This window comes from Myxine glutinosa, chromosome 2 (assembly GCF_964187855.1).
Source record: "Myxine glutinosa chromosome 2, kmMyxGlut1.1, whole genome shotgun sequence".
Lineage (NCBI taxonomy): Eukaryota > Metazoa > Chordata > Myxini > Myxiniformes > Myxinidae > Myxine > Myxine glutinosa.
The window spans coordinates 260,123,043-260,267,221 of NC_136262.1; the positions used below are offsets into that span (position 1 = coordinate 260,123,043).

The 144,179-nt window shown below is 45.2% G+C and overlaps 1 protein-coding gene across 2 annotated transcripts; it reads left to right on the forward strand.

Annotated features, from left to right (window-relative positions):
* Nucleotides 1-33,363: 33,363 nt before the first annotated feature.
* Nucleotides 33,364-114,341, forward strand: LOC137420613 (tyrosine-protein kinase Tec). 2 transcript variants are annotated; one of them, XM_068105824.2, is made up of 18 exons: nt 33,364-33,485; nt 34,473-34,626; nt 56,671-56,781; nt 67,659-67,740; nt 70,465-70,593; nt 72,887-72,930; nt 75,611-75,813; nt 77,523-77,588; nt 79,063-79,117; nt 79,327-79,406; nt 83,227-83,345; nt 84,868-84,939; nt 92,030-92,201; nt 92,512-92,728; nt 93,207-93,271; nt 105,338-105,456; nt 105,647-105,804; nt 113,162-114,341. In XM_068105824.2, the coding sequence occupies exons 2-18, from the start codon at nt 34,483-34,485 to the stop codon at nt 113,234-113,236; spliced, it is 1,911 nt and encodes a 636-aa protein (XP_067961925.2). In that variant the 5' UTR covers nt 33,364-33,485; nt 34,473-34,482; the 3' UTR covers nt 113,237-114,341. The 2 variants fall into 2 exon arrangements, with proteins under 2 accessions (XP_067961925.2, XP_067961924.2); XM_068105823.2 differs by having other exon boundaries at nt 33,383-33,485; nt 70,465-70,608; nt 113,162-114,208.
* The last annotated feature ends 29,838 nt before the right edge of the window (nt 114,342-144,179 follow it).

The window sequence follows — 144,179 nt, forward strand, 5'->3', positions numbered from 1 at the left end:
TGGCCACAACCGAGTGCGCAGACAAGTGCATGAAGCCTACAACGAAGATTGTATTGTACCAAGAGTCCAAGCTGGAGGTGGTGGGGTGACCGTTTGGGCTGCTTTTCATGCAGGGGGCAAAACTGACCTGGTTGTTCTGAATGGAAACCTGAACCAGTTCAAGTACAGGGCCATTCTGGAAGAAACATTGCTTCCATTTGCTCGTGCAGCCTTTCAAGGAAACTTTGTCTTCCAAGATGACAATGCACGGCCTCATCATGCTCGCATGATCCAACATTTTCTTGCTGACCGTGGTGTCAAGCATATGGAGTGGCCTGCCATGTCCCCGGATTTGAATCCGATAGAGAACTTGTGGGCAGAATTAACGCGTCAAATCGACAACTTGGACCAGCAGCCGACCTCTGTGCGTGAATTGCAGCAGGCTATTTTCACTGCATGGCAAGCGATTCCTGTCCAAACCTTGGCAAATCTCGTGAACAGCATGCCTCAACGTGTACGTGCTCTCCTGAATGCTCGTGGGTGTTACACGAAGTACTGAACTGTAATTTTACTGTCCGTAATCCCAGTCATAATTTAACTTTTGTTTTTGTTGAAAAAAAAATTTGGCTAATGTGCAAAATAAAGAGATACTTCTGGAAAACGTACAGACGTTTAATACAGTACTGTCCGTGAATTGAGTTCGATATGAGTTTACATCACTTTCAAGGATCAATTTATTTACTTCAAAATGTCAAATGTGGTGTTTGTTTCTTTTAAAGGTCACATTAACAAAATCTAGAATAATTTCAACATAATTCTAATGAACTTTTGGTTCTAAGTCATCTTGAGAAGTAAGTTCACCCCCACAAAAAAAAGATTCCATATTAAATGCCAAGTCTGTACATAGAGGACTTTCCAGCATCAGAGCCTGGGCCCAGGACACTGCCTTGGTGCACTCCAGCCTTTGGGGATAGTTGATGAAAGGATTCTGTTGAGTGCCACACTTTGGTTATGAGAGTAGAGGAAGTCAGTAAGCCGTGTGTGGAGTTGGCCTTGGATGTCATAGGCAGAGAGTTTGGAGAGGATGCCAGGCTGTATCAAAAGCATGAGAAATGTCCAGAGAGACGGCCCTGATCTCACGTCTGACAGTGAGTTGGAGCAATATATCCAAGGTAGAATGACTTGGTGTGAATCCAAATTGATGATCTGAGATGAGGTTGTTGAAGAAAAGGAAGGACTTCATATCAACTGTGATGATGGATTTCATGACCTATTGACCTTGCTGATAATTGCAAGCAAGCAGATATGTCTGTAGTTGAGGGGATCAGCTTTTGCACCTTTCATGTCAAACAGTGATTGCTGATTTCAAGCAGATGGAAAAAGACATCGAGGAAATGAGAGTGAAAAAGGCAGAGAGAGGACGTGTAAGAGCAGCAGAGCAGGTTTTTCGGACCCCGTGACATGATGCCGTCTGGCCCAGTAGCAGAATCAGTCTAGGGTTATCAGAAACTTCTTCACTTTTTCAGGTGCAAATGACAGAGTCCAGGAGTAGTTAGTCATTGGGTTGGGTGGGTATAGATAATGAGCTGTTGGGGACACAAGATTTGGAAGCAAACATAGAATTGAGACATTCTGTCTTCTCACAAACGGAGTCGACTGCAGTCACATTTGAAAAGAGGGAAGGGATAGAGGGGGGGAGCACACACCAGAAACAGACTTAACAAGGGTTTAGAGGAGGGAGGCCAGTTTAAAAGTTCATTCTTGAGATTGGACAGATGTTGTTTTCTAGCTCTCCTGAGAGTAGACACACTTGTTGCGGGCTTTTTGGAATACACCAAGATTGCTTTCGGTCAGATTTGCCTTCCAGGAAGAGAAGGCAAGTTGTTTCAAAGCAACTGCCTCACCACAGGATTCAGTGTACCATGGGCAATAAGAAGGGGAGGATAACTGAAGACAAGATGGGATGAATCTGCGAATGAAAGAGAAGGTTTCCGTCGAAGAATTATCAGGCTGAGTTAACATCAGGGGCGGTGGATTTTGGAGACCAGTCCCGAAGAGAGATGGCTGCTTGAAATCCCTGCCAGTCTGCTTGAGTGAAATGCCAGACTCGCTGGCGTTGGGGCAGCTCTGAGAATCGCCATTGAGATGTTGACTCTCACAAGCATGGGATCAAATGAACCAATTGGAGCAGAGGAAGAGCAGGAAATATTGGCAGGGACATTGTTCATCAACTCCAGAAGCGAGTATTTGTCATTGGGAGAAATGTGCGTTGGAAAGTTCACAGATTGAGTCAGTCCCATGAAGTCACATAAGTCCTTTGCTGAAGTCCCATGCCTGGTGAGAGAGATACCAACACCCTGCCAAGTTCCATGGTGACAATTGAAATTGACACATATGTGAAGAGAGTTGGGATGAGTGGTTAAAGGTTTGTTCATGTTGGCTGTGATAGGAATGTAGATGGAGGAGTCATTGTTTGGAGGACGGTACAACACACAGACAAGTGAGTGAGAGTGAGAGCGGAGGGGAAGTCACAGGAGAGAATGACAGGTGGGAGGCTTGAAGGGATGGGTGGGGAGATAGGAGGGTGCAGGATTATGGAGAGGGTGGGAGGGGGTAGCTCAGATGGGTGGGACAAGGGGGAAGCTGTGAGACAAAACAACTTAAAACCCAAAACAATTAGTTCCTGGCTATCCGAGTAGGCCGAGGCGACACAAAACAACGGATTCAACAATATTGACAAGGTCCGATTTATCATGGAAAAAGTTTTATGAAAATAAAAGACAGCACATGGACGAAAATATAACAAAACAATTTGATGGATCTGGTTCGGAAAAGTTAACTTTGATTCAGGTGGAAGTAGCAGATGTGGATCTGACCTACACGTGGAGCAACCCCGAACCGGAAGCCAAACGTTTCCTAAAATGCGGCTTTGCTGCTCTTGCACATCCTTTTTCTGGTCTTTTCACTGCATCATTTTCCCAAAGTCATCTTCTATCTGCTTGGAAGTCATCCAACATCACGATACATAATGAATAGTCCCGAATGGGACAGACATTCGTCTCCTAATGAAGGGTGGTCATCGCCAGGCTGCATTAGGTAAAAAAAGGTCTGAAAACCTTTTGGTTATAAACCAGTCATTATGCAACTCCATACTATCAGTGGTGAACCGCCATTGAGGTATCCCATCCAGCTATTGCTGCACCTTAATGGGAGCGATAAGCACCGCCTGCCACATGGTACATTACCTCTGGTATCCACTCATTATATGGAGTCACCTGGATGCGGTCGGGAGTAACCAATCAGAATATAATTTGAGTTATAGAATATAACTAATGAGCGCATGCTGTGACGTCACCACCACGTACATACACCTTGCCTGCCAAGCTCCGGAGGAGCCATCCGACAGTGCGTAATTTAGATAATGACTGGTTTATAACCTAAAGGTTTTCAGATTCACAAGTGTAAGCAGGACTCACTGCGTTGCCCTGATAAAGCCCCAACAAGGGTGAAACCAGGTCGATAACTGTGAGTCTTGTATGCACTTGTGACAGTATCTGAACGAAGATCTAAGTTACGTTACCTTACATGCCATGGATCTGAGGTGATTTGGGTATCTATTTATTTGGGTGTTATTTCCTTTTGACATTAAGGGGTTACAATCCTGGCCATTATTACCATTCCGACTGAAGATATTGAAGCAGAATACACGGTTTAATAAATAAAACTCACTGCAGTCATTTTCTGGAGAGTGGGAGGAGGGGGGGGGTGAGGGGGTGCTTCACCTGGATTTGAGGTATTTTAATGCAAGTTGTAAACGCAAGTAATTGTGCAATTATATTGTTAATACCAAAAGGAACTTTTTTTTTGGTATACAAGATCGAGGCTCGTGAAAGAGCTAACATTAATCACACAAAAAGTCAAACCGACACAACAAAAAAATGGGGAGCAGTAGACAAGATGGGGAGAGAGGGGGAAGGACACAAACACAACATTTGAGAGCAGGGACATCGGGAGAAATGTGGGAGGGGGAGGGTTTGGGGGGAGGTGGGAGAGGTATAAAACATATGAACACTGCAAGGACTTCCAGGAAAGAAGTTGGAATTTCAAAAAAGTGTATCTGGGGTGAATTAGCGGGGGTAGAAAAGATCAAGGTTTTGGATGGGGGAAGATAAGAGATGGTGGTAGACAGCTGTTTTAAAGACCTGGAGGGTGGAGTGGGATTGAAGAGAGTGAGGGAGTTTGTTCCAGAGGCGGGACAAAAGAGGAGTGAAGGTGAGCAGAGCCGAGATTTCGGCAGTTTCACCAGAAGAGGGTTGCTGGCAGATATTGTGCGACCTGCAGGAATATTTAGGGGACAGAGCACAGAGAGAGCTGGGGGAACGAGGCCGGAGAGGAGTTGGTAGAAGACAGAAAGACCACCAACCTGCCTGCGGTGATTGAGTGAAAGGCCCTCACAGTCGGCTTCGTTTTAAAAGATAGTTTAAAAAAGGAATCATTTAAAAGATAAATATTAAAAGACCAATGCGAAGTATGTCTCTGAGGGCTCGGGAAAGAAAGACGCATTTTAATTAAAAAATGGTCAGAATACCCGAAGGAGTAATATCAGTAAAACTAACAAGGTTTAAAAAGGAGAGGCTGATATATACAATGTATCAAGCCTTGCAAGTGACAAGTTGTCCACAGGAAGTCAGATCAATGCCGCTCAAAGCATTGCGTAAAACGATGACGGCTAACAAGGGCATTCCGGAACAGGTGAATCTTGGTTCCTTTTGAAGGAGAACATCCATCTCAGGCCAGGTGCTTTTGAACATCAAAGCAACTGAAGTTCACACGAGAATGTCTGCACAATGTGGGGATGATGCTCGTCTGTCGGAGTTGTGCTTCAATGGCGCTGTCGGTTCTCAGGATGGCTGTGAATCGGTGACGTCTTGAGCATCATCATTTGCAATCAACTGCTGTCACTCAAGCAAACATGAATCGTTCTGAACAGATCTTGGAGAATCACGGGGTTATTATATGTGAAATGATCATTCTTACGTGGAATTCCATAAAGCTGGTGCAAGATGAGCACCAAATGACCCGAGTACTCGAGAGCAGATGGATTAGGAAGGTGTAAACCGTTCTCCACTGAGTGCAGACATTTCTTGAATGGTCAAAATATGCCAGACGTGGTACTTCTTGTCCCACCTGGAGATGGACACAGGGGTCAGGGAGATGTGCCACGGGAAATAAACAACTGTTTTGAAAAATGATGTGCACCTCTATTAGCCTGCATGGGTGGGACTGACACCTTTTTACGAGGGTGTTTCCGGCAGGTCAATCGTTGTGTTCTTTTCAATGTTATTGAATTTTCGGATGTCGTGGAGATACATAATGGAAGAGGAAGTGGGATGGTGACAAAGGAAGATGCTGCTATTTTGTAAGTTGGAGATCCGCCAACGAGTGTGGGAGCGTTACGAGCTGCGGAATAAACGGACTTGCACCTTGTAATACAAACATAATTTCACAAACTTCTTCTTTTCTTCGTTTTTGGTGTTCATCTTACTGTAATTCCCCAAATGTCCGTCCGTCCGTCCGTCCGTCTGTCTGTTCGAAGGCACCGTAAAAACTGCTGAACCGATCGCAAAGATATTTTGGGTGGATAATCCTGGGATCTCCAGGAGTAAAATAGGCTATTTTAATTTCGTTTTCCCAATTTCAGCTTTAGCCTCCAGCATTCTCAGGTTTGGACTCCCGCATAACATTCGCATTCGCATAACGTTCATTGTTCTCACAAGCAACGGTACCCGCCCTATGGGCGGGGCTTCAATTGTGAGGCCCAAATGAAAAGGTAAAATATCAGAAATTGAAGGCCTTTGGTATTTTAAACGATTCATCTTCATATTCATATTAGTAAGATATACTTCTAAAAATACTGTTTAGATTTTGATGATTTGCATGTGATATTTAACGGATGTTTATATAAATCGCGCCTCCAAATTGAAGCCCCGCCCTTTGGGCGGGTACGGTCATATATAATGGTGATACAACATAATAGTCAGGTTCACTATGTCAATAAATTATATTTCGTCCAAAATCATGGTAGATCATGGTAGACCAAAATCATGACAAACCTATACATTTTTGGAAAGGTTATAGCATAAGGAATAGGCTCCGGGCCAGGTATGGTCCATCTGCACCCCCCCCCCCCCCCCCCCCCCCCCCCACAACTCTCCGACCCTGGGTTTTTCTGAACCATTGGGGTGTCCTGGGGTGGAAATCAACTGGTAACAGTAAATAAACTTGGACTCACTACCCATTTGGTACCTATATTGGATGGTACCCTCAAAACAGCATATTTTTAAATCCGCGTTGCGCCATATTCGACACACGTGTTCTTTTGGTATTTGTGCCTGCTAATATTAACTCAGAATAAAAAGTTATATACCAAAAGAAAGCTGTTCATCTACTGATCATCATAGAATATTGACACATTACTTATAATGGTACCTTAATGGTCATAACTAGTGCTGAATAGCAGTACCCCACTTTAACGTAACATAATTCGGTATCGACCGTACTATTTCATCTTACACACATAATATGAACACATTACACCTGATATGCTTACATATATATTTTATTGGCTTTCTCCTGTATATCAGCTTTAATTTGATACCAGATACATCCCCATAGCTTCAATTCTCTTTTTTATACAGCGTGTCAAAGATACTACCTGTTTCGCGGGAACCATGAATCATATAATCTCGGTAACAGTCTTTGTCTATATTCAAAAGAACTGCCTATTACACTTATAAATGTCATTCATAATCGAATATCATAATCATACTGCCATCTTATTAACATATTAAACAAGAAAAACTTGTTTATTAATCACAGTAGTTTTTAATATCATCATATTAATATTCATACACTGGGTCAAACACCTTCCACAGAACAGTAACAATGTAATGCCCGAATATTTACTGTAAAAGTAAAAATATTTCTTATTTGAAACTAAATTTTAACATCCCATTGAAAAAATTTTTAGTATCGAATATTTTGATGATAAACCAAACATTATTGCTCAACAACAGATATCATAATAATATTAACAGTCAGTTTTATCCCTACAATTACATATGTATGTCGTACACTCAGTTAACCACATTATATCATATAATACAAGTATCCACTCTCAAAAGAACACAAACAAACAATTGCATTTTGTTAATTATCAACAAAAGTCAAACACTGCATGAGTGCAGTCAAGTTGGCTTGCTTGCACGAATGGCATATGTCCATCATGATCAGTCATCGTCACTGTCACTTTCATCGGTATCACTGTACAAAACACGATCCATATCATCAGGTGTTTCATCACCTGATTCATCATCACTCTCATCGTCGTCTGACATGACCTGAGCTATATCAGCCAGCTCACGCGGAAGCATGTCTCCATCATACCAGAGAGGATCCAGGCAGCCTTTCTCCTCTTCCCAGCCATGGCCTGGACTTGCTTTGGGAATCCTTGGTCGAGGAACGTGAGCTCTCTTCCAAATTCCCACTTGGTGGTTGACCCTTCGGATGTGCTGTGTGAGGCTCCTCATACATGGTGGAATATTGGCCATGTCTACATTGCCTGAGGGTAGGTGACGATTCTCCTTGGCACATAGCTCATTTATTCTCAGGAGTCGCAGATCATCAACGTGTGATACCTTTCCTCTTCCATACATGGCACATGTGAAGCTGTCTAGTTGATTGTTCAGCTCTTCTGGCACATCCCACGTATCTCCAAGCTTGTTGAGAATAGGGATGTATTGCGGCAGACGAAGCAGCGTTTTAACAGGTTTGATTTTTCCAATCCCTCGGAAAGCGCTAGTGCTGTCACAACCGCTGTAGGCGTGAAGTGCCATAAGAGCAGTACTCTTCTCTTGGCCGAAGTCTATCGTTGTGAGCTTCTTTGGTATTTCACCTGTCTCTGAGATGAAACCGGTCCAACCAGGAACTTGTTGTTGTGTTTCTGCCTTGAGACGGATCATGATCCATAGAGTCTGGAGTTTGGTCGATGTTCCTCTTTCTCCTACAGATCCTGGATATTGAAGCTGTTTTACTTGAAGTTTCGGGCTTTGTCTTTTGGTCACATAGCAGTCAGGTAATATGGTTGCTTCCGTCAACTGCAGAGAACGCCGTTTGGTCCTAACTTGAGTTGGCCTTGCTGGACCAGATGCGGCATGATCATCACTGACTTCTTGCATCATGATCCCGTGTGCTGTATGAACAGAACCTTTTCCTGTCAGATCATTCACCAATGAGTCGAAATTGTCAAACTCCGAGTGGAAGACAGACGGCTCTTGTGGTGACCTGATGATTTGGTTGGAGAGTTGTGTCGATGACTTCATCACTGATTCGGCCAGTGCAGTCTCCAATTCAAGTGAAAATGAATAACTCTCACAGTGTCCCATTCTATTAAGAAGGGTTATGAGCTTTTCACTTCTGTATAGATGTCTCAGGGACGTGCACATGATGATGTGTTTTGGAAGCTTCCAAGAGCCTTTGGTGGCAGCGCGACAGATATCTTGGCCGATTGATTGAACTAATCGCTGGCTTCGTTGTGACCTTGCTGATGTTGTTCCAGTTATGATGTAGCATAGCAGCTTCTTGAGTGAATCTGGTATAACATCGTCCATTTGTTGGAGATCAGAAGGACTTGGTGGCCATTTCAGTTCTGGGGCATTCGAGAAATCATCCAGAATTGACAGTCGTAAATGGCTACCTGCACTCTCAATCATATCTCTTGATCCCAATTTGAAGGCTTGTTTCACTGCTGTCTGGACGTCAATTGCAGTGCTGAATATTATGTAGGACTTTCCCAGATCACAGAATGATAGTCTCTCCCTGAAAGGCTCGTGGTTTTCAAGCTTCAGTTTTAGTTTGCTGGCTCGGTAGTCAGGATTCGCATATTTGCTGGTTTGCAGGTTAATGACATACATTTGCCTCAGGTCGGATAGTTTCATTATCTTCTTGGCCATTAACACATCCCTTTCAATGGCATCACATACCACATCGAATGCCTGTCTGTGGGCTTCTTCTAATTCTCCTTGATGGTGCTGTGCCTCTTCGTCAGTACTGCGCCATTTCTCTGGCTTTTGCATATATTTCATACGGCAAGTTTTGTGGAACTTTGCCTCAGAGGCAAAAAGATCATGGCCTCGGATCCTCATTAAGAGCGTTTCATCTTGCTTCATTTCAGCCATCTCCAGTACCGGCTTCCAGCCTTCATACTCGAACTGGCTCATCCCCTGGGTAGTCCAACTGCCATGCACTTTCACTTTTTTACGACTTTCCGAAGAACAGAAGATACAGTCTGGCTTAAATATGATCTTGTCACCAGAACTAGTACGGGCCATCCGCTGAGTTGTGGCACCAGTTGTTTCAGATGTACCTGCAGTAGGAGGGTTCAGTCTGTCTAAGTTCATCGTGAAACGCTTGTAACACTCCCAGTGGAAACCATGGTGTTCGGCCAGAGATTCAGGGACCAAATCACATGTGTCCTTCATCATATGCGGAGACTGTGGGGGTTGTGCAAGGCGTCTTTCTTTGACCTCCTGCAGCTTGGCCAATTTCTTCTCAGAATTTTTGAGTCCAGATAACAAGTGCAACTCTCCATAGCTCAGTCCCTTTACATGAGTTATGCACACAATGGGTGGTTGTTCACTCTCACATGTACGTTTCGCTCGCGCCGGATGTTCCATATTAGCGTTGTTACTTCACCTGCAAAACACATCAAAATATTGGTAAGTACCAAGCTGAATAATTATTATAAATTGCATCTTAATTATAAAAAATATCTTATATTGCATACTTAACTATGTAAAAAAAGGTGTTTAACTTAACTAATTGACTCGTTCTGTCGCTGTAAGAGACACTTAAATAACATAATTGTACAATCTGATGATCTCAATTTACGCAGGATACAAACATGGAAGGATCTGCATGCCATTTTCGTCAAAATTCCTGCAATAAACTACAGTGATACATCAATACAACAATATATTAAGTAACACATATTAACAATACATAGATTTTGTCATGTGTCCAACATATATGTACATGATATACGTGGCAGCATTTGTAAATTGACAAATGCAGCATCGCCTACAATATCACCCCATACCGGTAGTATCTTTGACACGCTGTATAAAAAAGAGAATTGAAGCTATGGGGATGTATCTGGTATCAAATTAAAGCTGATATACAGGAGAAAGCCAATAAAATATATATGTAAGCATATCAGGTGTAATGTGTTCATATTATGTGTGTAAGATGAAATAGTACGGTCGATACCGAATTATGTTACGTTAAAGTGGGGTACTGCTATTCAGCACTAGTTATGACCATTAAGGTACCATTATAAGTAATGTGTCAATATTCTATGATGATCAGTAGATGAACAGCTTTCTTTTGGTATATAACTTTTTATTCTGAGTTAATATTAGCAGGCACAAATACCAAAAGAACACGTGTGTCGAATATGGCGCAACGCGGATTTAAAAATATGCTGTTTTGAGGGTACCATCCAATATAGGTACCAAATGGGTAGTGAGTCCAAGTTTATTTACTGTTACCAGTTGATTTCCACCCCAGGACACCCCAATGGTTCAGAAAAACCCAGGGTCGGAGAGTTGTGGGGGGGGTGCAGATGGACCATACCTGGCCCGGAGCCTAGAAACTAAAAATCAATGTTTACATTTGGAGAGATACCTGTATGGTGGCCATTTTGGATTTTCAAAATGGCCACTATAAAATACATATTTTGTTCTATTTCTGCCTCTAATTACCCTAAAAACTTTTTAAAATATACTAAACCTATATTTTCAGGGACAAGGAATCCAATGAAAGTATCAAATTAGTGCTATGGGGAATGGTAAGACACGAATCAAAGGTTTTGAATTGCAAAATACTGTCTTTATATTCGCGATAAGTTGCATAATCAAATACATGTTATCATTTTGTACAGGCAGTTAATAACATCAAAATGTGTCACAATAATTCATATCACCAAACGTACACAGGCAGTCAGCAAAATCATACATACACATGCAGTCAGTATAACTTCACATCTACACAGGCGGTCAATGACAAAATATACACAGGCAGTCAATGGCATCAAACATACACGATTACAGAATATGCCATTTAGAGTTCGTCATCACCGTCCTGTGTGTCGTATCCGACAATATAGTCCGCATCGTTTTCACAGTCCGTTCCACACAAGCAAAGGTCGGTCAAATTGATTGGCAAATCGAATTGGTCGAATGGTCGATCGAATTGGTCGAATGGTCGGTCGAATGGAATTGGTCGATTTGTCGAATTGGTCGAATCGAATCGGTCGGAATTGGCAAATGTAAACATTGATTTTCAGATTTTCCATGTAATAACGTTTCCAAAAATGTATAGGTTTGCTAATCTACCATGATTTTGAACGAAAAAACATAGTGAACCTGACTATAACTTCGCATCGCAGTGACGGTGAGCACCAATATGGCGGCTGTAAGACCCTGCTATGTATCGTTAGGGTTGGCGGCTGCTAGAATCCAAGGGTATGATTCCTAGCGAGATACCCATGCTCCGCACGGGTGGGAGGCCAGGAGCAAACAGGCAATGCAGATACAGCGAATGCTAAAGCATGAAACCAATAAATTCCACATTCCTGTAGCACCTTCAGTCGCACGTCAGACATGGACAGCAAGTTTGTGAAGGACTTCCATGAAAAACGTACCGGTTCGCAAACAAAAGGATACGTTCACGTTTCGAAGCATCGATCGTGTGACTGTGGCGAATCTGCATATGGTGATGGCAAAATATCAGAAATTGAAGGTTTTTTTTATTTTAAACGATTCATATAAAAATCCGTTGAATCATATCACACGCAAATCATCAAAATCTTAAACTATCTTTAGAATTTAAATAAGAGCCACATCACTGTTCATTTCGGTAAATATTGTTCCATCATGTTTCAAATCGTGAACGATACACGATGATCGTGATCGATATAATCGTGTTCACAATCGCTATGTCGTATGTACTCCCGATACGTGTAACTGTACCAAATCAACAGTTAAAAGGATTTTGAGCCTATAGCTGTTACGGCCTTGGCAAGATCGATGGAGACATCTTGCCTTCCCGGGTGCAGCCATTTGTGCGTCGTCACAATGAGAACAATGAACGTTATGCGAATGTTATGCGTGAGTCCAACATCGTCACAATGAGAACAATGAACGTCATGCAAACGCGAATGTTATGCGTGAGTCCAAACCTGAGAATGCTGGAGACTAAAGCTGAAATTGGGAAAACTAAATAGCCTATTTTACTCCTGGAGATCCCAGGATTGTCCACCCAAAATATCTTTGCGATCGGTTCAGCAGTTTTTACGGTACCTTCGAACAGACAGACAGACAGACGGACGGACATTTGGTGAATTATAGTAAGATTGTGACGATGTTGTTTTCCCGGGTGCCGCACAAACGGCTGCACCGATCGCTGCACGGACTCGATCGCACTCGGTGACCTCGGACAAAGACCTTTTATAAGGACACGGGTTGAATCCCTGCTTGAGAGAATTCCAACCCATTTCAACTGAAGGAAACACGTATCGGGAGTCCATACGACATAGCGATTGTGAACACGATTATCGATCACGATTCACGATCACGATTCACGATCATCGTGTATCGGTCGCTGTGGGACATTTGGTGAATTATAGTAAGATACTGTTTAGATTTTGATGATTTGCGTGTGATATGATTGAACGGATGTTTATATGAATCGTTTAAAATAAAAAAAGCCTTCAATTTCTGATATTTTACCTTTTCATTTGGGACTCACAATTGAAGCCCCGCCCATAGGGCGGGTACCATTGTGGGCGTTGAATCCCTGCTTGAGAGAATTATATCCCCCTTCTCGCCATCACAGCCATCGATCCAACTTACAATCCCACGAGATATGCGGAAAGGATGACCCAAAACCAATATAAACATCATTAAACATCATTCGTATATAACCATCATTAAAAGTAAATAATGACCTCGGGAAAAGTTCAAAGATATTTAATCTCTACATGAGAGAATTCCCCATAGCTATTTGGGCGGTGAATACGCCAACAGATCGCTGTCTCCATCGATCTTGCCAAGGCCACAACACCTATCGGCTCAAAATCCTTTTAACTGTTCATTTGGTAGTTTTTACAATGAAGGAAACATTAATAATGTTGTTAAAAGTTTATTTTGTGATTAATTCGTGGACCGTGGTGATTGGAGTTATGTTGTTTGGAACGAAAAAAAGAGATATCGAGTTCAAGTGAATGACGAAATGCCGTGATGGTTTCGACTTTCTAAACGTGAAATTCGCTGATCGCCATATGCAGATTCGCCATGGTCCCACGATCGATGTTTCTATACGTGAATGTACCCGTTTGTTTGCGTACGATAACGTTTTTCATGGAAGTCCTTCACGAACTTGCTGTCCATGCTTGACATGTGACTGAAGGTGCTACAGGAATCTGGAATTTATTGTTTTCATGCTTTAGCATTCGCCGTATCTGCATTGCCTGTTTGATTCTGGCCTCCCATCCGTACGTAGCATCCACACACACGGCACGTGCATGGCACACACACGTAACATCCATACACGTGATTGTGTGGAATGTGGGACATTTGGTGAATTATCGTCAGATACTGTTTAGATTTTGAAGATTTGCATGTGATATGATTTAACGGATGTTTATATGAATCGTTTAAAAGAAAAAAAAGCCTTCAATTTCTGATATTTTACCTTTACATATGGGCCTCACAATTGAAGCCCCGCCCAGAGGGCGGGTACCGTTGCTAGTAATCACTAATTTGACAATCTTTGGATTCCTTGGGCCTGGAAACATAGGATTAGCATTTAGAATGAAGTTGCTATGTCATTTAAGAGCTGAGATATTCGGAAATTCTTATTTTATGGCGGCCATTTTGAAAATCCAAAATGGCGGCTAGGCAGGCATCTGCGCAAATGTAAACATTGATTTTCAGATTCCTGATGCCATAAGCTTCTCAAAAATGCACTGGTTTGCTAATCTCCATAAATTTTGAACAAGAATACATCGTGAACCTGACTATTGTAATTAATCACACAGTTTCCTTTCAGTTTGTGTGACAAATCATCAATGAAGCTCCAATTCCATATGTGCACTTCCTATTAGTCTGGGAGCCAGTGAAGCCCACAGTGCATCCCCCTAAATTATGTTAATTAACTAATTTGCATAATCGTGAATATTCATTGCAATTAGAAATGTTGCTTAAAATTGGAAAACTGTCAAATTCAACACTTCTCAGAAATTTAATAAGAGGTTTATTCAAATAAAAATCTGTCCGAATGCGTTTCCAAGTTCAAGACAATTACCATGATGCTCCCAGTGTTCCTCTGGAATATGAATAATTAGGGTGAATAAGCAAATCGAACCCCATGGATTCGAGGGCCGTGAAAAAGCCATCCACCTTTTTAGAGGTTTATCATCACTTGTGGATGAAATCTATTGAATGATTTTCAATTGTTGTGTTCAATATACCTTCTATATGTTGTTCCCTGTAAATCCTACAAAGGACAAGACTGTAACCCTTTTGATTACATGGATTCATTCAATGCAACGACGCCGGTAGTGATTAACAAAGATTTTAAAACAACAATCGAGATGGAAAGGAGAGGTCGACGTCACGACGTCACGACGTCGACCAATATGGCTCCGCCCACATTATCACATCATTGTACACACTTGTACCAAGTTTGATTTAAATATCTTCAGCTGTTCTCAAGTTATCACATTTTTACCTGTGACCTCACCTTTGATGCCAAAATATAATCACTTCATCTTGAAGTCATAAAGTGGAATACACAAGTAGGTCACGTCAGACACCTTCTGGGAAAATGATGCTTCGTTGGATAAACTCCAAAATCTACGGGAACTCGAATCGAGATCCTCGCAAAGCCGCGTGACCGCCATTTTTCCAGGCTCCGCCCTTTTTCCAGGCTCCGCCATTTTTCCAGGCTCCGCCATTTTTCCAGGCTCCGCCCTTTTTCCAGGCTCTGCCATTTTTCCAGGCTCCGCCATTTTTCCAGACTCCGCCCTTTTTCGCACCATTGTGCCCAGTGACGTCAATCTCTCGCGATGAACATCAGCCAAAAAATAGAATCAATCGCTTTTTCTCCTTTTCTAAACCAGGATAGAGAGTGGAAAAAGCACCCAGGAAAAAAACGATGATTTGTGGGTGTTTCACTGTGAAACAGCCACACGACTATTGGGACGGTGTAGACGGTGGCAGGAGACACGACACACATCAATGGGACAAATATTAATAAATGTTTGCGATTCAAATCAATGGTCATGAAAGGGGTTTTGGTTACCAATGGAAATATTAACAGCATATTATGTACATTTGATAAAAATAACATTTGTAAATGTTTGTTTATTGTTCGATGGTTAAAGAAAAGAAGCGTGTTTATTGTGATTGTTTTCATGACAACGGTAGCATTATGACGGTGATGCTGGAAGGCGTACCAGTCATTGTTAATTTGTGATCTGAAGAAGAAGCATCGTTCGTGATGGGTGTCGTGAAAATCAAGCTCAGACACGACTTGACCTCTGGGTAGGTTTAATATCATTTAGATCTGAAGTAACATCCTGTAAAAATACATTCATGCAACAGGCATTAAAATCAGAGTATTTCATGGGCAAGGGTCGATTCCAATAAAGAGAACAATCAGCGCAGCATATAGGGGCGTACATACCATTCAAACTACAGGACTATGTCACAGTGAGTGCCGCTGGAGTGTACGTGCGCCCCGGTAGTCCCGGGTCTTATAGACGCCCCTTTTGAAGCGAGCACACCCTGGGTTCACCTTGGTATAATTTCACTACATTCTCCCCGCCGTTAGAACTATACCGCCGCATCGGCAGGTTACAAGCAAGCGTCAGCAATAATCGAATGGGTCACGTCAATCCACGTCAGTCGTTCCACCCGTAGCGGTCGGGGCGGCGAACTTCCCTGCCAGTTCGTGTTCGGAATCGACCGGGTACGGCGTCTCCAAGCCCGGAGTCCCCCGCGTCGGAATAGCCGCCGGAGGGGGCGCCCCAGCGCCTTCGGGCACGGGAGTGGGGAACGACGGAAGTAGCGGTGGTAGTTCCATAGGGGAAGCTTCAGTAGAGTCCATAGACTCGTAGACGGGTTCGTTGATATCCCTGTCGTCGTCCCCACATGGGGCGAGATGGCGTACGGAGACAGTAGACTCGCGGCCGTCCGCCGTTAACATGCGAGCATGCTCGGGATTAGCCTGGAGGACTTGCACCTTGTCAACAAGGGGGTCATACTTGCTAGCGCGAACCGCTCGTTTGAGATAGGCGGGCCCCGGTTCAGCGAGCCAGCTGGGTAAAGATTGGATACTGCCGGAGCTTCTAGGGTGGTGGAACAGTCGTTCGTGAGGAGTCTGGTTGGTGGCAGTACATAGGAGAGCCCAGATCGAGTTTAGAGCGGCAGGTAGCGACCACGCCCATTTATCGAGGCCTCGGCCGAGGGTCCGAAGGCTTAGCATGACGGCCCGCCATATAATCCCATTAAAGCGTTCGATCTGCCCATTCGCTTGGGGCCGGTATGGGGTGGTGTAGCTCGAAGCGACATTATGCTGGAGCAAGTAGCCCCTCACCTCCTGGGACAGGAACACCGCACCCCGATCGGTATGCACGTAGGCCGGATACCCGAACATAGAAAACAAATTCTGCAGGCACCGAATAACCGTGGTGGCCGACATATCCCCGCACGTGTAAGCAAAGGGGAATCGTGAATACTCATCGACGATAGTGAGCAGAGAGCGAGAGTTGCTCGACATTGGCAGTGGCCCTTTGAAGTCCATCGCCAAGCGCTCCCACGGTCTAGTAGCCCTAACGAGCGTCCCCATAGGAGGGTTGTAAAAACGCGGTTTGAGTTCCGCACAGATCGCGCAATCACGGCAGATGCGGCGGATGTCCTCAAGCGAGTACGGCAGATTTCCCTCGCGCACAAAATGCGCGAAACGCGTTACCCCGGGATGACACATAGTGCCGTGCAAAGTGCGCAGCCCCTCCAAAGTGACAACCCCCGCGCAAGTGGCCGGCCTCGATAAGGCGTCGGCGACCAGGTTATCCTTCCCCGGGCGGTATTTGATGGTGTAGCAGAAGTCGGCGAGTTCGATACGCCAACGGGTGATTTTCTCATTCTTAATGCGCTGAGCATGTAAGGTGTCGTACATAAACGCAACGCTTTGTTGGTCCGTGACGATTTGGAAACACCGCCCAAGCAGATACGGGCGCCATCGCCGAATTGATTCGACGATCGCGTACGCTTCCTTTTCGACAGACAAATGCCTCCGCTCGGCGGAGGTGAGAGTCCGCGAGAAGAAAGCCACAGGGCGTCCCCCTTGGGAGAGTGTCGCCGCTATCGCATGATCTGAGACATCACTCTCCAAAACGAAAGAGGCACTCTCGTCAATCGTCGCGACAGCGGCGCCAGCGATGTCGGCTTTAAGGCCCTCGAAGGCCGCCATGGCGGCCGGGCCCATGGGGAATGTGTCGCAGGCCACGAGGGGGCAGAGCTTCGCGGAGAAATTTTGCACCCACTTTGAATAGTGGGCGAACAGCCCAAGAGCGCGTTTCAGCGAAGCCCGATCGCTAGGCGGAGCCATATCGAGCAAAGGGCGCAGACGCTCCTTATCCGGAGAGACAGAGCCATGGGTCACGGTGTACCCCAAAAGGTCTACCGTGCGTGGAGAGTAATGACACTTAGCCGCATTCATGGTTAGGCGATATTTCCGCGCGACCTCGAGGAAGCGTTTCAGATTAGCGTCGTGATGCTCCTGGTCATACCCACAAACCGTAAGATTGTCCAGATAGACAAAGACATCGGTCAAGTTCTCCTTCGCAACGAGGTCATCCATAGCCCTCTGAAAGCAAGCGACTCCGTTAGTTACCCCAAAAGGGAGTCGGGTGAACTGGTACAACCGCTGACCCGATTCAAAGGCTGTAAAGACGCGATCAGCCCTAGAGATGGGGACCTGATGATACGCACTACGCAGATCGAGAGTGCTATAAACGGAATACAGGGCCACCTGGCGTACCAGGGCGTCCATCCCCGGTAAGGGGTAGGCATCCAGCTGTGTAAAACGATTAATCGTCTGCGAATAGTCGATTACCATGCGCCGGCGGTGGGCCTCACTCCGCACCACTAAGACTTGGGCCCGCCACGGTGACCTACTGGGTTCTATAATACCGTCCTTTAAGAGCAGGGCCGTTTCCTCCGCAATGAATTGCGCGTCTGCGCGAGAGTAGCGCCGCGATTTGACGGCTACAGGGGTACAATCAGTGGTCAGGTTGGGGAACAGCGAGAGAGGCTCCATGTCCATTTGAGCGAGGGCGCACACAGCAAGCGTGTCCAGCCCACCGAAGTCTATTTCCAAACGTCCATGCCGCTTAAGGAAATCAAGTCCTAACAGAACGTCAGCACATAACGCAGGTAATACCATGAGATACACGTCCGGGAACGTGCGTCCCTTTATCACAAGTTTCAATCGACACGCCCCTTTTGTGCTCAACCGAAGTCCCTGAGAGGCCATGAAGATCCGGCGGGTTGTCCCGAGAACTGGCCACCCATGTTGATGCACTAGTCGCTGATCGATAAAACTATCCGTAGACCCCGTGTCAATCAAAGCTTGCACAAAAACGCCCGCGACCGTGAGCGGAATGATGGCCTGCGCAAGGCCGGCAGACCCGGAAGGTATTGTACCGGCCGGGCGAGAAGATCGCGCCTCGTGGGTGGATCCCACGCCGGCTGCAATCCTTCGGGCAGCGTCGGCAGGTTGGGCCTCAGCAGGAGCTTTGAAGTCGTAATGCCCACTGTCAGAGGTCGTTCCCACGCCGGCTGCAGTTTGCCGGTCATTCGGGCAGCCCGGGGAGAAACCCCATGATAAGGGCATAGTTGGCTCATCAGCCGTTTCATTTGCCAGAGTGGGTGTGTGTACGTCATAAGAGCCGCCGCCAGATGGCGCTCGAGGCACGTGAGAAGGATCTCTGCCGTCTGCAGATTCATATGCCAAAGTGGGTGCATGTAATTCGTAAGGGCCGCCGTCAGATGGCGCTCAAGTCACGTGAGAAGGATCGCTGCCGTCTGCAGATTCATCTGCCAAAGTGGATGCATGTAATTCGTAAGAGCCGCCGTCAGATGGGGCTTGAGTCACGTGCTGCGTTTGCTGCACATCGAGAGGAGTTTCCAAAGCAGGAGCATGTCGCTTGTTTGAAGTAGGCGTTCGAACGCCAGTCAAGGGTCGGTCGCGCTGCGGCCGGTCGCGTTCGCGCCATTTGTTTCGGCGGCCCGGTGTATCTCACCAAGGTCGGGCGTGCAGCCAGAGGCCCGCGAGAAGGAGGGCGGCTCATCAAAGCCGAGTGAGGCGCCCCGTCCGGCGCTCGATCCGTTGGCTCCGCGATGAGCCCATTCAAGGTCGCGCGGGGACGCGTGCCCCGAGCGGCCTTCCTGCAGACCTTTGCAAAATGGCCCTTGGTGGAGCACAGGTGGCATGTGGCCTCCCGAGCTGGGCATTCAGATCGAGGGTGCTGCCGATTCCCACAAAAATAACATTTTGCATACCGGTCAGGCCGTGGCCGGGCAGCGGCGGCAGCAGTTAGGCCGGAAGCGGAGTCCGCTTCAGAAGCACCGGGAGACTCGGCCGTGGTGGTCGGGTCCACCGCCATATCCTCGGCGGTACCCCTCTCCGGTCGCGCGAGTTGCGAGGTCCCCGCCACGACTCGTGGGTGATCATAAGCGGTGGATTGTTCTCGGGCATCTGTGTAGACGCGTGCCAGCCGTAGGGCCTCCGTGAATGTCAGCTCCGCGACCTCCAAGAGTCGGAGCCTCAAGACTCCAGAATTAATTCCGGAGATGAAAGCATCTCGGAGCAAGTCGTCCTGCACTTGCTCGTGGGTCCGTACATCCTGCACGCAGTCCGCCAACAGGTAGCGCAACTCCTGCGCGTAGCGGTCGACCGATTCAGATGGTTGTTGTCGCCGCTGGGAGAGTTGATGCCGGCCGTGCACAGCGCTCCGTGTTTTTACGTATAGGCGTTTCAGCTCGGCCAGTGCCGTAGCGTACGTCTCGAATCAAGCAATGCTCCGGAAAACGTAGTGATGGACCTTCGACTGTAACACGGACAGCTTCATCGCAGCGGTGGGCTCTGTTTCGTGAGCAGCAAAGTACTTCTCCAGCGTTTTGAGCCAATGAGTGAACTCCGATCCCGATCCCTCAGCTTGAGAGTCGGCTCCGAGAATCGGTACCACGATCATCTTGTGGTCAGCCATTCCGGCGATCTAAATGATATTAAATGTCGTGAAAATCAAGCTCAGACACGACTTGACCTCTGGGTAGGTTTAATATCATTTAGATCTGAAGTAACATCCTGTAAAAATACATTCATGCAACAGGCATTAAAATCAGAGTATTTCATGGGCAAGGATCGATTCCAATAAAGAGAACAATCAGCGCAGCATATAGGGGCGTACATACCATTCAAACTACAGGACTATGTCACAGTGAGTGCCGCTGGAGTGTACATGCGCCCCGGTAGTCCCGGGTCTTATAGACGCCCCTTTTGAAGCGAGCACACCCTGGGTTCACCTTGGTATAATTTCACTACAATGGGTTCGTCTCAAGTGAAAGAAATGATAAGGCCGGAGGGTCTTAAACAAGAAAACCCCGAATGGCAGGATGAGTCGACCGAGGATTTCAACAACATTGGGTTGAAACGGCGCCGTCCGTCACACAAATTCGGACAAGGTGTGAACAAATCTTCAAACCAAGGGCGAGGGACAACGGACCACGGCCATGTACAGGCGGGTATGTACGCTCTTTGGTTTGTACAATAACAATGGCCGCCATACGTGAATGTAAATCGAGGAATCGAGTGAGGAGGAAAATAGATGGACACGGTTGGTGCAATCCTTTTTATTAAATAGGCAGCAAGCAAGAAGACAGCCAGAAACATCGGCCCAGCATCCAGCCCAGCAGAAAAGGACAAGGCATCATTTATTATTTTTTGAAATGTGTTTTGTACATTTTCATTGTTTGGTGCATTTTAATGCTTGGATGGTGCTTTTGGTGCATTTTGTTTATTGGTGCATGTGGGTATGGTGTATTATTTTTTTTTATTTTTTTTTATTTTTTTTTGTTGTTGTATACTGAATCGAGGCTCGTGAAAGAGCTAACATTTACTTCACAAACAAATCGACCAGACAAACAAAATACACAAAAAGAGGGAGCGGAAGACAAGATGGGGAGAAAAGGGGAAGCACACAAACACAACATCCGAGAGCAGGGAGATGTGTGGAAGGGAGAGGGCCCGGGGGGAGGAGGCATGGGAAGGGGGGGGGGGGAGGGAGAAGTATAAAGCACAAGGACACCAAGGACTTCCAGGACAGAAGTTGGTATTTCAAAAAGGGGAATTGGGGTGAAATTAGCGGGGGTAGAAAAGATCAAGGTTTTGGATGGGGGAAGATAAGAGATGGTGGTGAACAGCTGTTTTAAAGACTTGGAGGGTGGAGTGGGATTGAAGAGAGTGAGGGAGTTTGTTCCAGAGGCGGGAGAAAAGAGGAGTGAAGGTGAGCAGAGAGTCTTGGTGCAGTGCAGTGCAGTGATTTTCCTCTTTTCAAAAAGTTCTGCTTCTCTTCCCGCAAAAGACAGGTCCTGGGTTGCAGTGTAAATAATTAGGAGTGTTTTTTGTAAATAATGCTCCCCACCGGCCTAAATGGGTAGGTTCAAAATAATTCCGCAATTCGGTTAGTCTGCGGGCATGAGTCAGTTAGATCGGATGCAACGCAGCAGGCAGGACATATTTAGTGTTAAAACTGTCGCACTCAGGGTGAGGTTAAAAGTAGAGGGTAACCACACCTCAGTGTCACACAAAGTTAAAGTTGTTTCGGCCCGGGACGGGCCTGGAGGAAAGGAGGGTGCAGTGTTGCGGTTTTAGAACCCCCACTGGTGTAAATACTTGTAAATAATTCTCATCATTAAAAAGTCAAAGGTAGCACCCATAGATAGGCCACAGCAACACGTATGTCACCATAGGAATTTCAGTTATTTCCTTATTATGTGTCTAGTTAAGGCCATGTTCCCAATAGTTGAATCTGCGTTGCTTCAATTAAATAAGAATAGGTCCCAATCCATTTTGCCAACCTCTCTCTCCCAATTCTATTACGTGCCTCTGCTTGCCAGCTGCGTTGAGCTGAAGTTTGCTCAAACAAACGTCATTAACCATGCGGTCAAGCTCGAGGAAGAAGGGGGCGGAGCGCCGGGAACAACTGGTCTGCGCATGCACAAGATTGGAGGTCACGTCTCTTCAAAGCTGTCCCTGCGCGCACGCTTTCGAAGTTAAGTAATTTTTCACAATTGTGTTTTTGTCTAAACTGTATCTTTCTTTCGGTGTATGTACCTATTGGGGTGTCTTTAATAGGATTCTCGGTGTTGGTTTTTCATACCTGTGTACAGAATCGTCGGTTATTTCGTGTCGCGTATTCTGAGGCCTAGTGTAGTAGGCTACCGTGTCCGACCTTGGCTTGAGGCTATGTTTTTGTCTCAGCGGTTCTTCGATCGCGCTCCAATTACTTTCGGTCTCTGTTTTTCCTGGTCTTTTCACCCCATACTTCCTTGTTTTAAAATCTCAAAAAAAAAAACCAAAAATTTTTTTTCCTTCTCTGTTCTTATCCGTTTGTTCGTTCTTATTTGTTAGTTCGTTCTTTGACCACGTTGTTTGTGATCACGTTGTTAAAACATGTTTAAACTGTCCACTGAAGAACTGTATTCTGTCGTATTCTTTCACACCTTTTTCTTCTTCTATAAAAGGATGCTTTCGACTTGCTCACCAAATCTATTCATTCCAAAAAAAAATTCCATCTCTTACAGTGCCTCTTTCATACATTACCTAAACTCTCCAGCACTCCACCCATCCTTCAGCGTCCTCAAACGTATTTTTGACTCGAATGTCTCAAGAAACTCATTTTGCAATAAATGTTCGTTTCCCATTAATCGTACACTTTTCAAAATCCAATCTCACCCCTCCCCTTCAAATCTTCCCCATCACCCCTTCCCTCCAAATCTTCCCCATCACCCCTCCCCTTCAAAACTTCCCCATCACCCCTCCCCTCCAAATCTACCCCTGTGCCCCTCCCCCCAAATCTTCCCCATCACCCATCTCTTTCAAATATTCCCCCTTGCCCCTCCCCTCAAATCTTCCCCATCACCCATCCCTTTCAAATCTTCCCCCTTGCCCCTCCCCTCCAAATCTTCCCCATCACCCCTTCCCTCCAAAACTTCCCCATCACCCCTCCCCTCCAAAGCTTCCCCATCACCCCTTCCCTCTAAATCTACCCCCTTGCCCCTCCCCTCCAAATCTTCCCCATCACCCATCCCTTTCAAATCTCCCCCCTTGCCCCTTCCCTCCTAAACTCCCCCCACAGCCCTCCCCTCCGAGACACTCCCTCGCTCCTCCCCTCCTAGACTCCCCTCTCACCCCTCCTCTTCAAAGCGTCCTCCCCGCTTCTTCCCCCTTCCAACTTTAACCTTCATCTCCGTCAACCTTCTGCCTCACTCCTCCCCCTCCTCAAATAACACCTCACTGCGCCTCACCCAATCACCATCAAACCTTTTGTCCGCCCCATTCTTCCCTTTCTCCAAGCTATTCTGAAATCTCTGACACACCTTCAACAGCTCTCCCTACCTCTTCCTCCTCTTCCACATCTTACCCTACCCCCCCCCCCCCTGTTCTGTATCCGACGCTCCCCCTTCCTCTTCTTTAACAGTATGGACCTCAAACATCCAGGGCCTTCGCTCAAACTTGACTGATCTCTCCATACAGGTTGCTTCTGACAAACCAGACGTGATCTGCTCAACAGAAACTTTCCTCCATGATGTCTCTGATTCCTTGGTATCTCTCCCAGGTTACTCCCTCCTCTGGTATGATAGACCTGAGCCTCGTCCTGGAGGTGGGTTTGCTATCTTTATAAAAAAACTCTCTTCCTCACTCACCCTGCACTGCCCTCTCTCCACCTCACCCCCAGGTATACCTTTGGCTATGGTTTCCCTTCGCTCCCACCTTTTGTTCATATATGTGTTGTACCGTCCACCAAACAGTGATGACTCCATCTACATCTCGCTGTCTGATAATATGGACCAACTTCTATCTACCCATCCCAACCCTCTCTTCCTCATATGTGGTGATTTCAACTGTCACCATGCCAGATGGTGGGTGTGGGTACCTCTCTCACCAGCCATGGCTCTTCAGCAAAGTACTTCTGTGACTCACTGGGACTGACACAATCTGTCAATTTCCCGACCCGGATCTCAGTCAACGGAGCATCTTCTCTTCTGGACTTGGTGATGACGAACTTCCCTGAAAATGTCTGCTGCTCTTCTTCTGCTCCAATCGGCTCTTCTGATCATGTGCTTGTTAAAGTGAACATCTCTCTGACCATTCTCAGAGAGCCTCCTCAGCGTCGACGAGTCTGGCATTTCACTCAGGCCAACTGGCACGGTCTTCAAGCAGCCATCAATCATCTGGACTGGTCTCCCATCTCTACGGCCTCTGACATCAACTCATCCTGGGAATTCTTCCAAAGTAAATTGCTCTCTCTCATGTACAGATTTATCCCATCTCGTCTTCAGTTGTCATACCCTTCCTCCCATCCATGGTACACGGAATCTTGTGGTGAGGCTATTGCCCAGAAACAACTTGCTTTCGTCTCCTGGAAAGCAAATCCAACGGAAGGCAATCTCATTTCCTTTCACAAAGCCCGAAACAAGTGTGTGTCCACCCTCAGGAGAGCCAGGAATCAACATATCTCCGTTCTCAGGGCCGAACTCTCTTATCTGTCTCCCTCTTCCAAATCCTGGTGGCGTCTGGTCAAATCTGTTTCTGGTGTTTGTTCCCCCTCCATCCCCTCCCTCACCTCAAATGGCCACACTCTCCACGCACGTGAAAAAGCCGCACGACTCCGCACGTGAAAAAGCTGAATGCCTCAACTCTGTGTTTGCCTCTAAATCTTGTGTCCCAAACCCATCCCTCTCTGTACCCACCATACCCAGTCGTACCCAGCTGCTCCTGGACTCTGTGTCCTTTCCTCCTGACAAGGTGGAAAAGTTTCTGTCAACCCTCGACTCTGATTCTGCAACTGGACCTGACGGCATCAGCCCACAGGTCCTAAAATCCTGTTCTTCCGCTCTTTCACTCCGTCTCTCTGTTCTCTTCACCCTCTCTTTTGCCCAAGGTCATCTTCCATCTGCTTGGAAATCTGCCAACATCACCGCTTTGCACAAAAAAGGTGCAAAAACAGATCTCAGCAACTACAGACCAATCAGCCTTCTCCCAATTATCAGCAAAGTCATGGAATCCATCATTGCTTCAGATATGAAATCTTTCCTCTTCTCCAATGGCTTGATCTCTGATCATCAATTTGGTTTCAGACCTGGTCACTCTACTCTGAACATGCTGCTTCTGCTTTCTCAGCCATGGATGGAGGTCCTCAATGCCAAACAGGAAATTAGAGCAGTCTCCCTTGACATATCATGTGCCTTCGATACGGTCTGGCACCCCGCTCTGCTCACCAAACTCTCCTCTTTTGGTATCCATGGAAATCTCCACGCATGGCTGGCGGACTTCCTCTCTAGTCGTAGTCAACGTGTGGCCTTGAATGGGTTTCTCTCATCTCCTCTTCCTGTTCAGGCTGGAGTTCCCCAAGGAAGTGTTCTGGGCCCTGCGCTTTTTCTGGTCGTCATCAATTATCTCTCTGACTCTCTTGAAAATCCTCTCTATCTCTTTGCTGATGACTCTACTCTCTGTCGCTCCATTCTTCATCCCTCAGATCGGCAGTCTGCAGCCTCCTCACTCTCTGCAGACCTGGACAAAATCACAGAGTGGGCAAACAAGTGGAACATGTCTTTCAATCCTGACAAATCTCACACTCTTACGATGTCTCTCCGTAAAGACCGACTGGACAACCCTCCCATCCACTTTCTGAATAATCCTCTCCAAGAAGTTCTGTCACTCAAGCTTTTGGGTCTCACTATCTGCCATGATCTTTCCTGGGAAAACCACATTTCAAATCTGGCCTCCAAACCCAGTCGCCGACTGGGCATCCTCCGTCGTGCGAAGTCCTTCCTTGGCACACCTGAGCTCCTCACCACATTCAAGGCTTTCATCCGCAGCTCAATGGAATACTGCTCTCCCCTCTGGGCTGGTGCTCCTGCCTCACACCTAGCTCGTCTTCACGCTGTTGAAACCAAAGCATTCAGAATCATTGGAATCTCCCGTGATGAAGCTAACTCCAAGGGCCTCTCACTCACTCACCGCAGGCAGGTTGATGGTCTTTCCTTCTTCTACCGACTCATCTCTGGCCTTGCCCCCTGAGCTCTCTCTGGGCTCTGTCCCGCAAATATTCCTACAAGGTCGCACAAGATCTGCCTGCAACCCTCTTATGGTTAAACTGCCAAAATCAAGACTCTCTGCTCACCTTCACTCCATTCCTCTTTTCTCCCGCCTCTGGAACAAACTCCCTCACTCTCTTCAATCCCACTCCACCCTCCAGGTCTTTAAAACAGCTGTTCACCACCATCTCTTATCTTCCCCCATCCAAAACCTTGATCTTTTCTACCCCCACTAATTTCACCCCAATTCCACTTTTTTGAAATACCAACTTCTGTCCTGGAAGTCCTTTGGTGTCCTTGTGTTTTATACTTCTCCATCCCCCCTCCCCCCCCCCTTCCCACGCCTCCTCCCCCCAAGCCCTCTCCCTTCCACACACCTCCCTGCTCTCAAATGTTGTGTTTGTGTGCTTCCCCTTCTCTCCCCATCTTGACTTCCGCTCCCTCTTTTTATATATTTTGTTTGTCTGGTTGATTTGTTTGTGAAGTAAATGTTAGCTCTTTCACGAGCCTCGATTCAGTGTCCAAAAAAAAAAAAAAGTGTGGCTTGTCAACGAGCCGTCAAAGGCGGAGCCGGTAAGCCCTTACCAGCCAACCAGGGCTGAGGTGAGCTCGCTGGCGGGCGTGGTTTCCAAGCGCGCGGATTGATCTTTGAGCGCGTTATATAAGCGCGAGCGTGAAGCCCTTTTACGGACTCGCTGGGGAACGCGCACTGCTCAAGGACTGTTCAGGGGACCATCGTGATTACGGGACTTCATTCGGCGAGCTCCTTTTTGCACGGACTGCACGAGGAGTTATTGAGTGGCGCTGATTGCCCTTTGATACGAACTGCCCTTTTTGATACGAACATTGATCGGGAGAGAGAGAGCGTTTGGCACGAAATACATTTATTACGTACGCCGCATCCCAGTCCCCCCGATATATGTAACGACCGCTCGCGGTCGACGACATGCGGCGCGCTGCCGGCCTGCTGCCTTTGTCCATCACCACCACGGCATGAGTCGGGACCGGACGAGGAGCCTGGACATCTGCCTGGACCTTTCCCCCCCTACCAGCTACCATCCCGTGTGAGTGTGTCTGTTTGTCCGGGGTTGTAAGTTAAGACTGTATAGGTAAGCCTGCCCTGTGTCCTGCTTCTTCTTCTTCCTTGTATATTCCTTTCGTTTTTCTCTTCTTTTTGGTTTGTAAATAAATTACCTTTGTTCTTCCTATACTCTGGTTTCCTCTCCATCCGATCGCTTTAGTCTTTTCCCAATTGAGTGCCTGTGGCACAATCGGAACCGCTCAGAATCGGGTTTAGTTACTGTTAACGGCTCGGACCGCGGACTGCTAACCGCTCGGCATTTACCATCACGTCCGTGGTTCGAGCGGGAGTTATTTCCCTGCTCGCGGTCGGTGTTGGTATTAGGTATTTGGGACCCAAATTGACCAATCACCCGACCCAAGACCGACCGGGAGGAGCATTGTAGCTTCTAGGACTTGGGACAGCCAGCTTAAAGGACAAGGGGATTAACCCCTCCCCCTTGACAAGGGGAGAGCCGACCCCCGAATCCGTAACAATATATATATATATATATATATATATATATATATATATATATATATATATATATCTATATATATATATATATATATATATATATATATATATATATATATATATATAGTTATGGTTTTTAGAACATTCACGAGTAAATTTGAGTAAATGTTTCCCTTATAAATGATCCCCTGTAAATATCCCCATCAATTGGCTTTATTAAAGATCGCACCCTAGTTAGTCCATGTACAACACGTAGAGAACCATAGCACCTCTCTGTAGTTATTTCATAATTATGTGTTTCAGTTAAGCATCTGTTCCCAATAGTTGAATCTGCGTTGCATTAATCAAATAAGATAGGCCCCTTTCAATTTTCCCAATCATCTCTCCCGCTCGTCAAAGTGCAGTAACAGTAGGGTAGCGTTCGCTGCCGTTTGCCTTTGGCTGTTTGCTGGCACCAAGCCGCCATTACGCACGCGGTCTCAAGCCGAGGAAAAAGGGGGCGGAACCACAAGAACAAGGTGTGTCACGTGAACTCATCATCAGAGGTGGAGCCAGCGAGCCCTTGCCGGCCAACCAGCGCCGAGGTGAGCCGACCGGTAGGCGTGTCATCGGAGCCGGCGGCTTGATACAACAACGGACAATAAAAGCAGCTGCGAGGGACTGCTTCAGCAGATGAGGTGAGAAGGAGTTCGGGTCGATAAGCTGGAGCGGAGCTGGGGGTGCGCCACGGACTGATTTTGGTACTTGCTGCGCCACGAACTGCTGATGGTAACGGACTATGCAGGAGACCGTTGATGATACGAACCACATATTGGCACGAGCCACATATTACGTACGCCGTATCCCAGTTTCCCCGATATATGTGACGTCCGATCGCGGTCCACGATACGCGCTCGCTGCCTGCCAGGGTTTTCCGCCACGACGCGAGTCCTCTCCTGGAGCCGGACCTTGACGCCTACCGTCTGCCTGGACCTTCTCCTCCTTCCAGCCATTCCTTCCTGCCATTCCCTGTCGTGTAAGTCTGTTTGTTTGTCCGGGGTTATAATATAAGACTTTAAGGCTGCCCTGTGTACCTGCTGCTTCTTCTTCTTGTAAATGCCCTTCTTTCGTTTCCTCTTCATTTCATGTACATCATTAATAAATACCTGTGATTCCTTTACTTTGGTTTCTTCTTCCCCCGATCGCTTTAGTCCCTTCCCGATTGAGTACCTGTGGCACGATTCGGCCAACGCTATAATTGGGTTTAGTCTCGTGTTAACGGCCCGAGTCGCAGCTCGCTTCGCTCGGCGCAATCCAATCACGCTGCGGCCTGGGTGGGAGTATTTCCTCGCTTACGGCCGGTGGTGGTAATTAGGTAGTAAGACGGGTTGGGCTTACAACCCTACTCACCACCGACCGGAAGTGACGTCATACCCCCAGGACTGGTCGGACGGCCAGCTTAACAGGACAAGGGGATTAACCCCCCCTTGCTAACGTGAGTGCCGTCCCCCGGATCCGTAACAAATATATATATATATATATATATATATATATATATATATATATATATATATATATATATATATATATATATATACATATCAGTCACTATGCGACCTTCATATCATCAGTGGAGAACCGCCAGAAAGGTGTCCCATACAGCTGCTGCTGCACCTTGCTGGGAGCGATAAGCTGCTTGTCCGCTCATTAGGTTGGAGAACCAGATTACAGATACCATTATATATATATATATATATATATATATATATATATATATTATATATATATATATATATATATATATATATATATATATATATATATATATATATATATAGATATATATTGTTGCGGATATTAGGATTGTATTTTTTTATTGTGTGTTTATTAATATTGCTTGATTCTGGACCCTCCTGCCTCCAGTGTTGTGTAAAGGTCAAAGGGTGTCCCATAATTAGTCCATAAAGCATACACGTCAGCCAATCATAGATTTCCCCCTGGTTGATAGTTATATCTTTATTATGTGTATTAGGGTAAGGCCTTGTCTCCCATTAAGATGACACTCCATTGCACCAAGTGAAATAGATAGATTCCCTTCATTCCCCATTCCCATTCCCAAAATCTCCATTTCCTTTCACACCCCCCTTTCATCATTGCCAAGCCTCGATTGCCAATTACATCCCCTCCAAAACCACCATTGAACATGTGCTCGGGTCGGGGAAGAAAGGCGTGCCTGCCCGTCGTCATCAAGGGCGGAGCCAGAGGGTCGCGCGACCAACCAGGGCCGAGGTGAGCACACCGATGGGCGTGTCCTGAAGGCCGGCGGCTTGATCGCCGGAGGCGTTATAAAGGCGCGCGCGCAAGAAGCAAGGGAGTGGTCGGTGGTGAGGAGTGATTGGACCAAGAGAGAGAAAGAGTGGTTGGACCAAGAAAGAGAACATAGAGAACATCCAAGGAGAGGACATCCCGGAAAGCACAAAGCCTGCTATTCGTCGCCTTGCTCGCCAAGGTTGGACTGAGCAGTAGTTAACAGCAAGAAGCCTGTTGTAGTCCTGGAAAAGCGCGCGACGTCCACCGCTGCAGCAGCAGACAACAGCAGCAGCAGCGGCGGCCACAGCAGCAACAACAGCCGCTTGGGGCCTGGACGGCGGTTTTGAGCAGGGCCACGAAGGAACGGCGGCTGCTAAACGCGCCGATCGTGCTGCAGGACCCCCTTGGACCTTCCTCTCCCTCCAGCCATCCACCTCCTGCCTTTCCATCCTTTTGTGTACGTGAGTTTGTTCTGTTTGTTTTGTCCCTGGGGATTTAATTAAGCTTGTATAAGGAATTTGCACTGTGTCTCTAATTCTTCTGTATATTATTTTATTATCTTTCCTTCTTCCTTGGTTATTTTGAGCCTGCATATAGTAGGAATAAATTTAGTAGTATTTTCAACCTTTTTTTTGACTTCTTCTTCTTCTTCACAACCGTGTCGCTTTTGTCTTTTCCATATTGAATATCTGTGGCGCGATCCGGCCAACGTTCGGGAATCGGGTTAGTCGGGGTAACTGTTAGGCCGCGGTGCCATCCGCTCGGCAAACCAACATCCTTATCCGCGGGCCGTAACAATATATATCCAAATATATGTGCAGTTCTCCAGCTTTCAATGAGCGCAAGTAATGACGTCACTGCCATGTACATATATGTATTTGTATATATGTATGTGTATGTATGTATATATATATATATATATATATATATATATATATATATATATATATATATATATATATATATATATATATATATATATGTATGTATGTATATATATATATATATATATATATATACATACATACATACATATATATATATATATATATATATATATATATATATATATATACGTATATATATACATATACAGACTTGGCATTTAATATGGAATATTTTTTTTTTCTTGACGGGTTTACTTTCTTAACTCAGTATATCAATCTGGTGAGTTTCTTTTCCACTTTGGTGATTTATTTCTTAAAAGAACCATGTCACTGATTGTCTGTCGCAGCAAGAAGTCAACAACAACATTATATCACAGGTGGCGTGGCAAAATGTACGGACAGGTGCATTTGATGATTGGCTTCACAGTCGGGTATATAAGGGTTGTTGCGTTCTGTATTAGTGGAAAACAACTGCTGCATGTCTACAAAAGTTATTGCCGCTTCCTCTGGAGATGGTCCGTCAACTCGACAATGCTGTTTGTCATGGAGTGGTGGCTTTACGAAATTACGGCATGAAACAGCATGCTATTGCTCGGCAGTATGGCATCACTCAAGGTCAGGTGTCAAAGATCCTGAAACGAAATGCTCAGAGGGGTGTCCCTCCTCCAATACCGAGGCCAGGGCGTCCCCGCAGAACCACAAGGAGGGATGATCGCCAGCTGCACTGGTTAGTCCGCAATGGCCATACCAAGTCAGCTAATCGGCTTAGGGCTGAGTGGCAGCAACTGACAAATGTGCCTGTATCCAGAAGGCTAGTCAACCAACGACTGGTTCAAGCTGGCTATTGTGCCAGGTGTCCCCTGAGAAAGCCACGCCTGACCAGAAACCACAGCCAGCGCCGATTGCAGTGGGCCAGAGAGCACCGTCAATGGCAGGCAGGACACTGGAATCACGTGATCTTCAGTGACGAGTCTAGATTTCTGGTCTATCATCAAGATTGCCGCGTCCGAGTGCGCAGACAAGTTCATGAAGCCTACAACAAAGATTGTATAGTGCCAAGAGTCCAAGCTGGAGGTGGTGGGGTGACCGTTTGGGCTGCTTTTCATGCAGGGGGCAAAACTGACCTGGTTGTTCTGAATGGAAACCTGAACCAGTTCAAGTACAGGGCCATTCTGGAAGAAACATTGCTTCCATTTGCTCGTGCAGCCTTTCGAGGAAACTTTGTCTTCCAAGATGACAATGCACGGCCTCATCGTGCTCGCATGATCCAACACTTTCTTGCTGACCGTGGTGTAGAGCATATGGAGTGGCCTGCCATGTCCCCGGATATGAATCCGATAGAGAACTTGTGGGCAGAATTAACGCGTCAAATCGACAACTTGGACCAGCAGCCGACCTCTGTGCGTGAATTGCAGCAGGCTATTTTCACTGCATGGCAAGCGATTCCTGTCCAAACTTTGGCAAATCCCGTGAACAGCATGCCTCAACGTGTACGTGCTCTCCTGAATGCTCGTGGGGGTTACACGAAGTGCTGAACTGTAATTTTACTGTCCGTAATCCCAGTCGTAATTTAACTTTTGTTTTTGTTAAAAAAAAATGTGGCTAATGTGCAAAATAAAGAGATACTTCTGGAAAACGTACAGAGGTTTAACACAGTACTGTCCATGAATTGAGTTCGATATGAGTTTACATCACTTTCAAGGATCAATTTATTTGTTTCGAAAGGTCAAATGTGGTTTTTGTTTCTTTTAAAGGTCACATTAACAAAATCTAGAATAATTTCAACATAATTCCAATGAACTTTTGGGTCTAAGTCATCTTGAAAAGTAAGTTCACCCCCGCAAAAAAAATATTCCATATTAAATGCCAAGTCTGTATATAGGTTTTTTGTATATATATATATATATATATATATATATATATATATATATATATATATATATATATATATATATATATATATATATATATATATATATATATATATATATATATATATATATATGTTTGTGTGTGTACTGTATATGAGATTGTGTGTGTGTGTGTGTGTTGACTCCTCCCATGTTCTACCCAAAGAAAGCTGAATATTAATCTCATATACAGTATAATATATATGTTTGTGACCAATGTCGAGAGACCTCGCCACATGCTTTGTGGAAAAACCGCTTTTCCTTCCCGTGCGCGTGACTGTGTAAGAGGAAGTGCCGTTACGTTCGTCTCCACCAAGTGACAATTATCGATCCTCTGAGCAAGTCCGGCTGCTGCGGCCATCGAGACGGGGGCGAGGTGAGTCCGCTCGGCATTTCTTTACTCGTACCTGTGGGAACCCTGAACGCGCGTCTACCTGTCTGCGGCCTGGGAAGCGCATATTACCTCGAGGAACTATTAACCCTCTTCCTTATTAACGGCTCTTCCTCTTCCCAAGGCTTCCCAGGAACTGGGATTTAGTCCCTCGCCAACATTGGGTTGCTTTTCATGGCCTTTGCTCCGCAATCTGGGTTTCCTCCAGGGCAATGGGGAAATGGTAGAGGGGGCACACCCGAAGGTCCAACGAGACCGGAACTTGTGGACCCAGATCATTAACGATTCATTAATAATTAAGTGGAATCGGATCCCACAACAAGCTGCAATTAATGGGGCAAAGACGCATTAGTCATACTCATATCAGTAGTGGTGGTGGTGGTGGAAAATGTACTTCTCGAAGATCACTGAACAAACTGTATGCTGCTAATATAATTCCTCCAGACAAGTATTAAATATTAAGAAAGTAAGACTCGGTAACATATTTACACAAATTACATGTTATTGACATGAAATTGGTTGCGAACTTGTGCTGCTTCATTCAAGTTGAGCATCTACCCCAGTGGGCCTTGAGAGATACTGGTGTGCGTTAGGTGTGCACACACAGGTTATGGTTATGAAGTTTCCTGTGAATACTTTTCCTGTACTTTCATGTGGAAATGTGATATCAATGTATAATGTTATAACTACAATGTGAGTCTTAATTCGTACTGAAACTAATCATGGATGCATGGGTCTGCACTGTATTAGGTGCATGATCTCTGCACCCGGATGTGGTATTTAATTCCACTGTTGGGCCACCTATGTCAGTGTTTCCAGCTAATTTTAAAAAGGTAACAACAACATAGTCAGAATACCAGGTATATACTGTGTTTTTATTAAAATGGCAAGTTTACAGAGTTATCTTTGGTTCACCTTGGGTAAGTGCTGCAGCAGGAGGTAACCTTGCGGAACCTCATGCCCCCTGTGCAGTACATCTGCCATGAGTGTTGGTGGAGAGGAGCTGCTGCAGGCCCTGTTGGTGAAGAGGTCTCAGCAGAGAAATTTCACGTCTCCGTGTAACTACAAGGAGCGCGTGTTCGTGCTCACCAGGGCACGGCTTTGCTACTACGAAGGGTCATTGGAGGTGAGCACGCATAGCAAGGATGTGCAGGTGAGCTCGGCTTCTGACCGCATGGCGCAAGTTGTGCCAAGAGCTCCTGGTGTTTGAATTTTTTGGATTAAGAGGTTTAGGAGGTTTCGTAATGTTTGGTTCCTGAACTACAGAAGGGCAGCAGGTTCAACGGATCAATGGGGAACAGAGAGCCAAAAAGGAGTGGGTGAGTGGTAGAAAGGAAATGGGCGGGTTGGGGTTGGGGTCAGCGAGAGTAGAAGAGACAGGTATGGGTATGGGATTATGAGGTGACGATGGGCAGCACTCTTCAAGGGAATTGGAGGGAAAGGCAGGAGATATCACATACAGGAAGTCAGTTCCACACATGAAAGAATGGAGGGATGAAGTGAATGGAGGTGAGCATTCAGCTTGGAATTCGGGAAGGTAACCAGGTGTGGCATTCAGGTATAAGGCATGCTACCTTTGTGGGCTTGGAGGGGAAAGAGGGATGGGATGGTGGGAGGAGTGAGGCCAGAAGTGAAGGAATGGAAAAGTGAAAGACTCAACAGAAACTAAAGACTTAGCCCTCTGCTCCAAGATGGCAGTAACAACACAGAAAGCTATGGATTCAGTTTCCACCAGGGGAGCAAGATGGGAAGTAGCTGCATTCTCCGAAATTGAGGACCCATTGTCCAAGATACTTTGGATGAAGATCATATACACTGTAATGAGCTATGAGTGACTCAGGATGGGTTTACCTCTGCGGGGAATATCGACGCATCATCCTGATGTTGAGGCCAATTCCGCAATCCGATGTGTCCAAGATAGGTTGTTGACAAATTGTGAGAGTTAGGAGGTTTAGGGAATGCAGCTTTTCCAGGGATTGGCTCGGTGCTCGGAGCGAGCGGGACCTCGTGCGCGGCACACGGGCTGCGAGCGAGGCGTGCCGCTGAGCAGACGAGGCCGGGGCCTACCTGGCGGCATGCGCTCGGGGCCTAGCAGAGCGCGCGAGCAAGGCGGACAGAGGTTTCTTCGCGCCACTGGAGCCTAGATTATTCCGGATGACACACTGCAGACTACTGACAGATAAGGCCGCACCCTACATTTCACAAGTACACGATGATTTATTTTATTAATTCATTTTCCTTTGTCTCTTATCCGAAGTGTGAGTGGGGACGTCCCGATTAGCACATTTTACCAGCGCATATTTTCCTGTCCCGCTATTCATTGTAAAATAAACCCTTGTATTATTTTCTTTTCCCTTCCAAATCTTGCGTTTGTTTGAGTTAATCCCCTGCAGGATTGGAGCTGCAGTCAGATCGCTACAGGTACGCGCTTGCCGCCTCTTCTTCATTCTTCCTCCCGTGCTTTTATAGCCGAATCCGTGTTTGATCGTCGCCTCCATTAAAGCCGTTTGGTCATCCGCGAGCCCCGGTAATCACCGAAGGGATTGCGCGACAATACTTTCTGAATGCACTGTATCTTCTCCACACTAGAGTACATTTGCAAACTTGCTTCTAAGCATAACAACTCACCAGTTGTCACTTTCGACCAGCCACTCTTTTGGAAAGCTTCCGAGATAATACATGAGGTTCCAAACAATAGCCCAGTTAGAGATGTTGTGCTGTTACTTGGGACCTTCCATACCTTCATGAATCTGTTGGGGACCATAAGAGTACTGATGAATTGGAGTGGCCTGAAAGACGTCTTGGAGACGATTTATGGTGAAAACGCTGTGGTGCACATGATGAATGGAAAAGCTGTGCAGCGCGCATTTCGGGGACACCTCCTTGTTTGTCAGTGTCTGATGCACCAGATCGCAGCTAAATTCATTGCAGATGAGCCAGGATTTGAGATCCGCATGCAAGAACTTGGCAGACAATATACTATGTTAGATACGAGTGAAATATACTTGGGAACATTACTCAAAAGTGATTGTATCAAACGGATTTCCCATACACTAATTTCCAAAAAGTCTGAATGATTGTCGAGGCCGATCACACAGGGTCGTGGCAAATGCACCCTGACGCTCTATCTGACTGCTTACTGATATTTGCTGCTGCTGGACATCCCACTATCTAAAGTCTGCTTATCTTTACCTGCAGAAGATGCAGGCGTTAGAAACTGAAAACTCTGCAGTATTTTCGAAATTCAGAAATGGATTCCATGTGATCCGACGCACCGACCAATACTGGGCTGGCCTTGGATTAGACTTGGTGATCGAACAGACCCTGATGCGGTCCTTTAAAAGTACAGGGGGCCTGACAAGAGGAAGTGGAATGACTGAACATCAACGAGCTGTTTGGACAATGTCTTCTCCTGTATCCTCCGCCTAAAACTACGTCATGTAGGAATTCTGTCGAACCTTATATACAACGAGCGAACAGCACAAAGAGGCATCTTCGTCACAAATAGACAGGGACAAGATGGACTTGGCCAAAATTGCCACAAAGCTTGAACAGCATTCTACATTCTCGGATGAGGTGACCCTTTGCAACATCATCACAGGGATAAATGCTGATGAGGATGTCAATGTGCAGGACCTTTTCATTGTTGGCAGAAACACAGTGAAGAAAATGGAAGGACAATCTGTCTTCTCATATTGGCACAAACGATACACTGCAGTGAGGGCACTAGCATCAGCCCGAGCCGTCAGTCACCAAGGATCGAACCATTGATGCAGCACTGTTATTTCAGAGGTTCCTTGTAGTATCTCAGTCGGTAAATCTGAGGAATCCACTTTGCAGACCTGGATATTAAATTTGACCACCCCCACTTCCCACACACACTCCAGGTTTTCCACCTTTTTAAACTCAACTGGACTATGTCCAGCTGAGTTTTTGTCGACACCCAGTGTCCGTCTCCTGTCGTCCGTCTGTCTGTCTGTCTGTCTGTCGTCTGTAAACAATTCGACGTCTACGCTCTAAAAGTCACAAATATTGATTAAATTTAATGAAACTTGTTATGCAGCATCTTTAAGACAGAAACTAGTTTGGAATTGCATTTGGGCATTGCATGCCCCAAAATGGGCGCGGCAGGGCGGCCATATTGAAAAATCAATTTTTGTCAATCTGGTACTTCCTAATGTAGCTCGAAGGCTGAAACTTGGTGTGTAGACAGTAAGTAACAAACCTCAACACATATATTATGGGTTTTGACGATGTCTGAAAAATGACCTCGTCATGACCTATGACATGACGTGACCCATAAACATCAGTTTGGACGACGTCCAAGCTCTAAAAGTCACAAATACTGATCAAATTTGATGAAACTTGTGCCTTTTGCCACTTAAAGATATTTGAAAATTTTCATTTTTCTGGTTTCCATGGAAACAAGTTGAACATAGTTCTGAATGGGGAGCATTACACTGAACACAGTAAAAACAACACTGAATCACAGTAATGCACTTTTTGATAAAATGTCTTGATTGAAAATATGCAAAACTATATATGTACATGTTGCTTGATATATGAACATTACATTGGTATACATTACATAGCATTATATTATGCATGGTTACCATGGTAACCAGATGCATACAAATGATGAATTACCACTTTACAGCTTATATCTTCTCTATGACAAGTCCATTTACGTTCAAACTTGGTACATCTATCTATAATTCCACTAATCTCTGTGTGTATGTTTGTTTGTATGTTTGTATGTTTGTCTGTGACCGCTGTTTCTCGACAACTACCGGTCCGATATACTTGAAACTTGCCAGGTATATTGCTGGGGACCCGAGGATGTGCCTTTTCAAGGTTTTAAATTAATCGCAGAAGTAGTTACCGAGCTATGTCCAAAAAACGATTCAACCAATCAGAGAGCAGCGAGCTATCACGTGTGCCGAACGTGGCGAACAGACTCTGCCTCGGATGGCACATTTGAGAGCGTATTCATTTATTTCCCGTCGGCAAACTATGTTGCCGTTAAACTATGTTTTAAAACTAATTAAAACTAATTTGCGATTCATCGTAACTGCGATTCGTAACTGCCGTTCGCTTTGGCTTTGCGAATGGACCAAACCATTTCATGTAAATAGAGGGGGGGGATTGTCACCGTACTCGCAAGCCGTTCGCTTTGGACCAAACCATTTCATGTAAATAGAGGGGGGGGATATAATTTTAGATATAGATATAGTACGGGCATGCCCTAGTATATACAATACTAGGAAACAAACATTTTAATTGATGCATTTGTATATTTGTAAAAAAAATTTTTTTTTTGCCTTCAATGGTATAATGCCCCCTTAAGGGAAATAGATATTACTATTCTCAAAAGGTAAAAAGTTAATGCTTTAAATGAAACCGGAACCGGACGACGAAGAAGAGGAAGAAAAGGCGGAGCGAGTGAGTCGGAGAAGAAGCCTAGCTGCTTCGAGGTCTGGAGCGAACGATTGGTGAACGAGAGTCATGAGTGAACTTTGGGTTTCTCAGGAAAGGGATTCCTGCGACAGAGTTGTTATCACTGTGACAGATCAACCTACGTGTCAGATTTTGCGGTTGATTCCGAGGAGAATCATCGTAGTGCCATTACGCCTCGAGAACGGACCGTCGGCCATTTTGACTCGCGCGCTTTGCGCTTCGCTCAAGGTTTTTCACTTCGCTTTAACCATTGTCACCACATTCAGACGTTAATCTGGTGTCCGTGTGCAACGTGGCTTTTGAGTGGGAAATCTGCGGTTCGCCGGTTGGGAGCCGTGGTGTGTCCATACCCGAGGGTGTGATTTCCCAGTCGCCTTGATGGCACCTCTGCGCAGCTTTGGCCGCGTGACTGTGACTGTCATCCAAACAGGATTCTGATCTTGATTAGACATCGTTCTGATGATCGCTGGAGCGGATCGACTTTGGCTTGATGCCGGAATAGAGACATTGGGGAATGTTCTTCTTTTCGCTCACTTGGAGCACAGTGAGTTATATTGTACGAACCTGATGGTACCATCATATGAAATATATATTGGTTGCACAATTGATTACTATTGTTGTTGTTCTGTTATTCTTGTGTGATCTTAATACAACACTTGTTTGTTGGTAACAATTGGTGTGGTTTCACCATTGATCTTCGACATACAGAATAACACATCTTTCTGCCGTGACTCCTCTCGGGGCTCGGAGGTACACCGTAACCGGGGTCTGGGGAGGAGCACGTAACAATATATAAACATAAGTTCAAAACAAACCTGGTCACAAGTGTGCGGCACTGACCGGGTCCTCAGTCGAGGTCCTTGGCATCATCCAGTTTCGGGCCTTCAACCTCGATACGGTCAGCTAAGGTGGGCCAGCAGGGGCACATACACATCCACATGCAGCAACTACACCTGGATGCGTACATACCCCCACCCCCAGCCAGTGCGAAGGCAGACTACAACAACAACACCTCCACATCCAGAATCCACAGCACCAAACAAACATGGTGGAACACTCAAACACCCACCTTTATACCCTTCACCACTCACCAACAAAACACACCAGATCATTCATACACACACATACACACCCATACACACCCATACACACACATACATACACACACACACACACACACACACACACACACATACGTACACACATACATACACACACAACTTCAACCAACCACCTACCCTTACAACATACACCACTCAACATACATAAACACACACTCATGCAAAAATTAGTTCCTGCAAAAACACACACCCTCACCCACTCACTCATATACACAACATAAGAAATAATAATCGTAACAAAAAAAAATAAAAAACAAAAAACACACACAACCAACCTGCACCGTTCGACGTGCCTCCATAAACTTCCTCCATATCCAAAATGAGCCTTTCAAGGCAGCCTGGGCCACCTTGTCACACATCCTCCTTCTTTCTGTCCCACACACTCCCAGCCGAGCAAGAAATCCAGAAAAGGAATTGCCAATATACCCTCTACACCCCACCTCAAATAGCTGACACGAAACTCGCCAACCCTTCTCCCGGCACTCTGCCTCCAGCTCACTGTACTTTCCTCTCTTCCTCTCGTGCACCTCCTCCATATTATCTTCCCAAGGTACCGACAATTCCCCTAAGATGACCTGTCTTGTTCCACCTGACCAAATGACAATGTCAGGCCGCAACCTTGTCACACAGATCTCCTCTGGGAATACCAATTGTGGCTTCAGGTCCACCACCACCTGCCAATCACAAGCATTTGACAGCCCTCTTGCTTTCCACATCCTCCTCTTTCCACCTCTTACCACTTGGCCCTCTTTGACAAACCACACCTCTCCCCCATCAGTCTCCTTCTCCACTCTTCTTTCTCTCGACCTCAGCACCTCTTGTTGCACCATCTGCACCACCACCGCCATCTTGCACATCTGCATGCCAGCACCTGATCATGTCGCCACCTGTATTGTCCTGCTGCCAATGCTACTGAACATGCACTCAGTGCATGCTGCACCGTTCCCACACCTCCACACAAATAACATCTCTCCTCCTACAACAACCCCCACAATCTCGAGTTTACTGGTGACGGAAGCACATCATACGTTGCCCGCAACAGGAAATGCTCCATCCACCCCAAGCCATGCTTCCCATGCTGTACCATCCCCATGACCTCCTCCTGTTGCAACCGCTCCTCCATCTCGTCCACCTCTGCTCTTGCAATCCACTTCCGACTTCCCTTCTTCTCTGGGAGAGCATTCTTCACCACTGCATCACTTCAATCCCGCAACATCATGAACTCCCACACCCTCACCACCTTAAACTCCTCGGTTAATGATGTCAAGGGAAACTGGAGTTTTCCACCCTGACCATAAAAGGCAATGTTCGTCAAACAGCGTGGCACTCTCAACCACCTCCTCATAAACCCGCTCACCACAACCTCCATCCTCTTTACATGCCCAATCGCAATATCATGCATCATCAATGGCCACAACACTCTTCTATATATGATATTGTGGCGGACACAAAAGCCCACTGGCGTGGTGACATCATTCCACGCACCAAGTGGGCGGTGGCCACGTCCGAGGGGTAGGCGTGGCCTCAAGATACACCGGGCGCCCAGCCCGGAGCGGTACAGTGTTACAGTGTAGTCTTACAATAAAGACGTTTATATGTTACCGCTTGTCCGCTTCCTCCTTGCTCACAAGCAGCGCGCGTAACGCCGCGCTTTACTGGTGACCCTCGACGTTGGATCTGCCGTAGCGATCCTTCCGAACACGACGCCATTGCAATGGCCAACGACAAGTCAATGGCGATTAAACTTCCCGAATTTTGGGAGGCCCAGGCCGAGGTCTGGTTCGTTCAAGCCGAAGCCCAATTTCAGCTTCGGCGCCTCACCAACGACGACCTGCGCTACTGCCATGTCGTCGCCTCCCTCGGGCCCGGCACGGCCGCTCGAGTTGTGTCCGTCCTTCGCCACCCACCGGACGGCCACAAGTACGAGGCACTCAAGCGGCTACTCCTAGCCACGTTCAGCCTCACGGACGACGCACGGGCCGACCGCCTCCTGGATCTCCCCGAGCTCGGTGAGACGTGCCCGTCGGTCCGAATGGACCATATGCTGTCACTGTTGGGCGACGAAGCCCCCGGTTCGCTATTCCGGGCGCTTTTCCGTCGCCAACTTCCAGCGCAGGTTCGCCTCGCGTTGGCCGGGACCGGGCTAACGGAACCCCGAGCATTGGCGGCCGAGGCGGACAAGTACTTCGCCGCTTCGGACACACGGGCGAGCGTTGGCGTGGCCGTCACGGCCTTCGACGCTGCTGTTCCACAGCATCATCTTCTACAGCACGCTGAGTTTCAGCAGCATGCTGATACGCACCTCGTGAACGCCGCCACGCCCCGCCCACCGCCGCGGCGAAAACCGCCACCGCGGGGAAACCCGTCGACTCCACCGGCCTGGCGGAGCCAGCCGCGCTCCTCCAGCTCCACCACCTGGTGCTGGTTCCACGCCAAGTTCGGCCACGAAGCTCGGCGGTGTCATCCGCCGTGCTCCTTCAACGGGTCGGGAAACGCCCGGGCCGGCGCTCAATTGTGGCGATGAGCGCCGGCCGTTCGAGCAGCCTGCTGTTCATAACGGACACCTTCTCCGGGCGCCGTTACCTGTGCGACATGGGAGCACAGGTGAGTGTCATTCCCGCCGGCACGTCAGACAAGCACGCCGCGGGTGGGGGCCCCGCGCTGCTTGCCGCGAACGGGACGCCCATCCGTACGTACGGAAAACGCTGCCTCTCTCTGCGGTTTGGAGGGCAGGTTTTCCGATGGACGTTCGTCACCACCGACGTGCCCATGGCACTGCTTGGCGCGGACTTCCTGTGCGCTAATGGGCTCCTGGTCGACGTCAAGCGCAGACGGCTTGTCCAGGCCGAGACGTTCAGCTCGCTCGCATGTGCGTTGCCCAGCTCAACGAGCGGCTTGCCAAGCGGCTTGCCGAACGATTCGGTTCCGGCTACGTTGGTCTGTACGCTTCCGGCAGCGGACGCATTCACCCGCCTCCTCGCCGGCTTCCCGGCCCTCACGCGGCCCACCTTCTCGGCGGGGGCCGTCAAACACGGGGTGGCCCATCACATCCCCACCGTCGGGCCACCGGTCTACGCCCGGGCACGCCGCCTCGAGCCGACGAAGCTGGCGGTGGCAAAAGCGGAGTTCGCTACCCTGGAGCGACTCGGCATCGTTCGGCGCTCAGAGAGCACTTGGGCGTCGCCGCTGCACATCGTGCCGAAGCCCGGCGGGGGATGGCGACCGTGCGGGGACTATCGCCGTCTCAATGACGCCACGACTCCCGACCGCTACCCCGTCCCCCACATTCAGGACTTTTCCGCCCGTTTGGCGGGCAGGTCCTTCTTCTCGAAGGTGGACCTCATACGCGGCTACCATCAGGTCCCCGTCAGGCCGGAGGACGTCCCGAAGACGGCGGTCATCACGCCATTCGGACTCTTCGAGTTCCTGCGCATGCCCTTCGGTCTGAAGAATGCGGCTCAGGCGTTCCAGCGACTGATGGACAGCGTCCTGCGCGACTTGGATTTTGTCTACGTCTACCTGGACGATATCCTCGTCGCCAGCGCGTCCCGCGAAGAGCACCTACGCCACCTCCGCACGCTCTTCGAACGCCTGGGCCAGCATGGCCTGATTGTGAACCCCGCAAAGTGCCGGTTCGGCGCCGCCACAATCGATTTTCTGGGGCACCGTGTCACCAGGCACGGAGCCGTCCCCCTGCCGGCCAAGGTGGAGGCGGTGAAGGGGTTTCCGCGCCCCCGCACGATCAGAGGGCTGCAGGAGTTCCTGGGCATGGTGAACTTTTACCATCGGTTCCTGCCCCGTATCGCCCAGCTCCTGCGCCCCCTGCACGAAGCTCTCCGAGGTAAGCCGGGCAAAGGCGACGTTACCTGGACCGAGCAGATGGACACGGCGTTCACGGGCGCGAAGCTCGCCTTGGCTAACGCCACCATGCTCGCGCACCCGGCGCCCGATGCACCGATCGCCCTCACCACCGATGCCTCGGACTACGCGGTGGGCGCGGTGCACGAGCAATGGGTGCGTGGAGCTTGGCAACCGCTGGCGTTCTTTAGCCGGCAGCTTCGCCCGCCCGAACGCCGTTACAGTACCTTCGACCGCGAGTTGCTCGGACTTCACTTGGCGGTCAGGCACTTCCGCCATCTGCTCGAGGGCCGGGCGTTCACTGCCTTCGTCGACCACAAGCCGCTGATCTTCGCGATGGGCAAGGTCACCGAGCCGTGGTCGGCCCGGCAGCAGCGTCACCTCTCGGCCGTGTCCGAGTACACGACGGACATCCAGCACGTCGCGGGGAAGGACAACCCGGTGGCGGATTGCCTTTCCCGGGCCGTCGCCCACGCAGTCCACCTCGGCATCGACTATGCCCAGATGGCAGCGGACCAGGCCGCTGACCCCGACGTCCAGGCCTTGCGGACCGCCGTCACGGGCCTCCGCGTCACCGAGGTGCCGTTCGACGGCGCGGGCGCGGCCCTCTTGTGCGACGTCTCCCTCGGGCGTCCTCGCCCCATTGTGCCCGCGGGCTGGCAGCGCCAGGTGTTTGACGCCATCCACGGCCTGTCCCACCCGGGCGCGAGGGCCTCCCAAAGGCTGATCGCCGACAAGTTCGTCTGGCATGGCCTCCGGAAGGCCGTCCGCGGCTGGGCCAGGACATGCCTCGCGTGCCAGCGCGCCAAGGTGCACCGGCACACCCAGGCCCCGTTGGCCCCGTTCACGGTGCCGGAACGCCGGTTTGACCACGTCCACGTGGACCTGGTGGGACCTCTGCCCCCCTCGCGGGGTTTCACCCACGTCCTCACCATGGTGGACCACACCACCCGGTGGCCGGAGGCCGTGCCCTTGGCGTCGACAACGGCGGCCGATGTCGCGCAGGCTTTCATCGCCACCTGGGTCGCCCGGTTCGGCGCCCCCTCAGACATCTCATCCGACCGCGGCCCCCAGTTCACCTCGGAGCTCTGGGGGGCGGTTGCGCAGGGGCTCGGGGTCCGGCTGCACCGAACCACGGCCTACCACCCCCAGGCTAACGGCCTGTGTGAGCGATTTCACCGCTCATTGAAGGCCGCGCTCCGGGCCACCCTCCGCGACAGCGGCTGGGTCGACAGGCTCCCCTGGGTCCTGCTGGGCCTCCGGACGGCGCCCAAGGAGGACCTGCGCGCATCCGCGGCGGAGTTGGTCTTCGGGCAACCGCTGCGGATGCCGGGCGAGTTCCTCCCCGACTCCACGGCACCATGGTCCGCGGCACAGCAGCGCTCCGCTCTGCAAGAGACCGCCCAGAGGTTCGCCCCGGTGCCAACGGCATGCCACGGGCACCCACCGACGCACGTCGCCCCGGAGCTTCGCACGGCGGAGTACGTCTTCGTCCGCCACGATGCCCATCGGACACCACTGCGGCCCCCGTACGACGGGCCTTTCCGCGTGCTGGAGACCGGGGCGAAGCACTTCACCCTGGACATCGGCGGTACTCCTGACCGCGTTTCGGTAGACCGCCTCAAGCCGGCCCACCTCGATGTGGACCATCCACCGCCAGTGGCCCGACCCCCACGTCGGGGCCGCCCTCCTGCGGGCGGACCCCCGGCACCGCCCAGCCCCGCCGCCACGCCGCCCCCCGGTCCTGCACCCATCCCAGGAGCAGCCAGGGGCATCCCACCTGGCATCCCTGCACCCCGGACGCCGCCGATCGCCAGGGGGCGCTTCGGCCGGGTCATTCGTCTGCCCCGCAAACTGGCCCTCCAGGTGCGCGGGAATTCTGGGGGGGCGCGTGTGGCGGACACAAAAGCCCACTGGCGTGGTGACATCATTCCACGCACCAAGTGGGCGGTGGCCACGTCCGAGGGGTAGGCGTGGCCTCAAGATACACCGGGCGCCCAGCCCGGAGCGGTACAGTGTTACAGTGTAGTCTTACAATAAAGACGTTTATATGTTACCGCTTGTCCGCTTCCTCCTTGCTCACAAGCAGCGCGCGTAACGCCGCGCTTTAATATGATGATGTCTGTCAATATGATATATGATATCAATCATAATATATCATCATATATGATACAACACTCTTCATCAATACTCTTCTATATATAATATATATATATATAATATATATATTATATATATATATATATATATATATATATATATATATATATATATTATATATATACATATATATATATATATATATATATATATATATATATATATATATATATATATATACACACACATATACACTTTCGTTCGTCTTGGACTAGGGTGACGCTTTGGTCTCGAACTTTGGTCCACAGGAGATCGGGACAGCGCTCGTCACGCTGTTATGTCGTTGATTATATATATATATATATATGTATATATATATATATATATATATATATATATATATATATATATATATACACACAGTGCATTCAGAAACTCCGGGATTTCCGGTTCCTCGGGCGAGTGAAGTGAAGCTCTCCACGGCATCGAAGTTTAAGTGTTTTCCCATTCTTGTCTTTGTCAAATTTCCACTGGTTATTTTGCTGTGTACGTGTTATTGTGTGTTTCTGGTTGGTATTGGTTTGTAATTCGTACAAACTTGTGTGTAGTTAATCGTTTTCTGAGTCGTACCTCGTGCGCGGCCTGGTAACTTGGGGCTTCCCTCCCCCGTCAGTGTTTTGTCGGTTTGGGTTATTTCCTCCGCTGCATTGCTTGTTTCTTTTATTTTATTTTCTCCCCCTCACCTCACCTCCCGAGACAAATAATTCTATATTGATTCTTTCTCCCCTCCCGGACACGTTTGTTCGCTCTCCTCCTCGTCTCGGCTTGTGCCCCGCCCCCTGTATCTCGTTTCTCTCCCGCCTCTGCTCCTTCCTTCTCAAATCCACGTTCTCGCTTGGAGACTTTTCCCAGATTGTTTTTCATGGTTTTCATGGTTCTGTTTGGATATTGTTGGAATATGTTTAAACTGCAGCCGTGATGCTGACGACGCCCCCCCCCCCCCCCCCCAGAATTTCCATGTTTTAAACGTTTCCCAGTGTGTACCCTGGTCAGAATAGGTACACCGTATCCCTGCGTGTCGTAAGAGACGACTAAGAGGGTTGGCGTCAGGAAGGGCATCCGGCCATAAAAAACATTGCCTCAAAAAGAGAACCATGACAATTACAACTACATATTGGCAGGGTGCATCCCGAAGTGGAGATCGGTTTCTGAGGTTTGGGACATGGAATGTAGGGACAATGACAGGGAGATCAGGAGAAGTGGTGGAAGTATTGGTCAGAAGAAGAGTGGACATATGTTGTGTGCAAGAGACGAGATGGAAGGGAAGTGGTGTGAGAATGGTGAAGGGTAGGCAGGGACAGAAATACAAGTTTGTGTGGCAAGGGTGCCCGGAGGGCGTGAATGGTGTTGGTGTCCTGTTTTCTGAGGAGTTTGTAGACAGTGTGGTGAGTGTGACTAGAGTGAGTGATAGGTTGATGATGGTGAAAATGATGATTGGAAAGCTCTTGGTGAACGTCATCTCGGGATATGCTCCGCAGGTTGGTCGAAGCAATGAAGAGAAGGACAAGTTCTGGTGTGCGACAGAGAAGCTGATGGAAAACGTGAAAGATGAAGAGGTTGTTGTGGTGGGAGGAGACCTGAATGGACATGTGGGAAGGAGTATGGATGGTTTTGAGGGAGTTCATGGGGGTTACGGATATGGTGTGAGAAATGGAGAAGGTGAAAGGATTTTGGAGTTTGCTGATGGAGCTGATTTGTTGATTTGTAATACTCAGTTCCAGAAAGAGGATAATAAGCTTCTTACATACACGTCAGGTGGGTCGACGACAACCGTTGACTACCTGATGGTGCGGAGGCGAGATAGGGGGCACCTCCGGGACACAAAGGTGATCCCGGGGGAGGAGGCTGTTTCACAGCACCACTTGGTTGTCTGCGACATAAAAATGAAAGGTGCGAGGAGAGCTCGGCGGGTGAAGTACCAACCAAGAATGAAGGTGTGGAGGTTGAAAGAGGTGACAGTAAGGGAGGCATTAAAAGAGAGGCTGAGTAGGGTAGAGGATGATGTGGTTGAGCTTGAAAGTGGTTGGATGTCAATGAAAGCTAGTCTGTTGGGAGCCGTTGGTGAGGTATGTGGATGGACAAAAGGACCACCGAGGCACTCGGAAACATGGTGGTGGGATGATGAAGTTGGAAAGAGGATTGACGAGAGGAGGAAGAAGTTCAAGGAGTGGCAGAAGGCGGGGGGTACGGGAGCAGAAACAGCAGAGCATGAAAGTTGTAAGGCAGCCAGGAAGGCTGCGGGGAGGGAGGTGGCAAAGGCGCAGGAGGCATGTGGGAAAATGTTCGGAGAACGCTTGGATTCAGAGGAGGGTCAGAGAGCAGTATTCGGGATTGCAAAGCACATAGCGAGAGAGAGGTGTGACGTGATGGGGGTGAGTTGCTTGAAGGATGAAGTGGGACGGATCGTTGTCGACCCAGATGGAATTGAAGGAGAATGGAAAAGATATATGGAAATGCTGTTGAATACAGAGAATGAATGGGATGGCAACATAGAGAGTGACCCAGTTTTGGGACCGGCAGAGAAGATGGCTGAGAAGGAAGTTGAGGAAGCGATAACAGCAATGAAGAGTGGAAAAGCGGGAGGGCCGACGGGAGTTGTGGGAGATATGTTGAAGGCAGCGGGAAGTTGGGGTGTGAAGAGAATGACAGAGATCTGTAATCTGGTGGTGAGGGAGGGCCGCATTCCAGTGGATTGGGAACTGAGTACCCTCGTCCCTCTATACAAGTGGGGGGGTGACCCTCTGGAGTGTGGCTCGTGCCGAGCGATAAAGTTGTTGGAGCATGGAGTGAGGGTATTGGAAAGGGCGTTGGAGAGGAGGATAAGGAAGAGAGTGAAGATCGACGAGGTGCAGTTTGGATTTATGCCAGGAAGAGGGGCGACGGATGCGCTTTTCATTGTGAGGCAGTTGCAGGAGAGGTACATGGAGAAGAGGAAGAAGTTGTTTTTTGGGTTTGTTGATCTGGAGAAAGCATTCGATAGGGTTCCACGCAAAGTATTGACATGGGCATTGAGGAAGTTGGGAGTGGAGGAATGGTTGATCAGAGTGGTGGTGGCAATGTGCAAAGGAGCGCGCACAGCTGTAGGGACGAAGGACGGGAACGGTGGTGAGTTTGAGGTGAAGGTGGGAGTGCATCAGGGGTCGGTACTAAGTCCACTACTATTTGTGGCTGTGATGGAGGTGCTGGCTCAGAACGTAAAGGAGGGTTTACCGTGGGAGTTGTTGTATGCAGATGATCTGGTGTTGATTGCGGAAAGTATGGATGGATTGAAGGAAAAGATGAACAAGTGGAAGGAATGTATGGAGACAAAAGGTCTGAAGGTGAATATCGGAAAGACGAAGGTGATGGCAGGTGGTAAAGCATGTGGTGAGGTGGAGGGAGCTGGGAAGTGGCCGTGTGCTGTGTGCAGGAAGGGTGTCGGAGTGAACTCCATTCAATGTACAATGTGCGCTGAGTGGGTTCATCAAAAATGTAGTGGTCTGAGAGGGTCATTTACCAGTGTGGCAGCTACATTCAGATGTGGGGTGTGCACAGAGGGAGCTGCAGATGGAGGAAATGTTGAGTTGGATCTTGGAGACGGCGTGAAGCTGGAAGGTGTGAAAACATTTTGCTACCTCGGAGACATGCTGAATGGAGAAGGTGGATCAGACTCGGCAACGGTTGCTCGAGTGAGATGTGCATGGAAGAAGTTTCGGGAACTGAGTGGCGTGCTAATGAGGAGGAGAGTGTCGCTGAAGCTGAAGGGAAAGGTGTGTGCTGCATGTGTGAGAAGTGTTATGATTTATGGGAGCGAGACATGGGTAATGAACATAGAGCAGCAACGAAGGCTGGAAAGGGTGGAAATGCGAATGGTTCGATGGATGTGCGGAGTATCGTTGAGAGAGAGGAAGACAAATGATGAATTGCGAAAGATGATGGTAATATTGCCTGTGATTGATGCTGTGAAGAGGAACAGGCTGAGATGGTTTGGTCATGTGTTGAGGAAGGATGAAAGTGACTGGTTGAGAAGAGTGATGGAAATTGATGTAGAAGGAAGTAGAGGACGGGGAAGACCGAGAAAGACTTGGCTAAAGATGGTGGAAGAAGAAATGTGGGCAAGGGGGTTAACAAGGAGAGATGCAGAAAATAGGGCAAAATGGAGAAGATTGTCATGGGGACCGCAAGGCTAACCCCCGCTCTAGCAGGGAAAATGGCCTTAAAATGCATGTTGTTGTTGTTGTATTCAGAAAGTATTCAGACCCTTTCACTTTTTTCACATTTTGTTATGTTGCAGCCTTATGCTGAAATCGTTTAAATTCATTTTTTCCCTCATCAATCTACACTCAATACCCCAAAATGACAAAGAGAAAACAAGATTTTAGAAAGTTTGCAAATTTATTAAAAAGAAAAAACTGAAATATCACATTGACATAAGTATTCAGCCCCTTTGCTATGACACTTGAAATTTAGCTCAGGTGCCTCCCATTTCTCTTGATCATCTTTGAGATGTTTCTACACCTTGATTGGAGTCCACCTGTGGTAAATTCAATTGATTGGACATGATTTGGAAAGGCACACACCATAAGTTCTCACAGCTGACAATGCATATCAGAGCAAAAACCAAGCCACGAGGTCGAAGGAACTGCCTGCAGAGCTCAGAGACAGGATTGTGTCGAGGCACAGATCTGGGGAAGGCTACAAAAAAATCTCTGCTGCATTGAAGGTTCCCAAGAGCACAGTGTCCTCCATCATTCTTAAATGGAAAAAGTTTGGAACACCCAGGACTCTTCCGAGAGCTGGCAGCCTGGCCAAACTGAGCAATCGGGGGAGAAGGGCCTTGCCTGGTGAGAGAGGTGACCAAGAACCCGATGGTCACTCTGGCTGAGCTCCAGAGATCCTGTGTGGAGATGGGAAAAACTTCCAGAAGGACAACCATCACTGCAACACTCCACCATCTGGCAAGACGGAAGCCTCCACTGACGGAAGTCTCCACTGGCAAGACGGAAGCCTCTCCTCAGTGAAAGGCACACCTTGCAGACCCTATAATTAATGAGTACAAAACCACCCTCCTTATGGTGACATGCAAACACCCTTAACCTGGACATTTACCCTGCTTATGTACATTGAGATGGGTTCTTCTTCTTCGCGACAATCGGAACATGCTAATTTATACAATTCTGAATTTCCTTAGGTATTCCATTGTTTACCCCCACAAACGTAATAGTACCCACAAAAGCTTTCCTTCTTTATTTGTGACCCATTCGCCATACCTTCGACATACGCAGTGTTCTGGAACCACATTTTTGAAGATGGAAAGTTTTGCACCAGTTTGAAAACTTTGAAGTGGGAAAATTTGAAAAACATTTTCCCTCCCAAAACCAAAAGCCTCTTTGTATTTATTGAGTTTTATGTAAATTGTTCTTCCTCTTTGCCCTCTCTGTAAATATTAATTTGCCTTCATTGATTCCCAAGTGTCTTTCTTTGTCCTCCATTTGTAAAATTCTGCTCATCAATCCATCTTGTAAAAACCCGAATTATTCATCTATTTATGTGGGTATTGGGTATTTCGACTCACTGGCATCGGCGCGGCCCGTCTCGGCCATCCTTTGGTGAGCAATTTAAAGATGTGGATTTTTCCAAAGTGATACTTTCTTCTGCGACACACAGTACACTTGAAAAAAATTGTGATAAACAGTAACCATACTGTATTTGGTCTTGCTGGACAACACTGCGTATAGGTATTTGCGATATAAAATGAAACAAAAATATAATTTTCCAGAAAGCGATATGTTTTCTGGAACACTCCACACCTTAAAATTCCTTTTGGGACAAACTCCAACCATATTTGGCCTTGCTCGACCACACTATAGAGTTTTTGTGACGTAAAATGCCAAGCAATCAAATTTGATCAATTTCTTGCCAAGACACAAAGTCCATTCATCAATCATCACGGTCCAGTATTATCACACAAAAAGAGGTTACTCCACCTCTGCACAAGTGATCAAGGACTAAGGCCAACAACAATGAATGATTTCATGGTGTTAATGAGAATGACACGGTTTACAAAGCTATGCACTGACTTCCTGAGCAATTCTTGAAAAGACATCACCTTATGGTTCACAAAAGCTTGGGAAGTGCTGTGTCGATTATTAAGGCTCAACAACCATCGAAGGGCATTGTTATAGCAGACGGTGATTTTACCCATGGATGACGGAACAAAATTGCTCCACATCGTTGAACAATACAGTTTACAACAGTAGGAAACAAATGGCACTTAATTTCATCAGAGCAGATGAAGAATCTATGAAGCAGCAAATTTGGTCACACACAGAGGGCCTGTTAATGTCGTGATCATAACCTAGGTATGCGTACCTGTCAACATCCCTCCATAGGTCACCACAAATAAAAATTAGGTAAGTGGTCAAACCTAACCTGTCGAGTCTGAAACCAATTTATCAGTGTTATACACAATCAGTTAAACATCTTTCTTTTCAAAATCTCCAATAACATCGGTAAGGTAAACATAAAAGGAGCCAGCATACTCGTATCCTCAGCATTACAAATGTTATTGACAGACATTCCTGACACATTGCAACCATCATTGATATTTTTCAAACTTTTTGACATCATCTCTGTGCACAATGAACAGAAAGGGGGACATGACACCACACTGTGTGACACCTTTAGACACCCATTACGCATCACCCATACACAGCCATATACCATTCGACACCTATTAAGCATCACCCATATATAGCCATATACCATTATACACCCATTAAGCATCACCCATATATAGCCATATACCATGATACACCCATTAAGCATCACCCATATATAGCCATATACCATGATACACCCATTAAGCATCACCCATATATAGCCATATACCATTATACACCCATTAAGCATCACCCATATATAGCCATATACCATTATACACCTATTAAGCATCACCCATATATAGCCATATACCATGATACACCCATTAAGCATCACCCATAAATAGCCATATACCATTAGACACCCATTAAGCATCACCCATATATAGCCATATACCATTATACACCCATTAAGCATCACCCATATATAGCCTGTAGCCAACCTCCCTGGATGTGGCCGCAAGAGAAAACTTGATCGAAGATTGCAGCGAAGGATTGTTCGAATGGTGGAGAAAGCACCTCAATCAACTGCCAAACAGATTCAAGCTGATCTTCAGACACAAGGTAAGACAGTTTCAACTCGCACCATCCGTCGCCAACTAAATGAAAGGGGGTTCTATGGTAGGAGACCCAGGAGGACCCCACTGCTGAGAGAGACACATAAGAAAGCCTGACTGGATGGAGTTTGCTAAAACACACCTGAACAAGCCAAAATCCTTCTGGGAGAATGTCCTGTGGACAGATGAGACCAAATTAGAGCTTTTTGGTAAAGCACATCGTCTCTATGTTTACAGAAAACAAAATGAAGCCTTCAACGCAAAGAACACTTTCTCTACAGTCAAACATGGTGGAGGTTCAGTGATGTTTTGGGGTTGCTGTGCTGCTTCTGGCACTGGGTACCTTGAATGTGTGCATGGCATCATGAAATCAGGAGATTACCAAGGCATTTTGGAGCGCAATGTTGAACCCAGTGTCAGAAAGCTGGGTCTCCTTCAAAGGTCATGGGTCTTGCAGCAGGACAATGACCCTAAACAGACTTCAAAAAGCACCTAGGAATGGTTCAAGACAAAACGCTGGACTGTTCTGAAGTGGCCAGCAATGAGTCCAGATCTAAATCCCATTGAAAACCTGCGGGGAGATCTGAAAACAGCAGTTGGGAGAAGGCACCCTTCAAATCTGGGAGAACTGGAGCAGTTTGCACAACAAGCGTGGGTCAACCTGCCAGTAGAGAGGTGCAGGAAGCTCATTCATGGCTATAGGAAGCGCCTGACTGCAGTTATTTTGTCCAAATCTGTGCTACCAAATATTAAGTCGAAGGTGTCAATAATTTTGTCAATGCCATTTCTTTTTATTTTCTGATTTAAAAAGATATATTAAGTTCTGAATGAAAAACAACGGTTCTGTAATATGAACAGTGAAATAAAGAATTGTGGAAACCAAATTATTTTGTCAATTTCAACTTGTTTTTAGAGAAAGTTGTGAATTATTTGAAAAAAGTGGAAGGGTGCCAATATTTTCGGCCACGACTGTACCATTAGACACCCATTATGCATCACCTATATATAGCCATATACCATTAGCCATCCATAATGCATCACCTATATATAGCCATATACCATAATACACCCATTAAGCATCACCCATATATAGCCATATACCATTAGCCACCCATTATGCATCACCTATATATAGCCATATACCATTAGACACCCATTAAGCTACCTATATATAGCCATATACCATTATACACCCATTAAGCATCATCTATATATAGCCATATACCATTATACACCCATTAAGCATCACCTATATATAGCCATATACCATTAGACACCCATTAAGCATCACCTATATATAGCCATATACCATTATACACCCATTAAGCATCACCTATATATAGCCATATACCATTATACACCCATTAAGCATCACCTATATATAGCCATATACCATTAGACACCCATTAAGCATCACCTATATATAGCCATATACCATTAGACACCCATTAAGCATCACCTATATATAGCCATATACCATTATACACCCATTAAGCATCACCTATATATAGCCATATACCATTATACACCCATTAAGCATCACCTATATATAGCCATATACCATTAGACAACCATTAAGTATCACCTATATATAGCCATATGCCATTTTACACCCATTAAGCATCACCTATATATAGCCATATACCATTATACACCCATTAAGCATCACCTATATATAGCTATATACCATTAGACAACCATTACGTATCACCTATATATAGCCATATGCCATTTTACACCCATTAAGCATCACCTATATATAGCCATATACCATTAGACAACCATTAAGTATCACCTATATATAGCCATATGCCATTTTACACCCATTAAGCATCACCTATATATAGCCATATGCCATTTTACACCCATTAAGTATCACCTATATATAGCCATATACCATTTTACACCCATTAAGTATCACCTATATATAGCCATATACCATTATACACCCATTAAGTATCACCTATATATAGCCATATACCATTATACACCCATTAAGCATCACCTATATATAGCCATATACCATTATACACTCATTAAGTATCACCTATATATAGCCATATACCATTATACACCCATTAAGCATCACCTATATATAGCCATATGCCATTTTACACCCATTAAGCATCACCTATATATAGCCATATACCATTATACACCCATTAAGCATCACCTATATATAGCCATATACCATTATACACCCATTAAGTATCACCTATATATAGCCATATACCATTATACACCCATTAAGCATCACCTATATATAGCCATATACCATTATACACCCATTAAGTATCACCTATATATAGCCATATACCATTATACACCCATTAAGTATCACCTATATATAGCCATATACCATTATACACCCATTAAGTATCACCTATATATAGCCATATACCATTTTACACCCATTAAGTATCACCTATATATAGCCATATACCATTTTACACCCATTAAGTATCACCTATATATAGCCATATACCATTATACACCCATTAAGTATCACCTATATATAGCCATATACCATTATACACCCATTAAGTATCACCTATATATAGCCTTATACCATTATACACCCATTAAGTATCACCTATATATAGCCATATACCATTATACACCCATTAAGTATCACCTATATATAGCCATATACCATTATACACCCATTAAGTATCACCTATATATAGCCATATACCATTATACACCCATTAAGTATCACCTATATATAGCCATATACCATTATACACCCATTAAGTATCACCTATATATAGCCATATGCCATTTTACACCCATTAAGCATCACCCATATATAGCTATATACCATTATACACCCATTAAGTATCACCTATATATAGCCATATACCATTATACACCCATTAAGTATCACCTATATATAGCCATATGCCATTTTACACCCATTAAGCATCACCTATATATAGCCATATGCCATTTTACACCCATTAAGCATCACCCATATATAGCCATATACCATTTTACACCCATTATGCATCACCCATATATAGCCATATGCCATTTTACACCCATTATGCATCACCCATATACAGCCGTATACTATTAGACACCCATCACCTATATATGGCCATATACCAATATCTTATCTATATATATATATATCTTCCCTAAACCCATGAAGGATCTTGTACCATGATTACACCACAGATACACTGGCGTTTATAACAAGAGGAAAATTTACAAATTAATTCGTACTTTGAACTGATACCCAGTATTGCTATGGAAACATGTACTCAGACCAGCATGCCATCCGGGATTATGGACGTGCTGCCATTACTTTGTTTATCCAGTGTTCCTCCAACCACTGTACTTTCTTTCTTTTCTTGTGTCATGTGATCACCAGCGACGGGGCGGAAAGAAGGGTTGTGTCGATCTCTGCAAGATCAAGGCCATCGCTTGTGTACAAAACTACCCAGAAGCCTCCAGTCCAATTGCAGGGTGGTATGCCTTCCAGGTGAGTGAATGAATGAGTGAGTGAGAGTGTGTCATTACTGAGTGAGTGAGTTTTAATGTTAATATAATGTTGTAGGATTTTTAATGTTTTAGGAATATGCATTGCTGCAGTTTTATAAATCATTTGATTTGTGAGAAATAGACTTGTGAAAAATAGTGTCAACGGATGTGCGTGTGTGGTCCAATCACTGCCTGTCGATAAAGGTGAATGGAGCTCCGTGGTTGGCTCGTAACATACTCAAAACCGACACCTTTGCTGAGACAAATATTGTACACTGCTCCTTTCCTATGCCATCTCCAGGCGCTGCATAACGTCATTTCTGGGCCCCGAAGGGGGCTCGGCAATGACGCACGCTGAAAGGGAGTACTCAGTTTTCACCCTGGTAGTTTGTTTGTTTGTTTTCTTGTTTGTTTGTTTGTCCGGGCGATATCTCAGCCATCCTTTGAGCTAGGAAGCTAAAATTTCGGCACAATAGTGAGCAATTCCTTTGTCAAAAAATTTTTTTTTTTTGATTAATCGATTAATTGATGAGTTATTTAATTATTAGCGATTAATTAAATACTTATAAATTTCCTTTCTCTTCTGGGCATCTCGGGCACCTTTTGAGATAGGAAGCTGATATTTGGACATGACAATGACCAAGTGATTTGGCTGTAAAGGGTATATCTGATTTATTGATTAATCAATTAATTGATTTATTTATTTATTGATAAATAATTTTTTTTTATTTTTTATTAATGACTTATTTAATTAAATTTCCAAAAGTTACATCTTCGGATGAAGCACTAGTGATTTAGTTATGCTATTAGCCAATTGATTAAGAAAATATTTTATGACAATCTTTTATTGATTTTAATTATGCAATTAAACAATCAATTAGTGTACACCTCTCCCTCCAAATACTGTCTCTATGAGCTGATCTAGGTATTTAATTAGTCGGCAGGGGGGCGGTGTACTTTGAATGTATCTGTACTTGTTTACCATTCTTTCCAATTTGAAAATACACTGCTTGCATGGGTGCCAACACTGCGGAGATAATACCGTCATTCATGCCGGAAAGGTTAAGGCAATTGTAGGTTGTGTGTATGTGTATATATACTGTATCTGTATATGTATGCGTATATGTATATATCTATATATGTATGTATATATGTACAGTATATGTATATTTATACGAGGCTATATATATACATATACAGGGCTATATATATACATATACACAGTGTCACGTGAAAAAGTAAGTACACCCCATGTAAAGTTTTTGACTTTTTCAACATATTTCAACATACAGCTATTTGATCTTCATTTCAACAATATTGATAGATAAAGGTGATATAATATAACAAATATCATGAAACATTTACATTTTGTAGTCCATTGTATAATTTAAATAAACATAAATGCAAATTTTGCATGTGGAAAAAGTAAGTACACCCTTGGCTCAAATAGGTGGTATTGCCCCTTTTGGCAGAAACAACCTCAAGTAGGCGTTACTTATAACTGTCTAGCAGTCTCTGACATCGACTGGGAGAAATTTTTGCCCACTCCTCCATGCAGAATTCTTTCAGCTGTGCGATGTTTGAGGGTTTTTTTGCATGCACAGCTCGTTTCAAATCCCCCCACAACATCTCGATGGGATTTAGATCCGGGCTTTGACTTGGGCATTCCAGAACCCTCCATTTCTTTCTTTTCAGCCATTCCTTGGTGGATTTGCTGGTATGTTTAGGGTCATTGTCATGTTGCAAGGTCCACCTTCGGTTGAGCTTCAACTTTCCGACAGATGGCCTCACATTATCCTCAAGCACCCTCTGGTACAATGAAGAATTCATAGTGGATTATATGATGGTGAGCTGCCCAGGCCCTGATGCAGCAAAGCTGCCCCAAACCATAATATTTCCACCACCATTATTTACAGTTTGTGTCAGGTTCTTGTGGTCAAATGCTGTCTTTGGTTTTCGCCAAACATGTCTTCTGGTACTGTGGCCAAATAGCTCTACCTTTGACTCATCTGTCCAGAGCACATTGTTCCAGAAGTGCTGGTCTTTGCCTCGGTGTTCATTGGCAAACTTTAGTCTTGCCCTGATGTTCTTTCTGGACAGCAAAGGTTTCCTCCTGGCACACCTCCCATGTAGATCAAATTTGTGCAGCCTCTTTCTAATGGTAGACTCGTGCACTTTGACATCAACAGTGGCAAGAGCTACCTGTACGTCCCGTGATGACATTCTGGGGTTCTTCGAGACTTCTTTCACCACCTTGTGGTCTGCTCTCGGGCTGAACTTGCTGGGGCGGCCTGGCCTGAACAAGTTGGCAGTTGTTTGGAATCTTCTCCACTTGCAGATGATCTTCCAGACAGTCGAATGATTGATTTCAAATTGTTTGGATATCTTTTTAAATCCCTTCCCAGACTCGTCGGCATCTATAACCTTCTTTCTGAAGGCCTCAGAGAGCTCTTTCTGATCTCGGCATGGTGACGTCGCACACTTCAACAACAAAGAGCAACCCAAACTAAATGTCTGAGGTTAAATAAGACAGCCTCCTCCAAGATCCTCTCTAACGATGTTCTAATCATTTGCACCTGAGCTGGTGCACCTGATTCTAATTTTAGGTATTTGAAGTAGTCATAAATGTAGGGGTGTACTTACTTTTTACACATGCGAAATTTGCATTTATGTTTATTTAAATTATACAATGGACTACAAAATGTAAATGTAACATTATATTTGTTATATTATATCACCTTTGTCTATCAATATTGTTGAAATGAAGATCAAATTGCTGTATGTTGAAATATGTTGAAAAAGTCAAAACTTTACATGGGGTGTACTTACTTTTTCACATGACTGTATATATGTATATATGTATATGTTGTGGGGGTTACCCTATTGAGGCATAATCCACAAGCACGGGACCAGTGGGTCTATTGATGGTATGGGCTTGGCGTGCGCTCAGGTTGTTGGAGCCACGCCCCTTTAAGAGGATCGGGCGGAAGTGATGGGAGATATAAAAATGCATGAGTTCCGGTCGGGGTTTAGTTCTGCTGAAATAAAGGAGCCTTGAACAAGTGAAGAAGTGTTTCACCCTCTCGTTGTCCGCAACTCCTACATTGGTGACCCCGTCTTGCTCTTGAACGTTTTTGGACCTTCGAACCGAACATGGCGACAAGCGCAGTTTCGATTAAACTGCCGGAGTTTTGGGAACGACAGGCCACCGTTTGGTTCGCACAAGCTGAGGCCCAATTCGCCATTCGGAGCATTTCTGCTGACGACACTAAGTATTATTATGTCGTGTCTGCGCTCAGCGGCTCCACTGCGACCAGGGTGGTGAGCCTTCTCCAGGATCCTCCGGAGGGCGGCAAGTATAAGACGCTAAAGGTGCTGCTGCTCGAAACCTTCGAGCTCACTGAGGCCGAGTGCGCCCGCCAGCTCCTTTCTCTACCCGGGCTGGGCGACTCCAAGCCGTCGGAGCTGATGGACCACATGTTGTCCCTCCTGGGCAGCCACCGACCATGTTTTCTCTTCAAGGAACTGTTCCTGCAGCAGCTGCCAGGACAGATACAGTCAGCCTTGGCCAACTCGTCTGTTAAGGATTTCCGTGCCCTGGCCAGGGAGGCAGACAAGTTTTTCTCCGCCAGACAGCAATGTAGTGCAGCTGCATGGGACCCCGGCCCCGTCGAGCCTACACCGCTGGCGGGCACCGTTGCGGCCGCCATTACAGCCCAGCGGCAGAAGGCCCCAGGCTTGTGCTTTTACCACGCAAGGCTTGGGCCCAAGGCCATGGCATGCCAACCACCCTGCAGCTTCAGCGAGTCGGGAAACGGGGTGGCCGGCGCTCGTTAACTGCCATGAGCGTCGGCCGCTCGGGCAGTTTGTTGTTCATTTCGGACACCGACTCCGGATGTCGTTTCCTCTGCGACACAGGGGCCCTGGTGAGCGTTCTACCTGCGTCGGTATTGGACCGGGAGGATGGGAGTCACGGCCCCGCCCTGGAAGCCGCCAACGGCAGTGCTATTCAGGGTTTTGGCAAACGGACCGTAGCACTGTGCTTTGAAGGGCAGCGGTTCACATGGGATTTTGTCACGGTGAGGGTGTCCACCCCCTTGCTAGGTGCTGATTTCCTCTGCACCAACGGCCTATTGGTGGATGTCAAAAATCGGCGGCTCATTAATGCGGAGACATTCAGTTCTCTTCCATGCTCGCTGAGTGGGTCCACCTCGACAAGGCTTGCATGCACGCTCTCGACCTCTGATGAGTTCGCCCGCCTCCTCACCGAGTTCCCGGCCCTTACACGGCCCACCTTTTCGGCTGTTGTTGTCGGTCACGGGGTGGAGCATCACATTCCGACCACTGGCCCACCTGTCTATGCCCGGGCTCGACGCCTCGACCCGGGGAAATTCGCTGTTGCTCAGGCAGAGTTCAACACGGTGGAGTGTCTTGGCATCGTGCAATGGTCCGACAGCCCGAGGGCCTCGCCTCTCCACATCGCGCCGAAGCCGGGTGGCGGTTGGCGCCTGTGCGGGGATTATCGCCACCTTAATGACGCCACTACCCCTGACCGCTACCCAATCCCTCACATCCAGGATTTTTCTGCCCGCTTGGCTGGTAAAGTTTTTTTTTCTAAGGTGGACCTCGTTCGTGGTTACCACCAGGTCCCCGTCCGGCCGCAGGATGTTCCTAAGACCACGGTGATTACACCGTTCGGGCTTTTTGAATTCCTCCGTATGCCTTTTGGGCTCAAGAACGTGGCCCAGGCTTTCCAGCGCCTGATGGACAGCGTGTTGCGGGATTTTCCGTTTCTGTTCGTCTACCTGGACGATATCCTCATCGCCAGCGCTTCCAGGATGGAGCACATGCTTCACCTCCGAGTGCTCTTTGAACGCCCCAGTCAGCACGGCCTGATCATTAACCCGGCCAAGTGCTTGTTCGGGGTGGCCTCCATTGACTTTCTCGGCCACCGCATCACGAGGGAGGGGGCCGTCCCACTGCCGTCTAAAGTGGAGTCTGTGAAGGGTTTTCTGCGCCCCTCACCGTTAAGGCCCTGCAGGAGTTTTTGGGCATGGTGAACTTTTACCATCGTTTCGTGCCCCGTGCGGTCCAGCTGATGCGGCCCCTTTATGAGGCCCTCAAGGGCAAGCCTACCAAACGCGCCATTGACTGGACCGAGGAGATGGCGAAGGCTTTCACGGATGCTAAACCGGCCCTCGCCAGCGCAACCATGCTGGCGCATCCGTCGCCCGACGCACCGATTGCTCTTACCTCGGACGCTTTGGACTACGCGGTTGGCACCGTGCACGAGCAGTGGGTCAACGGGGCCTGGCAGTCGCTTGCTTTTATTAGCCAGCAGCTCCGCCCTAACGAACGAAAGTACAGTACCTTCGATCGTGAGCTCCTGGGCCTCTACCTAGCTGTCCGACACAAAGCGAGCCCTCAAGGGTGGTGTACAGATGCGTAAAAAAAAAATTAAAAAAAATTAGAGGCGCAGGGAAGTGAAATTATCTGCATGTTATGTGCAACATGTGCAGAGTAAAACAAGTGTTCATTTATGTCCAGATGATGTCTAATAAATAAAGAAGATATAAGCACACCTGACACTAGGCCGAGGCTTTAGACTTTGGCACGCTCACGAGGCTGCACCATCGAATAAACCGTTCCAACTTGTCATTTTGTATGGGCTTTTTACTAGTCTCTTTATAAACCACCGTTTAGAGGCCATTTTTCCCCACGAAGCGGGGGTTGGCCTTTTCGGGGACCGTGGTTGTTGTTGTCTTTTGGTCCCCTTTTTGAAGCAATGTTTTACGGCCGGATGCCTTTCCTGCCGCCAACCCTGTTTGTCGCCTTTTTACGATAAACAGGGAATTACCAGTGTACTGGTACTCAATTTGCCGACCTCGGAAGGATGACAGGCTGAGTCAACCCCCCTTGGCGTTAATTCAGCGATCGACCGGGATTCGAACCCAGGATCCTAAGCTGGCACCCTAGCCGCTAGCCCAACACCAGGGTTTAGTCTCTTTATAAAAGAGATAAATACTTCAGCTGTTTTGTCATTTGTTTAGACAATGGGAATATATATAGAAAGGCAAAGCGATATTTTTCCTCAAATTTTTTGGATTCTTCACAGTACTTACCTCGATATATGCTCCAGTTTGTCTGTAGGGCATTGGTTTCCTTTTTCACTTTGATGCTCAAAGCTAAATCCAACTGATTAAGACTATGTAAGAGACTGATATATATTGAGAACATGTTTTAGGGCCATGACAACATCTGCCACTGGTAGACAAATAGAGCATCGTGCCCGCACCCGACAGAATCAAACCGTGCATGATGACTATCTTCAAAGGGTAGAGTTCTAACAACAGAGGCAGAAAATGACAAGTGGGGGTGGATAACTTATAAAACAACGACAAAAAGATGTGCCCCGCGGACTTATCGTGCGAAAAGATAAATGAAGACCTCCGTAATTTGAATCCAACGATCAAAATTCTATGCCATACAAGCATAATGCGATATCTTGGAAAAGCAAAAAAGTATCTTCCGCAAAGTCCAAGGAATGAAAATTTATCATGAAGGAACTCGCTTCTAAATATTCAATGTGGCCTTGCTTCAATCTCGGACAGACAAACACAACTAGGAGGTTGTGAGATATTTCTACGAAAACGATTCCATCTCTCGAGTTATGTCTGGAATTCTATGTACTGTATTTGTCATTAGATGTCCAGGTAACTAGAAGAAAGAGGCTATAAACAGTGATGTGAATGCCAGTGCCTCAGAATGTGTAGATGTCTCAAATGGGGGGTGCAACATAGATACTGGACCTGGTGCAGCTGACGGTCACAGGAAGACAGATCATCAAGTCCAGTTTAAGCACTTCTGTCAGCATTCAGCCACGAAGAAATATGATTACCAGATCGTGATGATGCCAGAAATATGTGCGAATTATATTGGGTCAATTATTATGACAACGGTGTTTCCACCATGGAAGATTGGATCCAGTGTACCATATGCCAGTGCTAGTACCATACCAACTCCAGCGGAGCATGCTCACTTCATGAGTTTGTATGCGATAAGTCCCTCAAATATTAAGACAAGTATATTAAATAAATAAGGCAGTTCTCTGTATGTATGTATGTATGTATGTATGTATGTATGTATGTATGTATGTATATATGTACATCTGGAAATCATAGAAAAAAACAGGGCTGGCCCAATCAACACGAAATTTTCCATGCATGTTCCCAGTACCCAGGGTCAGGTCATAGGCAGAAAGAAACAGGAAAGACCGCACTTGATCACAACCTGCAACAAAATCCGGTAAACGGCCGATTGGAAAACGCGCATTTAAACACTTCTAAAAGATAAAGAGCGCTATGGCAACAAACACTTTAATGTGCTATTAAAATATTAATTTGACACCTCTCATCCATGACAGCCTCTGCCATGGTTATATCAGAATGAGCTGATGTGTCAAATGGTCACGGATTGTTTAACCCCAATATGGGACCGTTCAAAAATTACCTAACACTATTTCTTGGGAGGCGTGTACCATGCTTGCTTACGGGCTTGATTAAACCTCACTAATAATTTTTATTCAACATATGATTAGATTTTTTGGGATCCTCTTATCGTGAATAACGCTCGACCCAAACAAAGCCAATGCAAATCTGACACAACAAACTCGGGCAGTGTATAATCAGCAGAGGCCTACAGGCCTGATGTCTTAGGCCTACCAGAAAAACAAGATGGCGGCCCGATTGTTTTGTCTGGGTGCCATGGTGGGTGGAGTAAAGCGAAAAATGTGGGTGGGGTCAGGCAGCTGAATGACCAATGAGTGCACATTTCAAAAATCAATCCTCATCGAGAACCACAACAACAGCAACAACCATGCGGTGCTGTGGTCTACCTGCATATGCAAAACTCTTGTCACAGGCAAAAATATCCAGGGTGAGGGGGGGGTGGGGGGATAACTTGTGTTTTCTTTTTCCCTGCACACAGCCACAGTGTAAGTGGTTTACTGACCCCTGCTGCAGACAGGGGGGGGGGGGGGGGGGGATTATTAGCCACAGCACAAAAAGTATATAAAGTACATCCCCCTTCCCCCCTCCCCCCCCCCCCCCCCCCCCCCCCCAGGCTGCTCCTGAAAGGAATGAGTGTTTCTAGTTTTCAAAATACGTTAGTCGTTCATGTACACAAAAACGTGGCTGGATATCCCCTGAAATAAAACAAATAATATGGGGAAAAGGCACTTGTGATTCCGTCACATCATTTGTCTCTTCCATCATGCTGCACTAAAGATGTGTTTAATCTTATGCGAGTGTTGGTCTGTGACATTACCATTACATGTTTTGTGTGGAGGACTCAATTATATCTCTTATGTTTTCCACAAACTGCAATGCTGAGCAAATGTAAAAAAAAAAAGAAAACTTGTCCAACAACAGTGTCCATTTTGTTGGGATTCCGCAACGGAAATGCTGGCTAGACAGTTGCATCGGCTCCACTTATAAGGCATAAGCTTCGCAGAGCTAAAGCCCCCAACATATCCGTAGGATTGCACTGCGGCCAACGTTTTATATACCACAGACAGGTTGATGTGTTGCAGGCATTTCCTGTTGGTCAGGATGCATGCAGAAATAGCTAGTGTGGCATTTGCTTCCTGGTGCACACTACAGTAATAGGGTCTGATCCTCACTTAATGCGGTATTGGGTTTAACCAGTTCACTCCGAGGAGGAGCTTCTGCTCCTCTCTCAAGGGTGTCATGTGGACCTACTCCCATTGAGGAATGGTCCACTTGTATGACCATGCATTCTGACCCTTCGGGGTGTTCAGGCTGATGTGCATGCTTATGGGACAGTCTTGTTGGAATGTGTACTTTGGCCAAGGAGGTGTAGAAGTATAAAACTTCTAAAGTGTTCATGAGATGTCTATCCTTGGGAGTAGACGAGTTATTGCTGGCATCTCAATTTAAATTTTTCCCTCGTCCTTTTAACTATCAATATTGCTACTGCAGGGGCACTTTGCTACTACAGGGGCACTTTGCTACTACAGGGGCACTTTGCTACTACAGGGGCAGTTTGCTACTACAGGGGCAAATGCACTCCCAAGGTGTTTAAATGTTTTGTTTTACCTTTTTGTATAAAAAGGCCTCCCTCATAGGTTGCAAGCCCTGTTTTTTCAGTATTATCTACATCGATTATTGTTTGTGGGTTTATTTCCCTTGAGGAACTTCTGTTAATCTTTGCACAGGCTGTTCCATGGTCAAAGCATGTAGGTGATTTTTGGGGCCTTCCTTTATCGAACTCCAGTAAAACAAAGTCTCTCAATGGTCGTGGCAATCGTTAATGCCATCTTGAACCACAGTTTATAAAGATTGTCATGATTATGCGGAAAAACTCCCTTGTCGTACAGATATAAAGGATTAGAGCTGATTGGCACTTGTGCGGTCACTCAAAGTCAGGACTACGCTGTGCATGTGCAACTCGCAACCAATTATTTTAAAAGGGTGTCAGGACATGCCATCTGCTCTTAAACCACACGGATGAGCAAGATTATTTTTGTGACATGGACTGAAAATTTCTGTCGCCATATTGATTCAGTAATAACAGAACGGAACTTGGTAGAGCACATACCTCCGCCGGGCTGGACAGTTTACGTTTTGTATCCACTGATAGGCCAGATCTGGATCTGGACCTGAACAAAATCGAATCGGCTTGTTCTTGCAACCAAGCACTCATCCACCTAGTTATGTCATAAGTTGCCCACAACTTTTTGAAACATCATGCTATATATAATTTTTGGCGCTATCATTAAATGGTGAAGAATCACTTAAAAAATTTTTTTTATCTCATATCCGGATTTGGATTTTCAACAAAATCGAATCGATTTGTCTTTGTCATACAACCAACCTGTTCACCAAGTTTCGTCCAAATCCGTCCACAACGTTTTTTAAATATCTTGCTCTATATCGTTTTTTGCCCGATCTCTCAATGGTGAAGAATCACGTAAAAAAAATTCTCGGATCCAGATCCGGACGTGGATCTTCACCAAAATCTAAATAATTTTGGCCTTGACACATACCCAACCTCTCCACCAACTTTCGTCTGAATCCATCCACGAGTGTTTAAGATATCCTGTTCACAGACAAACAAACAGACAGAAAACAAACAAAGACGAAATACTGTATGTCGTGCATAGCACGATGCTTGCGAGATCCCTGAAATAGGTTGTTGACCTTGTGGCCTATGTTGACCTCAAAAATAATTTGTGGTTGAATTCAGTAACCTGATTGGCAAATCCTCTCCAAATTTCAAGTCAATCGGATGAAAATTGAGGATTTTCGAATTTCCACCTTAAAGTGTTGAACTGTGGCTTATGCTGACCTTCTGGCCTATGATGACCTCAAAAATAATCGCTGGTTGAATTCAGTGACCTGATATGCAAATCGTCTTCAGATTTCAAGTCGATCGGATGAAAATTGAGAATTTTCGAAATTAGAGAAAGTTGTTGACCTTTGGCCTATGTTGGTTGACCTTTTGACCTCAAAATATAGTTTTCCACATCATTTGGTGAAGTTTCGTAAATATCGGTTTAAAAGTGTGACCTGCAGGCGATTGACATACAAACAGATAACCAAACAGACAAAATAGCGCACAAGACAAAGCAATATACTTGTAAAATCTTCGATTTTCACAAGTAACAAACAGACAAGGGTGAAAACATAACCTGCACTCACCTTCGGTGGTGTCGATAAATATTAGAGTAAAGTGTAGTGATTTGTGTTGCCTTAGAATCCCCTCATGAAATATTAGGATTCATTTTAGGGTTGGTGCTTGCTCAGTGAAGGGTGTGTCGGAATGTTTTTGAGAAGCTTCGCTCTGCTGTACGTGCAGGTTGTACACGAGGATGGCATCTTGTACGTGTTTACAGAGACCGAGACACAACGCAGGCAGTGGGTTTATGCGCTCAAACAGGGTATGTTGTGATTAAAATGTTTAAAATGATCCCCCATAAAGATGGCAGAGCGTTACCCTTCCTCGTGGAGTATGATGTGCCAAACTGGTTGCCCATTGAGTCATTACCACTTTGCTGTTGTGTGTCATCCCCAAACTGGGTCTTAAGAGATTTGTTCAATAATGATTTTTCTCTTGTTAACGGTTAAGGTATATACAGGGTGAGTCAGAAGTAGCGCCCGATTTCTGTATATATATATATTTCTGTCAGTTGATTGTTTGTTTGACATTTGTATTACAGTGTACAAGAAGGTATAAATAAATGAATGACATGTTTATCTAACCATTTATTCGGGGGAAAATTATTACGGAAGTGTACCAAGCTGTTTTGCTTGCAATTTTCAAAGTGCCCTCCCTCGTGATCGATGCACAATTGCAGCCGAGCAGGCACAGAGTGGCACACACGCTTGCAGAGATCGATATCGATTTCCTCAAACTTTGCAGTGATTTGAGCCTTCAATTCCTGAATGGTACGAGGCTTTTCACGATAAACAAGGTCTTTCATGAGCCCCCAAAGAAAGAAATCTGGAGGTGTAATGTCTGGGGAGCGTGCCGGCCACTCGATCGGACCGCGGCGGCCGATCCACTTTCTGGGATCCACTTACACTTCCGTAATAATTTTCCCCCGAATAAATGGTTAGATAAACATGTCATTCATTTATTTCTACCTTCTTGTACACTGTAATACAAATGGCAAACAAACAATCAACTGACAGAAATATATATATATATATATATATATAAACAGAAATCGGGCGCTACTTCTGACTCACCCTATATTTGTACACGTGATTTGATTTATTTATTTTTACTCCTGTATCCCAGCAATATTGAAATATCACGATAAATGCTGAGAGTTGTTTTGAGACGATATCAGGAAATTCATGAATTCTTTTCACATGAAACTGAACATTCATTCCTCAGGATAAATCATCACCACCATTGACTGCATGGAAAATTTATATTTTTATTTTTATAAAATTTATATTTTAGAGAGAGAGAGAGAGAGAGAGAGACAGACAGACAGACAGACAGACAGACAGACAGATAGAGATAGACATACTGTACACAGAGTGGGCCTGCCCATGGGGACCGATCTGCATTCGGATCATGACAGTGATGCCCTGATGAATCCGGTCAGCAGGAAAGAGTGGTGAAGAATTGGGCCCCGACTTACATTGGGGCAAACAACCATCGCATGGAGGCATCCCCGATAATTTTCCTTAATTGAAGTTTTTTTTCCACTTAGTCAAGGATCGTGGAAAAGAGTGAGAACGCAGAACGGATCAGGCCACAATATAGCAAAAGGAAAGGAAAGGAAAGGCAAGAGAAGAGGGAAACACCAACAGCAGGGCAGAGGGTGAAAATAGAGGGAGATGGATAGGAGGGCAGAAAACATAGGATGCAGGTAATGATGAGGGGTAGAGGAGAACATAAGGGGTGGACAACATGGACCTGTTGGTGATAGCAAAACTTTGGGAGGGTGGGGGTGGTTTAACTGGTGTAAAGAAGATCATGGTTGCGGATGGGGGGATGATTTGAGACGGTGGTGAACAGCTGTCTTGAAGGGAAGAATGAGATTGAAGAGAGTATCGAAGGTACATCCACAGGTGGGGAAAAAGAGGAATAAATGAGTAGATGTGAGCAATGGTTGTGGATTTAACTGCAGATATCTGGGGGGAGGGAGGAGAGGAGGACAAAGCATAAAGAGGGCAGATGGTGCAAGACCTGAAATGAAGTGAAAGAAGACAGAGAGACCACGACCTGTCTGTGATAGCATGCTGCTAGGCCCATATACTCGGCTTCATCGTGGGAAATTCCAATGATATCAAAGGCTTTGGTTTCCATGGTGTCAAGCTGAGCAAGGTGTGAGGCAGGAGAGCCAGCTCCGAAGGGAGAGCACCATGAAGCTCTGGATGAAAGCTTTGTAGTTGGATAGGAGCTCACGTGGGCCAAGGAAGGACTTTCCATGACGGAAGATGCCCAGTCGGCGCCTGGCTTTGGAGACCAACTTTGAAATGTGGCCCACGAGAGATCATGGCTGAGAGTGAGACCCAAGAGTTTGAGTGACTGAACCTCTTTGAGAGGGTTGTTGAGAAAGTAGATGAGAGGGTTTGTGGAACGGTTCTTTCAGAGAGAGGGAGAGAAAGTATGTGGGATTTATCATGATTGAAAGACATATTCCAAGTGTTTGACCAGATTGTGATTTTGCCATGGTCTGAGGGGAGGGAAGAGGCCTGTCTGTCAGAAGGATGAGGGAAGACAAAGCAGAGAGTGGATTCATCATCAAAGAGAGAAAGTGGATTTTCCAGAGAGTCAGTGCATGAGATCAATGATCAAGATTAAGAATAAGATGGGGCCTAGTACACTGCCTTGGGGAACTCCTGCCAGAGAGATGTTGACCTTCACAAGCACATGATCAGATGAGCCAATTGGGACAGAGGACGAGCAAGATACATTTTCAGGGAAGTTGTTCATCACCAAATCCAGAAGGCAGGATTTGACATTGGGAGATATCCGGGTGAGAAAGTTTTACACATTGATTCAGTCCCATGGAGTCACAGAAGTCCTTTGCAGAATTATTGGGATTAGTGAAAGAAGCTGTTGGGATTAGTGAAACTTTTCTTCCTTTCCTTCTTTCCTACTTTCATTTTTCTCTCTTGTACCCCATACCCTTTTTTGGCAGAAACTCAATACAACGTGACATGGCAGAAATACCATCCCGGACTCTGGCAGACTGGTGGTAACGGCTGGCCCTGTTGCGGACAGCTCGATCGTAAGGCCTTGGGATGTCAATTGTACCAACACTTTGCACGTGCGTTCCTTCCTGGTAAACATTTTGGTATTCCGAAAGTCTGTATTGACATTGAAAATGAATGTGATGAATGAAAAAGTTTTCACTTCATCGTTTTCATCATCGAGGAGCCCCAAGCGGTTAATGGTAAAAACAAAGAGAACCGCCAAGTGACTAAGATATTCATTGTTCAGGAAGTCAATTGACGATTGTCTCGCACCACAGACTTTCCACCAATAGAGTATATAAGTTATTTCCTGACTCTTCATCCGATGAAGAATGACTCAGCATGGCAATTGCGACTTCCTCAGGGAGGAAAGTAAGCTTGCCTTTGCCCTAGTGAGGTGTCATGCTCGTTACTAACACAGGGAATAAAACTATCATCTTCTTCTTCTTCTTCTTTAACGGCCACAATTATTCCCACTTTCTGGTTGGGGAAGCTTTGCCCAATTGTTTCACGAACCGGCTGGCAAGGCCTGACGTTCAACTAAAGTTAGGGTAGGGATTTGTAATTTGGCCAGGCTTGCCGGCGAAGGACACTAGGATCTTTAACATCTACTAACTAATGCCAACAAATAATGATTGTGATGGTAAAACACCTTTGGGCACCTTGATTTTGTGTCTCCCTCCAAGCCACCCAGGGCAATTTCCCGGCATGCCAGTGCCATGGGCAGTATAGAAGAACCACCTTTGGAGGCCATTTTCCCCTGCAGAGCAGGGGTTGGCCTTTTTTTGAAGCAATGTTTTATGGCCGGATGACCTTCCTGCCGCCAACCCTGTTAGTCGCCTCTTGCAACACACAGGGAATTACCAGTGAGCTGGTACTCAATTTGCCGACCGCGGAAGAATGACAGGCTGAGTCAACGCCCCTGGCGTTAATTCAGCGATCGACCGGGATTCAAACCCAGGATCCTAGGATCCCAAGCCAGCACCCTAACCGCTAAGCCAACACCAGGCTACTAAAACCAGTATAACACCATCTAAAACTACTTTGGGAGCAATTTACATAATGATAATTGCGCTAATGACGTAATGACATAAATGAACACATAGGTGTTGATGCTACACCATCCGGATGAAAGGGGTTAAGAACGAATCTGCATATGGGAATAAGTGAATAACACCACAATTTCCCTTAAACACGGCATGTATTTTTGAAGATGAAAATACCGGAACCTCCGTAAAGGTTGATTTTGAAAAAACAATTTATTGAAGGGGGCCCGGTTTAAGGGGGCCTGTCACTTAACATTGCTCCGGGGCCCATTCTGGCTCTCAGTGACCCTGCCTCTAGGCCGTCTTGTCAGCCCACAAAATAAAACAAGCATGCACTGGTCATCTACTTGCAGTTAGAGTCCCGTTTAGCACCCTCATAGTTGTCCTTAATGCTTTAACCCTTGGATGCAGTGATTGGGCCTTGGAGGCCCACAAGGTCTTTTTTGTTGCAAAAACTATGCTGTACAATTTTTTTTGGAATGAGTCTCATTTTCACCGACTTTCATGTTGTTACAAAAAATTCAGTGACATAAATAAATAAAAAATTCATCCAGGCTCGTGGGAAAATCTTCATTCTTCACTTAACGTCATTCTAACCCGAAAATCCGACACGAATGCAGGCCTGGGGCCTTTTGAGGCCCTGCATAAATGTTGTTGTACTACTATGTTATATCATTATTTTCTTGATATGAGCCTCATCATATGCTCCTATAACTTGGTTACAAATATTTCAGTGACAAAAACATGAAAAAATTAAAAAAAACTTTACACGAATACATCCGTTGGGCCTCCGAGGCCCAATGGCTGCATTTATGTAGAATTTTTGATGCCTGCATCTAAGGGTTAATAATGTTAATCTGTGCAATTGATTTCCACAAATAAATCTGAATCGGATAAAAGTCAACAATGACGTCATGAATATCTTGAAAATTTCCCATTAAGAAAGAAAGCCCCAAAGGCCGAGAGATGGATTCCAAACTGTGAGCACGTCGGGGATGTCTCTCGCATTCATTCCTCATCGCAATTGTGTTTCCGCACACAATCTCTTTTCCTGTCACTGCCCAGGTGCCTCACAAATGTTGACAAAGTCAAATTTGAGTGTCATTAGTAATAACATGGAATTCCAGGTACTCTGAAGCATGTCATTTGGGAATTTCCATCCAAAATGAAGCAAATGACGTATCGGGTCACCTGATGACTTGCACCTCAGCAGTGAAAATGTCCCGATTTGATTGGGGCAATGTTTTCTTGTAGTGATGCCATTGTTCACAATGTTATAAAAGATATGTAATCATATTACGATGTTCGCCGTATTTTCCAGCCAAAGAGAAGAAGCCACTTCCACCGACTCCAGATCAAAATCAAGTATGTGACGTGTTCTCCTTCTACAGCTCCATCTTACTTATTAAAGATGGCTGCTTCTTATTTTGTGTGTAGCCCACAGCTACAGATAGCATCCTTTTCTGGAGATGCGGTTGTGCTACTGGTGCGGTGCCCCAAGTTATACTAAAATATGCAATTTGGTATTGGTCAGTGTGTCGGTCTGACCCTGATACATTCAGTTGTTACTTGTCCAATCTCAACCAAACTTCACAGCAGTACTAAGGGTCACATGAGGGAGGTTGTAGTGACTTCCTTTGCCCCGCTCCTCAAATGGGGTTTTCTGCCTTCGGCAAACACGTTGTTAACATGTACAAATAGTTTATCATGGAATTTCCTGGGACACCAGGAACAGCTGTTCACCACCATCTCTTATCTTCCCCCATCCGAAACCTTGATCTTTTCTACCCCCGTTATTTCACCCCAGTTCCACTTTTTTGAAATACCAACTTCTTTCCTGGAAGTCCTAGCAGTGTGCATGTGTTTTATACCTCTCCCACCCCTCCTCCCCCTTCCCGTGCCTCCTCCCCCGAAGCCCTCTCCCTCCCACAGATCTTCCGTTGTCCCTGTTCTCTACTGTTGTACTTGTGTGCTTCCCTCTCTCTCTCCCCATCTTGTCCCCCGCTCCCTTTGTTTTTTGTCATTAATGTTAGCTCTCACACGAGCCTCGATCTTGTATTCAAAAAAAAAAAGAAGACACCCAAATTATAAAGCACAAACACATATGATTACCTTTTAAACAGTCCCTGCTACTGTTTAGCACTAAATTGAAAGGGACGAATCCTGACAATTCTGGAGGCGTCAGATGCTTATCACGTCCCCCACAGACTAACGGACCAGAACCTAGATCTACTGTAATCTATATAGCCCAGAGATGATAATAGCATCACCCTTCCTGCCTTCTCGTAGTATTAGTAGATTAAAGCTGGAATTTGGAATTTGGTCAGGGTGGGTGATGGCTCGCCTACTTTTTGTGAAGGCCACCATGTGATCTTTAACATCCACTAACTAATGCAAGCAGACGGAACCGCCAGTTTAACGTCAATCTGGAGGACGGCACACACATTGCCTTGCCCTGCAAGCAAAACACCCATATGACGGGTTGGAGCTGGGCCGAGAATATTGAAATCATGGAGTGCCAGGTTTCATGAATTTGGGAAGAACAATCTATCTATCTTGAGGTTATTGTTATAGTATTAATAATTTAATTTCTACAAATGACACAGACAATTTGGTGTACAATTGTCATTTGTGATTTTTCTTTTTAATTGTTTTTTTTAACCTTATTGAATTTCTTTTTAAACCTTTTAAGGTTTCTTTATATACTACTTTCCTATTCTCCATGCATTTTAAAGAAATGTTACGTGTGCTAAATATGATTCATTCCTAGGGTCACAGCAGCACAAGGCGAACACTAAGCGCACCAGTGATGTTTTCACTCCTGTCTGTCTGTCAATTTGTCTGCCTGTTAACTGGATATCTCAAAAAGTTATGGACTGATTTGGACGAAACTAAGTGGACAGGTTGGGTGTGTTATAAGGAAGAATTGATTTTTTTTAATTTCTAGTTGATTCTACACAATTGAGAGATGGGCCAAAAACGACATAGGATGATATTTCAAATTGTTGTGGTCGAGTTATTATATGGCAAATCAAGGTGGATGAGTTGGTTAGGTGACAAGAACAAGCGATTTGATATTGGTTCAGGTCCAGTTCGAGATCCGGCCCATCAGTGGGATACAAAAGGTAAACGGCTGAGCCTGGTTATGCCTCAGCTGACAAAGTCTCCGGAGGCATTATGTTTTCGGGTTGTCTGTACGTCCGTCCATCCGGGCTAAACCTCGTTTTTCTCAGCAACCATATGACCAATTGAGACGAAACTTTCAGGGTAGGAGTGGCACCCATGCAGAATGTTTTTATGATAATTGTGACGTCATAGGTCACGTGGTATGGCAGCCATATTTGATTAAAGGCAAATTAAAAAATATATATTTCTCGGAAACCGCTCAACGGAAAAATTTGAAACTTTGCACATTGTCAAGTACTCCCAATGGGGAACAAAAGCATGATAATGATGACGACATAGGTGATGTCGTATACCAGCCAAAAATGTTTTAATCGAAATCCTTATCCTAAAAATCTGAAATTGCATGCACGTGATCTATGACCCATTTGTATTGAAATATTCAATTTATGAAATCATAGGTCACATGGTTTGGCAGCCATATTGGATTGACGGAAAATATTAAATAATTATATCTCTGAAACCGCTCACCCTATCGATGCAAAATTTTCCAAATATCATCTAACAGCACTGTTGCATATAGTTTGAAAATGATGATGTCATATGTCACGTGGTTTGGCAGCCATCTTCGATAGAAAAAAGAAACCTTATCCAATCAACATGAAACTTCACAAACGTGATCCCCTACCCATACATATGCAGAGTGATGGCATCTACCCCTTGTGGGACTATGCGGAGGCATATTGGCGACACATTCGTATTTTTCTAGTTTCTTTATGTTTCTCGTTTCATTTTAGCGAGTGCACTTACGTTATCTCAGAGTTACTGTTGCTGTTCTTTCATATCATAGAGTATTTGCTACTTGCTTCAGCATCAAAAAAACTGCAATGTGTATTGATTCCTCTGCCGTTTTCACTCCTAGGTGATGTCCTCACCACAGCTATCCAATAGTAGCCCATCACCATTAGGTCGACCCCTGCCGCCTGTGCCTGAGGTCCAGCACGTTGTGGCAAAATTTGATTTTCCTGGGGTGGAGGCCCAGGACTTGCCGATGGTGAAAGGATGCGTTTACCTCATCCTGGATGACAAAAACCCGCACTGGTGGCGAGCACAAGATGAGGAAGGGTGGGTGAAAGAGGTTTGAGCAAAGCTGTGCATAAGGTTTTAGAATGGAGGTGTGAAAGGAAAGTAAAATGGTGGTGGTAGGGTTTCTAATCATGGCATGTGTGTACTGGAGGAGAAACGTGCTTATTTGAGGGTATCAGGATGTTGGGAGACTTCCTATGTATGGATGACCTGGACACTCAATTAAAGTACAAAAACTAGTATAAAAAACATTTTAAATGTAAAAGGATGTAGAGATGGTATGCCAAAATGAACATAAACAAGTACACATACATTCAAAGTACACCGCCCCCATGCCAAATAATTAAATATCCGACAGCGCGGCATTGCCGGGGCGCTCATAGAGACTGCATTGGGAGGGAGAGGTGTACAATAATTGATTGATTAATTGCATAATTAAAATCGACAAAAGATTGTCATAAAATATTTTCATAATCAATTGGCTAATAGCATAACTAAACCACTTGTGCTTCATCCGGAGATGTAACTTTTAGAAATGTAATTAAATAAGTCATTAATAACAAAATTAAATAATTAATTTATTAATCAATAAATAATTAATTGATTAATTGATTAATAAATCAAAAATACCCTTTACAGACAAATCACTTGGTCATTGTCGTTTCTAAATATCAGCTTCCGAGCTCAAAAGGTGCCTGAGATATTGGCCAGATGAGAAAGAAAATAAATAAATGATTAATAATGAAAATAGAGAAATAATAATCGTAAATAATAATAATAATTAATCAATTGCCTAATAAAACACATAAACCACCACCATTTATTCCGAATCTGTAACTTTAAAAAATAAAATAATATCGTCATTAATCAAATAATTAAATAATTAATCAATTAATTGATTAATCAATAAATCAAAAATAGCCTTGACAGCCAAATCACTTGGTGATTGTCATGTCCAAATATCAGCTTCCTTTCTCAAAAGGTGCCTGAGATAAGGCCCAGAAGAGAAAGGAAATATACAAGTACTTAATTAATTGCTAATAATTAAATAACTAATCAATTAATTGATTAATCAATAAATCAAAAATATATTTTACTGCCAAATCACCTGGTCATTGGCACTGTCCAAATATCAGCTTCCTAACTCAAAAGGTGCCTGAGTTAATGGCCAGAAGAGAAAGGAAATGTATAAGTACTTAATTAATCGCTAATAATTAAATAACCCATCAATTAATTGATTAATCAAAAAACAAAAAATACTGTTTATTACAAAGGACTTGCTCACTATTGTGCCGAAATTTCAGCTTCCTGGCTCAAAGGATGGCTGAGATATCGCCCGGACAAACAAGAAAGAAAACAAACAAACAAGAAAACAAACAAGAAAACAAACAAGAAAACAAACAAGCAAACAAACAATCAGAGTGAAAACTGAGTACTCCCTTTCAGCGTGCGTCACTGCCGAGCCCCCTTCGGTGCCCAGCAATGACGATTTGCAATGCCTGGAGATGGCATAGGAAAGGAGCGGTGTACAACAATTAGGGATTATCATGTGGAACCATCCGTACATGTTTCTTTGGATAATTATCGTGGCAGACAGATCGGGCAGCTTCGGCTGCTGTGGGACGTGAACAGTCATTTACTACTTTACCAAGCTAGGAGGATTACATCCACATATATATTCCATGCATACAGTGTATATATAATGCGTTATGGACCGGAAATTGACAAGCTGTGTGTACCTTTCGCAGACGAGAAGGCCTCATTCCCAGCACCTTTGTCTACCCTCTAACACGCTCTGACATTGAACAAAACAGGTGAGTTGACTCCTAAAGACCATGGAAGGGAGAAATAAAAGAGACTTTGGATTGTTAAAGTTTGGAAGTGCTGGAATACATACTGTATAGGGAGTTATAATCTGTATGTATCAGCACTTCCTGTACAAAGGTTGTTTTTAGCCGCGTCGCAGACGCTGCTCATAGAGTGCCCTCTGCTGTTGTTCTTGTTCTTCTTCTTCTTCTTCTTGTTCTTGTTGTTCTTGCAGAGAAGACAAAACCTCAAAGCTCCACCCATTCGGGGAACCATAGCTCCACCCATTGTGGGAGAGGCTTCATATAAACAAATATCCACCATTTTATTAACTCGCATAGCTTTGAGGCCTGTTTTGTAGGCCCGTGGTGTCTTGCTCTCTCACACAGTTTTCTTTCAAATCAAATTCGATATATCATTTCATTTTTCACAGTCGCTAACATAGTTTTAGACTCGGTTGGAAAAAAACGGGAAGAAAATCCGATGAAAGTTGCCCTTTATAGAACGAAATAAATTCTCAAAGGCCTGTAACTTCAAGTCCATTGAGATATACATTTTTTAAATCGCGGCATGGTCAGTCATACACCGCCCGAAATAACAGACGGGAAAATGCCGAGATATATATATATTTTGTTTAAATCGCGGCATGGTCAGTCATACACCGCCCGAAATAACAGACGGGAAAATGCCGAGATATATTGTTTTTTTTTTTAAATCGCGGCATGGTCAGTCATACACCGCCTGAAATAACAGACGGGAAAATGCCGAGATATATATATATTTTGTTTAAATCGCGGCATGGTCAGTCATACACCGCCCGAAATAACAGACGGGAAAATGCCGAGATATATTAAAAATTCGTCCATTTGATGACAATCGTCACGATGAAATATTTAATTTATACGTCGTCACAATAATGTGGAGAGAGGAGCATAGCTTCGTTCACGTGTCGCCACACACGGGAAATTGCCGAGATTTTTTTTTTTTAATCGCGGCATGGTCACTCATACACCGCCTGAAATAACAGACGGGAAAATGCCGAGATATATTAAAAATTCGTCGCCACACACGGGAAATTGCCGAGATATATTTTCACTTTGCACAAAAATAACATCAAGTAATCGAATCAATAGGAATGTCCTGTGCCTATAACATCGACGTTATAGGCACAGCTGCATCTAGGCATTGTGTAACATCGACGCGGGTTTTTGTTTTAATTAAAACTTTTTGTACTTGTTTTTATAAGGAAGTAGGTGCAGGAAGTCTGTATTTGAACAGCTGGAGCAAGAAAGTGAGCATCTCATAATCATAATGACATCGTCAGCGCTGATGATCTTTCATTCGTTTTCCTTTACTCATCAGTGTTTGTTAATTTCATGATCCAAATGAACATCCAGTCATCTGGTTGGCTGCATGATGCAAAACAGCAAATGTTGCCTAAATTCCACATTACACTGCATTTGCTAAATCTTTATTTTGCAGATGGTTCTGCAAAGACATGACGCGTACGAAGGCTGAGCAGCTGCTGAGGAAGACGGTGCGTGATAAGGGTGCCGATTGCATCATTATCTACCCCAGAAATCCTCTCATACCGCTATGTCCAACGACATATCTTCACTTTTTCCACAATACCAGAAATAAATGGGAATGTTCTTCCAAAATGGCGCTCCGGCTGTTTTGTGGTCCCCAATGTTGCTTTTAATGATTCATGTCATCGTAACAATGGCAGCTAATGTGGTTTTTCAGGGCAAAGAGGGATCGTTTTTGGTGAGGGAGTCCAGCCAAGTCGGGAAGCTCACTGTGTCCGTCTACAGCTGCATCCCTTGGTAAGACCACAGACCACAGTCCATTAAGATACAATGTCAGCAAACACCATCTGTCCAGCATAAAAAACAATGTTGAGTTGTTACAAGTCATGGTGTGTGCAATGGAAACCTACACGGTACAGGTCAGCTATGGGACGGGGAGGGGGAGGTAGGTGTAGGGGTAGGAAGGGATGGGGAGGGGGAGGTAGGTGTAGGGGTAGGAAGGGATGGGGAGGTAGGTGTAGGGGTAGCAAGGGTTGGGGAGGGGGAGGTAGGTGTAGGGGTAGGAAGAGTCGGGGAGGGGGAGGTAGGTGTAGGGGTAGGAAGTGTCGGGGAGGGGGAGGTAGGTGTAGGGATAGGAAGGGTCAGGGAGGGGGAGGTATGCGTAGGGGTAGGGAGGGTCGGGGAGGGGGAGGTAGGCGTAGGGGTAGGGAGGGTCCGGGAGGGGATGGGCGGTAGCTGGCCTATGGCCCCACACTTTTATTTTTTTCTCCATGATGCTTCACGGAGAATGTTGTACATCGACTATGTCACAAAAGCCAAAGATCTTTGATCGATCGATGTCCAAAGTTGAGTTTGCTGAAAGGATAATGCGGTGATGACGCTATTTGTGATATTGCGCACAGTTACACTTTGGCACACCACAAATCAAAGTTTGGTGCAACACGAATCACACAAAACTTTTCTCATGTATTTCTTGAACAAAAGACAAAACTTGTCTTTTGGATTTATGTTGTGGCTCTTCCATGTGCCTTGTACACAAAACATTTGACTCTCTTTTTTTTTTTTGGCAGTTTTTGACACCCTCCTTTACCCTCCTTTACCCTCCTTTCTCTTGTGATGGTCGGTGACGCATTGCCAGACCCCAGACCTTTGGTTGACCAGACCACAGACCCATTGCAAGACCCCAGACCCCTAGACCAGACCCCAGACATTGCCAGACCTTTGGCAGCATGCAGTTTCAAAGTTTCTCTCACGATAGGATTTTGCAAAAATGGAATATTTCGAGATGGTTATGAGTTAACAGACAGCCGTCTCGATCGCCGAGGCTGAGCTTCACAAGGCCCGTGACACCTATCGGCTCAAAATACTTTTAAATGTCGCTTTGGTAGCTTTACAATGAAGGTGAAAATGTATAGGGAGTGCATAGCGATTGTGAATACGACGCTCCGAGGCGTCCTTGGTTTCACATAGCAGTGAGCATCAAAATGGCGGCCATAAGCTTTTTATCATCAGGATAAAATCGTGGGTGGGTGGAGTCAGGCCAGCTGTCCAACCAATCGTTGGAAAGGATTGTTACAGAAACACGGACACACGCACGGACAAGCGTTTAATTATTATTATGATTATTATTGGTTCACGAGTTATCAAACAGAGTGACCACTATATTCGTCATGGGTGTGTGCCTGTGTCTGTGTGTCTGTCCGCAGCATAACTACCCGATGATATCATCCGATCTTGATGAAACTTGGGTGGGAGGTTGATATCATGATCTAGTTGTGTCCTGCCTCGAGTGGGCGTATTGCGCCCATTGTGGGCGGAGCGACGCCCGAAAAAGATGTATTTTTAGGGGGTAATCCAGTTCAAGCTACATATTCTCCGAGGGGTTTGGTGGAATCTGACAGGGGTTTCGATATTCGGTTAGGCCAATGTCATGTATCCAGCCCCACGGAGCTCGATTTTTCATTTTCGCCCCAAGGTCAAGGTCACAAGGTCACGAAATTTGGAAAAGTCATTTTTGATGGTTTTATTACATTGTTCGCTTCCTGATAGGGTGAAATGTTGTACATAATCTTATATTATCACATACATCATGAAATGCAAGTTTTCCAACAAATTTCAGAATCTTTGACCTTTGACCTTTGATGGTCACAAAGGTCAAATTTTCAAAGTTGTCGGAATCGAACCGAATTTTCGGTATTGTGTAGCTAACTAACATCATAACTGATTATACATTATTTTCTATCTCATTTCAAGGTCAGTAGCCTTCGTTTTGACATTTCAAGGTCACAAAGGTCAAATTTTCACAGTTGTCGGAATCAAACCGAATTTTTGGTATTGTGTCGCTAACTAGTCTCATAACAGATAATACATTCCTATTTATATATTTTCAATGTCGGTTTTGACCTTTGTCATTGAATACCGCTCGCTCGTGAACCATCGTCGTCTCCTGACTTATTATTATTATTATTATTATTATTATCATCATATAAGATTAAGTGCATTATTAAAATGTGTATGGTTTCCTGTGTTACTTTTAGTTTAGTTATCATCAAGAATCAGCATGTTTAGTTACATGTTGCAATCATTTTATATGTGCAGTAATAACAGTCTGGATGATTACCTATCCGCATGAGTACTGTTTAAATTACTAATACGTCACTATATGCACATATCCGGTCTGCAGAGAGTTTAACAGTAACTGTTGTGGCCCTCCGACGAGGAAATGTCCCTGTAATGGGTCCGTCATGCCAGGAGATGGGGATTCATGCCATTAGGATTTTTGGTTCACGTGTTTTTTTTTCATTTCATATTTCAACGAATTTTCGGTATTGTGGAGCTAACTAACGTCATAACTGATTATACATTATTTTCTATCTCATTTCAAGGTCAGTAACCTTCGTTTTGACATTTCAAGGTCACAAAGGTCAAATTTTCAAAGTTGTCGGAATCGAACCGAATTTTTGGTATTGTGTCGCTAACTAGTCTCATAACAGATAATACATTCCTATTTATATCTATCTATAATTCCAGTAATCTCTGTGTGTATGTGTGTGTGTCTGTGTGTCTGTGACCGCTGTTTCTCGACAACCACGGGTCCGATATACTTGAAACTTGCCAGGTATATTGCTGGGGACCCGAGGATGTGCCTTTTCAAGGTTTCATATTAATCGGACAAGTAGTTACCGAGCTATGGCGATTTATTTACCAAACTCCGCAAGCCGTTCGCTTTGGCTTTGCGAATGGACCAAACCATTTCATGTAAATAGAGGGGGGGGATTGTCACCGTACTCGCAAGCCGTTCGCTTTGGCTTTGCGAATGGACCAAACCATTTCATGTAAATAGAGGGGGGGGATTGTCACCGTACTCGCAAGCCGTTCGCTTTGGCTTTGCGAATGGACCAAACCATTTCATGTAAATAGAGGGGGGGGGATATAATTTTAGATATATATATAGTACGGGCATGCCCTAGTATTTTCAATGTCGGTTTTGACCTTTGTCATTGAATACCGCTCGCTCGTGAACCATCGTCGTCTCCTGACTTGTAATGAAATTTATTTTTTCAAAAATGTCTATTCCCCAATAACGTTCCCAAAGTATTGTTTCCTTTTAAATGCAGTTGATGCTGGGATCTTTGCAACAGACGGAGTCTTCCTTCGACTCAGGGGACATTTTAATCTATTATATAATTAATTGTGCATTCACGGTTTATTGATGTTTATAAATCATACTATTGCTATGCAGCATAATACTCTTGTTAAACACCAGTCAACTATCTACATCAAATGTGGAAAGTTCTAGAAACTTATTATGAAGACATTGAATTTTTGGTTGTTGGTGGCAAACACTAATTATGAGTTTTTGATTGCATTAAAAAATTATCAAACTCAAAGCGATCTCTACATCAATGGCCGCTTCCTAACCACATTTCTCTTGTAAGCACAATGGCTGGCACAATTACCTTCATGTACAAAAATCTGCTGTCTGTAAAAGTGTAAAAGCCAACAAAAATGTGCCTTTATCCTTCATCACTTCTATATCATTGATAAGGATTTATTTTTTAAGCTGTGCTTGATTTGTCCAAGAAAGTGAAATTTGCTTTGTTCCTGTTCTGAGCAGTGAGGTGGTGAAGCATTATCACGTAAAGCAGCGACCTACTGGGGATTGGTACCTGGCAGAGAAACACACCTTTGATAGCATCAGTGATCTGATCCATTACCATCAGCATAATGCTGCAGGTTTGTCGCTCTTCAGAAATACTCAATGCCAAGTGATGGCCAGATGACATTACAAGTACAAAAAAGCTTTGGTGAAAATTTGATGACAAATGGTAAACAAGTTATGGCCCGGACAGACAAACAGACAGACAGACATACACAGACAGACACACAGAAACACAGACAGACACACACCCAGATAGACAGACATACACAGACACACAGACAGACAGTCACACATACACACAGACATGCACACACAGACAGTCACACAGACAGATAGATGCACAGACAGACTGGCACAGCCAGACAGACAGACACAGACAGACAGACACACACCCAGACAGACAGACAGACACAGACAGACAGACACAGACAGACAGACACACACCCAGACAGACAGACAGACACACAGAAACACAGACAGACACACACCCAGACAGACAGACAAACAGACATACACAGACAGACAGACACACACACACACAGAGACAGACAGTCACACATACACACAGACATACACACACAGACAGACACACAGACAGACAGACGCACAGACAGACAGACAGACAGACAGACACACAGACAGACAGACACACAGACAGACAGACATACACAGACAGACACACAGGCACACACACAGATAGACAGACAGACAGGCACACACACACAGACAGTCACACATACACACAGACAGACAGATGCACAGACAGACTGGCACAGACAGACAGGCAGACACACACAGGCAGACAGACAGAAACACACAGAGACAGACACACAGACAGACAGGCACAGGTAGACATACAGACACACACCGACACACAGACAGACAGACAGACACACACAGACAGACACACAGACAGACAGACATACACAGACAGACACACATACACACAGACATGCACACACAGACAGTCACACAGACAGATAGATGCACAGACAGACTGGCACAGCCAGACAGACAGACACAGACAGACAGACACACACCCAGACAGACAGACATACACAGACAGACACACAGAAACACAGACAGACACACACCCAGACAGACAGACAGACAGACATACACAGACAGACAGACACACACACAGAGACAGACAGTCACACATACACACAGACATACACACACAGACAGACACACACACAGACAGACACACACACAGACAGACACACACAGACAGACACACACCCAGACAGACAGACATACACAGACAGACACACAGAAACACAGACAGACACACACCCAGACAGACAGACAGACACACACAGACAGACAGACAGACAGACAGCACACAGAGACAGACATACAGACACATACAGACACACACAGACACACACAGACAGACAGACAGACAGACAGACACACACACACACACACACACACACACACACACAGCCAGACAGGCATAGCCAGCATTTTTTTTGGGGGGGAATTAAAAATATATATATTTTGAAAGAGTTAAATTAGCTCAACATTCAATTGCTGCAATAACCTCATGATGTGTCCTCCCGCCCCATTCCTTTGTTCACTCTGGACCTGCAGGCCTCGTCACACGCTTAAGGCATCCGGTCAGACCAGGAGAGGAATTGCCATCAACTGCAGGCCTAAGCTACGGTCAGTCATTAATTGCACACGATTATTGGCACGTGGCAAGATCTATGTGCCGCATCGTTACAGTAGCACGTGGACCGGCTTCCTTGCAGCCGTCTCGAACACGATGCGGGTTGGAGTTTTTAGAGAGTTTGAATAGAATGGAATTGTAGAGCTCAGCTTATTTCATGCACACAAAGGTTTTACATAAATATAAACCACTGTAGTACTGTAGAGTAAGGTTATTTGCAGCTACGAGAACAACCACAAGTTCCTCAGTGCTTCCTGGTGGCCACCACACTGGTGAAGATGGTTAAAACTATGTTCCATTTGTCCATCGCTGGGGATCATCCTTTGTTGTATTTCTTCCTTTTGTAAGATAACACCAGCAGGTGTCCTTTCCGCACTGTGCAGCTTTATCACCTTGGAAAAGACAACGGGCATTGTCTAAAGAGTTGTGGTGAAAACAGCATTGAAAAAGAAACACAATAATAACTCGGATTTCTAAACTCAGACAGGCAGACAAATTCCAAACAAAGCTCTTATTGAAAAAAAAAAGAAGAAGAAGAAAAAAAAAGAAGCATCTGCTTTGTGTTGTCTCTGATGTACCAGGTGTGTGTTCCATTACCAATCAGCTTGTCGAGCGCTCGCCGAGTGGCTCCATTCAAAACCGTTGATAAGGAACGTCTGGCTTGGCAAGCGATAGCTAGCTTATTGGTATTGGAGCACACCCCAGGACTTACCTGGCCTGAGGCTCCACCATTACCTCCTTTCCACTTCAACTTTCTGTCCATGGCGTCATTCTTCTTCGGTCTCTTTTTTAATCACAGTCCCTGAAAATGGTACGACGGCCGATTTAAAGGTATTGTGCAGGTTATATCCATCTTTTGTCTGTTTACAGTATATCATTAATACACCAGTATTTTGCCATCCTTAGATCTCTGGTTTCAAATGTTGTCTGCCTTCATGCCTTTCACCCATCCATTACTCCATGCATGTGTGTGTGCTATCGCCGTCTCCCTCTCTTTTCTCGAACCAACTCTTCTCCTTCACTTGTCACTGTATCTACTCTGGAATCCATAATATCCCCCTTCGTGGAAGCCCCATCCCTCCTCTTGTCTCCTTTTCTGTATCAAGCTGTGCATCCTTGTTCATTTCCCATCCCTAGTTTTCGCTCAACTCTCTTCCCTCCTGATAAATAGTTATCCACCATCTTTACTCCCAGTGGCGTCGTGATGGTTTGTGGCGCTCGGGGCAAAGGTCAAAATAGCGCCCCCTGCAGGCGGTGACATAGTCAGAAATTCCTATTGGGGGGCCATATGAAAGAGCTTAACCTTCCCCAGCGTGTTCAGCAGCAGAGCCCTGGTGGCTTTTCAAAATGAGAATATATTTAGATATGATCTCCTGAGATTATTAGGCTTATTAACTACAAAGAATCCGGAAGGATTCCTGTGTTTCTAAACACGCGTCATGTTAAAGTGCATAGAGCAGTTTAATAGGTCCTTCCATGACATGGTATTCCTATTACAAAATAAACAAGAAAGAGAAATCAGACATTGCAAACCCTCGCCAGGATGTATTTTCAGTGGTTTTTAAGGCTTTTGTGTTAAAACAAACATGGCGGCCGAACCACGTGACCGATGACGTCATTTTTCCCCATCTTGATCGGATGAAGTTTTGTACTTGTCAAATTATGACATCATAATAGGGGCACCTGTGACATTATCATTAACAGATGTTATACCACATGGAGAGTTCTTTGCAATGAGCCATGTCTCAATTTTTTCTATGCAATGCTTTCAGAGATATTGAGGTGCAAATGTTTTTGGTTTTTCCAAGATGGCGGCCGAACCACGTGACCGTTGACGTCATCATTATTTATTTTTTCTCCACCAATTTATGCCGACATGACGCTCCAGAAATTTCATCTTGATAGGATGAAGTTTTGTACTTGTCGAATTATGACGTCATAATGGAGGCACCTATGACATCATCATTAACATATTTTATTCCCCATGGAGTCTTCTTTACAATGAGCCGTGTCTCAATTTTTTCTATTCTGCACTTTCGGAGATATAGAGGTGCAAAGTTTTTCGGTTTTTCCAAGAAGGCGGCTGAACCACGTGACCGATGACGTCATCATTTTTTTTCCCCTCCACCAGTTTATGCCGACATGGCGCTCAAGAAATTGCTTCTTGATTGGATGAAGTTTTGTACTTGTTGAATTATCGAATTATGACGTCATTATGGAGGCCTTGGCCCGAGAGAGTTAAAAATTGGGCACAGTCCATTCCAGGGCAAGACAAATATTTGTGTGAAGTTTGGTGATTCTACGTGCAACGGTGTAGACATAGTACTGCGAACAAACAGACAAACAGACAGACAAACAGATGAAAAATCGGTCAGAGACCGAGGACTTTCCGGAATGTACTTTTTTATTGGCCATTTTGGACAAATATGGCAACCGAACGACGTGACCGATGACGTCATCATTATTTGTTTTCTAAACTAATTTATTCCTTGATAATGCTCAATAAATATCATCCTGATTGGATGAAGTTTTGTACTTGTCGATTTATGACGTCATAATGGAGGCACCTATGACATCATCATTGACATATTTAATTCCCCATGGTGATCTTTACAATGAGCCATGTCTCAATTATTTCTATTCAGCGCTTTCGAAGATACAGAGGTGCAAATTTTCCCAGTTTTTCCAAGATGGCGGCCGAACCACGTAACCGATGACGTCATCATTTTTTTTTTTCTCCACCAGTTTATGCCGACATGGCGCTCAAGAAATTGCATCTTGATCGTATGAAGTTTTGTACTTGTCGAATTATGACATCATAATGGAGACACCTATGACATCATCATTACCATATTTTATTCCCCATGGAGAGTTCTTTACAATGAGCCATGTCTCAATTTTTTCTATTCAGCACTTTCGGTGATAGAGGTGCAAAGTTTTTCAGTTTTTCCAAGATGGCGGACGAACCACACGACCGATGTTGTCATCATTATTTTTTTTCTCCACCAGTTTATGCCATCATGTCGCTCAAGAAATTGCATCTTGATTGGATTAAGTTTTGTACTTGTCGATTTTTATCAAATTATGACGTCATAAAAGAGGCCTTGGGATGAGAGAGTTAAAAATTTGGCACAGTCTATTCCAGGACAAGACAAGTATGTGTGTAAAATTTGGAGATTCTACGTGCAACGGTGTCGACATAGTACTGCGAACAGACAAACAAACAGACAGAGAGACAGACAGACAGACAAAGCAACCGATCAACATACTTGCTGGAATCTTTTCCGGCCAGTAACAAACAAACAAACAAACAAACAAATGAAAAATCGGTCAGAGACCGAGGACTTGCCGGAATGTACTTTTTTATCGGCCATTTTGGACAAATATTGTGGCCGAACCACGTGACCGATGACGTCATCATTAACATATTTTATTCCGCATGGGGAGTTCTTTGCAATGAGCCATGTTGCAATTTTTTCTATTCAGCACTTTTGCAGATATAGAGGTGCTACGTTTTTCGGTTTTTCCAAGATGGCGGCCGAACCACGTGACCGATGACGTCATTATTAACATATTTTATTCCCCATGGAGAGTTCTGTACAATGAGCCATGTCAATTTTTTCTATTCAGCACTTTCGGAGATATGGAGGTGCTGTAGCGGTTACCGCTGGGTATACACAATCGCCTTGCACCTGCCGGGGACGCAACCACGGAGCGATCGCTGTGCCGGGCTCGCCCAGACCGCCCGGAGACGCTCAGTCTCGCCTTTCCCGGGCATGTCTGGACTCGCCTTTCCAGGGCTCGCCCAGGACGCCCGGGCATGCCCAGTCTCGCCTTTCCAGGGCTCGCCCAGGACGCCCGGGCACGCCCGGTCTCGCCTTTCCTGGGCAAACGCTCCGGCATGATGTGTTTGAGTGTGTATATATATCGCTACCCGATAAACGGGCTAGACAGAGTGTGCTGGGTTCTGTACGAATAAACATGCTTTGAACTCAACCAAATGGCCTCGTTCTCTCGCCGTCCACGACTCCTAAACTGGTGACCTCATCTACCCCCGAACGGATTCGGGGGCTGCACGACTCCTAAAGTGCAAACTTTTTCGGTTTTTCCAAGATGGCGGCCGAACCACGTGACTGATGACATCATCATTAACATATTTTATTCCCCATATAGACCTCTTTACAATGAGCCATGTCTCAATTTTTTCTGTTCAGCACTTTGAGATATAGAGGTGCAAAGTTTTTCGGTTTTTCCAAGATGGCGGTCGAACCACGTGACCGATGACGTCATCAATTGGGCACAGTCTATTCCAGGGCAAGACAAATACGTGTGCAAAGTTTGGCGATTCTACGTGCAACGGTGTAGACGTAGTGCTGCAAAAAGACCGACAGACAAACAGACAGACAGACAGACAGACAGACAAGCAGACAGACAGACAAACAGACAGACAAACAGACAGACAGACAGACAAACCAACAGATCAACATACTTGCCGGAATCTTTTCCGGCAAGTAACAAACATACTCAAATGCAATACCCTCTCCTCTGGTGAGGGTAATAAACGTCCAACAGTTACACCCCTCCATCCCCTGGGCCAATGGGCGATCTCCATGTTACAGAGTGCGCACATTAAACCTCCTTGTACAAGATAAGAGATTTATTTAATGATTGATTTATACAATATTTATTTACTGCGCCAGGTGATAGAAATAGGAATTATGAAAAAAGTTAACCGGATGGAAAGGAGTTTGTAAACATCGACCTGACACATTGACACATAGCACGGAGTTAAAACTGTAAAACGTGGTTCTGAAAGTTGCTTCTCGTGATCTCACAAGTTCGTTGTATTATAATTTATTTATATACAATACAAACAAATGGAACATTAAAACGTTTTTTTTGAGGGTGTCATTTGGCGCCCCATCCACTTTGCGCCTTGTGCGGTTGCCCCCTCCGCCCCCGCCCCCCCCCCCCAACGACGCCACTGTTTACTCCCACTGGAAAATGAACTCTGTCCTATTTATTCAGTCCTCCTTCCTCTCTGCCCCCTTCCCAACTAATATCGGACACAGGCTCGATCCAGCAACCCATCCATGATCCCCCCCCCCCCCCCACCCCCAATTTCAAATATATGGCCATCTTCATTCTGTCGCCATTTTATCTTATTTATTGAATGGCCTATCGGAGTCTGTCCCATCATGTAGCTTTCGTATGCACCCTTTGGTTGCTGGGTTAACCGAGTTAACTCACCCTCACTGATGTAGCTTTTACAAGTTTTGTAGATGTAAATGTGTAATTTATGAACCATTTCTTTGATATTGGAAGTATGTGATACAGAAATGACCAATTGATGATGTACAATCGTACCGGTATATAATACTCATGCGTTAACCTCCATTTACGACAGCTGTTTACCCTTTTGTAGTGTCACAGAGACTACCGATAGCACTTCTGCAACTGGTAAATTTGGCAACATAACCAAAGATTTTCTCAAATCAGGATGATTTGCTTTTTCGTCAGAATTGAAGTGCAACTCAGCAAAAAGGTAGATATGGTCATGTAACTGAAAGAAGTCCATAACCAGTAATAAATGGTCAAAATAGCACAGTTTCAGGCCTACAGTCAGGCCTCCTCAATGCCAAACAGGAAATCAGAGCTGTTTCACTTGACATATCACGTGCCTTCGATATGGTCTGGCACCCAGCTCTGCTCACCAAACTCTCCTCCTCTGGTATCCATGGAAATCTCCACGCATGGCTGGCGGACTTCCTCTCTAGTCGTAGTCAACGTGTGGCCTTGAATGGGTTTCTCTCATCTCCTCTTCCTGTTCAGGCTGGAGTTCCCCAAGGAAGTGTTCTGGGCCCTGTGCTTTTTCTGGTCTTCATCAATTATCTCTCTGACTCTCTTGAAAATCCTCTCCATCTCTTTGCTGATGACTCCACTATCTGCCGATCCATTCCTCATCCCTCAGATCGGCAGTCTGCAGCCTCCTCACTCTCTGAAGACTTGGACAAAATCACAGACTGGTCAAACAAGTGGAACATGTCTTTCAATCCTGACAAATCTCACACTCTTAAGATGTCTCTCCGAAAAGACCGACTGGACAACCCTCCCATCTACTTTCTCAACAATCCTCTCCAAGAAGTTCTGTCGCTCAAGCTTTTGGGTCTCACTATCTGCCATGATCTTTCTTGGGAAAACCACATTTCCAAGCTGGCCTCCAAAGCCAGTCCCCGACTGGGCATCCTCCGTCATGCGAAGTCCTTCCTCGGCACACCTGAGCTCCTCACCACATACAAGGCTTTCATTCACAGCTCAATGGAATACTGTTCCCCCCTCTGGGCCGGTGCTCCTGACTCACACCTAGCTCGGCTTCACGCTGTTGAAACCAAAGCTTTCAGAATCATTGGAATCTCCTGCGATGAAGCTGACTCCTCTCCGGCCTTGCTCCCCCAGCTCTCTCTGTGCTCTGTCCCCCAAATATTCCTTCAGGTCGCACAAGATCTGCCAGCAACCCCCTTGTGGTTAAACTGCCAAAATCAAGACTCTCTGCTCACCTTCACTCTTTCATTCCCCTTTTCTCCCGCCTCTGGAACAAACTCCCTCACTCTCTTCAATCCCACTCATCCCTCCAGGTCTTTAAAACAGCTGTTCACCACCATCTCTTATCTTCCCCCATCCAAAACCTTGATCTTTTCTACCCCCGCTAATTCACCCCAGATACACTTTCTTTTGAAATTCCAACTTCTTTCTTTGAAGTCCTTGCAGTGTTCATATGTTTTATACCTCTCCCACCTCCCCCCCGAGCCCTCCCCCTCCCACATTTCTCCCGATGTCCCTGCTCTCAAATGTTGTGTTTGTGTCCGTCCTTCCCCCTCTCTCCCCATCTTGTCTACCGCTCCCCTTATGTTGTGTTTTTTGTGTCGGTTTGACTTTTTGTGTGATTAATGCTTGCTCTTTCACGAGCCTCGATCTTGTATACAAAAAAACAATAATAATAATCTTGCCTCGACAATTTGCCTGTCTGTTGTAACCTCATGATTTGCTCGCTTTGCCATTTACCTTTTGTTATGGTGGCGACAGGGAAGTGGGAGCTGGATGCGTTGGAGCTGACGAGCCTCAGGGAACTGGGCCGAGGGTCCCTGGGCGTAGTGCAGCTGGGCATGTGGCGCGGCGTCCGCCATATTGCGATCAGGATGCTGCATGAGGGGGTTCTTGCCGAAGACGACTTCTTCCACGAAGTGAAACTCATGATGTGAGGCCTACGTGGAGATTGTTTACTATGCAGTGATAGTTCATGATGATGTCATTATGACCAAAGTATGTGCTGGTCCATGACTGATGACCCGAAAAGTGTTGCCTAAAGATATTCAGGGTTCTTTAATGACTATTTTTTCGACAGTGTCAAAATGTCATTGTCCAAATCACATGTAGAAGAGGTTTAAACGTTGTGTTGCATTATCATGAGACAGGCAGTCGATGATAAGGCTTCCCATTGATAATCATGCGTCTACTTCCGGGTTTGAATTCATGGAATGTATGTTAATTATGTGTGCCGCATGCAGGCAGCTAAGCCATCCAAACCTGGTTCAGCTGTACGGAGTGGTGACTCGATGTCGCCCACTCCGCATCGTGATGGAATATTTGGCCTTGGGTTGCTTGCCCACATTTCTTCAGGCTCGCCCAGGAAAGCTAGGCTCGGCCTGGTTACTCGAGGCTTGTTCTGATGTATGTAGAGCGATGGTTTACCTGGAGTCAAACAGCTTCCTTCACCGTGATCTGGTAAGTTTGTGTTGATCTGTTGGGATGTTTTAAGAGCCTGGTGCCGGCTTGGGATCCTAGGATCCTGGGTTCGAATCCCGGTCGATTGCTGAATTAATACCAGGGGGGTTGACTCGGCCTGTCATCCTTCTGAGGTCGGCAAGTCGAGTACCAGCACATTGGTAATTCCCTGTGTGTCGCAAGAGGTGACCAACAGGGTTGGCGGCAGGAAGGGCATCCGGCCATAAAACATTGCTTCAAAAAAGGGGACCACGGTGCCCGAAAAAGGCCAACCCCTGCTCTGTGGGGAATAATGGCCTCCAAAGGTGGTTGTTTGTTGCGATGCCTTTAGGTATGGTGGCTTATAGAGTTGAGGAGGTGTGATTTATGTTAGAGGATTCTGGAAGTTATACCTAAATATGCAGCAAATGGCATGTTTACAATTGGAATATTGCATTATGAACAGTTTATAATGACTGGTTGGCGTTGTCCTTGGCAGGCTGCACGCCATTGTTTGGTGGGAGAGGACTTCAGCATCAAGGTTTCTGACTTTGGCATGGCCAGGTGGGAATCACTCTTGTATATTTACCGAGTAACAGTTCGAGGATACACATAAGTGCACTTATGGAACAGGAGCAGTGATGTTATGTGATGTTACATGAAGTGTGTTACGTGATGTGTGAGGCTCATGGAACAGTGATGTTACAGAGGAGTGAAAAAGGCAACACACTGACTGCGAGGCAGTGGGGGGGTCACACTTTTGCTCAAATCTTGTAAGTGAATGAACATACAGGAAATAAGGAGAGAGGGGAGGGAAGAAATCACAGTAACCTGAAAGAAGATTGGGTTGGGTAGATTTAACGGGGGTAGAAAAAGATTCCAGGTTGGGATGAAGGATGAGTCGAGATGATGGTGCACCACCTGCTTGAAGCCCTGGAGCGAAGGGAAGAGTCAATAGTGGACTGAACAGTCTCTGAAAGGTAATTCCATGAATGGGAGAAATGAAAAACAAAAGAGTGGAGGTGGACTGCAAGCCTGGATTTTGAGAGTTTAACCAGGAAGGGTTACAGGAAGAACACGTGCATCATGGTGCAGTTGTAGATGTTGGATGGCTGAGAGAGCAGAAGGAAATAGACAGGAGGAGTGGCAGTAAAAAAAAACAAAAAAACAGAAAGGCCACCAACCTACCTGCAATGTGAGAGTAGCAGGTGTTATACTTTGGCTTCATCAAGTAAACATATCAACAAGATGAGAGAAGAGGTTGTATGAAAGTGGAAGAAAGTTTAGATCCAACATCTTTGTTCAGCTCCATTCACAACAACAATGGCGGACAAATTTATTTTGAAGATGTGTGATAAAATTGTCCAAACCAGTTTGCGTGAATGACAAAATGTGTGATACATTTTCACGAAGATTCTTGGTAGAAAGCCACAGCTGATGGCGCAGGGTGCTGAAGGACCCTTGGCCGTCAAACTTTATTCCTTCAGGTTGCACTGATTTGTTGTGACTTGTCTTATGTTTTAGAATGGGTATAAAGGTATGCGTGATGTCATCAAGATTGCTTGTCAACCACTTTGCATGCATCCCAAGAGCAGACAAGCACACTATCCCAAAGCCAATAACACCCAGTGTCTCCCATTTCCTTTTCATCACCGATCCAAGTACTGAACTTAATTCCGCGTGGCTTCTCCGCAACTAGATGAGGCTTCGGTGCATTTAAAGCCGATAAAGCCAAAACTCTGCAAATTTTTTGTGTAAGTAGTACCTGCCGACTGAACAACTGCATTGAAGTAATTCCAATGTCCCCAAACCAAACTGTCACAGGTGCAGGAAGTGCACCGGTGCTGCCCTCTCCTGGCGGGCACAAATTGGCAATATCCAGAAATGAGACTGAATCTGGACCACTAAATCTGAATACCGTAGTTGTTAAAACTTGTCAAACTGAAAAATACAAGTACAATTTAACAAGTTACTAAATGATCAACAAGTAGCACTAGCAAAAGTAGAAGTGTGATCAAGTGCTATGTCATTGGTTTCATTAACAGGCACAAATGAATTGACATATGCAGAGGAAGATACTGTTACTGACACGACTTTGATGTTATGGTGGGCCGAGCGGAATGGCCGCCGTGTCCGCACAAGTTACCCGATTATACTCGAACGTTGACTAAATCGCGCTATGCTAAATCAATGATGGAAAAGACACAACGGCTGGATTAAAATGACACGACACCAAGGGTTCAGTTCTCAAGACCTCCGGAGGAGGTTATATTAGGGCGGAAGGTCAGATTACAACGACAAGAGGGACAGCATAGGAAGACAGGCACTTAGACACACTCTTATAATAGCCCCGACAGACGACAGACAAACAGGACAAAAACTGACTCACACGGGGATTGATGGCAAGGAAAGCGGGCCGTCGATGGCTCAAGGTGCACCGTTTTCGGAGGGGGTGCACCGTTCTCGGAGGTACTGCAATACCGGGTCGATGCGTGGAGCTCGCTCAGCGCTTGGAGGTCGCGACTTGTCTTCTTCAGTCGGGGGCGCATCTGACGTCACGTCCGGTAAGTGGCCGCGTATATCCGGCGGGGAGTGACACGCCCTCGGCTCGTTAGCTCCGCCCCAGATGGAATCGGCCCGTTGCTTCTCATTGGGTGCGTGCGGGGGGGTTGCCGGCTCCGCCCTTGACGAGGGGCTGACAAGGAGCCCCTTCGTGGTAACCCCGTCGGAGCGCATGGTCAATGGCGGCTAACCGAGCCGGTGTGAGGACGCACACTCCCCCCGCGCCGCGCTGTTGTTGTAGTTGTTGTAGTTGTTGTTGTAGTTGTTGTTGTTGTAGTTGTTGTTTGGGGAAGAAGATGGGAGGAGGTATGGGAAGGTCCTAAACTCACTACTGGTGCCATATAATCACATTCTGGTGCAACGAAGAGTCAGAATTAATGGAAACGAGTCCTTAACTGACATAGACTAAGAATAACTAGCAAGATGTCCGAAAGTTGTCTACGTGAGATGCGGTGGACCTGGGCACGACATTTAATGGGGGAAAAAGGGGAAGGTCGGTTCTACAGAGTGTTATTTACAGGCAATGGGACTAGGGAATGGGGGATTGGGGATAGTTGGGGAGTATTGGGGAAATAGGGGAGTATTTACAAGCGGATATTGAGGCCAAGTTCCATATCCGCAACATTGCACCCTTCTCTACCCTCGGGGCGTCCCGACCCGACAAATTTTTACCTATTTTAGTGTGGCACTCAGATGTAGTTCCCTCTACTATTAACTCTACCCTGAGTGCGACAGTTTTACAGATATTCACAAATGAGTAAATATGTCCCCCTGCGACGTTGCACCCTTCTCCTCACAGAAACACACCCACAGGATAACCGAATCGGGAAAGAATTCGCAAACTAAACATACAGCCGGTAGGGAGCATTATTTACAAGACTACGCTGATATTTACACTACGATCCAGGACCTGTTTTTGGAGGAACACATGCAGATGTTATGCATAGAGAGAGCACGCATGCCAGCATCGATACACCAACCCACGAGTGCTCTGTGGCCTTACGGCCTTTAATAACGTGCAGAGCACCCCTTCCCAGCACCAAAAGCACCACCCCATCACACAGTCAGCACCATCCGGTGCAGTCACCATTGTTCAATGAATAAAAATAAATTCAACAACCCCTAACCCTGCAGGTGTCTCTTGCTCTTCGTGTGGTGCACGTGGCCTTCTGGCTTCTTTCAAAAAATAAAGAAAGGCGCCAACCGCGTCCATTTCCTTATTGTGGCCATCAGGGGGCCAACTGTTAGTGGTTCACCTTGTATGGCATAGGTGCCACGTTGACCCATAGGTCCATCCATGGGTGGTGCTTGGCCGCAAAAGACTGCGGTCCATGGTGGGCGGCCACAAACATTGCGGTCCATATGGTGTATCGATCCAGGCAGCAAGCAGCGAAAGTGCAGGCCCACAACTGCGTAGCCAGCACCTCTCTCTCCTCTCTCTCTCTGCCCCAAAGCCAGATCCTCGGAGGTGGGAGACAAAAGAAGCAGACAAGTGAGTAAGGTGGTAAGGGCGCAAAAGTGCACGCAATATAAGATGATGCACACTGGGGGCACATGGGAACCAGGTGAGACAGGTACGTTCCTACCGTACGCTCCCCCCCCCACCAGGTAACCTACATGGCCCCTCCCTTACCCCTTACTGTATCCACAAAACACAACACTACCCATAAACATCTACTTTACAAATCAACAAACGTCCCTACTGTCTTCCCCGTTCCTCCCATAAACCAAATTTGTCTTCTCTCCCTCCTAACCAATCAAATTTGCCATTTTCAACTCTCATCAAAATTTGCCATTACCAATTCATCATCAGTCCCTCCTAAGGAGGGAGAGATGGAATCACCCCAATGTCTCATCCACGTCGTGATGCGTCTCACAAATCCTCACAGCAATTCTCATTTCCTGCACCAAAACAAAGAAAACACAGGTGTGGAGTCATCATCATCACCACAGGCAAGTGGCTGCGTATGGTGCGACAGGTTCATCAATCCTAACTATTTCCTAAATGACTTTAACAACTTTACACTACCCGGGGTCTTTCTCCGGCCAAACCATTGGCCCTCTTACACTATGGGTTCTAAAAACCAATTCCCATTGGCCAAACTGTGGTGCTTTTCAATTTGGGGTCTCACTCCCCCGATTCATCTCCCGGTGCCCTCGCACAATTTCTGGGCTGTGGCGTGTACCTCTCCCAGCGGGTCTACCCACCTGCACACCTCCACCACTGCAGTTGCCTTCGAGCTTACCTGCTCCTTACCCTAACCTAACTACCTGGGGAAGGCCCTCTGGCGCTCTCCCCACTCGGTGCCCTCTCTGGCACTGGGCTGCCCGATCCACACCCGGGATCCTCAGGCACCCACTCACAACTACCGGCTCCCAGAGCCCACCTGCGGCCTCACCTGGCCGACATCCTCACAGTGGTGGAGTGCCCAACCAACTACACACACTAACAGGCTACACGCCCAGCCATTTCCACAACACTAATGCACCCATCCACAATACCATTCTGCAACCGCACCACAAATGCCAATATCCAACCACAATTTACCTATACCCTCTACCTAACACTTACACTACCCGCCCCGGGTACTCGTGAAAGGGGTCCACTCTTCCCCCATCCACACCTTCGCACCATGCACACCACTCCGTACCACTTACTCCAACTCTCTCCACACACCTGTACCTGCGCACCTGTGCTCTCACACCTGGTGCCACCTGCACCCTTCTCTCCCCAAGCGCATTCGCGCTGATCCACAACACTCATTACTCACACACTGCTCCACACACCTGTCCAGTTGCACACCTGTGCAATCACACCTGTTCAATTCTCACACACACGGCATCATCTCAGCTAACTACTCCCTTCTGAAACTTGCGCTTCCCAGTCGTCCCTTTAAACTATTGCGCTCCCTCGTCATTATCATCCACACTAAACTACCTGCGTCCCCACTACAGGTATCAGTCACTAACTAAACTTAACGTCACCTAATGTCATCTTCTAGGGCCCTATCAATATTACCTAACCCACCCGGGCTAGTTTTCACTGCCATACACCCCATAAACTATTGCTCCTTTGCCCCACTATGGGAAGGGTGGCAGGGATGCCCCCCTTACCCACCGGGCCCATCGCTCACTACCAATTTTGCACATCAAATTTCAACAAATCAAAAATTTGGCCAATCCTACTCATCATCTGCCAATCATTACTGCCAATCCCTTGCCAATCATCAATTTTTGTTTTTCTCTAATTTTGGGGCCAAAACACTAACCTCATCACCCAGTCTACTCACTAATGCCTCTCGGTGCGCCAATTCCTGTCCAAAGCCCGGCTTCGTAAAGCCAAGCCATGAATGCGGGTTGTTCTGTGCCAGCGGCTGGATGCGTCCGGCACTCGGTGCAGGGACGGGGGCTTACCCGGGCCGAGATCCCACGCACCATCTCGGCACGGAGCCATCCAATGTCCCGCTTTCGACCTGCCGGCACGTCTCACCAAAAAGTGGTCGCCATGACGACCCTTTCCATTGGGCTGCCAGCCCCGCCTAGTGGAGCACGGACGCGGCCGTTCAAAGCGAGGCCCGGCACGCACCGAGGGCCCGCTTCGGCTAAAAGTCGACCTAACCTCTAACCTGGTTACCGTCGATGCTTCACCTGGATTCTTACACCCCGCAGCCCGTTCCTTGCTCACACATCCAGCCATTTCCATGCTCCTCGTACCTTTCCTTACACACCCAGGCACACCCATTCCACTCACAGCCTTGGTCACACACCTGACCACCGAACACTTTGGCACACATTCGTTGGTCGCACACCTCACCAACACACCTCTTCGCGCCCCCTCTTCTGTCACCTCCTCTGTGACAATCACAGGTGTGCTCTCATTCGCACACCCAACCACGTGCCTCACTACCAATTCCAGCGTGCATTCCCACTCACGCTCTACCATTCCAGGTGTGCATCCTTTCTCACCTGTCACAACCAACTCACGCTCCTTGTCACTCTCACTACTCTCACCTCCATTCTTGACAGCGCACTCACCCTTACTCTTGACAGCGCACTCTTTCCCCATGCACCTGTCCGTTACACACCTTTCTTGCGCACACTCTCCCGTTACACCCTCTGTAACACTCACCACAGGCGTGCATTCTTCCTTGCCTTTGACAGCGCACTCTTTCCCCATGCACCTGTCCGTCACACACCTTTCTCGTGCACACTCCTGCGCACACTCTCCCGTCACACCCTCTGTAACACTTACCACACCACGCTTCCATGTGCTCCCTCGCACACGTGCTACGACCGACTCACTCTCGCCAGCACCCTCACTCCTTGGCACGCACTTTTTCCTCACACACCCCAGAGTCGGACTTTCTCGCACACCTCCTCTTTCGCACACCAGACCTGTCGCACACTTCACCAACGGCCTCTCACGAACACCCGGGTCCATCTCGACCCCCAAGCTTCTTAAATCCCCTGGCGCATCATACGCACGACTATATTGGTCACCACTTACACCGGGTCCTCTTTCTTTTCGCTTCTCCTCCATCACCTGCGAATCCCTCATCCGGTTAATGAGCACATCATCACGATTCGAACACAGACTTTGGACCAATTCTTTTATCTCCTCTTTTATCTCTTTCTTATCCCCTCTCCGTCGCTTCTTAATTTCGCTCATCCCTTCTTCCACTTCTTCTAATTTCTGCTTCACCTCTTTTATTCCCCGGTACGTCTCCTCAAGCTCGTCCTCCAAGGCTACCTTGACCGTTTCCATGTGCGTCCTCACCTGCCGGTCCTTCGTCTCCATTACCTCTATCACCTCGTCCAGCCTCGTTGTCAGTCCCTCACGTACCATCTGACATTCCCTCTTCGTCGCTACCAAGTCATCTTTTAGTTCTTTCTGTGTCGCTTTTAAACCTCCTAATACCGCAGTGTTCCTTTGAACCTGCTCCACTAACTCCGTCTGTCCCACCGTCAGCTGCTCCACCTCCTGCGTCAGGTCCTCTATGCCCCCTTGCAATTTTACAGTCCCCTTTCTCACCTCCTTCTCCATGTGCTCCTTACAGTGCCTCACCTCCTCGCGCACTCCTCCGACCTCCTCACTCACTCCTCTTCTGATCTCCTCTCCCATCACTTGCATCTCCTGCCCAGATGCCACCCTCATCTGCTCCATTTCCTCCCTGTGAGCATCCAGTTTGGTTTCTACCCCCATTCTGACCCCCTCTATCTGCTGCCCCATTTGTTTAACTTCCCTTTCCGCTTGGTCCCTCATGTCCCTCAATTTGCCTTCCATGGTGTTTTCTAACCCCTCTAACCCTTTTTGCATCCCTTCCATTTGATTCTCTTGAGCGGCCATTCTGTTTTCTACCCCCGTTAACCCCTCCTGTATTTCCCCTAATCTATTGTCCAATTTCCCAAATTTCTCGTCTAATCCCTTAAAATTATTGTCTAACCCCTCACTGGTACCCCTCGCTTCGTCCCTCATTACCCCCATTTGGTTTCCCCATTACCCCCATTTGGTTTCCCATTACCCCCAATTGCTCACTCCGAGCCCTCGCTTCGTCCCTCATTACCCCCATTTGGCCCTCCAATCGCTCACCCATTTGTTCCATAAGGGCCCTCATTTGCAGGAGGAAAAGGTTCGAATCCACCAGGGGCGCTGCCACGGTCGCGGGCGCGGTGACCAGCGAGGCGCCATTTTGCGCGCCTGCTACCCTCGCTGCTTCGCTCTCCTCACGTCCCTCAATTTGGTCCTGGACCGACCCTGCCTCACTCTCCTCTACCGGACCCCAGCCGACTTGGTCTGCCATAGCGCGACTTTCAAAATTCGGGTTTTTATTTTCGTAAAACAAATTCAAATTTCGCCGTTATAATTTCGAGCGGGAAACGCGCTCCGGATCGAATTCTACCTCCCAAAGTTTGGGCCTAACAAATTTAGTCCCAGGTCCGAATCCGACACTCCTGACACCAATTGTTACTGACACGACTTTGATGTTATGGTGGGCCGAGCGGAATGGCCGCCGTGTCCGCACAAGTTACCCGATTATACTCGAACGTTGACTAAATCGCGCCATGCTAAATCAATGATGGAAAAGACACAACGGCTGGATTAAAATGACACGACACCAAGGGTTCAGTTCTCAAGACCTCCGGAGGAGGTTATATTAGGGCGGAAGGTCAGATTACAACGACAAGAGGGACAGCATAGGAAGACAGGCACTTAGACACACTCTTATAATAGCCCCGACAGACGACAGACAAACAGGACAAAAACTGACTCACACGGGGATTGATGGCAAGGAAAGCGGGCCGTCGATGGCTCAAGGTGCACCGTTCTCGGAGGGGGTGCACCATTCTCGGAGGTACTGCAATACCGGGTCGATGCGTGGAGCTCGCTCAGCGCTTGGAGGTCGCGACTTGTCTTCTTCAGTCGGGGGCGCATCTGACGTCACGTCCGGTAAGTGGCCGCGTATATCCGGCGGGGAGTGACACGCCTTCGGCTCGTTAGCTCCGCCCCAGATGGAATCGGCCCGTTGCTTCTCATTGGGTGCGTGCGGGGGGGTTACCGGCTCCGCCCTTGACGAGGGGCTGACAAGGAGCCCCTTCGTGGTAACCCCGTCGGAGCGCATGGTCAATGGCGGCTAACCGAGCCGGTGTGAGGACGCACACTCCCCCCGCGCCGCGCCGTTGTTGTAGTTGTTGTAGTTGTTGTTGTAGTTGTTTGGGGAAGAAGATGGGAGGAGGTATGGGAAGGTCCTAAACTCACTACTGGTGCCATATAATCACATTCTGGTGCAACGAAGAGTCAGAATTAATGGAAACGAGTCCTTAACTGACATAGACTAAGAATAACTAGCAAGATGTCCGAAAGTTGTCTACGTGAGATGCGGTGGACCTGGGCACGACATTTAATGGGGGAAAAAGGGGAAGGTCGGTTCTACAGAGTGTTATTTACAGGCAATGGGACTAGGGAATGGGGGATTGGGGATAGTTGGGGAGTATTGGGGAAATAGGGGAGTATTTACAAGCGGATATTGAGGCCAAGTCCCATATCCGCAACAATACTTATGCAGCTGGTAGAATCCTGTATGAGATTTTAAAAAAGAGAGGAAAAATTACTCTAGATCTGATGATTGTAAAAAATTTCACTTACTTGTATGCAGGATTATCAAATTAAACACCAAAAACACCAAGTCTTCCTTGCACTTGGCTACCTTTATTTGCTTTGTGGACAGGTTGGTGCGTGACAACGGTGCATTGTTGTGTTGCACAACGGTGCAACTGTTGTGTTTGTGTCCTTCCCCCTCTCTCCCCATCTTGTCTACCGCTCCCGATGTTATTTGTTTTGTGTGTCTGTTTGTCTTTCTGTGTGATTAATGTTCGCTCTTTCACGAGCCTCGATCTTGTATATTAAAAAAAAAAAAAAAAAAAAAAAAAAAAAAAAAAAAAAAAAAAAAAAAAAAAAAAAAAAAAAAAAAAAAAAAAAAAAAAAAAAAAAAAAAAAAAAAAAAAAAAAAAAAAAAAAAAAAAAAAATCAGTGGACTTTATTGATTGTCTTTGTTGTTATTTTTGGGTGCTGGTATCTCTGGTCCATCACTGGCTGTGTGGCATTTCTTATATCCTCAACACAAATGTTTAAAGTTTACAATTTAGTTTGAAAACTAAAGAAATTTCGAAATGGCAAAAAACCACATCAGCACAAGCAGCTATCAATCGATCAGTCAATCAATTCGGTTTTATTAGAAAAAAGAAAAAAATGTACATTAGCCCAAGGACTAATAATGTCAAGTTTACAATAGAAATAATTTCACATCGTAAAAAATACATCGTACAGACAGAAAAAGAAATCGATTATCTATTTGCATTGGTGGATCAATAGAAACAGAAGAAATTCATTTAAACGGTTGAAATGCTTCGGTCAATATATGAATATCAATAATTACATTCGAAATATCTAAATATTTGTATTAAATAACCTACAATGACTTAAAAATGGTATAATGTATAACATTACAAAAATTAAATATTCAATCAATTAATCAAAGTATTTCAAATTATGCAGAAAAATGTGTTTACTTTGTATTAAATTACACATGCCGGTAATAAAAGTTGAAATCAAAGGTAAGCCAGAGATTACCTTTGAAAGCAAAAGTTAACTGGAACGACACTCGGTAGAGCAAGTACCTCCGGCTCGGCTGAACAGTTTACGTTTTCTATCCCATTTGTAGGCCGGATCCGGATCTTCACCAAAATCAAATCAACTCGGTCTTGTCACGCACCAACCTGTCCACAAAGCAAATAAAGGTAGCCAAGTGCAAGGAAGAAAGTAGAGTTATTGTTTTCAGGAAAATTTTAACTTATTTCAATATATCCAAAGGACAAATTGTAATTTTTTCCCACAGGATATGAAATAACATTTTGTGCAAAACAACTTATGCTGATGATTGGGTTCCATCTCCTGGCACAAAACAAAATTTGAGGCTTCCAATTCTGTTTCATCAGCCTGAAATGGAACCAAATGTCATGGCTGAGCTTCCTGTACCCAAATGAAATCTTATATGAGGCGGATAATCTTATATAAGTCTTGGCCATGTTATGAAACTTTCTTCGTTTATCGGGCTTCCGGATACTTCACTGATATTGTAGAATGCTTATTACCGTCGCCAGAGGAGAGGGTATTGCATTTGAGTCCGTTTGTCTGTTTGTCTGTCTGTCTGTTTGTCTGTTTGTTTGTCCGCACAGAATAAATATGATTTTCTCTGCAACCGTTAGTCCGATTGACAGGAAATTTTCACCATCGGTGCAACTCCACCTGCAGAATTTTTTATGATAATTATGATGTCATAGATCACGTGGTTCGACCGCAATCTTGGAAAAAACGAAAAGCTTTGCACCTCTATACCTCTGAAAGTGCTGAATAGAAAAGAATTGAGACATGGCTCATTGCAAAGAACTCTCCATGGGGAATAAAATATGTTAATGATGATGTCATAGGTGACTCCATTATGACGTCATAATTCGACTTGTACAAAACTTCATCTAATCAAGATGAAATTTCTTGAGGATAAACTAGGTATAAATTAGTTTAGAAAAAATAATGGTGACGTTATTTCATCGGTCACGTGGTTCGGCCGCCATATTTGTTTTAACACAAAAGCCTTAAAAACCACTGAAAATACATCCTGGCGAGGGTTTGCAATCTCTGATTGCTCTTTCTTGTTTATTAGCTTGAAATTTGCAACAAGTTTCATCTATCTATAATTCCAGTAATCTCTGTATGTCTGTATGTCTGTGACCGCTGTTTCTCGACAACCACGGGTCCGATATACTTGAAACTTGCCAGGTATATTGCTGGGGACCCGAGGATGTGCCTTTTCAAGGTTTCATATTAATCGGACAAGTAGTTACCGAGCTATGTCCAAAAAACGATTCAACCAATCAGAGAGCAGCGAGTTATCACGTGTGCCGAACGTGGCGAACAGACTCTGCCTCGGACGGCACATTTGAGAGCGTATTCATTTATTTCACGTTGGCAAACTATGTTGCCGCTATGTTGGCGTTAAACTATGTTTTAAAACTAATTAAAACTAATTTGCGATTCTTTCGCTTTCCTGCGCGTTTGTGCACGCTATGGCGATTTCTTTACCAAACTCCGCAAGCCGTTCGCTTTGGACCAAACCATTTCATGTAAATAGAGGGGGGGGATTGTCACCGTACTCGCAAGCCGTTCGCTTTGGACCAAACCATTTCATGTAAATAGAGGGGGGGGATTGTCACCGTACTCGCAAGCCGTTCGCTTTGGCTTTGCGAATGGACCAAACCATTTCATGTAAATAGAGGGGGGGGGGGATATAATTTTACATATATATATAGTACGGGCATGCCCTAGTTTTTTAAATGCAAGTGACGTCATTTCTCCAAATGGTATCTCACTGTTCGTGGATTCAAGGTGACTATCAAATAAAACTGCACGGACTCGTTGAGGATGGCATTTGTTATGCCATTGCTCTTTGTTATCAAGGTACATGTTCCACTGGTTGAAAAGTAGAGTGCTGCAGGTGCACTGTTTCTTTTCAGATACGTCTTGGATGACCAGTACACGTGCTCCCAAGGTGCACGCTTTCCAGTGAAGTGGTCACCACCCGAGGTGTTTGATCGTGGACGCTTCAGCAGCAAGTCTGATGTTTGGTCCTTTGGTGAGTAAAGAGCAAGCTACCTCAAATCACATCCACTCACATTTAGTTTGATCCTTCTTAACCCGAGAGATGAGGTTTCATTTTTATAGCACTCGGTTCTTTTGCCATTATGCAAAACCTCATGTGTGGATACCTTGTCAGATTGAATGAATTGTGTCTGTGTTGATTAAAAATGTGTGTACCTGATCAGGTGTGGTCATGTGGGAAGTATTCTCTGAGGGCACCTTACCCTACGAGGGTTGGTCCAACGGTGAAGTGGTGGAGAGCGTACACGGAGGATACCAGCTGCCGCAGCCCACGCTTGCTCCAACATCTGTTTACAACATTATGTGTGACTGTTGGCAAACGGTTAGCTCTTATATTATTACTACATCTTCACAAACAAGTAACCACAACCGCATGTAAAAGTGAATTACATCCAAGCAACAATTTAGTGACAGTACAATGTTTCATTACACAAGTGGGATTCAAAAAGTTTTTCCCTTCCCCCTCCCCCCTCCCCTCTCCCTTTTGAGCCAAGAACATGACTTGCGTTCCAATGGGCACCACTGCAAAGAACGTGTGGTATGGCCTGGAATATACACAGTAAATACCAATACCTTTGTCGAGTTCCACAGGCACAGAACCATTCTCTCATGGGGGGGGGGGGGGGGGTAAACAAATTGATCCCCCTTGTACAATGCACTTTGGTATGGTGATAGTCAAACGACTTATTTGAAGTCCCATGGACACACCTTTGACATATATGAAACATTTCACAAATATATATATATATACATATATAACCGTATATATACCGTATATATACATATATGTATGTATATATGTGTGTATATATACACTACCGGTCAAAAGTTTTAGAACACCTCAATTTTTCTAGTTTTTATTGAAATTTACGCAGTTTAATGTCTCAATGTACTCTGAAATTAAGTATAGAACAAATCAACAATTGGAGATAAACAGGAAATCATAGAATCATTTTGTTTAACAAAATTTAATTTAAATTTTTGACTCGGCAAAGTATCCACCTTTTGCAGGTATAACCGCCGAACACACGCGTGGCATTCTTTCTACAATGGAAATCAAATATTGTGCGGGAAGTTCTTCCCAACACTGTTGCAGAAGTTCCCACAAATGTGTTGCACTTGTACGTTGCTTTGCTTTCACACTTCTGTCCAGTTCATCTCAAACCAGCTCGATGGGGTTCAAGTCTGGAGACTGTGCTGACCATTCCATGATTTGAAGCCTACCGTCTTGTTCTTTTCCTCGAAGGTAGTTTTGACATAGTCTGGAGGTGTGTTTAGGGTCATTATCTTTCTATATGATGAACCCCTGACCAACTAGGCGTATACCAGAGGGTATTGCATGGCGCTGCAAAATGCATTTGGTTCAGAGTGCCAGTCACTCTGTGCAAGTCGCCGACTCTGGATCCAGCAAAAGAGCCCCAGACCATCACGCTTCCTCATCCATGTTTGACAGTTGGTGTCACACACTGAGGAACCATCCTACTTTCGCCTACTCGACGGCGTACAAAAACCCTTCATGATGAACCAAAGATTTCAATGTTTGATTCATCGGTCCATAAGACCTTCTTTCATTCTTCAGTAGTCCACTGGCGGTGCTTTATGGCCCAGGCAAGCCTCTTTTTCTTATTTCACCATCTTAGCAACGGCTTTCTTACTGCCACTCGACCTGTCAAACCTGCAGCTGGAAGTCTTCTCTTCACAGTTGAAACTAAGGCTTGCTTACTTCGACCAGTGTTAAGCTGTGCTTGAAGCTGTTGTCCTGTGAGCTGCCGATCACGCAAGGTGTTGACTCTCAGAAACTTGTCTTCTGATTCTGTTGTGGCTTTGGGTCTGCCAGACCTCTTCCTGTCAGAGTTTCCTCCAGTTTCCAATATACTACTTCCTGCAGTGCAATATCGTCCAAATAATGCTTCAGAGGGTGTATTAACAGTCTGTTCCAAAACTGCTTTTATACAGACAGGGGGTTTGCAAACAAGTAATCAGCAGAGGTTGGGACACCTGCAGGAATTGTTTGCATCAAGTTTCAAGGCTTCATTAACTTACATTGCTACAGAACAGCTGTAAGTTGTTAACCCATTACTTGTTCCTTGAAGAAGACCTTTTTTTGCAATATAATTGTGCAATTTACATTATTTTCCCGTTTTTTAGAACCTAAACTTTTTTTTAACCTCGAGCAGTTTATCTGCTCACTTTGTACCATTTCAGGTCATTCACTGGACATTAAACTGCGTAAATTTCAATAAAAACTGGAAAAATTGAGGTGTTCTAAATCTTTTGACCGGTAGTGTATGTGTGTATATATATATATATATATATATATATATATATATATATATATATATATATATATATATATATATATATATATATATACTGTATATGTATATATATATATATATATATATATATATATATATATATATATATATATATATATATATATATATATATACACTGTATATATATATATATATATATATATATATATATATACATATATATATATATATATATATATATATATATATATATATATATATATATGTGTGTGTTTGTGTGTGTGTGTGTATTTCTGTGTGTGTGTGTATGTGTGTGTCTGAGTAAGAGAGAGACAGAATTGTGAGGAACAGATATGAAAAAACGAGGTGTGTGTGTGTGTTTGATGTGGGAGGGATGAGGACGGGGAGGGAGAGTATTTGAGCTCTTAAAGTCACATTTTACATGAGATGTTATGACACATTTCAAACTTTATTTCCCATGTGCATGCACATGCATTCACATGTTATCGGAAGTAAATAAATTGTGTGGATTACATCATTTGTGGATCTGATAAATTGCCAGTAACCATTTTGCAAAACTGAATGTGCAGCAACTAAATGAATATGTCTAAATGTCACACACGTCCATGCCCATGGGATTCCCACGGGTGACCCCACTAGTGATAGATGAGAGTTGTGCTTTCACCTCTCATGTACCATAGTTGGTTACAATTCTACTTACAGTAATCTGCAAAGAATAACTACAGTAAAGGGATGTTTTTTCACATTTAAATGGCCACCGGGGACTCAAACTCACAAAGGGCATAAACTACAGTATATTACAGTGTGTGAAAATGGCAGAACAGAACGTCTAATTAATTCCATAGAACACGCATTCTCTGCAGTTATATAAATATTTAAATGGATCTTCCACAGAGGTATATAATTATTCAAATGGATCTTCCATAAAACGGATAATTAATTATACCGAACATCAATTCTTTCGAAGCCTGGTGTTGGCTTAGCGGTTAGGGTGCGGCTTGGGATCCGAGGATGTTGGCTTAGCGGTTAGGGTGCAGCTTGGGATCATAGGATGTTGGCTTAGCGGTTAGGGTGTGGCTTGGGATGCTAGGATGTTGGCTTAGCGGTTAGGGTGCCGGCTTGGGATGCTAGGATGTTGGCCTAGCGGTTAGGGTGCAGGCTTGGGATCCTAGGATGTTGGCTTAGCGGTTAGTGTGCAGGCTTGGAATCCTAGGATGTTGGCTTCGCGGTTAGGGTGCGGCTTGGGATCCTAGGATATTGGCTTAGCGGTTAGGCTGCCGGCTTTGGATCCTAGGATGTTGGCTTTGCGGTTAGGGTGCCGGCTTTGGATCCTAGGATGTTGGCTTTGCGGTTAGGGTGCAGGCTTGGGATCCTAGGATGTTGGCTTAGCGGTTAGGGTGCAGGCTTGGGATCTTAGGATGTTGGCTTAGCAGTTAGGGGTGCCGGCTTGGGATCCTAGGATGTTGGCTTCGCGGTTCGGGTGCGGCTTGGGATGCTAGGATGTTGGCTTTTTTTTTTTTTTTTTTTTTTTTTTTTGGTATACAAGATCGAGGCTCGTGAAAGAGCGAACATTTATCACGCAGAAAGACAAACCGACAAACCGACACATAACCGACAAACCGACACATAAAACAAATAACATCGGGAGCGGTAGACAAGATGGGGAGAGAGGGGGAAGGACACAAACACAACATTTGAGAGCAGGAACCGAGAGACATGGAGACATCGAGAGATCTGTGGGAGGGAGAGGGCTTTGGGGGGGAGGCATGGGAAAGGGGGTGGGAGAGGCATAAAACATATGGACACTGCCAGGACTACCAGGAGAAAGAAGTTGGAATTACAAACAAGGTGGATCTGGGGTGAATTAGTGGGGGTAGAAAAGATCAAGGTTTTGGATGGGGGAAGATAAGAGATGGTGGTAAACAGCTGTTTTAAAGACCTGGAGGGAGGAGTGGGATTGAAGGGAGTGTGGGAGTTTGTTCCAGAGGCGGGAGAAAAGAGGAATGAAGGAGTGAAGGTGAGCAGAGAGCCGAGATTTCGGCAGTTTAACCATCAGAGGCTTGCTGGCAGATCTTGTGCGACCTGTAGGAATATTTGGGGGACAGAGCACAGAGAGAGCTGGGGGAGCAAGGCCGGAGAGGAGTCGGTAGAAGACAGAAAGACCACCTACCTGCCTAACCGCTTAGCGGTTAGGGTGCCGGCTTGGGATGCTAGGATGTTGGCTTCGCGGTTCGGGTGCGGCCTGGGATGCTAGGATGTTGGCTTAGTGGTTAGGCTGCCGGCTTGGGATCCTCGGATGTTGGCTTAGCGGTTAGGGTGCCGGCTTGGGATCCTAGGATGTTGGCTTATCGGTTAGGGTGCAGGCTTGGGATCCTAGGATGTTGGCTTAGCGGTTAGGGTGCAGGCTTGGGATCCTAGGATGTTGGCTTCGCGGTTCGGGTGCGGCTTGGGATGCTAGGATGTTGGCTTTGTTTTTGTTTTTTTTGTTTTTTTTGTATACAGGATCGAGGCTCTTGAAAGAGCGAACATTTATCACACAGAAAGACAAACCGACAAACCGACACATAACCGACAAACCAACACATAAAACAAATAACATCGGGAGCGGTAGACAAGATGGGGAGAGAGGGGGAAGGACACTAACACAACATTTGAGAGCAGGAACCGAGAGACATGGAGACATCGAGAGATCTGTGGGGGGGAGAGGGCTTTGGGGGGGAGGCATGGGAAAGGGGGTGGGAGAGGCATAACACATATGGACACTGCCAGGACTACCAGGAAAGAAGTTGGAATTACAAACAAGGTGGATCTGGGGTGAATTAGTGGGGGTAGAAAAGATCAAGGTTTTGGATGGGGGAAGATAAGAGATGGTGGTGAACAGCTGTTTTAAAGACCTGGAGGGAGGAGTGGGATTGAAGGGAGTGTGAGAGTTTGTTCCAGAGGCGGGAGAAAAGAGGAATGAAGGAGTGAAGGTGAGCAGAGAGCCGAGATTTCGGCAGTTTAACCATCAGAGGCTTGCTGGCAGATCTTGTGCGACCTGTAGGAATATTTGGGGGACAGAGCACAGAGAGAGCTGGGGGAGCAAGGCCGGAGAGGAGTCGGTAGAAGACAGAAAGACCACCTACCTGCCTAACCGCTTAGCGGTTAGGGTGCCGGCTTGGGATGCTAGGATGTTGGCTTCGCGGTTCGGGTGCGGCTTGGGATGCTAGGATGTTGGCTTAGTGGTTAGGCTGCCGGCTTGGGATCCAAAGATGTTGGCTTAGCGGTTAGGGTGCAGTCCTGGGATCCTAGGATGTTGGCTTAGCGGTTGGGGTGCCAGCTTGGGATCCTAGGATGTTGGCTTAGCGGTTAGGGTGCCGGCTTGGGATCCTAGGATGTTGGCTTAGCGGTTAGGGTGCAGGCTTGGGATCCTCGGATGTTGGCTTAGCGGTTAGGGTGCAGGCTTGGGATCCTAGGATGTTGGCCTAGCGGTTAGGGTGCAGGCCTGGGATCCTAGGATGTTGGCTTAGCGGTTAGGGTGCTGGCTTGGGATCCTAGGATGTTGGCTTAGCGGTTAGGGTGCAGGCTTGTGATCCTCGGATGTTGGCTTAGCGGTTAGGGTGCCGGCTTGGGATCCTAGGATGTTGGCTTATCGGTTAGGGTGCAGGCTTTGGATCCTAGGATGTTGGCTTAGCGGTTAGGGTGCCGACTTGGGATCCTAGGATGTTGGCTTAGTGGTTAGGGTGCAGGCTTGGGATCCTAGGATGTTGGCTTAGCGGTTGGGGTGCGGGCTTGGGATCCTAGGATATTGGCTTAGCGGTTAGGGTGCAGTCCTGGGATCCTAGGATGTTGGCTTAGCGGTTGGGGTGCCAGCTTGGGATCCTAGGATGTTGGCTTAGCGGTTAGGGTGCCGGCTTGGGATCCTAGGATGTTGGCTTGGCCGTTAGGGTGCAGGCTTGGGATCCTCGGATGTTGGCTTAGCGGTTAGGGTGCAGGCTTGGGATCCTAGGATGTTTGCTTAGCGGTTAGTGTGTGACTTGGGATCCTAGGATGTTGGCTTCATGGTTATGGTGCGACTTGGGATCCTAGGATGTTGGCTTAGCGGTTATGGTGCGACTTGGGATCCTAGGATGTTGGCTTAGCGGTTAGGGTGCAGGCTTGGGATCATAGGATGTTGGCTTAGCGGTTAGGGTGCCGGCTTGGGATCCTAGGATGTTGGCTTAGCGGGTAGGGTGCAGGCTTGGGATCCTAGGATGTTGGCTTAGCGGGTAGCGTGCAGGCTTGGGATCCTAGGATGTTGGCTTAGCAGTTACGGTGCCGGCTTGGGATCTTAGGATGTTGGCTTAGCGGTTAGGGTGCAGGCTTGGGATCCTAGGATGTTGGCTTAGCGGTTAGGGTGCCGGCTTGGGATCCTAGGATGTTGGCTTAGCGGTTAGGGTGCAGGCCTGGGATCCGAGGATGTTGGCTTCGCGGTTCGGGTGCGGCTTAGGATCCTGGGTTCGAATCCCGGTCGATCGCTGAATTAACACCAGGGGGGTTGACTCAGCCTGTCATCATTCCGAGGTCTGCAAATTGAGTACCAGCTTGCTGGGATGAATGATCCCGGTGTGTACCCCGATTTAGGAATAGGTACACCGTATCCCTGCGTGTCTTAAGAGGCGACTAAGACTTGGCGTCAGGAAGGGCATCCAGCCATGAAAACATTGCCTCAAACATTGTCATGGGGTCCGCAAGGCTAACCCCTGCTCTTGTTGGGGAAAATGGCCTTAAAACGATCATTCATTCATTCATTCATCCATTGTCTGCAGAGTTATATAAATATTTAAATGGCTCTTCTGCAGTTATATAATTAATTAAATGGATCTTATATAGAACGGCGAATGAATTATATAGAACATCCATTCTCTGCAGTTATATAATTATTTAAATGGATCTTCTATCGAACGTCCAACGTATTATATGGAACACCCGAACTCTCCTCAGAGTTCTATATAATTCATTCGGTTGCATAAAAATTCTATTGAGTTCTGTAGAACTTGTACAGAACATTTTTGAAGGAGGCATACGGAGGAACAGAGGGGGACGTGGAGGCTTAGAGAACGAGGGACAGCAGAAGGGGGGGGGGGGGAGGGACAAAGGGAGGGGTGGAACCATGATAGAGGGTTGCTGATGTTTTACTCCACAAGAGTGAGGCTGTTTGCTTTCATCATTATTCATGACGCAGTCAAAAATGCAGTCTGTCAATATTTTGTACAAACAGAATTCATTATCACAAAGTTATTGGGTTTTTATGGATGTCCAAAATATTGTTGTTGTGACTTTTTCATGAGGAAAAGTAAAGGTGTAATGTTTTCATGTCGTAGTTTGAGGCCCTGAAGGTTCAATGTGTCCATCCCACAGGATCCTGAGAAGCGACCGCATTTCATGAACCTGCTCGAGCTCATCACTGATCTGATGTCAAGTGACAGTGAATGAACTTCTGGCCTTATCTTCCCATCACCAGAACATGTGCAGTGTTACATGAAATGAATATTGAAAGATGTGGGTAGTGCAGAACCTCCTTGATGCTACCTGTTGCGCTGCCTTGGAGTCATGTGATGTTTCACCAAGTCCGCTCCAATGTGTTATGGGAACCCAATGTTCTCGGTTTAACGACATGTCCCAAGTGATAACCAACTAGTGCTGTAAGCCTGGTAACCGCACCACTGAATTTGGCCAATTGTGAGAATCCATCATTGACGAGGTAAGGTTATCGGCTCCAACGAGCAGATGTATATTAACTGCAATGTTAACTCGAAACAAATTTGATTTCAGGAGTTACCTTCCAAGTTCAGAAGGAGATTCTTTTCAAATGTGTGGAATAACATGGTGTCCAACAGGTGAGCTGAGTGGCAGACATTTTGTGGTGACGGAAAGTTGTGGTGACGGAAAAACATTGGTGACAAACACGGCACATGTGACGGAAAAAAGACAACGGTGACATTTTTGTGGTTTGTGGTGAAAAAACATTTTGTGGTGACGGAAAGTTGCTGCAATTAACATAAGGTGAATTTATTTTATTTTAACGAGGCACTCTGAAGCCCATCGTCGTTTCCAGCCGAGAATATCCTCAGGTGTTGTAGTCCAATTTTTATGTAAGGTAGTGGCTTGAAATGTCTCCTTCTATTACTTTTAAATGGCTCAGTTATTCCCACCTTCTTGTGCGGTCGGCTGAAGGTGCAAGTATGGCCCAAGTTTTTCAGGAATAGTTTGTCAAGGCTGATTTGGACAGGATGTTGTGCGTAATTTATTCAGGGTGCGGCGATAACAACTTACCTGCTCTTTGCAAATGACACCATGAGGACCATGAGGAAGTCCACCGACTAATGCTGACATTGAAGGTCTGGAATTGAGAAAAAAATGAAAATTGATGATTTTATGGAGCCTTGACCTCTGAGCTTCAAATCTAAAAAAAAAAATCAGCTTCTAGCTTTTGATTGGTGAACCAATCATGTGACCCAATATGCAAATTCTTAAAATTTCAGGTCAATTGGACAAAATTGACGATTTTATGTAGCCTTGACCTTTAACCTTTTGATCTAAAAAAAACATCAACTCCTACCTTTTGATTAGTGAACCAATACAACAACAACAACATGCATTTTAAGGCCATTTCCCCTGCTAGAGCGGGGGTTAGCCTTGCGGTCCCCATGACAATCATGGTTCCCTGTTTGAGTCAATGTTTTCATCGAACCATTCGCATTTCCACCCTTTCCAGCCTTCGTTGCTACTCTACGTTCATTACCCATATCTCGCTCCCATAAATCATAACACTTCTCACACATTCAGCATATACATTCCCCTTCAGCTTCAACGACACTCCCCTCATCATCAGCACGCCACTCAGTTCCCGAAACTTCTTCCATGCACATCTCACTCCAACAACCGTTGCCGAGTCTGATCCACCTTCTCCATTCAGCATGTCTCCGAGGTAGCAAAATGTTTTCACACCTTCCAGCTTCACGCCGTCTCCAAGATCCAACTCAACATTTCCTCCATCTGCAGCTCCCTCTGTGCACACCTTATATTTAAATGTAGCTGCCACACTGGTTAATGACCCTCTCAGACCACTACATTTTTGATGAACACACTCAGCGCACATTGTACATTGAATGGAGTTCACTCCGACACCCTTCCTGCACACAGCACAGGGCCACTTCCCAGTTCTTTCCACCTCACCACATGCTTTACCACTTGCCATCACCTTCGTCTTTCCGATATTCACTTTCAGACCTTTTGTCTCCATACATTCCTTTCACTTGTTCATCTTTTCCTTCAGTCCATCCATACTTTCCGCAATCAACACCAGATCATCTGCATACAACAACTCCCAGGGTAAACCCTCCTTTACGTTCTGAGCCAGCACCTCCAGCACAGCTACAAATAGTAGTGGACTTAGTACCGACCCCTGATGCACTCCCACCTTCACCTCAAACTCACCACTGTTCCCGTCCTTCGTCCTTACAGCTGTGCGCGCTCTTTTGTACATTGCCATCACTACTCTGATCAACCATTCCTCCACTCCTAACTTCCTCATTGCCCATGTCAATACTTTGCGTGGAACCCTATCGAATGCTTTCTCCAGATCAACAAACCCAAGAAACAATTTCTTCCTCTTCTCCATGGACTTCTCCTGCAACTGCCTCACAATAAAAAGCACGTCTGTTGTTCCTCATCCTGGCATAAATCCAAACTGCATTTCATCAATCTTCACTTTCTTCCTTATCCTCCTCACCTACACCCTTTCCAATACCTTCATTCCATGCTCCAATAACTTTATCGCTCGGTACAAGCCACACTCTAGAGGGTCACCTTTCCCCTTGTATAGAGGGACGAGGGTACTCAGTTCCCAATCCACTGGAATGCAGCCTTCTTTCACCGCCAGATTACAGATCTCTGTCACTCTCTTCACACCCCAACTTCCTGCTGCCTTCAACATATCTCCCACAACTCCCGTCGGCCCTCCCGCTTTCTACTCTTCATTGCTTTTATCGCTTCCTCAACTTCCTTCTCAGTTATCTTCTCTGCCGGTCCTAAAACTGGGTTACTCTCAATGTTGCCATCCCATTCATTCTCTGTATTCAACAGCATTTCCATATATCTTTTCCATCTTCCTTTAATTTCATCTGGGTCCACAACGATTTGTCCCACTTCATCCTTCAAGCAACTCACCCCCATCACATCACACCTCTCTTTTGCTATCTGCTTTGCAATCCTGAATACTGCTCTCTGGCCCTCTACCAAATCCAAGCATTCTCCGAACATTTTCCTACATGCCTCCTGCGCCTCTTTCTTTGCAGCCTTCTTGGCTGCCTTACAACTTTCATGCTCTGCTGTTTCTGCTCCCGTACCCTTCGCCTTCTGCCACTCCTTGAACTTCTTCCTCTTCTCGTCAATCCTATTTCCAACTTCATAATCCCACCACCATGTTTCCGAGTGCCTCGTTGGTCCTTTTGTCCATCCACATACCTCACCAACGGCTCCCAACAGACTAGCGTTCATTGACATCCAACCACTTTCAAGCTCAACCACATCATCCTCTACCCTACTCAGCCTCTCTTTTAATGCCTCCCTTACTGTCACCTCTTTCAACCTCCACACCTTCATTCTCGGTTGGTACTTCACCCGCCGAGCTCTCCTCGCACCTTTCACCCTTATGTCGCAGACAACCAAGTGGTGCTGTGAAACAGCCTCCTACCCCGGGATCACCTTTGTGTCCCGGAGGTGCCCCCTATCTCGCCTACGCATCATCAGGTAGTCAACGGTTGTCGTCGACCCACCTGACATGTATGTAACAAGCTTATTATCCTCTTTCTGGAACTGAGTATTACAAATCAACAAATCAGCTCCATCAGTAAACTCCAAAATCCTTTCACCTTCTCGATTTCTCACACCATATCCGTAACCCCCATGAACTCCCTCAAAACCATCCATACTCCTTCCCACATGTCCATTTAGGTCTGCTCCTACCACAACAACTTCCTCATCTTTCACGTTTTCCATCAGCTTCTCTATCGCACACCAGAACTTGTCCTCTTCATCGCTCCGACCAACCTGCGGAGCATATCCCGAGATGACGTTCACCAAGAGCTTTCCAATCATCATTTTCACCATCACCAACCTATCACTCACTCTCGTCACACTCACCACACTGTCTAGAAACTCCTCAGAAAACAGGCCACCAACACCATTCATGCCCTCCAGGCACCCTTGCCACACAAACTTGTATTTCTGTCCCTGCCTACCCTTCACCATTCTCACACCACTTCCCTTCCATCTCGTCTCTTGCACACAACATATGTCCACTCTTCTTCTGACCAATACTTCCACCACTTCTCCTGATCTCCCTGTCATTGTCCCTACATTCCAACTCCCAAACCTCAGAAACCGATCTCCACTTCGGGCTGTGCCCTGCCCATATGTCGTTGTAATTGTCATGGTTCTCTTTTTGAGGCAATGTTTTTATGGCCGGATGCCCTTCCTGACGCCAACCCTTTGAGTCGTCTCTTACGACATGCAGGGATACGGTGTAACTATTCTAATCCAGGGTACACACTGGGAAACGTTTAAAACATGGAAATTCTGGGGTGTGGGGGGGGGGGGGGGCATCACGGCTGTGGGGCCCCGTCAGCACCACGCTATGGCGGCCCGGTCAGCACCACACCACGTCGGCCAGGTCAGCATCACACCACGTCGGCCCGGTCAGCACCACACCACGTCGGCCCGGTCAGCACCTCACCACGTCGGCCCGGTCAGCACCACACCACGTCGGCCCGGTCAGCACCACCACCACGTCGGCCCGGTCAGCACCACACCACGTCGGCCCGGTCAGCACCACACCACGGCGGCCCGGTCAGCACCACACCACGTCGGCCCGGTCAGCACCACACCACGTCGGCCCGGTCAGCACCACACCACGTCGGCCCGGTCAGCACCACACCACATTTGCCCGGTCAGCACCACGGCGGTCCGGTCAGCACCGCACCCTTCGAAAGGACTTCGATGCTGTGGAGAGATCGAAGCAAGCCTCCTTGCTCGAGCGGACCGGAAGCGGAAGTCCATATATATAAGCACATATATATAATGTGCACATATATATAAACATTATTTATACTAGGGCATGCCCGTACTATATATATATCTAAAATTATATCCCCCCCCCCCCCCTCTATTTACATGAAATGGTTTGGTCCAAAGCGAACGGCTTGCGAGTACGGTGACAATCCCCCCCCCCCCCCCCCCCCACCCCTCTATTTACATGGAATGGTTTGGTCCAAAGCGAACGGCTTGCGAGGACGGTGACAATCCCCCCCCCTCTATTTACATGCAATGGTTTGGTCCAAAGCGAACGGCTTGCGGAGTTTGGTAAAGAAATCGCCATAGCTCGGTAACTACTTGTCCGATTAATTTAAAACCTTGAAAAGGCACATCCTCGGGTCCCCAGCAATATACCTGGCAAGTTTCAAGTATATCGGACCGGTAGTTGTCGAGAAACAGCGGTCGCATACACACACACACACACACACACACACACACACACACACACACACACACACACACACACACACACACACACACACACACACACACACACACACACACACACACACACAGAGATTACTGGAATTATAGATAGATAAACATATATTGGAATAGTGAACCAATACAGTGACCCAATATGCAAATTCTATAAATTTCAGGTCAATCGGGTGAAAATCAATGATTTTACGCAACCTTGACCTTTGACCTTTTTATCTAAAAAAAGAAAATCATCTAGCTTTTGATTGGTGAACAAATTCAGACCCAATATGCACATTCTTAAAATTTAAGGTCAATTGGATGAAAATTGACGATTTTATGTGATCCTTGACCTTTGACCTTTTGACAAAAATTTTAATTTGTCTTCTCCATATTATCATAAGAAAGCTTTGGTGAAAATTTGATGACAAAACTCAAATGGTAAAAAAAAACGTTATGGCCCGGACAGACACACAGACTCACAGACAGACACAGACAGACACACACACACACACACACACACACACACACACACACACACACACATACACACACACACACACACACACACACACACAGGTGATTCCAAAAACCCCGTCTCCTGCTGTGCAAGGCACGGGCTAATGATGGTGGTGACAGACAATTGTCCACTCTTGCAAAAGACACCGTGCGATCTTGAATGTCCACCAGCGAATTATACGGGACAGGACATCCAGCTTGTCCGCCCATCCTACATATGGTGCACTGAGAATTGTATAAACAACACCCTAGAGACAAAGCACCAGGGTGACAGTTTATAGTTGGTTTGGTAGTCAAGACGAAACAGGTCAAAGGCTAAGACACCAACCTGAGCAATCCGGTCAGCCACAAGAAGGTAGGGCAATCTCGAGTGGCACCTGTATATTTATAAGTTATACAATGATTTTGAAAATCTGTATTCAAATTAATTACATAACAACATAAATCATTACATAACATAAATCTTTACATAACATAACATAAATCTTTACATAATATAACATAAATCTTTACATAACACAACATAAATCTTTCCATAACATAACATAAATCTTTCCATAACATAACATAAATCGTTACATAACATAACATAAATCATTACATTACATAAATCATTACATTACATAAATCTTTACATTACATCACATAAATCATTACATAACATAAATCTTTACATAACGTAAATCTTTACATGACATAAATCTTTACATTACATAACATAAATCATTACATAACATAAATCTTTACATAACGTAAATATTTACATTACATCACATAAATCATTACATAACATAAATCTTTACATAACATAAATCTTTACATAACATAAATCATTACATTACATAACATAAATCATTACATTACATAAATCATTACATTACATAAATCTTTACATTACATCACATAAATCTTTACATAACATAAATCTTTACATAACATAAATCGTTACATAACATAACATAAATCATTACATTACATAAATCATTACATTACATAAATCTTTACATTACATCACATAAATCATTACATAACATAAATCTTTACATAACGTAAATCTTTACATGACATAAATCTTTACATTACATAACATAAATCATTACATAACATAAATCTTTACATAACGTAAATATTTACATTACATCACATAAATCATTACATAACATAAATCTTTACATAACATAAATCTTTACATAACATAAATCTTTACATTACATAACATAAATCTTTACATAACGTAAATGTTTACATAACATAAATCTTTACATTACATAAAATAAATCATTACGTAACATAAATCTTTACATTACATCACATAAATTATTACATAACATAAATCTTTACACAACATAAATCTTTACACAACATAAATCTTTACATAACATAAATCTTTGCATAACAAAACATAAATCATAACATAGCATATCATAAATCATTACATGACATAACATAAATCATAACATAAAATAAATCATAACATAACATATCATAAAGCATTACATGACATAACATAAATCATAACAAAACATAAATCATAACATAGCATATCATAAATCATTACATGACAAAACATAAATCATAACATAAAATAAATCATAACATAGCATATCATAAATCATTACATGACATAACATAAATCATAACATAAAATAAATCATAACATAACATAAATCATAACATAGCATATCATAAATCATTACATGACAAAACATAAATCATAACATAAAATAAATCATAACATAGCATATCATAAATCATTACATGACATAACATAAATCATAACATAAAATAAATCATAACATAGCATATCATAAATCATTACATGACATAACATAAATCATAACATAAAATAAATCATAACATAACATATCATAAAGCATTACATGACATAACATAAATCATAACATAAAATAAATCATAACAGAAAATAAATCATAACATCACATAAATCTTTACATAACATAACATAAATCATAACATAAAATAAATCATAACATAACATAAATCATAACATAACATATCATAAATCATTACATGACATAACATAAATCATAACAAAACATAAATCATAACATAGCATATCATAAATCATTACATGACAAAACATAAATCATAACATAAAATAAATCATAACATAACATATCATAAAGCATTACATGACATCTATCTATAATTCCAGTAATCTCTGTGTGTATGTTTGTATGTTTGTATGTTTGTATGTTTGTATGTCTGTATGTCTGTGACCGCTGTTTCTCGACAACCACGGGTCCGATATACTTTAAACTTGCCAGGTATATTGCTGGGGACCCGAGGATGTGCCTTTTCAAGGTTTCATATTAATCGGAGAAGTAGTTACCGAGCTATGTCCAAAAAACGATTCAACCAATCAGAGAGCAGCGAGCTATCACGTGTGCCGAACGTGGCGAACAGACTCTGCCTCGGACGGCACATTTGAGAGCGTATTCATTTATTTCACGTTGGCAAACTATGTTGCCGCTATGTTGGCGTTAAACGATGTTTTAAAACTAATTAAAACTAATTTGCGATTCTTTCGCTTTCCTGCGCGTTTGTGCATGCTATGGCGATTTCTTTACCAAACTCCGCAAGCCGTTCGCTTTGGACCAAACCATTTCATGTAAATAGAGGGGGGGGATTGTCACCGTACTCGCAAGCCGTTCGCTTTGGACCAAACCATTTCATGTAAATAGAGGGGGGGGATATAATTTTAGATATAGATATAGTACGGGCATGCCCTAGTAACATAAATCACAACATAAAATAAATCATAACATAACATAAATCTTTACATAACATAACATAAATCATTACATAACTTAAATATTTACATAACATAACATAAATCACTACATAACATAACATAAATCATTACATAACTTAAATATTTACATAACATAACATAAATCACTACATAACACAACATCAATCATTACATAACTTAAATATTTACATAACATAACATAAATCACTACATAACATAACATAAATCATTACATAACTTAAATATTTACATAACATAACATAAATCATTACATAACTTAAATATTTACATAATATAACATATATCACTACATAACATAACATAAATCATTACATAACTTAAATATTTACATAATATAACATATATCACTACATAACATAACATAAATCATTACATAACTTAAATATTTACATAATATAACATATATCACTACATAACATAACATAAATCATTACATAACTTAAATATTTACATAATATAACATATATCACTACATAACATAACATAAATCATTACATAACTTAAATCATTACATAACATAACATAAATCACTACATAACATAATATAAATCATTACATAACTTAAATCATTACATAACATATAAATATTGTATTTAAATCCTGTACTCGTCGCTCTTGAGAATGATAGCCGATTATAATAAGATAAAAGTAGAAAGAAAGCACATCTGCAGTTACCTTGATGTATCTGAAGTGTTTACTTATTTGGCAAACAAAGGAAATGGACCTTCTCACTCAGTTTCCTCTTGACATTTTCAAAATTTATGGTGACGGAAGCTTAAAGAAAGAGGGTCAGCCGAAGGGACCTACTGTATTATAATAGGATCCTCATTATCCAGCAGACAATTTATCTGGACAGGACAACCACCATAACATCTCCTCAAAATGACATGGATATTCCTAGTTTCCCTTCAGTAAAGAACTACTATGGCAGTTTGTCTTCGGGCGGGGATTCAAACAAAGACAAGAAAGCTGAAAAGCAGAGAGGCCACTTGCGGAAATTCCTGGCAGCCATATTTGTAGTATCAACATCAGCACGTGTAACTGAAACTGAGTTTAGACTATTCGATGCTCAATTACTATGGAAGTAAATCTCCTTAACCGCCTCCATCTTTAACTTTAAACTTTTTATGCCTCCGCCGACAAAGTCGCCAGAGACATTATGTTTTCGGGTTGTCCGTCCGTCCGTCCGGGCTAAACCTCGTTTTTCTCAGAAACCATATGTCCGATTGACACGAAACTTTTAGGGTAGGAGTGACACCCATGTAGAATGTTTTTATGATAATTGTGACGTCATAGGTCACGTGATATGGCAGCCATCTTGGATTAAAAGCAAATTAAAAAAATATTTCTCGGAAACCGCTGAATGGAAATTTTTTAAACTTAGCACATTTGAAGTACTCCCAATGGGGAACAAAATCATGATAATGATGACATCATAGGTGAAGTGGTATACCAGCCAAAAATGTTTTCATCGAATTCCTTATCTTGAAATTGCATGCACATGATCTGTGACACATTTGTATTGAAATATTAAATTTATGACATCATAGGTCACATGGTTTAGCAGCCATATTGGATTGAAGGAAAATATTAAATAATTATGTCTCTGAAACCGCTCACCCGATCGATGCGAAATTTTACAAATACCATCTAACAGCACTGTTGCATATCGTTTGAAAATGAGGATGTCATAGGTCACGTGGTTTTGCAGCCATCTTGGATAGAAAAACGAACCTTATCCGATCAACACGAAACTTCACGAACATGATCCCCTACCCATACATATGCAGGTTGATGGCATCTACCCGTTGTGGGACTATGCGGAGGCATATTGGCGACACAGTCGCATTGTTCTAGTTTCTGTAATTTATTGAAGTGGACACCACCCACCTGTACAAAAGCTATTCACAAGATCAATAAATTGTTGAACATAAGGATATCCTGTTCACACTTATGTACACTATCTTACGAAAAGTACACCAGCGCTGTCTGCTGGTTACGGCAGGAATTTGTAATCTGTTCATGGTGCCGGCGATGGCTCGCCTACTCTTCGCGAAGGGCACCATATGGGATCTTTAACGTCCACAGACTACCACCGGCAGACGGGATGCCTGTTTAACGTCCATCATAGAGACGACACACGATGAATCAATCGCCCTGCCTGTGAAACACCGGGATGACCGTTCCTAGCTGGGCCAGGATTCAAACCCAGGCTAGATAGCTTGGTAAGGCGAGTGTGTGTACCTCTCGGCCATCTTGTCAGCTCAGACATGAACTAATGGTGTACCACTGTCCCAAATGTCACGTTAAGATAAACCTTTATAATTAAGTGCATATGCTGTTTTGCAGTGCAGGGACAACATGTGCATGCAGGCTCGGATAATTCATGCTTTGGGTACATGTTGTCCCCAATACGTTCTGTAATATACTGTATAGTGTATTTATCACATGTCTTGAAATACTGTATTACTTATTCTATATTGCAATTTATAATGTTTTGTACTCCAGAAGTAAAGTACATTTTTCAACCACCTCTCAAACGTGTGCTTTATTATTATTTTAACTGCTTGCTTATTTATACTGTACGTAGGCAGCGTTTAGTGTTCGCCGAGCAGACAGTGGGGTTAAGCAATCGGTCGTGTACGTACGCACGTGTCTGCATTTTCTTAAGAGCACACACAGAAAACCGTTCAACGGAGGAAATCGAAACTTCACCACATGTTACATGACTATATGATATAGCACATATTGAGAGTACATCGAAAACCGTGCAACATTAGAATCATTGTAATCACCTCAGCCTTGCTCGGCTGGTGAAAACAAACCCGGTAGTCTAACAATGGCGTAGCTGGGCTTGGATCTGCTGAGTGGAGGATCTGCTGCCCCCCGATGGTGTGACTAGATCCTCAGCTCTGATCGGTGGACTTTTGTGAGGGACAATGGTGTGGGCCATCGAGTAAAAGGGTTGTATCGGGTTTCAGAACAATCAGCCAGGTGATAATGGAGGAGTAGCAAAAATAGCAAAACGTTAACGGACTGATGGATGGACAGACAGACATCACGACCATTTTATAAGCTCATCTCTTTGAGAATCGAGATGAAATGACCTAAAAAGGAGAGGAAAGGGTAAATGACTGAGACCCCGTACAGGTTTTGTAGACACGCCTACATGGTTGAGACCCAGACACCTATGGAATAGATACAAAAGGTCAAAATGAACGTATGAGGAGACGTGGGAATCAAGAATTCTGTGAAGACATGTGATCAATTACTGTATTGCTGCTTGCTTCACTGTACTCGGCATCAATTGAGGTGCAAACGGGATGGTTAACAGTGCAGGTAACAATTGACAACAGTTGGTTGATACAAATCCAAAATGGCATCCTTAGCTTTGGATTTCGTTCTCGAGGGGAAAAAAGAAACATGGCCGGGCATAGAGGAAGCTATGAATGTGAAACTGTTACTTATACATGTATGTTTGTGAATGACGAAACACATGCCACCCACACGGAGTGTCATTCATTGCTGTTGCACCTGTAAGCCACTGATTGCACCACTATGTGGCGTTGATTAACCTGAATCGCTACTCCTTTCACTCTCGAAATCACCCCCTGGAAGCCATTTTCCATACAGTCTGTGACACAGAAATTACCATTTTTTGGACGAGCTTGTCATTTGTCATCTTGTGGAATATGAAATGGTACGATCGATACATTTATAGGTCAATGATGCACTCCGTGTATAGATAACATAACATAAATCATAACATAACATAAATCATTACATAAAATAAATCATAAAATCACATAACATAAATCATAAAATTGAGTACCAGCTTGCTGGGATGAATGATCACGGTGTGTACCCCGATTTAGAATAGGTACACCGTATCCCTGCGCATCGTAAGAGGCGACCAAGGGTTGGCGTCAGGAACGGCATCCGGCCATAAAAACATTGCCTCAAACAGGGAACCATGATTGTCATGCGGCCCGCAAGGCTAACCCCCGCTCTAGCGGGGAAAATGGCCTTAAAACGATCATTGATTCATATAACATCACATAAACCATAACATAACATAAATCATAAAATCACATAACATAAATCATAAAATCACATAACATAAATCATAACATAACATAAATCATTACATAAAATAAATCATAAAATCACATAACATAAATCATAACATCATGTAAATCATTACATAAAATAAATCATAAAATCACATAACATAAATCATAACATCACATAAATCATAAAATAACATAACATAAATCATAACATCACATAATTAATAAAATCACATAACATAACATAAATCATTACATAAAATAAATCTTAAAATCACATAACATAAATCATAAAATCACATAACATAAATCATAAAATAACATAAATCATTACATAGCATAAATCATAACATAACATAAATCATAAAATCACATAAAATAAATCATAAAATCACATAACATAAATCATAACATAACATAAATCATTACATAACATAACAAATCATTACATAACATAAATCATGACATAACACAAATCAATACATAAAATAAATCATAAAATCACATCACATAAATCATAACATCACACAAAACATAACAGAACATAAATCATAAAATCACAGAACGTAAATCATAAAATCACATAACAAAAATCATAACATAACACAAATCACTACTTTACATAACATAATGTTGCGGACTCAAACGTCGGCCTTCCCCTTACCAATGGGGGATGAATCCCCTTGTCTTTTATCTAGCCGACGCGATCCGGGGCTACGACGTTCCTTCCGGTCAGCGCTGAATAGGGTGGTAGGCCGAATTGTTCCTATTACCTAATTACCAGCGCCTCCCAGGAAGCAAGGAAATAACCCCGCCCGAACCACGGTTGTAGTGGACACGCCGAGCGATAGCGAGCCACGATCCGGGCCTTTAACAGGTACTAAACCCGATCCGAGCCGTTGTAATCGTGCCACGCTTACCCAATGGAAGAAAAGACTGATATGGTCAGATTAGGAAGAAACAAGGAAGAACAGATTTATTTACAATTTTGTACAATGTTGCGAAGAAGAATAAGCAGTATACACAGTGCAGCCTAAATAACAGTCTTAACTTATCCCTGGACACGGGCCCGCTTCACACTCAGTCACACTCTCAGATTCACTCACACGGGGTTTGTAGGTGGTCAGGCGATGGTCCAAGGAATGGCGTCCACAGCTCGCTCCGGTCCCCGACTCGCCCCGCGAAGAAGATGGTAGGACGAAGAGGGTTGAGCAACCGGTGGCGTCCTCGTCTGTCGTTGATGCGGATCAGACAATTGCATGGGGGGATCGTTAAGCTGGGCTGGCGGTTACTTCGCGGCTCATGGCCACGTACGTAATAGAAATACCTGCACTTTATATGCGCTCCCAGCAAGCCCAAAGCCAAATCCTCAACGAGTCCTTGCAATCAGTCAGTATAACAGCGCCTCTCCCAACCAGTCCTCAACAATGGCGCTTTCCCACATGAAGTCCTCGAGCCCTTGCACAATCAAAGTTCCCCCAGCGAGTCCTTTCACCAATGCCAAATGTGACAGTTCTCTGGTAAAGCGCATATACTCTCAAGTCCTGCTCATATATCCTCAAGTCCTGTGGAAGGGCTTTGCGTGCACGATTATATAGCGCTGCCCAGCGAACCCTCTCGAATGTGCCAGCCACGTTCTCACCACGCCCCTTAAGCCATGCCCACTGAGCCCTGGTTGGTTTGTTGGCTCTTACTGGCTCCGCCCTTGACGTCTGCTTGACGTGGCCACACCCCCTGACCTCGCGCTCCTCCCCCTTTTCCAGGCCTACCTCGTGGCATTTGGCTGGTATGAGCATCCCAATGCGAGGGGCAATAGGGCGCAGACTGGATGGTGCGCAATGGGGAATGGGGCGCAGACTGGATGGTGTGCAATGAGGTTGATTGGAGGTTGGGCTGCAAAATGAACGGGACCTACTCTTATTTATTTCTTTACACAATGCAGGTATCACTATTAGAAATGTCCTTAGCTCACATATACTATGAAATAACTAACGTTCTAAGGTGGCCTACGTGTTGCATGTGGACTAACTATGGGGGCAAACCTTTATCCTTTATTAATCAATATGTACATTTCAGAACCGCAACACTGCACCCCTCCTTCGCCAGGCTCGACCCCGAGCCGGACCCACACACCAGTGAGCCCGACCAGTTCTGATGCAAGGGTCAGGACTACTTTTTAATTAGTGTGACACTTAGGTGAAGTTTCCCTCTACATTTAACCTGACACCCTGAGTGCGACAGTTTTAAACACTAGATATGTCCCACCTACTGCGTTGTGTACTAACTAACAGACTCACGCCCACAATTAACCGAATTACGGAAAGAATTCGCAAACTATACGTAAAGCTGGTGGGGAGCATGTTATTTACAAGACTACTAATTATTTACAATACTACAACCCAGGACCTGTTCTTTTGTGGGAGAGAGAATAATTTTTGAAAAGAGGAAACACAAATGCAATGCACTGCACCAATACACCCATATGCACAAACAGTAAAAATAAAATGCACAAAAAGCACCAAAATGCACAATCATCAAAAGGCACAAAAACATTTCAAATTAATCAATGATGTCTTGTGCTTGCTTGGCTGCTGGGCCGCGACGTCTTCTTACTTCATCTTCGGTGTGCCATCATGAAAGCTTACAGTCTTCTTTTCCTGACACACCAAATGAATTTAATAAAAAGGCACAAACCGTGTCCGCTTTTTATTTTGGCCAGCAGGGCCAGCAGGGCCAGCTTAGGTGGTCCGACTGCATGGCATTGATGCCACTTAAAAACACAGTGGTCCGCAGGGCAAGATAACGTTTGCCGCGATTGTCTGCCCCAGCAAAGGTGCCAGGCCACAGAACGTGTGGTCCATATGGTGTACCGGTGCAGGTAGCAGGCAGCAGGGTGTAGCGCAAAGGTGCAGCCGCACAGCTCAGGGTACCTGCACACTCCCCTCAACAAAAGATAATGGGTCCAAGGGTGGCCGGGTGGGGAGGAAAGACAAAGAAGAGGTTAGCGGGGGAAAGGGCGCAAGGGTACACACCAAAACAAGGTAATGCAACATGAGGGGCGCGGGACAGCAAGCGGAGAAAGCTCGTCCCGAGCCGTTCGTCACTCCCCATGTCACCTACTCTACCCTTGCCCTTCCCCGTATTTACAATTTACAAATTCCGTCTCTACCATCTTGTCTCCCATATCTCCCTCTAAACCAAATTCGTCATCCCTTCCCTCCCAAGAAGGAAGAGATGGAATATCACACAATGTCACACTCACGTCATGATGCGTCTTTCATTCCAATTATTTGCAAAAACCTGGTGTGGAGTCCTCTCACCTTGGTGAGTGGATGTGGGTGGTGTGAAGAGATTTCATCCTAACTATCCTTCTAATAACATTAACTCTTTACTCTACCTGGGGTCTTTCCCTGCCAATCCAATTGGCCTCTTTAAACTATGTGGTTCTAATAACCAATTCCCATTGACCATCCTGTGGTGCTCTTCCAAATTTGGGGTCTCACTCCCCCATTTTTTCCTACTGTGCCCTCACACAATTTCGGGGCTGGGTCGTGTTGCTCTACCAGCAGGTCTACCTACGTGCGCACCTCCGCCACTGAAGTCGCCACCCGAGCTTGCCTAGCTCCTCACAACTACCCTAAACAGGGGAAGGCCCTCCTGGCTCTCTCACCCCGCTAATGCCCTCTCTGGCATTGGGCTACCCGGGTCCTTCCTTTGGATCCTCGGGCCCCACTGAACTCTACCTGGCTCCCAAAGCCTACCTGTGGCCTCACCTGGCCGACAGACTACCAGTGGCAGAGTGCCCATTTAACCATACTCACCAACAGGCTCACACACCCAGCCATTCCACTCACTTATGCACCCCTCAAAGCAACAACTTGCTACTCCCTGCACCACAGATGTCAATATCCAACAATTTACCTACTCCCTCGACCTAACTTTAAACTACCCTCCCCAGGTATTCGTGAAGGGGTCCATCTTCCCCCATCCACTCCTTCGCACCATGCACTCCACACCACTCATTTCACACTACTCACTCCACACACCATTTATTCCACACACCTGTTCTTCACTTGCACCCCATGCAAGTCAATCACTCAACACAGTTACACACATCCTCAATACTCCATTCTTACACTTTCTCCGGTCATCCCAGACCATTGCCTCATTTCACCAAGTTCATTGCCTCATTTCACCAAGTTCCTTCCCATACTCACACACACAGCATCATCTAACTAACTACTTCCCTCTAATACTGGTGCTTTGCGTCTTCCCTTATACTGAGCACGTCCCTCGTCATTATCATCCAGATAATCTGACTACGTCCCCACTACCAGTACAAAAGTCACTACTTAAATCTCGGTCTCCTAAAGTCACTTCCAAGTCCCTAACAATTATCCTAGCCCGCCCTCGGCTAGTTTACATTGCAAAACCCCATAATCTATAGCTCATGTGCCCCCAAAAGAATGTGAGGGATGGTAGAGCTACCATCCCTCTACACCGGATACCATTCGCCATCACTACTGCTATTCGTTCACTATACACGAGCCTCTCGGTGCGGTAATACATTCTCGCAGCTCGGTTTTGCAAAGCAGAGCAATGCATATGGGTGGTCTGTCTCCTGTTGGTTGGGTCCGTCCGGCATTTTCGATTCTGGGGAGGAGGCATACTTGGACCGAGGTTCCAGGCACCATCCCGGCATGGAGCCTTCTGGTCTCCGGCACGATGACCCAACCTCCCCCGGCCGGAGCACCGCGCCCGCCAGGGGGCGAAGGTCCGACCTGGCCTTCCTCCCCTGGAATCGTGCCGTTTTCCCGTTGCGCCACGGCACGGCACCGACCATACAGGGCGGGGCCTGGCCCGAATCGTGCACGCTGCCGCGGCAACTATCCCCACCGGCTCCCGCAGTACACAAAGCGCACCACGCCCCGAGAGCTGGCGTCGGCTCTCCGTCGGCCTAAACACTGCCCCGGTCTGCGTCGATGCCCGAATCGCATTCTCACGCCACGCGACCCTTTTCTCACTCGTACACCGAGGCGCTCCAGCGCCTCCCATACATTCCACACATTTCGTCACTGCACTCTCTCGTGCACACCACCCAGGCGCACTCACGCCACTCACTCTCTCCATCATCACACACACTCGCGCACATCCTGGCGCACTCTCTTTTGTTACGTACTCCGTAACACTCACGGGTGTGCACTCTATTGCACACCCAATCACCCGCTCTGGTGTGCACTCCCGCACACTCTCCACAACCATTGCACATTGTCACACTCTGTTCCACACCCTTCTTCAACACACTCTTCCCACATACATTCTGTCATACACTCTTCTTCGCACTCTGTAACACACTCGCGCTCCGGCGCCGTTCGCACACGCGTGCCATTCACTTTCACACAGCGCACCACGGACCTTCCACAAGCGCCCGGGTGACGTCGGGATCCCAAGCGCGCGAAAAATCTTTTCGTGCCAAACACTTTCGCGCCAAACCTTTTCGCGCCATACACAGCCCTACTTTCCTTCAGGACCCTTTTCCGCAGCAGCGCCTGCAAATTCTCATTGGGGTTAGGCAGCACGACATCACAATGTGAATGCAGACTTTGGGTACATTCCATCTTTTCCTCCCGCGATTGATTTTCTAAGTCTGCTGTCTCTCCAGCCCCAATTTCTACTATTTCTTTTATTTGAATTTCTTTCTCCTCGACGACCGCCGGTGCTAATAAAATAAAAATTTTCTAATTCGGCGGCCGTCGGCTTTTCCACACTCCGAGTCGCGATTTATACCCACCCGGCTGTGCTTGGCTCAACCTCGCTTTCCCCGCGTTCCTCATGTCGCGCTACCTCATCGCGTACCAATGCGCCTTTCCCGCTTGACCTGCGGTCTATGTCTTTCCCCATCTTTTTTATTTGGCCACCTATTCTGTTACCACACCCTTTTAACCCGTCGTCCATTCCTTTCATTCGATTCTCTTGGGTGCCCATCCTGTTTGCCAACCCCACTAATCTCTCGTTCATTTCTCCCATTTGGCCACCCACGTCCTTCAATTGGCCCCCCATTTTGTTCAATTCGCCCCCCATTTTGCTTTCTAATCCCCCAATTTGATTTCCCAATTGCTCTCCCATTTTGTTTTCCAATTCTTTCATTTTTGCCCTTGATTTGTCCCCCTCAACCTTCAATTGGTTAATTTGCGCATCCATCTTTTTCTCTTGGATGTCCATTCTCCCATTTATTTCATTCATGTCATTCTTTTGGGCGTCAATTATTTCCCTTTTTGATTGGTTCCCCATCTCTCTCATTTCTGCCATGAATTGCGCCATGAAGGATTGCATATCCATCACTCTTACTTGCGCAGTGGGCGCGGTCCTCGCCACCATGTGCGAGGCGCCGCCATTTTCTTCGCCTGCCACCCCGACTGCTGCACCCACATTAATTGCATCCTCCATTTCCTCTACTTCTTCCCGGGGGTCCTGGGTTGTTTCTACTTCCTCCTCTACCTCCTCATTTACCCCCACCGGCATCCGACCGTCTTGACGAGCCATGACACGAATTTAATTTAGATGTTAATAAAATTTCGGCCGCTCGTAATTTGGAGTGCGTTAGGTGCACCTCGGGTCCAATCCCACTCTTGACACCAAATGTTGCGGATCTCAAACGTCGGCCTTCCCCTTACCAAGGGGGAATGAATCCCTTGTCTTTTATCCAGCCGACGCGATCCGGGGTTATGACGTTCCTTCCGGTCAGCGCTGAATAGGGTGGTAGGCCGAATTGTTCGTATTACCTAATTACCAGCGCCTCCCAGGAAGCAAGGAAATAACCCTGCCCGAACCACGGTTGTAGTGGACACGCCGAGCGATAGCGAGCCACGATCCGGGCCTTTAACAGGTACTAAACCCGATCCGAGCCGTTGTAATCGTGCCACGCTTACCCAATGGAAGAAAAGACTGATATGGTCAGATTAGGAAGAAACAAGGAAGAACAGATTTATTTACAATTTTGTACAATGTTGCGGAGAAGAATAAGCAGAATACACAGTGCAGCCTAAATAACAGTCTTAACTTATCCCTGGACACGGGCCCGCTTCACACTCAGTCACACTCTCAGACTCACTCACACGGGGTTTGTAGGTGGTCAGGCGATGGTCCAAGGAATGGCGTCCACAGCTCGCTCCGGTCCCCGACTCGCCCCGCGGAGACGATGGTAGGACGAAGAGGGTTTGAGCAACCGGCGGCGTCCTCGTGTGTCGTTGATGCAGATCGGACAATTACATGGGGGGATTGGTAAGCTGGGCTGGCGGTTACTTCGCGGCTCACGGCCACGTACGTAATAGAAATACCGGCGCTTTATATGCGCTCCCAGCAAGCCCAAAGCCAAATCCTGAACGAGTCCTTGCAATCAGTCAGTATAACAGCGCCTCTCCCAACCAGTCCTCAACAATGGCGCTTTCCCACACGAAGTCCTCGAGCCCTAGCACAATCAAAGTTCCCCCCGGCGAGTCCTTTCACCAATGCCAAATGTGACAGTCCTCTGGTAAAGCGCATATACTCTCAAGTCCTGCTCGTATATCCTCAAGTCCTGTGGAAGGGCTTTGCGTGCGCGATTATATAGCGCCGCCCAGCGAACCCTCTCAAATGTGCCAGCCACGTTCTCACCACGCCCCTTAAGCCATGCCCACTGAGCCCTGGTTGGTTTGTTGGCTCTTACCGGCTCCGCCCTTGACATCTGCTTGATGTGGCCACACCCCCCGACCTCGCGCTCCTCCCCCTTTTCCAGGCCTACCTCATGGCATTTGGCTGGTTTGAGCATCTTAATGCGAGGGGCAATAGGGCGCAGACTGGATGGTGCGCAATGAGGTCGATTGGAGGGTGGGCTGCAAAATGAATGGGACCTACTCTTATTTATTTCTTTACACAACGCAGGTATCACTATTGGAAATGTCCTTATCTCACATATACTATGAAATAACTAACGTTCTACGGTGGCCTACGTGTTGCATGTGGACTAACTATGGGGGCAAAACCTTTAACCTTTATTAATCAATATGTACATTTCAGAACCGCAACAATAACATAAATCATAACATAAGATAAATCACCAGTGGGGTCACCCGTGAGAATCCCACGGGCATGGACGTGTGTGACATTTCGACATATTGAGTTGGATGCTGCACCTGCACATTCAGTTTCACAAAATGGTTTCTGCTAATTTATCAGATGCACAAATGATGTAATCTACACAATGTATTTACTTCTGATAACATGTGAATGCATGTGCGTGCACAGCCACACACACATATACACATGCACACACACACATATATATATACACACACACACACACACACACACACATATAAATACACGCACATACATAAACACACACACACACACATACATACATACACACACACACACACACACACACACACACACACACAAATATATACATCCGCACACATCCACACACATCCACACACACACACACACGTATACACACACATACATACATACACACACACACACACACACACACACACACACACACACATATATACACACACACAAACACACACACATACATATATATTCATACACACTCGTACACACACACACACACAGACATATATATATATACACATACACACACACAAACACACACACACATATACATATTGTTACGTGCTCCGCCCCAACCTCCTGGTCACGGTGTACCTCCGAGACCCGAAAGGAGTCACGGCAGAAAAATGTGTTATTCTGTATGTCAAAGATCACTGGTGAAGCCACACCAATTGTTACCAACAAACAAATATTGTATTAAGATCACACAAGAATAACAGTACAACAATAATAGTAATCAAAAGTACAATCAATATATATCCTATGATGGTACCATCAGTTTTGTCACATATAACTCACTGTGCTCCAAGTGAGTGAACCAAGAACATTCCCAATGTCTCTTTCCCTGCTTCAAACCAAAGTTGATTCCGGTTTCAAGCCGAAGTCGATCCCGGCTTCAAGCCAAAGTCGATCCGCTCCAGCGATCGTCAGAACGATGTCTAATCGAGACCAGAATCCCATTCGGATGACAAGTACAGTCCCGCTGCCAAAGCTGCGCAAAGGCGCCCTCAAGGCGACTGGGAAATCCAAAGGCGCCCTCCAGGCGACTGGGAAATCACACCCTCGGGTATGGACGTTTCACGACTCACAGTCGGCGAACCTCAGATTTACCTTCAAAATCTGCGTTGCACACACACACACCAGATAAACGTCTGAATGCGGTGAGAACGGCTGAAGCGAAGCAAAGAAACCTTGCTCGATGCACAACGCGCGCGAGTCAAAATGGCCGACGGCCCGTACTCGAGATGTAACGGCACGACGAGGATTCTCTTCGGAATCAATCGCAAAACCTGACACGCAGGTGAATCTGTCACAGCGATAACAACTCTGTCGTAGGAATCCCTTTCCTGGGAAACCCAAAGTTCACTCGTGACTCGTGCTCGCCAATGTTCGCTCCAGACCGCAAAGCAACTATGCTTCTTGTCCGACTCCACTCGCTCCGCCTTCTTTTCCCGCCTCCTCTTCTTCGTCGTCGTCCGGTTTCCGGTTTCTTTTAACACTAATTTTTTCACCTTTTGAAAACAGTTCATACACAATAAACCTTTTGAAAACAATAATAGTACATGGAATCAAAAATGTTTACAGTGGATGAAAACCACAACAACGGAAGTGATGAATCCGTAACACACACACACACACACACACACACACACACACACACACACACACACACACACACACACACACACACACACACAAACATACACGCACATACATACACACACACACACATACATACACACACATATACACATACAGACACACACATACATACACATACACACACACACACACACATACACACACACACACACACACACACACACACACACACACACACACACACAGACGTACACCAATACACATACACATACACACACACACACACACGTGTATACATGTTTAAAGTGTACGTGCCCTTCCTCCCTCCCCCCTCCCTCCAAAGGCCTGGCAACACCCGGTACTTCTGCTGGTAACTAATAAAATAAAAACGAAGAAATATCTTTCGGTAATTTCCTGAAACTCGGTGAAATTCGATGACATTCGCTCAGTGAATTCACTCGTTTTCTCGGTGAAAATTTTCCTTTGGGCGGTAAAATATCTCTGAGCAATTTCCCGTCTGTTAATTTATTTATTACCCTCACCAGAGAGGGTATTGCATTTGAGTCCGTTTGTTTGTCTGTTTGATTGTCTGTTTGTCCGCACAGAATCTATATAATAATAGCGTAAGGACTCGACTTTGTTATCCCTTTAACGCCGCACCCAGTGACCCGATGCCCACGGCACTAATGGATTTACGATCTACGAACCGCGCTCTTTGTTTATCACATACAGACATACTCGAAAAATCGGAATTAACCGACGTTGGGGCCCAAAAGCATCCGATTAACTACCGATACGACACCATCTTACGACGCCATCGCATTGGCGTCTGCTGGGAGAAGGCGAAGCAAGCCGTCCGCTGATTGGACAGGCGAAGGCGAAAGCAAGCCGTCCACTGAGTGGACAATCCAGAGCATGCATTTGTGCCGGTGTCGGCGATCGTTGTTCATATATGCACTCTTCATTCTCATCTTTCTTCCTAACTCTTACTCGGACAAGCAAATCCCCTATGCCATCCATAATGGTACACTCTATCCATACACCACATCCTCCCTTCTGTGGATGTTCCACGGGTTTCGGCTAGTAAATATGATTTTCTCTGCAACCGTTGGTCCGATTGACAGGAAACTTTCACCACAGGTGCAACTCCACGTCCAGAATTTTTTAATGATAAGTGTGACGTCATAGATCACGTGGTTCGGCCGCCATCTTGGAAACACCGAAAAACTTTGCACCTCTATATCTCCGAAAGTGCTGAATAGAAAAAATTGAGACATGGCTAATTGTAAAGAACTTCATGGGGAATAAAATATGTTAATGATGATGTCATATGTGACTCCATTATGATGTCATAATTCGACAAGTACAACACTTCATCCGATCCAGATGAAATTTCTTGAGCATGATCTAGGAATAAATTGGTTTAGAAAAAAAATAAGGATGACGTCATCGGCCACGTGGTTCGGCCGCCATAATTGTTTTAACACAAAGTCTTTAAAAAACCACTGAAAATACATCCTGGTGAGGGTTTGCAATCTCTGATTGCTCTTTTTATTGTTTTGCATCTGTGGAATGATATGGCCATGCACACATGAAATGGAGTTTGTTTTTGCACACCTGAAATGAACATGTGAACCTTTACTTCCGGATAATAATGTTGAATGAAATAATAACGAATAAATATATATCAGCATTATTGTTGACGTTTTTGTGACGACTGTCATCAAACGGAAAAGTAATATATCTTAACGGAAAAGAAAAAGCGAATTTTTAATATATGTCGACATGTTGCCCTCTGTGTCATGTTGGTTGGTGTATGTATGATACATCGTGACGCGATTTTTTAAAATATATCTCTGCATTTTCCCTCGTGTCCGTGAATGTTCTCAATTATTGCTGACACTGAGTCTAAAACCATCGATAAAAATTAAATCAGATGGTGAATTAGATTGGAGATAAAGGCGTGAGAGAGAGTCAATGGCCTTGAAATTACAGGCCTTTGAGAATTCATTTCGTACTATAAACGGAAACTTTCATCGGATTTTCTTCCCGTTTTTTTTCAACCAAGTCTAAAACTATGTTAGTGACTGTGAAAAATGAAATGATATATCGAATTAGAGTTGAAATAAAACTGGGAGAGAGAGAGCAAGACAGCACGGGCCTAACTGAACAGGCCTCAAAGCTATTCGAGTTAATAAAATGGTGGATATTTGTTTTTGAAGCCTCTCCCAGAATGGGTGGAGCTACTCTCCAAACGGAGTAAGCCACACCCCCGGACAGACAGACAGACAGACAGACAGAATCACCTACAGCTAATATAATATAGATAACATCACATAACATCACATAAATCATAACATCACATAAATCATAACATCACATAACATAACACAACATAACATAAATCATTATGTAACATAAATCATAACAGAACATAAATCACAACATCTGTTACGGATTCGTCACTTCCGTTGTGGTGGTTTTCATCCACTGTAAACATTTTTGATTCCATGTACTATTATTGTTTTCAAAAGGTTTCTTGTTTACTAGCCGAAACCAGTGGAACATCCATGGAAGGGAAGATGTGGTGTATGGATAGAGTGTACCATTATGGATGGCAAAAGGGATTTGCTTGTCCGAGTAAGAGTTAGGAAGAAAGATGAGAATGAAGAGTGCGTATATGAACAACGATCGCCGACACCGGCACAAATGCATGCTCTGGATTGTCCACTCAGTGGACGGCTTGCTTCGCCTTCACCCAGCAGACGCCAATACGATGGCGTCGTAAGATGGCGTCGTATCAGCAGTTAATCGGATGCTTTTGGGCCCCAACATCGGCTAATTCAGATTTTTCGAGTATGGCTGTACGTGATAAACAAAGAGCGCGGTTCGTATATCGTAAATCCATTAGTGCCGTGGGTATCGGGTCACTGGGTGCGGCGTAAAAGGGATAACAAAGTCGAGTCCTTACGCTATTATTATATAGATGAACTATTTACTGCAATAGCCTCCTCTATGGTTCACCCTCAAAAATCACCAATAAACTCCAATACATTCAGAACTCCGCTGCCCGTCTACTCACTCATTCCCGGACCCGTGACCACATCACCCCCGTCCTTTACAAGCTTCACTGGCTCCCCATCCCCCAGAGAATCCAGTACAAAATCCTCCTCTTGACATACAAAGCCCTCCATAACCTGGCCCCATCCTACCTGGCTGACCTCCTCTCCAGACACACTCCCACCCGCAACCTCCGCTCTGCTGGTACCAACCTCCTGACCCCCTCCATCCGGACCAAATTCAGATCCTGGGGGGACAGGGCCTTCTCCATCGCTGCTCCCACCCTCTGGAACTCACTACCTCACACCATCAGAGACTCCTCCTCACTCACCACATTCAAAACATCACTAAAGACCCACCTGTTCAACGCTGCATTCAACATTCAACCCACAGCATTTAACCCCTGACTATCTCTTCTCCTTCTCCCTCCTTTTGCTTTAAATATTTCCCTATTGATTCTTGTCTTGTCTTTTTGATTCTTGTCTTATATATATGCCGTATATCGCTGCTGTTTGTTTTCTTGATTCTTGTCTTTTTGCAATTGTTGTTTTCATGTATTGTTATGCATTATGTTTTCCACTCTGTCAAAGCGCCTTTGGGCTTCTGGAAAAGCGCTATACAAAATAAATGAATTATTATTATTATTATTATTAATAGGTGAAAAAGTTAGAGTTAAAGGAAACTGGAAACCAGATCGGGAACCGGACGACGAAGAGGAAGAAGAGAAAAAGAAGGCGGAGCGAGTGGAGTCGGACAAGAAGCATAGTTGCTTTGCGGTCTGGAGCGAACGTTGGCGAGTAAGAGTCACGAGTGAACTTTGGGTTTCCCAGGAAAGGGATTCCTGCGACAGAGTTGTTATCGCTGTGACAGATCAACCTGCGTGTCAGGTTTTGCGATCGATTCCAGAGAGAATCATCGTCGGGCCGTTACGTCTCGAGAACGGGCCATCGGCCATTTTGACTCGCGCGTTTTGTGCGTCGAGCAAGGTTTCTTTGCTTCGCTTCAGCCTTTGCACGTCGCGCAAGGTTTTTCTTTGCTTGACTTCAGCCGTTTCACCGCATTCAGCCGTATCTGGTGTGTGTGTGTGCAACGCGGATTTTGAAGGTAAATCTGAGGTTCGCCGACTGTGAGCCTTGGAACGTCCATACCCGAGGGTGTGATTTCCCAGTCGCCTGGAGGGTGCCTTTGGATTTCCCAGTCGCCTGGAGGATGCCTTTTCACAGCTTTGGCAGCAGGACTGCAACTGCCAACCCAACGGGATTGTGGTCTCGATTGGACATTGATCTGACGATCGCTGGAGTGAAACAACTTTGGCTTGAAGCCGGGAATAGAGACATTGGGATTCTTCTTCTTTTCGCTCACTTGGAGCACAGTGAGTTATATTGTACGAACCTGATGGTACCATCATAGGAATGATATACTATTTGTTGTACAATTGATTAGTATTGTTTTTGGTGCTGTTATTCTTGTGTGATCTTAATACTGAAGCGCGGTGTTACGCGCGCTGCTTGTAAGCAAGGAGGAAGCGGACAACGCGGTAAGTTGTAAGAGTCTTTATTCAAGAGCTCCACTGTAACACTGGAGCGTTCCGGGCTGCGCGCCCGGTGTATATCCCGCGGCCACGCCTACCCCTCGGGCGTGGCCGCCGCCCACTTGGCGCGCGGAATGATGTCATCACGCCAGTGAGCTTTCGTGTCCGCCACAATACAATACTTGTTTGTTTGTAACAATTGGTGTGGCTTCACCATTGATCTTTGACATACAGAATAACACATTTTTCTGCCGTGACTCCTCTCGGGGCTCGGAGGTACACCGTGACCAGGGGGTCGGGGAGGAGTACGTAACATATCACATAATATAACGCAACATAATATAAATCATTACGTAACATAAATCCTATCTCTAATGCAAACTGACAGATAAGTTTCCATTTTTGCAGCATCCAGTAATATTTGCCAGCGTGACCATCCTGAACATGGTGTACATTAAACCAAGTTGTTGATCTTTGTGTTGTATATTTGTGTTTGTTTCCTCATCCTATAGTTGTTTTTCTTCTACCGGTAACGAGATATCCAAACCGACATTAAAATAAAACAAGGAAAATATAACAATGTAAGAAGGAAAAGGAAAACACATAACCTGTAATCAAATAAGGATTTATAAATCAAATAAGGAAATGCACTTTGGGTCAAGACAGGTACATCTACATGTACATCTATAGGTACATCTACAGGTACATCTCCAAGGAAACTCAACAACCAGAGCGGCGGTTCCTTAATAATTCCATCAGAACCAGACATAAACCATGTGAAATCACATTTTCACTGTTTCCACTGGAAAAGCTGATTTGACATTCTCAGTATTTTACTCAGAAAAACAAAGTAGAACAATAATAAAAACAAGCCTGGCTAAACAGTACACGTTTTGTATCCACCGATAGGCCGGATCCGTATTTGGATCTTCACCAAAATCTAACCAATTTGTCCAGGTGACACACCCGACCTGTTCACCAAGTTTCGTCTGAATCCGTTCATAACCTTTTGAGATATCCTGCTCACAGACAAACGGGTGAAAACATAACCATGTCCACCTTCAGTGGAGGAGGTAATGAAATAAAACACCTTCAGACATCTTGAACACCTGGAAGAAAATGTTTTAAAAGTACCTACCAAGTCAGAACAGGTAACCAAAATGTGCCATTAGTGATTTGATCTTCATCATGTTTATTTACTTTTTATCTCTTTTTTTTTTTCCCTTATGTACAGTTAGCTGTAGCTGTAGCTGCAACACACACACACACACACACACACACACACACACACACACACACACACACACACACACACACACACACACACACACACACACACACACACACACACACACACACACATCTAAGCTGTCTAGCCTGGGTTCGAATCCCAACCCAGCTATAAACGGCCAACACTTGTTTATCTCGGTGCTCCGCATGCAGGATGATCCATCAATCCCTCGGATGGACGTTAAACTGGTCCTCCCATGTGCCGCCATTAATCTCGGTAGACATTCAAGATCTCACAATGTCATTCACAAAAGTAGGCGAGCTATCGCCGGCACCATGGCCAATTTCAAATTCCCGCCTTAACCAGCAGGGGGCACTGCATGAACGCCCCAGCTAGCCACGCCTCCAATGATGCCACCCCGCACCTTGTTCCCCACACAAACGAAGGCCACCCTCACCACATTTACTACAGGTACATTTTCATTCATTATTTGTGACGTCACCATCATGGTACATTGTGTGAGTCCATGGTTTTAGCATTCCATCTTTAACAAATACCTTGTGTGCAAGTATAAAAGTGTTAAAATGATGAACCACCTTGGTATTTCCAATATGGTGTATTTATGTGTTTGGTGCCACCTCCTACACTTTCACAATCTTATCTTGAAATCGCCTCCTCGTACTGGTATACCACTTCCTTAGGAAGCCTGTGTAAACCGATTACCAACAACAATTTCAACGGGAATTGCGGCTTCTTGAAGTTCACTTTGTTCCTCATACAATTTCAGTAAATGTAAAATTATTATATGTGATGCATGGTACTATCTATTTATTACGTCACAACAGGGAGGGGATTAATTGAGAAAAGAAAAAGCACGAATGAAGATGGAAAGGGAGAGATGGGAGGGAGAAGAGAAAGACAAAGAGAAACAGAGAAACAGACAAAGACACAGAGAGAGAGAGACACCGACCCCGAGAGAGACCCCGAGAGAGAGAGAGACCCCATTAAAGCCCTTTCATTAGAAAGGGTAAAAAAAAAAAAAAAAACGTGTATTAAATGTAGCAGAAAGTATTCACACCCCTTGACGTTTTCACATTTTGTGTTAAAACATGAATTTAAAATGGTTAAATTGAGATTTTTTTTTGGTCACTGGTCCACACGTAATACCCCATCATGTGAAATTGGAATTATTTTTTTAGAAACTTTTACAAAATAATTAAAAATGAAAAGCTGAAATGTCTTCAGTCAATAGGTATTCAACCCCTTTGCTCTAACACTCCAAATTCAGCTCAGGTGCATCCAATTTCCTGGGGCCAATTCAATTGATTGGACATGATTGAGAAAGAAAGACACCTTTCTTTACAAGGTTCCACACTTGACAGTGCATGTCACATGTAACATGACAGTGCATGGAATCGTTCATCCTCTGCACTTTGTATGTTAAAGGGAATCATTCATCCTCTGCACATTTTATGTTAAAGGCAATCATTCATCCTCTGCACATTGTATGTTAAAGGCAATCATGCATCCTCTGCACATTGTATGTTAAAGGCAATCATTCATCCTCTGCACATTGTATGTTAAAGGCAATCATTCATCCTCTGCACATTGTATGTTAAAGGCAATCATTCATCCTCTGCACATTGTATGTTAAAGGCAATCATTCATCCTCTGCACATTGTATGTTAAAAGCAATCATGCATCCTCTGCACATTGTATGTTAAAGGCAATCATTCATCCTCTGCACATTGTATGTTAAAGGCAATCATGCATCCTCTGCACATTTTATGTTAAAGGCAATCATTCATCCTCTGCACATTGTATGTTAAAGGCAATCATTCATCCTCTGCACATTGTATGTTAAAGGCAATCATTCATCCTCTGCACATTGTATGTTAAAGGCAATCATTCATCCTCTGCACATTGTATGTTAAAGGCAATCATTCATCTTCTGCACATTGTATGTTAAAGGCAATCATTCATCTTCTGCGCATTGTATGTTAAAGGCAATCATGCATCCTCTGCACATTGTATGTTAAAGGCAATCATTCATCCTCTGCACATTGTATGTTAAAGGCAATCATTCATCTTCTGCATATTGTATGTTAAAGGGAATCATTCATCCTCTGCACATTGTATGTTAAAGGCAATCATGCATCCTCTGCACATTGTATGTTAAAGGCAATCATTCATCCTCTGCACATTGTATGTTAAAGGCAATCATTCATCTTCTGCACATTGTATGTTAAAGGGAATCATTCATCCTCTGCACATTGTATGTTAAAGGCAATCATGCATCTTCTGCACATTATTTTTTTTAAAGGCAATCATTCATCCTCTGCACATTGTATGTTAAAGGCAATCATTCATCCTCTGCACATTGTATGTTAAAGGCAATCATTCATCTTCTGCACATTGTATGTTAAAGGGAATCATTCATCTTCTGCACATTGTATGTTAAAGGGAATCATTCATCCTCTGCACATTGTATGTTAAAGGCAATAATTCAGCCTCTGCACGTTGTATGTTAAAGGGAATCATGCATCTTCTGCACATTGTATGTTAAGGCAATAATTCAGCCTCTGCACGTTGTATGTTAAAGGGAATCATTCATCTTCTGCACATTGTATGTTAAAGGGAATCATTCATCCTCTGCACATTGTATGTTAAAGGGAATCATTCATCCTCTGCACATTGTATGTTAAAGGGAATCATTCATCCTCTGCACATTGTATGTTAAAGGCAATCATTCATCTTCTGCACTTTGTATGTTAAAGGGAATCATTCATCTTCTGCACATTGTATGTTAAAGGGAATCATTCATCCTCTGCACATTGTATGTTAAAGGCAATAATTCAGCCTCTGCACGTTGTATGTTAAAGGGAATCATTAATCTTCTGCACATTGTATGTTAAAGGGAATCATTCATCCTC

Excerpts from the sequence above, each read along its gene's own strand:
- LOC137420613 (XM_068105823.2), top strand. The coding sequence starts at position 34,483 with ATGAGTGTTGGTGGAGAGGAGCTGCTGCAGGCCCTGTTGGTGAAGAGG. Across the intron at positions 77,589-79,062 it reads TCTGACATTGAACAAAACAG|ATGGTTCTGCAAAGACATGA; the intron begins GTGAGTTGACTC and ends TTTATTTTGCAG. Across the intron at positions 93,272-105,337 it reads TCTGACTTTGGCATGGCCAG|ATACGTCTTGGATGACCAGT; the intron begins GTGGGAATCACT and ends GTTTCTTTTCAG.